This window comes from Metopolophium dirhodum, chromosome 7, assembly GCF_019925205.1.
Source record: "Metopolophium dirhodum isolate CAU chromosome 7, ASM1992520v1, whole genome shotgun sequence".
Lineage (NCBI taxonomy): Eukaryota > Metazoa > Arthropoda > Insecta > Hemiptera > Aphididae > Metopolophium > Metopolophium dirhodum.
The window spans coordinates 32,035,137-32,179,315 of record NC_083566.1 but is presented as its reverse complement, the minus strand read 5'-3'; the positions used below and the strand labels follow the sequence as shown (position 1 = coordinate 32,179,315).

General features: G+C 29.1%; 6 protein-coding genes across 7 annotated transcripts; 2 read left to right on the top strand and 4 right to left on the bottom strand.

Annotated features, from left to right (window-relative positions):
• The first annotated feature begins 64,923 nt into the window (after positions 1 to 64,923).
• On the top strand, positions 64,924 to 78,085 carry LOC132949643 (mucin-2-like). The gene is made up of 2 exons (XM_061020629.1): positions 64,924 to 65,164; positions 75,693 to 78,085. The coding sequence occupies exons 1-2, from the start codon at positions 65,008 to 65,010 to the stop codon at positions 78,083 to 78,085; spliced, it is 2,550 nt and encodes an 849-aa protein (XP_060876612.1). The 5' UTR covers positions 64,924 to 65,007.
• LOC132949644 (dynein axonemal heavy chain 7-like) lies at positions 72,005 to 100,730 on the bottom strand. Its single transcript, XM_061020630.1, has 48 exons — positions 100,566 to 100,730; positions 97,524 to 97,698; positions 97,298 to 97,463; positions 97,132 to 97,236; positions 97,023 to 97,037; positions 96,547 to 96,952; positions 96,364 to 96,483; positions 95,967 to 96,100; positions 95,733 to 95,898; positions 94,068 to 94,222; positions 92,689 to 92,796; positions 92,345 to 92,609; positions 92,109 to 92,284; positions 91,810 to 92,038; positions 91,520 to 91,726; positions 91,276 to 91,445; positions 90,918 to 91,197; positions 90,591 to 90,830; positions 90,362 to 90,527; positions 90,074 to 90,297; positions 89,719 to 90,017; positions 89,455 to 89,641; positions 89,168 to 89,397; positions 88,722 to 89,108; positions 88,126 to 88,663; positions 87,864 to 88,069; positions 87,656 to 87,806; positions 87,415 to 87,593; positions 86,997 to 87,351; positions 86,618 to 86,931; positions 86,146 to 86,552; positions 85,610 to 85,770; positions 85,086 to 85,533; positions 84,872 to 85,007; positions 84,413 to 84,810; positions 83,925 to 84,117; positions 83,700 to 83,856; positions 83,428 to 83,633; positions 83,133 to 83,273; positions 82,913 to 83,064; positions 82,471 to 82,844; positions 82,207 to 82,386; positions 81,847 to 82,125; positions 81,556 to 81,792; positions 80,976 to 81,473; positions 78,674 to 78,903; positions 78,214 to 78,512; positions 72,005 to 72,458 (listed from the first exon to the last, which is right to left on the bottom strand). The coding sequence occupies exons 1-47, from the start codon at positions 100,728 to 100,730 to the stop codon at positions 78,254 to 78,256; spliced, it is 10,974 nt and encodes a 3,657-aa protein (XP_060876613.1). The 3' UTR covers positions 72,005 to 72,458; positions 78,214 to 78,253.
• A 2,903-nt stretch (positions 100,731 to 103,633) lies between these two features.
• LOC132949174 (uncharacterized) lies at positions 103,634 to 107,670 on the bottom strand. Its single transcript, XM_061019945.1, has 6 exons — positions 107,575 to 107,670; positions 104,675 to 105,050; positions 104,422 to 104,599; positions 104,158 to 104,333; positions 103,947 to 104,099; positions 103,634 to 103,868 (listed from the first exon to the last, which is right to left on the bottom strand). Exons 2-6 carry the CDS (start codon positions 104,974 to 104,976, stop codon positions 103,634 to 103,636), a joined length of 1,044 nt encoding a protein of 347 aa, XP_060875928.1. The 5' UTR covers positions 104,977 to 105,050; positions 107,575 to 107,670.
• Positions 107,671 to 112,245: 4,575 nt separating this feature from the next.
• LOC132948823 (uncharacterized) lies at positions 112,246 to 117,202 on the bottom strand. Of its 2 annotated transcripts, none has more exons than XM_061019476.1 (7): positions 116,782 to 117,202; positions 116,528 to 116,680; positions 114,747 to 114,893; positions 113,630 to 114,671; positions 112,940 to 113,177; positions 112,642 to 112,869; positions 112,246 to 112,584 (listed from the first exon to the last, which is right to left on the bottom strand). In XM_061019476.1, the coding sequence occupies exons 1-7, from the start codon at positions 116,889 to 116,891 to the stop codon at positions 112,529 to 112,531; spliced, it is 1,974 nt and encodes a 657-aa protein (XP_060875459.1). In that variant the 5' UTR covers positions 116,892 to 117,202; the 3' UTR covers positions 112,246 to 112,528. The 2 variants fall into 2 exon arrangements, with proteins under 2 accessions (XP_060875459.1, XP_060875460.1); XM_061019477.1 differs by having other exon boundaries at positions 116,778 to 117,199.
• Positions 117,203 to 119,732: 2,530 nt separating this feature from the next.
• LOC132948824 (protein kish-A) lies at positions 119,733 to 122,605 on the bottom strand. Its single transcript, XM_061019478.1, has 3 exons — positions 122,338 to 122,605; positions 122,131 to 122,240; positions 119,733 to 120,131 (listed from the first exon to the last, which is right to left on the bottom strand). Exons 1-3 carry the CDS (start codon positions 122,338 to 122,340, stop codon positions 120,026 to 120,028), a joined length of 219 nt encoding a protein of 72 aa, XP_060875461.1. The 5' UTR covers positions 122,341 to 122,605; the 3' UTR covers positions 119,733 to 120,025.
• A 3,563-nt stretch (positions 122,606 to 126,168) lies between these two features.
• Positions 126,169 to 137,417, top strand: LOC132949516 (synaptic vesicle glycoprotein 2C-like). Its single transcript, XM_061020451.1, is given in 12 exon segments — positions 126,169 to 126,455; positions 126,552 to 126,617; positions 132,183 to 132,344; positions 132,414 to 132,576; positions 132,651 to 132,769; positions 133,243 to 133,478; positions 133,589 to 133,737; positions 133,856 to 134,062; positions 134,064 to 134,110; positions 136,295 to 136,454; positions 136,535 to 136,662; positions 137,002 to 137,417. Coding segments are annotated over 12 exon segments (1,530 nt in total). The 5' UTR covers positions 126,169 to 126,433; the 3' UTR covers positions 137,073 to 137,417.
• Positions 137,418 to 144,179: the final 6,762 nt, after the last annotated feature.

Here is a 144,179-nt window from a genome sequence, read left to right as displayed (position 1 = left end):
ATGTTTTGCTCATTATAATAATATAGATAGTACTATCTTGTTATATTTTCAATCATTTTACAGTTCTACAAAACGTCGAAAACTGCTATATTATAATGTTTAGTTATACATTATGGTATGTATTTTTTATTGGTAAATTATTTGATGGAAAGGATGATTTTACCTCCCATACAATAATTTTAGATAAAATAGGTAAATATATTTTTTTTATATTATGCCCCTCCTTACCCGAAAAAAGTGATTCCTTCATATGCCACTGGCCAGAAAGGGATGTTTAAACAAAAAAGTGCACAATTTAAACAAATAATATCAACCTTTTAGAACATAATTTATTTTTTATGGCTTTATAAGTCAACATTTTACCTACCTATGTAATTTAATTAAATTACTGATTTTGTTTCGTTGCGATTACATCTTTAAGAATATTAATAAATGTTGGATGGTTACATAATTCACCTTACAACTTTACCCACAGCTAAAGAAGATAAAAATAAGTCTATAATATTTTTCATAGTATTTATTTAAAATGATATGATACGTTGTCATTGATCTCTCACTTGATGGTGTTCTAACAGGAATAGTCAATACTAGTTCATAGTTGAATAATGTTCGTAACCTCTCGATACGAATCTAAAATTAAATTTTTAAATTTTATTATCTATTTAAAATGATAACAATTATAATAGACATTATAACTATACATTATTATTTTTACATATTATTGTAATAGATTTCGATTCGTCGTTCCAAAATAAAATAAACATTACATTCTTCCACAACACGAGCAACTAAATTACTAAAATATCATGCTGAGACATGATGTCTCACTCATGTATATAATTGGTAGTAACCCGAATCAATGTCCCACACGCCATAGCATCATTCCACCGTCGACAATAATGAGACAAAATCAAATTAATTCATGCCGATTCGACATTGACAACGAAACGGCGATTATGTTATAGATAAAATGTCTTAAAAGACATAGTTATAGACACATAGGTACTTGAAATATAATGATTGTAAAATATTTCATTCATGTCAAATTCTTATTTATAACGTCACGTCGTAGTCATCGATCCGTCGCCAAGTCAAATCGGACGAGTTAATGTTCTATACAAATTATGTATGGACGAATATTCAAAATAGATCCTTCCATAGCACTGCCTAGAAATTTGTTTTAAGGTTTGAATTAGTAATTCGGTATTTTTTTGGTAGAAAATATCTCTGACATCCATTGGTGGTTTTCACAAAGACGGTGATTATTATCAAATATATTTGGACTTTTTAGTTGAGCTGGATCGTCAAAGAGTTTGGACTGAATTATCAGTGGTGGGTATAAAGGGGGTGGGGGGGGGGGGTTGATGGAGTCACTCATTCACCTCTTAGGTCTATGCTAGGTTTCTTTTATTATATCAATTATGCTTTAGCCTTTAATCTTATTCTACAAAATATTTGTAAAATACCGTTGACAGTTCGTTATCAAAGGTTTAAATTCAAAGGTTTAAATTAAATTAGGTATGGGCGTAGAGCTTTTTTTTATTTTTGGTTTATTACCTAGTTTTTTAATTCCTTTATTGGTATTATATTCTTTCAAGTTTCAGACATGCATATGACATAATTTATAAACTCAACCCAACTCTTCTAATACAAGTTTACAGGGATTGTTGTATATTGTTTACGTGTTTTATTTTTACTATATATATTTTATCGCATATATTCTATGCAAATAAATAAACATTATTACTATTATTATTTTGTTACATTTCATTTTTAATTAGATATATTATATATTTTTTTTTTTATTGATCATCACTTACATTGACTACAATGGCCATTTGTTATTACTTATTAGTAATATTATGTCTAATTTATGATAAGCTTTTTTGTCACTTGATACAACTATTAATTATATTAATATAAATATACTAATGTGTCATAGTAATCTATGTTTATGTTATCTACTTATCTATTTTCAGTACCTATAACAATGTTGTATATTATCAATTAAGTATTATAAAGTCGAAATACTTAATAATATAATAATTGTCCGGTTTGCAGTATTATTGATTATTTTACTTAATAATATATCACATTTCAAAAATACTTATTACTATAGGTAATACATTTCAATTTATAGACCTCTGGTATGGTAAATTTGTGAGGGACTCTTTCCACGGGTCCTAAATGGTTATTGATTCGGCATAGCTTAGGTGACACGTAATGTTTGCCACCATTACAGGTAGTGTATTATGTAAATATGTACTATACAGGATGATTCACGAAGCATGCTCTCCCTCCCCCCTCCATGATTGACATTAATAATTTATCTATTCAAAATCTGATTTTTGGAATTTTTAAGTACACTTACTATTGGCTATAAAAACGTATCTTTGTTTAAAGACAACCAACAATTTTTCTGTTAGATCATTTTTTTTTTTTGTTAATGCTGTTGTATTTTAATCGAAATTCAAACCGCAGTAGTTTCTGAATTATTAAAATGTATAATCCAAGGATAATAATATAGTCTTTAAAAATGGTTTCACAAACAATTAAAATGTATGTAATAACTATTCTAGTACTTATTATACTCAGAAAAGTTATAAAATTTTTTGATGAATAAGTAATAACCCTATATATTATTGACACGGACGTATTCAACTCCACTAACCTACGTACGCGAAAATCGAACGCAACAACACTATTGTTATGTGCCACAACAAAATTAATACTTGCACGTCGTCACGAAAACCCCCGCGATCGCCAATTTATTAAATCGGTTTGTGGTTTCCGTTGATCGTTTGCAGGACGATGTCAATGGGAGTAATATTTGAATTTGCACACAGCAGCACAAACACCTGCCGAAAAATAGTAATCGAAGTAAAAAACTATTTTATTTTATGGCAAGCTCTAAAACAAAAACTCGTTCAAACTCTAAAACGATCACTCGAAAAACGAAAATCATTCCACATCACTTGTGCTGTATCGTATTATTATTATTATGTGTCTGAAGAACTTTGTCGACCGTGTTGTTTGTTTTAATAGGAGCGGCACTTTGGAGAGGACTGTTGTCCGCATTTGCATAAACGTTCGCAGTTAGGTTTTTCTTTTTTTCCCTCGAATCCCTGCGGAGGCCGTGCTGCATTGTCTCCAGTAAGTGTGGAAACAATGAAAGGGCGAAAGCGAGATAGACATACAAAAAAAAATTATATTTGCAACCGAAATTATAACTAAACGCGACGACATTTGAATGCACAAAAGGAAAAGGGACTGACCGCCAGCGCACGTACTTTGAATTTATTATTCAATGGACCTTTTCGGTTGGTAAAGGCCATGGAGAAGAAACCCCGGAGAGGGTGTGCATTTGAAGAAAAGCCTGTTCTGGAGGGTGGTGAGTACAAAAATTCTGTATATCACTAGTCACAATGCATGAAAAATAAATAATTTCCCCAAGCATAATTTCTTCCATTATTATTGTAATTTATTAAAATTGTATGTGAAAAAAACATTTCGTTCGAGTTTTGGAATGTACATTTCATTGTATTCATCAATAAATAAACGGTTAAGACGGCTCTTATTGTGGCGATTTATCGCAGGACTATTATAAAGGAAATCATTGATTTATTGCGATAACGCTGCGAATTTATGTGTGTAGCAAATAAATATTCGCATGACAAAATCAGGGTACATTCTCGTAACAGTCGGTTGATTGCCGTTAAAATTATTTAATTACCTAAGATTGTTTAAAGGTACGCATGGTGTAACAATAATTATATAATGATATATGATACATCAATGTAACGAATGTCCGATGTACGTTTCTAAAGCACATTGAAAGTCGACATCTATATACTTTTGATCGACAATTTTCCTTCCCATAATAATCACTATACCTACTACATCAAATTTATATTATTATGCTGAGGCTGATGTAACATTACATTATTCAGCTACCCAAAAAACATTTTGAAATCCGTAGGAAGGCAAATTTTTAATTTAGGTACCACTAAAAACGTTTTATGAACGAAAAACAATCGTGGGTATGGTACTTTTTCTATATTATATCAAATTAAGTAGGTGCTAATGTAACTTCTTACTTTAAAACATTTAAGTTTTTTATCATACAAAAATTTATCAACAATATCAATAAACTCCAAGGAAAAGGATTTTTTCGCAAAATCTTACACAATATACAGAAGTATATGGTCTGCTATACGTAATATCTCAGTTCAATGGTTCTGGCCATTTTATCGAATTTCAGCAACACAGAAGGACTGTAATTTTGAAGTTTCATAAGTATATTGAAGACGTTCTTTAGTCTTTAGAAACTACGAGTAGAAGACTAAAATCGATCGAAGATTTAATTATTTTTCTCCATACTATTTACTTTCAAATAGCGGAACAGCATTTCTTCAGACTTGAGAACAAGTAATCTTAGAATAATATATAATATGTAACCATTTTATTTTTTTATAAATTCTATTGAAATTAAATTAATCTAATTAACATTATTTCACTACTACAAATTCGTAATTAATATGTAACTTTATGTTTATTTCGGATAAAAATTAAATTGTATAAACTTCGCAGATGGTTTATTGGGAATACAATAATATAAAAATACATAGACGATGATCTATATGTATAATAGGTACCAACTTACATAGTATGCAATGCACATTTGTATGAAACAAATAGTCGCATATTGTTTCATTCAGTATAGCAAATAAGAACAATATAAATAAACATTTAATATTTTTTTTATGTTTGAAGGAATTATAATACAGTAAAAAAAATTCAATCCATTTTCATATAAATATTATAATTACATTCTTGAGTATAGAATTTTTACAAACTTGGCGATATTGTTTGTATTAATCTCAGTACTAACAAATAAATCAATTATGTCATCTTAAATTTTTTTGCAATATTATAATAGATTTAAAACTTGTGTTGGTTTGCTGGTATGCGTCAATAAACCGGAATTAATTTATTGTCTGGTTATAAACTATAAAACATGTTGTCATAAAGAATATTAGAATTCACATAATTCCATGATATTATAGACAAAATTCATGCTAAAATTAAGAATAGTATTTTTAACATAAATAATAAATAACAAATTATGAATTCAACTTAAATATAAAAGGAAAACTCTAAAAGTTATTACATTGCTGTTTAAAAGAAAACAATATTCTAATTGTACCTATTACAATATTTATGTTATACTTCTACTTTACTGTCTTACAGAACACTCTTTTACTTAAGAGGACGTGGCATCCACATGTGTTGTCTCCGTCTTACAAGTGTGTGATATAGCAAATTTTACGCTCAGTAGATAGCGTTTAGCTCCGTAAGTTTAAAAATTAGAGCGATTGACCTCTTGTAAAATTTTAAGGTAAGATTATTATATAGACAATATCATAGGCATTTTATTATATTTCAATTTTAAATCTAGTTATAAGTATTTTAAAAATTGTAAATTGTTTGTACATCTTAAAATACTCACAATTCGCTTTGAAATTAAAATATAATAAAGAACCTATGACATTGCCTAGATAATAATCTTACCTTTAAATTGTATAAGAGGTCAATTCACTCTAAAACTAAGAAAGCTGAACGTGATCTGCTGAGTGTAAAATATATATGCCACGTCTTCTTAATTTCTCAACTCATAATTATCTTTCCAAGCATTTTAATAAATATTATTATGAATAGATACCTACCTATCAATGTTATTTATTCAGTATTCTATTTTTTTAATACTTTCAATGATATTTTGCTTATAGGACACTAATCGTGGGTGTAAAAACAAAATAAATTTCCAAAAATAAAATACATTGATATTTTCGTTGTTATACACTCGTACTCGGATAGCCGGATCGCAGTATTTTTCTTTACACGGCTTCATTGTTAATTGAGCAACTACCTTCTGCACTCGGTATGCTCTTTTATTTTCAAAAATAAATAGATATAAATCGGCATTGAACAAAGTTCCCATATTATAAACACAACATGAAAAATGTAATGTTACAAAATGTTCTGCCAATTAGTTGTTATAGTTATACCTATATATACGTTATTAACATTTCAAATTATTAATTGATTCGGGGGCGACCACCATTATGCAACATATGGCCATATAGAAATAACATTTGTGACGTTATTCAAGTATAGACTATTAATATAATCAAAATAAATATGAAGGAAATGAAAACAAAATTCGATTAAATAAAATAATAACTGATATTTTAAAAACCTTGCAACGTGGGTCGGGTCTTGTAAATATACTTTTGGGCACTTAGCTAAATAAATAAACTTTTACATGTCTGTCATATACTAGTAGAAGTGCACGACGTGGGTGACGGTGATTATGCTCAAAGGTAATTTTGTTCGAATATGGAACACAAGGTACGACGTTAACGACTTTTCTACGTGCCTTAGATGCACACCGGAAATGTATGGGTACATTATATAATATATCGTCAGCCAAGCACTGAATAGTTACGTTTCTCTTATGCTAGTCTCAAACTCAAACGCGCAATATAATATCATCTACGCAACTCTACAATATTCACGAAATAAAGACAAAATATGGAGGAGCAATATAATATGTTATATAATATGACTCTAATGACGGACTTAATGCTTTCAGCACGATCTATTTTGTACCTTTAGTACTCTAAATGTCCCCACTGCACATACGAAGAGATGCAATAATAGCTGCAGCTGTTAGGTACATTTAAACGTGAACACACTAACGTCTAATGTATATTAAACTTTTGTGTTTGTATAAAACTATACAAAAAAAAAAATAATAATAATAAATAATTAATGTACGTACCTTAGTAGGTCGCTTAGGTATAAAAGTTCATAAAAAGAAAATGTGCGACGCGATGAAAAATATGAACTCAAATTATACAGAGTGTTTGGACATTTTCGAGCGGGGACTAAGAAAACCCCGTCACCAACCCCACCCTACACGACACAATCGACCACTGCCACCTTGGCATCACCTCCGCCTCCACCACCACCACCACCACGACTCGTTGCGACGCTATAAAAAGTACTCATACTAATAACGACCATATTATACACGATGAAGCAGTAAAGAGACGTAAAAATCAATCTATAATTTTGAATAATTAATATTATTGTATACACTACCTATATAATATACAGTTATCTGTCTGCACTCGCGAAATACTCCACCGTGCTAGAAGATATTATTTTTATAAGTATACATGCTAAGATATGTATTATCTTATCTTCGAATAACTGTAAATATTTATCGTAAAACCGAACAATGAGATACCGGACACGAATATAATATTGTAATAATATTTCAACAGAGCTCGCAATAGTGGTACACTGCAGTCGAAGACGTGTTATAGATTGGAAATGTATTTCCCAGTCACGCGGAAATGATGGAAGATATTTTGCACAAATGCGTACCCACTGTCATTATGGAAGGTATAGTTTTGTTTATCAACGTAAGTTCTACGTCATTATAACGACCCGAAGACAAGACGAACACAACTACAACCGCGAAAACAATTATTATAATAATAATACCGTTGCGTCTCTATAGCGACGTGCCATACTATTGCGGACTCTTTATTTGGATTTTTCTGTATCGCTATATTATTGCAATAAATATGGGCTCGTAGGACATCGAATACGATTTGCGCATCGACCCGACAATAAAGTGTCGACGGTAAGTGATGTTGGAACTGGAACTTTCATATTTTGTGAATGACATTTGAACGTCACTCACTCATATCAAATAGAACACGAACTTGAGCGAAATTGATATTTTTTAAGAATTTATATGTAATATACTTGTTTTCTCTCAGACCCATCACTCGTGACATAGATTTCATGTAAAATAAGTTTTATGATTTTTGAAAGGAGTAAAATCACTATTTACATTTATATTTTATTATTATTTGACTTAAGTGCCGATTGTAAAAAAAAAAACAAAAATTGTTTACGTTACGTAATTTAAATGGCAATTAAATTGTTTTGATACAATATTTAGACAAATCGATACGATAATCCCAAAAATATTATTCTCTATAGTTTTTTAAATGAATAATTTTACTCTAAGCTAACTCAAAACATAAAAAAAAAAATGAATTTGTGTGAATGCGTTTTGTCTATAATGTTACACGTGTGCTAGAGAGGGATAACAAACAGTGAGCTGAAATCCTCTTAACAACTTTTTAAAATATTGTACAAATGAAATTATTTTTTTTATATTATTAGGATGTATATTGTATATTGTATATTATCTAAATGGCGGTATCGACCAATACATATTATTATACAATAGGTTATTAAGTTTGTTTTATTAATGTTAATACAATTTTAAAAATACTCGATCTACGGGCTGCCACGTGGTGCGTTAAATTCTGGCTATTAAATTTGGTATATATTTTATACATGCTGAGACTTGTTCTATTAAAATTAGTAATTTATATGGAAAAATCATTATGTTTATATAATTGGTAATAGTTTTATTGGTTTATAACTACTACTGAATGATCATAATTTTGACTACCAATATACAATATTATAATTTAAATTTAAGTTGGAATTGGAGCTGCGGCGGCCATCGAGTATAAACATTGAATAGGTATTAAACAGACATCCGAGTTTCATCGCTATTTGTATAACATATAATATTGTCAAACACAGTCTGGGTTAAATGACAGAATTTTGTTTTCTTTCGGGAAAAAATTCGTAAAAAAGCGTTTCCGCGTTATCGTTTCGTTTCAGTAATATAGGTACATAATAATATACTGTGCGTACAAATTACAAACACGCACGCACGCGGATATTATTATAACAACAAGTCTGATGTCACAGTATAATGTCGAAATTCACAACGATTGTAATATAACCGTGATTTCCGACGACATTCGATTTCGAAACGGATTCGAGAATAATATGTACATATATACATATATACTGAGCACACACACCTAATTTACAATACATTTAACACCGTCGCCGAGAAACTTTTCGTCGTCTGCGCCTCGGGAGACCGGCTTTGAATTTTGCTTTGCTCGGAAATTTAATAAATAACTTATACTACACCGCCGTGTCGGTCGATAGCCGCAAATTGGATTCGCGAACGGATTGTGCGCTATATATACATATATACACCTTTATTTGCGTTAAACTTTAAAGGACCCTGCGTACACCACGTCTGTATACCTGTACGGAGGTATGACTATACCCACTCGACGGCGACGTAATCGTTCTCCGGAGGACCGCCGTCGGTTTTACGATTGACCGCGATGGTTTTCCGCGGCGGAAAACATCACTTTTCGTCGTCGTCGTCGTCGTCGTCGTGGCGACTCGATATCATACGCCGTCGCAGTATTTCTCGCCGCCACTGTGTCGCTTTTCCAACGGGACATAAGTCTTATATATTATACTGTGCCCGCGGTATATCATCTTAGATCGCGAAGCGGACGGAATCGCGGTGTCGCCTCGTAATGATTAATTAATTAGCCGCGGGCCGCGAAACCGAGCTCGGGTCTACATCAAAGGGCCGTCGGATTTGGCGGTGGCGGGGAGGCGGTGGCGGACGATGAGCGGTCCTTTGAGCGTCACGTCGCCGATTGGCACCTCCGAAAGTCGCCCCTGCGGCCGACACCACTTTCCGCGGGCGGGCGAGACGACCGCCGCGAGAAACAATTGTAACCGCGGTATACGATGAGGAGTGGCCATTACGAACGCAGGTACATAACATTAAATTGGCGCACTGAAGCTAAACACGCCGTGTGATACCGAATTTTCGTAATTACAAACTAGTCCAAAGCCTCGGATTAAGGCTTTGGATTCGTATGTTTTTGACGTTTAAAGTTCAAATAATCAAATGACTAAACGACGCATCAGAATATTACGGACATTTTTTGACACCGTTCAACTGTGTCACGTTTACTGTGCATATAAAAGGTTTGTATTTACAAAGTTCTAAACCCTGTCCTATGCACATAATTGTTTTTTGATATCGTTATTAAACAGTCCGTTGTGAATAAAAGTAGATTTAGGTCATACGAAATGATAAAAAAGGGCTCATATTATAAAATAATTAGGTATTTTCAGATAAAGAAGCAATTAAAACGAATAAATAGTATTCTCTGAAAAAGGAATGAATAATTTGATTTAAAACTCTTATAGATATAATTGTTTATACAATATGATTCTAATAATAAAAAAAAAATGTATTTTATTTTATAAAAAAAATTAACATTCCATTTAAATATTTTTATCTTCAGATTTAAATCAAATGCACATATTATTTATCTATTTGAATGTTAAGAACTCGAAGTTATGCCCCATGAATCGAAATATCTCATCTCAATGTACAAAATTAAATCAAGTATCTGGTACATTAACATATTATTAAGTAAAAAATGATTTTAGATTAGTATATTTTTAAGTAATTGGACATTTTTTAATGTTGTACTCCTTATTTTAATAAATCTGGTAAAAGAATCTATTAAGAAGAATCTATTATTATTACGTAATTTCTGTAGTTATAAGCATCGATTTCCTTACCCATATTTGATTTGCTTGTCAACTTAAAGTCAACTTGAACAAATAATAAATTATGTAACGATACTCAAATCTAGTAAAAAAAAAATAAATTTCACTTAACTTACTTACCTATAGTATTATATCTAAGTATCTACAAAACGACCCAAAAATATGCCATTTGCAACCCTACACATATAAAAAAATGTATAATTATATAATAATATTATAGTGGTGATGTATATATATATATATATATATATATAGGTACCTAAGGATTCATTAAAAGCTAACACGATATTAATTATTTTTTGTTAGACGAAAACCTTGGTGGTGAATTTGGATTGCACGGGGACGTTTGACTGGTGGTGGTGGCTGATATCTTCTATTCACCCTCTCTGCCGTCTCACAACCACTCTGACATGACCAATCCACGTTCAAATTTTTTAGTTGACCCTCAGCCCGACAGTCCTATAATTCGGGTGCGAAAATATTCGACCGTCTTAAAGTTCGACAATATTCATAATTTTATTATGTGGTATCAGTGTTGGCGACTTCTTCTACATTATTCACTGTCGGAAGTCGAGCAGCCGTTTCATTCGTAGGCGCCAAGGGAATTTCGTATACAGCGTAAACAAACTTTCCCCTCTCTTTCTCCTCGCCATCACTCGTACACAGCCACGCCCGACCACCGATGACGAAGCTAGCTGGTGAGCAACGGTGTTGGGTTAGTAAAAACTCGTTGAATTCTGATTCTGCTAACATACACAATAATGACATTATAATAAGTAAATAGTAGGCAAGTAGTTCGATACTGAGAGATCAAAAAAGCATGATTCAAATAATTTCAAACAAACCCTGAACATATTCTATATACTAATAGACTATTGAACAATTCGAAGACTTCAAAGTTATCACTGTACGACAATTATTATTTTATAGAAAAACCCTAAATTTTCCATATAAATTTGATTTAATTAATTTAAAACCAATATATTATAATAATACTTGTCGAAAAATTTATTTAGACATTCCTACTATCCAGACGTTAAAAATTTAAATCAAACCGATGTTTTTCACTAGTTGGTTTATACTTTAAATATAGACATTAGACAATCTATATCAAAATATTATGGTTCATTAATAACCTACTGTTTCTATAGCATGTAATGTGAACCTGATTTGATGTATTATTATCGCTATTTTTGTTCTTATACCTATGATCTATATTATAATATTATATTATTTTATAATTATTTTTATTCATCGAATTTAGCTGGTTTTACTAGATGTACCTCGGAATAACATATTAGAAAATAATATTTAAAAATGTTTATTATTTTTCAAATCAATACTCCAACTTCGCCGATAAGAGGATATTCTCAGCGGTGAATCGGGCCATTATGTTGTATTTATTAATGTGATTATCCGGATGGCCCATAAATTACTATTATTATTGTCATAGTGTTCTATTGTAAAACCAGAACGTGGAAAACAGTCGCAGTTTTCCGCCAGTGACCTCACATCGTAATTCGATGACTCAGACACGGGCTTAGCCCCCCCCCCCCTCCCCCGTATAGGTACCTACACTATACAGATCACACCATACAGACGGATGATTCGACGGGATTTCGCGAGTGAAATTCACTTTTGGTGCTGCGGATCGCCGGCCCGTCAAAAGCAGCAGAGATCGTCCACCGAGAAAAAGTTTTACGCGCACACGCATACTTAAAATACCTACCATATAGTACCATGGTACCACCCGAGTTCGAAAACGATTCAGTTCATAAGTCCATGCCGATACACATAGTTCTGTCGACAGAAATAAAATGATGGACCAACGGTCGTGATACGTATTATACAGAGTGATTCGCTAAGAATGCGCCCGCCGCCGACATGCTCGTTTCAATATCGATTTGAATGCAACAACATTAAAAAAAAGGTGGATAAGTGGATGTCGCTCTGCTGTACGGTAGGTTACAAGTGGGTCACTGTAATGGATGGTGTTAAATTTGAATTCAATGATATAATATCATTGTATAAGAAAAACGATTCTGAGCGAAAACGGTCAGTCACCCTATGATATTACCAAGTATATTTGATGATATTATTGTGAATAAAGTAATTTATATATAACCTATTAACGTGGAGCCTTGTTTTAAATTTTCAATCCTTAGCCATAAAAGTTAAACATTTTATAAATTTTTAACCACAAAATAATTAATAAATTATAAATTTGATAAATGTTGTCAAAATTTGAACTTTAAATGCTTATAAAAATAAATTGTGCAAATGTATTTTTGATATTTTTCAACTGCTATTAAAACGATATATCAGTAGTCTAATATTAAATTTTCACGCTTTTTTACCCAACAAATAAAAATTTATTGATATTTATAGAAAAAAAAACTAAAAAAATTGAAAACTGACAATGTCCGTAAACAGCTCAAATAGAGTCAAAATATTTTCAAAATTGTATGGTGTATAGAAAATGCTAATATAAACATTCAGTGAAATTTTCAAGTATCTACAGTCATTCGTTTTTTAATTACAATAAAATAAAAAAATCGTTACATGAGAAATCGAGTAAATATCAAATGTTGTAAAAATATAAATTTCAGACGCTCATAAAAATTTAATTTAAGTTTCTTCTAGACATTTTTTTTTTGATAAAGGTAGACAAACTTATGAGTAATCTTATATTACATTTTCAAATCTTAGATTTAAAAAGAAAAATTTTTATGAATTTCAACTCAAAATAATTTGCTATTTTTCGTGATTTTTCCGTGTTTTGTCAAAATTTGAACTTTAAATGCTTATAATTAAAAACTGTGACTAAGGATTTTTAATTTTTTTCATCTGACTTTGAAACAATAACCTAGGAGCCTTCTATTAAATTTTCAAGCTTTTTTACTCAACAGATAAAATTTTATTGATATTTATAGAAAAAAAAACTAAAAAAATTGAAAACTGACAATGGCCGTAAACAGCTCAAAAAGAGTCAAAATATTTTCAAAATTGTATTGTGTATAGAAAATGCTAATATAAACAACCAGTGAAAATTTCATGCATCTACGGTCATTTGTTTTAGAGTTACACCAATAACCAAAATCGATTTTGTTAAAAATCGATTTTGCGTAAAAATTCCCGTTTTTCCTTAATTTTTCTTTTGTTTTTCACATCGCTTTTGAAAACTACTGGGAAATTAAAATTTTGACCTCCCCAATGCACCAACGATATTCACTTTCCCATCGAACAAGATACTGAAGTCGAAAATCGAAGCATTATTTCGACTACTTATCGTGTACACAGACACAAAAATAAAAAAATAAAAAAAAAAAAAAATAAAAAAAAAAACACACATCATTGTAAAATCAATACATTCATCGTTTCACTCAGAATCTAAAACAATTTCATGTGATGAACAATCCACAGTGATTCTCATTCGTAGAAATGAGGTTTGTATATTGCCAAAGGACATAAAAAACTACACAAACAGAATCTTGGTATTTGAAAATATGGTCCTTTAGTTAATTTAAAAATTCCGAAAGTCATAATTTGAATAATTCATTATTAAGGGGAAAATTTGAGTGAGATTCTAGGTAAATCAACCTGATAATAATATTATAATTAAATTATAATTGATCGCAGTTCGTACTATGTGTAGTGAATTACTGCATATAACCGTTAAATAGCCACTCCAGCTTAATTGAGTTATGAATTAATGTTTACATGCAAATTATAATATATTGTTGTAACTACATTACATTTCTAAATATAAAATTTGACATGATCATAACAATAAAATTCGTTCATTTCCGAGTCTCATTATATGAAAATATTTACCACCATACAATTTATTATAATGAAGATTAATATTGTCGAGATTGCAGGATTATAATCTAAACAAAACATCTGATTTGTAAGCTACCAATTATTTTTGAGTACATGCAAAACCCTTTGGGAAAAGTTTCAGAAGTTTTTTAATAGCTTTTTGCTTTTAAATTGTATGGATGATTTTCTATTAACCGTTCTTTACAACTTTTTTCCCATTATAATAATATTTGAAGAAAAAAAACTATACGTTAGATCATTTAAAAGTTGAATATTCTTCAAATTTATATTGTAAAGGTATATATAGAAACGAAATTGTCCTTAGCCGAAATATTAAAAATATCTTGTAGATAAAAATTAATGTATTATTGTATATGGTATTACTGAGCTAAATCCTATATTATGCAATTAGTTTTATTAGGGGTTTAGTAGCATACCGAAAACGACGTCGAACATTGTTAATTTTGAGATTTGAATACTGTTATTGGTTATAATATTTAAACCTCAAGGATTTAATTCGTACAAACAAATAACACATATTTTCAGGATCGCTTGTAAAGTAGCAAAAAACATATTATCATATATTTTGTATCATTCGTATAAATTAATTACTTAAACAATGGAAATTATAACCTATTATTTCTAATATTATATATTATAATGTTTTATATAATAAGGTCATAACAAAATCAATTGATAAACTTCATACTTCAACAATGTGTATAAGGAATATCAAGTTACTAATTAATTGTAAAAAATATATATATGTATTTTGACACGATGTTACTGGTCCATTTGATCAAGAAGTTAATAATGTTCACTACATAGTCTGTTTATATAGTATAATTATTTCTATTCAATTTCATATTTTTCCAACATTTGATAAACCTACTATGTACAAACATTCAGTGAAAACACAAAAAACACAAAAAACCAAAGTCGATTTTGTTAAAAACCAATTTTTCGTAAATTTTTTTAACAACGGACGAATAAAATGGCTGTTGCCTGTTAAATATATTGCTCCATCTACTTAAACTTAAATGACATCACTGATTTAAAACTGTATTATATCCATCCATTATAACAATCCACTATATCTTCATAACTATCTATACTTACCCATTTTCTTTCACATCACTACAACTACAACTGTTGTCTCTTTAAATCAAACATTTATTAAACGCTCAATTCGTCCATTATTGTTATTATCACTAGGTGCCTCCTATTTCATAAATCGTAAATTAATAATTATATACCTTTTGTTTGCTCGCCAATCAACTTAATACTATTTTATTTAATTTTCGGAACAATCAATTGTTTACCGAACATTCAGAATTTATATTTAAATAAATATTTCTAACTAGTAACTAGCCCAATTAACACTAGTATAATATTACATCGCGTCCCATTAAATTATTTTTATAAAATATCAAATCGTTCTATTTATATTTAAATATTATATTATTATTACAATCGTCCTGCCCGTTGAATTTAAAATAGACTATTAAATAAAATGTTATTTTTAACTAATTATACATAAAAAAAGTGTATAATTCAACTGTAAACTCTTAAGTATTAAAGTTATACAATAAATTAATACAAAATCCTAACCTAACCATAGGTACTAAAAACCGATCAACAAAAAAAAAAAACAAACAAACATTAGTATGCATCTATAATAAAGAAGAAAAAGAAAAAAAAGAATGCTATTAATAATAATTATTATTGTTATTAAAACCAATAACAACCATTTATAAACAAAAAAAAAAACAATGTAAAATCAATGCAAAATATGTGTCCACCGAAACCGTGGTTCGAACTCAAGACCCCCGTGGAAGCCTATCTCCTTCCCCGAGATCTTATCTATCTGAGTACCAAATTGCATCGCAATTGGATGAATGGCTTAGGAATACATAAAGGAAATCGGCACTGACATTGTTTGTCTTTTATACATATAGAAAACTGGAAACGCAGTAAAGCATTCATTTTTTTAATTAAATAAACAAAATGTAATAAGTACCTAATATAAAATATATAAATATAACTATATGACTATTGTAAACAAAACATATTATTATCATTATTCAGACAACTTGTAATTCATTTAAATGTTACTAATAATATTTGAAAATAAGATGGTGACATTAATTTAACTGTCTAAAGTTTTAAAACTATAAATACCTACACATTTTTTAATTTAAAAAAATACCGATTTATTTAGAGCTAAAATATGTTGTCCTCATATTTGCATTATTTGTTCCTGTATTCTCTTTTTACCCCATACACTAGGACTTTTACCCCTTTGGCTGTGTCTTTCGATCCTTAAATATCCCTGACCCTACCCTACTCAACAAGCTGGAATTTCATCTGTCTGTGCTGAATTTCTTCACAAAGGCAAATAACATTGTCCTTGTAATCCTCTTTTTGATAGGGTTCACTGGCTATATTGTTTAAGAGGATGTCAGCGCACCATTTGTTTTCTCTCTCTGGCCCACGCGCAACATAGACAAAACGCATTTATGCAGAATCGTTTTTTCTATGTTTTAAAGTAATCTTAGAGTAAAATCACCCATTAAAAAAAATATAGAGAATAATATTTTAGAGGAAATGACATATTGTTTTTATAATTTATTGTTATCTGACTTTGTATTTAACTTTCAAAATAAATAAAAAAATTTTGTAAATTTAAATGATATTTAAATTGTTTTGAAACAATATTTAGACAAATCAATATGTCATCCTCTCAAAAATATTATCCACTATTTTTTTGTAATGGGTGATTTTACTTAAGATTATTTAAAAACATAGAAAAAACGATTCTGCATAAATGCGTTTTATCTATGTTGCGCGTGGGTCGGAAAGAGAAAATAAAAATAGTGCGCTGACATCCTCTTAATACAACATATTGTATTAGATTATTATTAAACTAAGTTTTTGAACATCGAGAATAATCGTTTTAATTTATGAATACCATGTATACCATAATTTTGGAAATTTATTTCTGTTGATATCTTATTATTATTTGTTTAAGTTATCATCTTTTACATTAAAATAAAATAACGGACCTATAAACATTAAAAATTGTTGTTGTTAATATTATTTAATAATAATTAATATTTTTGAACAGATCAAGAGAACTATTATAGTTTTAAATGTATGTTTTTTTTTTAGTACCATAACCATTGCTATATTGTTGAATATATTTTGAAATATTATTTATTATAACAAGGGCTAAGTTACTAAAAACTTAAAATACATTTACTTTTCTAAAAAGTGTTTTCAAAGATAAAATAATAGTACGACATCATAATCGGTCAGTAGATTTTTTATCCTTTTGCTAAAAATTTCATAAATTTAGTTTTAAAATAACTGTCATATAACTATAAGCTACGACATTTCACAAAACTTTAAATAAAAAATTAATGATTTTAAAATGGTGATTTTATTATATCGATTATTAACAATATATTTTTCTATAATTTCTAAACACGGACAATTAATCGATAGGATTTTAAGAGATAATTATCAAGAGGTTACCTAAACATAATAATTTATGATTTTATAATATTATAATATAGTCTATACTTACTTATACCAACGATGAACGTAGAAAAAATTATGAAATGTTATTTTTAAAAAAAGCCATGTTCATAATTGTTTTTCATATGTGATATAATTTACGATTACGTTAAAATTGTATACAATTGTATATAACAAAATGCTTTACTCAGTTTACTCCATATTATAATTTTATTTCGACATGACTCTTTGATAATTTTAAATTCCAACTTTTCGACCACCGTCGAGAGCTCATGACCAACTGCCAAACGTGGTTTTATATACATTTTAATATGTGTTGTACCTTGGCACTTCTAGATCAAACTGTTGACTTTAATACTTTTTTTATATTATGTGGCAATTGTTATCAAAAAAAAAAAAAAATGTGTAACCACTCGGTGGCCCTGAAAAATAAGTTTACGAGTTCAGATGTACGTTAAAGGACCGTTTATCTAGCACACTATACAAGCTCAAAGTTATAAAAATGTTTACTTTGTAGCTGTAGCTCCTAACCTAATCCTCACGGAACACAGTTGATAGGGATTGACTAACCACTTTCAGTGGACAGTGAATGGATGTAAAGAAAAAACCGCCATAGTGTCATAAAATATTTATCGAACATTAAAACACTTAGTACCTACACACATTGTGATCACACAACATTCTAGATAGTATAATATATTGTCTTTGCGAGGTTTGAGACCGAACTAATCACTGTATACACTCGATTCTAAACCATAATGTGACCGCTATAGCACCAAAAAAATACTGTACACCCAAACCGAAGAACACTCCCTAAACGAGTTACACACCACAGCTATTAAGTAATTATAAATTAAAAATATACGACCAAATAACGCCGAGTTGAACAAAGTGATACGAATTACCGACAACCATTTTGTTGTGTCTGAATTATGTACGGTTTTTGTTTTTTTTTTTTTTAGTTATCAATTATTCACTTTGCGGTTTGTATTACGTCATACAAATAAAAATACGTAAATGGCTGGTCTGTTGTTTTTATTAAATATAAATTTTGTTTAGTTATTTACCAAATAATATTTTCATATTATTAACAAGTTGACTGCGCTCACAATTTCACTGATCTTGTCACGAAAGCCTTGAGTATCATATATACCTTCAGTAGTTTTTGTGACTTAATATCACATAATATGATACTTAAATTTTTATTAGAGTTTCTAGCGTGGGAAATTCCCTCAATATAAATAAATAAAAAATCTCGAACATTTTTGAGTACCTACCTAACCTACCTATCATATATTATGATACTCAAGACGAAATTGGCAACTTCAAGTAAAATATTGATGGTAATAAATGAAAGTTTGACGTGTATCTCATATTATGATGCACAAAGCAGTAAACTTGTTAAAAGCTAAGATTGAATTTGCAAATTATTATAAGATAGGTAGGTACTAAATTTTTCTAATCAAATATAAAATTATTCAAAAAAGAAATTTTATGAAATTTTAGTAAAAATTAAGGTACCTACCTAGTTTATATTGCAGACACCTTTTGTAGGTAATTATTTGTGTAACAATGTTTATGATATTAAAATTGGTTTCACAATGATCACGTTTAATTCTTCAAAATTTGGAAAAAAAGTTTGTTTGTTTTTGATGAACTGAGTTTTTCTTTGAATTTGGTTACAGTCTCTATACCTTGAAACCGTTTCTCTGCATCATCTTACAACGCCGACATCACTCTAACACTTTATAATATAAAAATAAGCAGACTGCTTCTAGTTTGTGATTAGAGTTTTTGAAGCATTCGGTTAGGTTTATTTTAATTATTACGTGCTTGAAAAGCGTGTAAAATCACAAATTACAAAGGTTACTATTGTATATCATATATAGTTCCATTGACAATATCAGATTTCAGAGCCCACGAAGAATTACCTTTAATTCTAATCAAATATTATTTAGTCAGCTTATCGATCGAGAATGCTAGTGAAGAAATTTAAATAATTTAAAATATATTTGTGTGTTTTTTGTACGTATATAATATACTTACACCAGTATCATAGTACGGTATGTACACATTACACATTGACATTGCACGTTGCACATTGCACACGATTACACGAACAGAACAAGTTCAACAGAAAACTATTTGAGTGTTATTTCAACGATAGATTCAGTTCTACTAAATAGTTTTCAGTAGGTTATCGTTAAAAAAAAAAACAGGGAAGTCGTTCAGTAAAGTAGATTTTGAATGTCCCTCGTATGGACGTATTCTAATTGAATCGTTCTACATATACCAAAAACGATTCTGATCGGAGACCATAATATCTTTTCTGGGGATATTTTGTAATTTATTTTTTATTATCAGTATTTAGTAGTCCCTACTAAAGAATTATAATTTTCTAAAAATACCGTATAATATTGTGTTATTATATTATAAAATATATTAATGTAATAATAACGTATGAGTCAATACGTATTTAACCTACAGTGAAGAACAGTGTGAATAGGGTGGTGATATAAATAGGTTGATATAAAATCAGTCTTATGTTTTTTATGTATAGAAAAGCATAAAATATGTAATCAGCGAAAAGTTTCAAGTCCATACGATGAATATTTTTTTGAATTAGGTACGATATAATAACATAACAGACATGTAGAACTTATTGGTGTGCCTAAAATTCAAAAAGAAATCTGTACAGATACTATGGATACAATTACATCAACATTGGGATTAGATATAAAAGTTAAAAATGCTTTTCGCATTCCATCTAAGTTCACGGATAAGCCTAGGAAAATCTCGGTATGTTTCAAGTCCGTTGAAGAAAAGCATAAGGTCATGGATCTTATAAAAAAAAAAAATGGTAGCAAAACATATTGACGACAATTGGAATAACACGGCAATTTATGTAAATGAGCAGATGACATCAACATTTAGGAACCTATTTTTCAAGACAAAGAATATAGCAAAAGAGATTGGTTACAAATTTATCTGGTTCAAAAATAATAAAATATTTATAAAAAAAAACGAGGGCTCGATGACTATAAATATAGAGGATGAAGCATCTATCTCAAAAATCAAATAATAACATAATAATAACTTAAATTTCAATGGGAAAAATCGTTATTTTTAATTTGAATATCCAGTTTTGTAAAAATTAGAAACTCAGAAATCTGTTACAACAATTTTGGAGCAATATATATGTTCGATATTTTTGAGATACTCTAAAAGTAACATACTGAGTACTTTATGGCTTATATCATAATTTCAAGTTTCAGTTATGACTTATAAAAATTAATTACCCATAATATATTATATTTATTATAAATTTGTAACTACAAAATAATTTTCAATTTTCAATTTTCGTGGTTTTAAATCACTTTAAGTACAATTTATGAAGTACCTTGTATTACATTTTCAAAATACCTATGAAACTACTGTAAATAGCTCAAAATTAGTTTAAATATCTTGAAAATATTATTGTGAATAAAAAATTATAATTTCAGTAATAGTAGAATATTTAAAGATTTTATGGTTAATATTCTTTGAACAATAACAAAATAACAAAAACCTTTTGAATATCCAATGCCGTCCAAATTTTAATTCAGAATTTACAAGACGATCATAAAAATATTAACATGCATAACCCTAAATTATTTTTTAAATTCCAGTAAAACATATTTATATGTAATATTGTATTACATTTTAAACCCTTTTTTATTAAAATGTTAAAAGAACAAAATGTATTTTTAACTAATTTTCATGATTTTGACAAATTTCCAAGGCTTATAAAGTAGTTTCCATAATTTCCGTAATGACAATACCCATCAAGACTCGGTATTTTAATTTTTTTTTCGTGAAACCAATAGTTAAAATAATTTAAATAAAACATTAAAAACAATAAATAGTTCAAAAAGAGTAAAAATATTTTAATTAAATTATTGTATTATAATTTCTAAGATAAATAATTGGTGAAACTTTCAAATCTATTTAGTTATTAATTTACAAATCAGATTTTGCATAAATATTCCGTCTAATCTGTAATTATTTTTTTTCTCGAATATTTGTATTTTAGTAAGTATTTTATTTTTAAGTTTTGTAATTTTTCACTTTCGATCCCCCTAAGTACCTATACCAACAAGATCCAATTTTCTACCTGAAATCAGATATTTCCGGTCACCAAGAAAAATATAAGTTTTTCGTCCGAACTATTGGGGTGAAAAGCTCAACCGACTGTAGGAAAAATAGAAATACAATAGAGTGATAAATGTTTGATGAAGATATAAATATCCCGAAAATTACTTTACCAGTGTAAAATCACACGTGAGACTTTTAAATTTGATTGAAACAATGTTTTTAATAATCTACTCGTGCAAATTTGATACGGACACTTACTTCTGTATTAACGTACAGTCGTACATCGGTGCACTATCGGTTACATTTTAGAATTAATTGTTCAAAGTTGACAATAATCTTTGCTCGTATCATGTATTTAGAAAAAAACCTAGATACTTAACCTAACAAGTTTGTATAGCGGTTGATTAACATCAAAATAAAAATATAATAAAATATTTAATACTTAAACATATATGTGTGGTATATTCTTCATATAGCTTATATTAAAATTGTTAAACTCAAGAAAAAATATTTCGATTAAATTCCAATAAATCTTTAATATTTTGTCAATCTAAATTAACACATTGATTGCATTATTTGATCAATTTTTCTGAAAACAATTTATATTTTTAGTTGTATAGTAAAAATAATTTAAAAATACATCAAATATAATCTTATAATGTAAAACCAAATATTCAAAATTCACTACATTTCTCAAAATGGGTTAGCTTATTCCTATTTAAATATCTATACTACAATAAATTAAAATTACTTATTATCCAACTCGTAGGTACAGATTATACAAATCATAGAAGTCAATTCTGATAACTCCAAACTAGTTGAGTCCTAACTCTAATCCTCTTTGTCTGCTTCATTTACGGTTTCTTAGAAGTTTGACCAACCAGAATTTTCCCTTAAGTGGGTCAGTAAACAATTAACTCCTTACATAATACATTCAATGGACTATAAACTGTACCCGACTTTACTAGCAAAAATTAATAGTATCTTACTTCAATATAAAATTTGTTAAACCAAATAATTAAACCAAACTAAGTATATCTAAATACTTGAATACTATATTATTGGATCAGCATAAGTTATCTGCAGTTATAACTTCTAGTGTTGTTATTTAGGTTAGAATCACAGCCCTATTATAAAAACAATATACAAATTCTCGAGAACAAAACTCTGTTCATATGAAAATACATAATATGTGAAAAATTATTATTAGTATTTATATTTTGAAATAAAAACATTTTTTTTAATGCACTGTTTGATTGTTAAAGAAAAAAATATTAAAAATAAATATCAGAGAAGTACAGAAAAATATTTTATTAGAAACGGAGAACTTGGTCTACAATATAGGAGGTTTTCAACGTATACCAACCTAATAATTGTGTAAGTCACAGAAATTATAAATTCATGGGTGAAATTTTAATTTAATAAAATCGATTCTGAACGAAGTACAAGGTGGAACAGCATATAGGTATAGGTTGAAGTAATTTATAAAAGGTATATAACTATATATAAGTGATAATTAAGTCATGTTATACTTATTATAATTTATAGGGAAATACTCAATACCTACCGTATAATGACATAGCGTATAATGGAGTGAATAGAATCGTCGTACAAAGACCTTAAAGTTAGTCCAAATATATTTAAGACTGTAAAAATACAAGAAAATAATTATAAAGTTTAAAAAAAAATTGATTACAATGGGTGAAAAGTTTCAAGTCTGTACGATTAATATTTTTTGAATTACAACAAAATAACTAAAATTGCTAGAGAATTAATCGTTATGTTTCGTTAAACCTTAGCCAAAATTTGAACCTCAATCCCTTATAAAAAAAAATTGTGGCATTCAATACGATTATTATTTTGGAGGAATAACTTATCAGAAATATTGAGTTGATTTTTCTATAGATTTATGACCAAGAAAGAAAGTTTTTAACAACATAAATATATCGAAAAAAGTCACACCGTTGATCGCTATAAAATCAATGACAGCATGAAATATTCTAAAACAAAAACTATTAGAAATGTTATTAATTCAATTATACAACGCATAACTAAAAAGCAATTTTAGTACAAATATTAATATTTTAGATGCATGAGACAAAATTTGATTACTGAATTTAAATATAAATGCAAATCTGATATACTACAATATTTATTATGACGTTTAAGTATAACAATTGTTTATTATTTCATAAAGATGTATTTCTTCGTTTAAAAAATGCATTTATATTTCGATACATAAAAGCAATAAAATATTTTATGTAAAAATATATAACAATATTTCTAATATTATAAGGTGCTTGCCATTTATTTTAATAATAATCTAGTTTATATGGCTAACCATAAATAACCATAAATATAATATATGGACCATGAAATTCAATGTGATACACGTAATAATAGAAACTATAGTGGCCATGACTCTATTGACTATAAAGCTATAGTAGCTACTATGACAAAAAAAAAAAATTGATTTCTAGATATTTAATGAATAATAACATTTTATTTCGGTTTTTATCGGACCTATTTCTAGTCTATATTTATCCAAATAAGCTGTTCAATTGCTATTTCGTTGTAATAATATTATATACATGGATATACCAGCTACACCAAATGGAAATAGAAAAAACTTATCAAATACTAATATCGCATCAAGACCAAACCTTAATTATGGTTCTGATAAAAATAATCATTGTTAGTGAGTTTTCAAGCAGCGCAATACACGCAGCATGAAAATTTAAATGATAAATACAACAATATAGCGGAAAACCATTAAAAAATCACAATACTACTGTGGTAATAAACGGTGATAGAAAAAAAAATGCATCAGCGCAAGTTAATGTGGAAATAAAATAAGCGGAATGAAAAAAATATAATCACAATAAACCTTTTAAATTTGAAATTCCTAAATAATAAACATAATCCATTTATCGACGGGATTTCTCCAATCAAATCGCTTTGAAAAAAAAAATTTCCGCAGCACGTGCTAATATTTTCTATTTGTATTGCGAGAGTTTTGATTTGTATAAATGGATTTTGTTAGGTAACAACTTGCAACGTGATAAAAATTATTAAAATACTAGTTTAGCTTCGTCGTATTATTATACGTATTCATTAGTCCGGACCAAAAAAAAAAAAAAAAAAACCATTAATCTTAAACGAATTGTCCCTTTCACCAAAATAATGTATCCTGTCAATAAAGTTACCATACTAACCCAACCACACCACTGCAAATTCCATTAATTATTTCGTTTGAATTTACTTTAACCGACGTTGGCCTGACTACACGTAGTCGAACAAACATTTTCTTTGCACCACTTGACGGTACACGCGTGGATTACACGAACCCCTGTTGCTTCGAAAACTTGTGCCACAACCACCCACAGTCTTTCCTATTTCCTGCGAGCACTCCTATATAAAGTAAATCTTTTAACCACTGAACTCAAAAATGTCAAGCTTTAATTTTATTTAGGTACCTATTTTTTTTATATTCATTTTTGAATTAAGATCATACTATCGGGTATTTTTGAAAAAAAAATACAAGACAAAATGTATAGATACTGAGAGTAAAATGTGTTGCCCGAATATAACTGAAAGGTGTACAAAGTACTTGGAGTTACCAAATTGGTTCCCGTTTGGATTTCGATATTTTAAAAGGTGAGCTGAATTGATTCCAGTGGCGTCATTACAGTTTTTGAGAGGGGAGACAACATTTTTGACCGGCCCAAAATAAAACTGAAAAAAAACCACTCGCTAACAACTACATTACATTACATTACAATTGCATTTTTATTTCAATACAAATAGCCTTCTTGCGCAATTTTATACTTACTAGTTAGTATCAAAAGTTACTGCCATAAGTATAAGTAACCCATTTTTTTGTGAGATAACAATAACTAAATAATTAATACATAATATGTAGAGGGATACTTAAATATATAACCTATTAGCTACTATATGAAGGCCCAAAACTAGCCCATACCCGGCCCGACAGCGGCCCGCTAATGACAAGGGGGGAAAATTCCCCCCTTCCCCAAATGACGCCACTGATTGATTCCCGTTTATATTTGTCATTTCAGATAAATCATGGACCCAGCTACGGTCGAGTTAATTTTCCCACATAAAACAGTGAAGTACGCATATTTTCATTTCCATTTTTACAGGCTTAGAACTGTCAAATTTCGAGTAAGGTTGATATTGTTTAAAATGTGCGTTAACGCGTGTATAGTTAGAGTGGAAACCAACCATTAAAATATTATGAGACACTTAAACTAAATTTAAATAAATTCAAACAAAGTACCTACCTACTATTGTAGTATATAATATTGATGTATACCTAATAACACTTATGACGGTAAGTATTCAGGAATATTTTATAATATGTACCCACGTCTCAATAGTATAATTAGCATTTTTGTAGGAGATACCTTTTTGTGGTACGTATCAGTTGCGTACATAAAGTGCGTATTTTCTCTTTTAATATTATTTAACTATAACAGTTATTATAGGTACATAATATTATATATTATGCGTAATTTACAATGAATGTAATTCTACAATAACTATATCAATATTTTAATACAGTATACTATGTTATAAATTAGTTTAATATCGTTACACTGGTCAATGACGAGATAATGAGATATATTATATTTTTACAATAAATTTTTATTTGACATTTTAATTCGTGTTTATTATAATTTTCATAATGTTTAATAACTTACTATTTTGTGGCAGGTCACTCATATGATTAATACGATCGTATACGGTTGCTATGGGTTTTGAAATGTAATATTTTTAAGAAATTGAGTTAATTTAGGTACCCACAAACCCTTACAGATTATAGCGTCTAAAACCAAACGATTGAATGTGTAATGGTACTATACGTAATACGCATAAATACGTAACAATATAACAATCATATTATTATTAAGACATGAAGCCGTATTACAAAAGGGGTAGGTAAGTATAGATACATAATATCGAGAACCTACTGTATATAGTTCGGATGCGCATAGGATTAAACACCAGGACCGACCCATAATAATATAATACACAGAGCCACTCTAACCAGTAAACCTTTTCAGTTTTAAGTCTATACTTTACCGTTCACCGAATCGATGAATATTATAATACGAGCATGTCATCGTCGCAGTATAATAGTGCACGTCAAAAGGCAAAATCTAATCATTCTCCGCTGTACCTCGTCTCAGACATGAAGCCTTCGTCGATCGTATATACCGTTCGCATCATAAGCCGTCAGATGTATATACGTAATACGTATAATACAATATCTTAATATGTTAGGTAGGTACGTGTATGATTACGCTACACCAGTTTGTACCTGCACCGGCTCTATAGTCGGTACGTTCCCTGGTCACAGGACCGTCGTAATCGAGGTCTGACCTGATTACCGAGTGGGTAATTACTATCGTAACCGCGCACACCCAGCACTTTTAGTCGGATTAAAGGAGGGGCGGTCGACATCAATAATCACAAACCCGTGTACGGATAAGAGATCGTTTGATTTATCGTTACGATTAAAAGCCAGCTTTTTGTGCAACAATCGGCAGTAAAACGAGCAAAATTAGATTTTGGTGAATTTATAATTCAGGTAATATAGTTCATTTATAATTTATAGCCAGGTAGATAGGTGTACTTCAAATCATATTTTCATTACTATTTATTTCGTATTATAACATGTACGAGTATAATGCGTATGCAGTGATGGGTACCTACTACCTATATAAATTATAAAGCATTATATAAAATTTAAAATGTTTTCTAATTTACGTTTAACTATTAATCGTTAAAATTTACTACCATGAACATTTTTATGTTGTTTTCTGCGAGTGAAAAGTTCTTTTTGTTTTATTGCAACCGCGATCTATCAGTCATATACGGTTGTCACATCTTTGTTATTTCTTTATTACATCGTATTATATTAAGTCCATTGACAATGATGAAGTAACAAAAACGGCGAATAATACCTACAACAGTACCTACCTAAACTACTCCGTTGTAGTAATACAAAAACGTATATTCGTGGATAAAATAAAATGTAAAATGTCGTATATTCCGATGCAAAAATCCTGAAACTTGCTGTTATGTATATACGTAATGAAATTTGATTAAATTAATCTATTTCACTTGAGCTAGATTTATAACTTTTTCCTATAGGTTTTTTTCGGAACGCGCAGTGAAAAGTTACGCTTACACGAGATTCCGGTTTTTAATTATCATTATTATTTATTATACTGCACAAGGGTACGCGATTTTGGTGCTTATCGACCCGCTATAATACAAGTATATGGCATAGGTATGTACGCGGAAATATGACGCTACCACAATGCTAAATCAAAAATACATTCTATTACGATACGACTGCAATAGCGGTGGGGAAAAAGAGAAAAATCTGCAAACGATTACGCGTTGACGGCCAAAACAGAAATAATGCTATTTACAGCGGCGGAGAAACGCATAAGTGAGCGAGCGGAGAGATGACAAAATTAATAACGCGACGCGCTAAGACAGAGTGCGAGCAATAATAATTCGTCGCCGTTGGAATTATTATTGGCGATGACGTACAGCCCACGATTTAAGATCTACAGGTTGCGTATCGAACTCCAATAATTTGACCGGTGAACTAACTATCTGAAACAGCTGTTCCCAGTACTACTACCGCACCCGGAGAACAAACTCAACGATTCAATAATACTATATACTATAGGTATTATTGGTATGAAACGCGGATAACCGTGGTAAGTGGTTTATGTCGTTATGACATTATATTATATATTATATTTAACATATTTAAACCACAACGAGAGTTAGTGATTCTGAGCCCTCAGGTGTTTCAGATAGTTGGTTCACCAGTCACCGTAAAGCACTATTCGTTATAGGCCGATGTATAACCTGTATAATATCTTAAATCGTGGTACAGCCTAATGCCTTCGACAGTAATTGTGGTTCGATCTTCACGATAACAGTAAAGATGCGTACCGCGGTGCTAAATATCGGGACGAATGAATAGTGGCACAATGGCGGATCTATAAATATATATATTTTTTTTTTTTCAGCAACGGATTTACAAAATACATAATATGATATGCCTACTAAAATAACAGATCGCGGCTTATATACTACCTAATTTATTGTCCTTGTTTATTTTTATAAAATAATCTATGTAACACAAGTACAAAAAAAAAAAAAAAAAGAGTAGAGTAAAAAAAAAAACCACCCACTTGGACCAAAATGGGTGCTAAAACCCCCGATACCCCCTCTAAATCCATCCCTATCCATGTGTATAAATTGTACCTATATATATATTTTTAAGTAGTGGTTTGCAGTTTTTCGACGAATTTCCTGTTGCAGAGGCGCCTGACTCGAGCGGCGCGCTAAAACGGAGTGTGAGCAATAATAATTCGTCGTCGTTGGAATTATTATTGGAGATGACGTACAGCCTAATGCCGTCGACAGTAATTGTGGTTCAATCTTCACGATAACAGTAAAGTTATGTTAGCAGTGCTAAATATCGGAACGAATGAAGTGGCACAGTGGCGGATCTATAAATATTGTTTTCAATTATTTTTTTCAATAACGGAAGCTAAGTTAGTGGCGATCGTCCTCCGCCCTATAATAACCTTTTTTTACAAAACTCATATAATATGCCTACCAAATTACAGATCACAGCTTATACACTACCTAATTATTGTCTTTGTTTATTTTTATAAAATACTCTATGTAATATATTACAAAAATAAAAAAAAAGATTAAAGGTTAAAAAAAAAACCATCAACAAGTGGATGTTACAGAACCCCAATACCCCCTCTAAATCCATCCCTATTCACGTTTATACATTGTACCTATATATATTTTTAAGTAATGGTTTGCAGTTTTTCGACGAATTTCCGGTTGCAGTGGCGCCTCAACTCCTAAGAAATACGCGTGGTTCGAGTATTTTAATCTCAATCCTGGGTAAATTTACTATTTTTTTTTAGTTCGTTAAGTTTATGAAAACTGATTGAAGTCAAGTTTAAAGTTCAACGTTTCTTTTATATTTTTAACTAGTAAAAGCCACTAGTTAAATAAATAAATTATGAAATGTACCAGACTTTCCAACATCTATATCTATTAATTATAATAATATTATAATTGTATAAATATTCGCTATTCATATCGATTGCAAATGTTGATGATATATTATTTTTGGTAAAAAAATATAAACCGGTTTATTTGTCAGAAGTAAATTGGGATTTCGGCAAACGATGGAGAGACGCGGGGTCGGACCACCCCAAATATACCTAAATCGATTTAACCGCCTTAACACCTCCTCGGGAAACGGGCACTCCGGAGTAATGTACTCAAAGTAACGACTACAATATTCTTGATTCCGACAGTCGGTGTGAGTGTAGGTAGTCACACAGCGTGCCAGTGGCAACGACGACGACGAAATAATAATAATAATCACTATCGCCACCGCGTATGATATACGGCGCCCGCAGCCGCACCGAGTGAAAGAATATTATTGTCCGCGTCTCGTAAATCATCGTTTAGAGGCCTCCGACCGAGAAATTTATAGCGATAATAATAAAATAAATAGTACACGGAAGATCGGAGGAGCGGACGGCGGCGACGGGAAAGATAATGTAATTACGTTGATGGATATTACCCGCGCTCGAGTGCCGGCGAAGGAGAAGATGAAAAAAAAAAAAAAACACCGCCGGTGTCGTTCGCCGGCGGAACAATGCGATACAAAAATCGCAATGGAAACATTCACTTTTGTTTTGTCTTTGACCATTAGTGCGATGATAAAACACACGGGTGCACGCATGCTATTATTATTATTATTATTATTATTATTATCGTCACTGACGGCGACGGCGACGTTCTCCCCGAACACTGCGCGTACACGACTCTGCCGCCGTGCCACTACAACTACGACTATACGGACCGATGTTGTTATTATAATTATTATTATTATAAACGTGTGTAGTGCAGTGGTGGATTACAATATCATACACGTATGACAACAGTGTACCAACGGTGTAATAATGATAATAATAATAATAATATATGCGGACGACGCTTTTTGGAATTTTCGAACCAGAAATAATATCCACGTGCCCTACATAATATGAGAATAGGTATACGCGCGCACGTGTAAGAACATCGCACCACTGTAATAGTATACACGTGCAGTATAATAATAATAATAATGATAATAATTTATGAAAAATAAAAAAAATAAACGAATATCGCGCGATCTAGATATTTTACGGTAAGAAAAGAACGATTTTAGAATTCGTTACGATGGCTACGGACTTTTACGCTCGCTTTAGGTGGGTACGCGAAAGTGGAAAATAAAACACTCCACAGATATCCGGGTTTGTATGCGCGTGAAACATAATCGAAAGCGAAATTGATCGGCTCCGAAGCTCTTGAAACGAATTTTCTATATACGTCTGTTTCAAAAAACCTTTCCGCGAACGGTAATACACACTCGTCAAATCCATATTATATAATTTGCAAATATATTTAAAAATATACTTGAGCGTCGAACGAATCGTGTGAAAGGCACAAAACCGTTGAAATAGGAATCTCGTTAGTTTTATTTTTTTTATATATATATAATATAATATATACTTGTATCGTAGCACATTATCATTATTACTCTACCTCGTTAGGACACTTTTCAAACAAAACATTTGTTAGATTTAGCGTTATAAATCTAGTTAAGCACCCACGCGAATTTAAAAAAAAAAAATTTCGGACACCTATGTATTATTACAACCAGTTTAGAACGATAGTGCAGAAATTAATCGCCGGAAATCATTAGTTTTTGTAGTATAGCCTTACGAAGCAAATGAACAAGCAGAAGTTATTTACAACATTTTAATTGAATGGAATATACAAAATGCAGGTAAAGCTCTGTCATTTGATACAACTGCAGTTAATTAATAGTGGTCGATTGGGTGGTACTTGTGTATTATTAGAAAGACTTTGAGGAAGTAAATTATTTTATTTGCCGTGCAGCCGTCATATTTATGAGGTCATTTTACGAAGTTTTAAATGACCCATCAGATTGGAGTGAAAACTTATTTTCAAAATGCATTGCAAATGGTCTCTAATACTGCAGTAAAAGCTTCACTTGACTTTCAGATAGACATACTTATGAAGAATCTTAAATTAAAATTTTAAATCTTATATTTAAAAAGAAGAATTTTTATGAATTTCAAACTCAAAATAATTTGCACATTTTCGTTATTTTTACGTATTTTGTCAAAATTTGAACTTGAAATTTTTTATTTCCCATCAAAGAACTTACTGTCGAAGAAAATGTTTACACAAAAAAAAATAAATAAAAACACACATCATTGTAAAACCAATACATTCATCGCTCCGCTCAGAATATAAAACAACTAGGCTAAAAATGATTTCAAGTAAATTAAGAAAAATCAAATTAATGTTAAAATGTGACTTGAAGGTTTAAAAGTCATCTGCAACTCTTAGCATGCGATGCATGGTTGTGCGGTATGATTATGCACATAGAATGGCCTTATGAGCCAGAACGTGGATTGAGACTGTTCTCTACACATAAATGTGAAGGGACTCTATATAGTAAGATATATATTTATATTATAAATCGTAGTACCCACAATTATTGAATACTGAATAACATCAGCAGTGTTTTAATTTAAAACAGTAAGTCAATCTGTATAACAACTTAAAAAGTTTTATTTCAGCTGGAGCACAATTTATATTAATATGAAATTAAAAACGACAGAGTCTAGTCTATGGTGTGTGTCCGATTATAACGTGTTCAATGTTCCCCATGATCGTTTTACTTGCGAACATAGCCAATCATAGCTATTTTCATTACAATGAGAATATTACATCTAGCTGTAAGAAATAATTCAAAATATTTGACCATTTGTTATTATTTATCAACCATTAATACTTAGAAAAATCTGTTTTTATACCAATAAACAATTATTATTCCAGAGTACTTACGAAGAGGGAGTTCATCAATAAAAACTATTACCTATCTCTTATATTATTTTTCGCGGTAAAAAATAATTAAACATTTTCAAAAAACCCCACTAATTCCAGTAATTTCAAAAATTTTTGTTTCATTTAAATGTACATCTATTATGCAAATTCTAGATTACGAACACAAAAATAAATTATTATTTATTTTATTTTATAAGCCAATGTAATTTGTTCACTCTTATTAAAGATAAAATGTTTAAATGTGATGACACAAGTTCTTTTCATTGTCGGTTCAATAAATTATGTTTAACTATTACATGTTCTGATGTTCATAGTTTTATAATATGTATATAAACATCAAAAAAATATCTAAATAAATCCTTCAGCATAGTATATAATAGTATTTTTTATTTCCTTTTTATATTCCGTAAAACAAAGTTAAACGTATATTTTGATGACTTGCCATTCCTCAAAGTTTTTAAGCCATAATTTGAGTTATAAAATACATAGCAACTAAACAAAACATAATAATGATAAAAAGTGTATGCTCATACTTTTTACTACTATATGAAAATTGATTTTAATATTAACCTACACTAACTTAAAATATAAAAACAATGTAATTAACTCAAACAATGGCCAAATCAAATAAGATTTAAAACAAAAATAATTTTTAGAAAAAAGTTACTTAATCATAAATATTATATGGTTTAGTGATCCAGAGGACATATTATTATGTTTAGTAAATCGTTGTTTCATGTATAATCAAAAGATATAGCGTAAAATTACTTTAAAGAGAACTTCAAACCCTCGTGACGCATATTGTCTCATTTGGTTGTCAGTTTAAAACGATTTTATCATAGGTCGTCGGGCAGTCATCTTAAATAGTGGATAGTAGTAGTGTTAATAGGTACGTTTTCCCTGCTGCTCGCTCCAACGTCACTACCGGACAAAGGTCAGCGCCTGACGTCGCCGTGTTTTTCTACTGTTTGACGCTGGTGGTAGACCGTATCTTTATGCTACCTACCATCGACAATACGTATACAACATTGCTTAATACGATAAAAATCGCTGGTTTTGTAGTGAACTGTCGTTTAGGTATATTATTATTTCAGTAAAACCTACCTAGAATGAATTCTCAGAAGACCATTAAAAAAAAATGTAATATCGAAGACTTTAGAACATTTTTACTACGGAAGGACTCGCTTAAGCAAGTTCCTTTACTTTTTATCCAACAAATATACCAATTATTGTGGTAGTACAAGAGTACAGGACTTGTATAATATAATATTGGTGATATCGCATATTATTTTGAACAGATAAGATACACAAAACTACAAATTTCTTTATGTACGTGCCCGGCCCGAAGAAATAACACAAAAAAAGCTAAAAAAAATTAAAGTTACTTCACCTAGTAGTATACGTCTTATTTGTGTATCCGTAAATAATAAGAGAGTATTTAAAATGTTAACTTATTCACGTGTATACTTTTTTTTTAAATAGTTATCAGGTTCCTACCAAATAATATCAAACTAGGTACCACCCCATAGTGATTACACACAAAAATACAACTACATCATTCCAGGCATTTGGAAACAATAATGATAATGAATACAAACATTATACAGAAACCGGTCTTTGAAAACTCACAATAAAATAATTATAATATATTTTAGTATTATTTACTGGTTTGGGTGTACACTATTTTATGTCGTTACAACAACGACTAAGGCCGAATTGGATGTAGTCGTTCAGCTATACGTCTTAAACCCTGTAATGAAAAATTTAGTAGTATCCAAACTATCGCGTAATCATAAATTTACAACTATTACTCAAATGTATTCAAATATATATAATATTATGCATGTCCTTTATTGTCCTAGAGCTTACAAGTTAATAAAGGACAAAATATACGCAAAAGTGGTGTAGCTAAATTGCCTATCTAAAACGCCGTGTTACAATAAAATTAATTAATGACATATTTTATACATTTGGTAATAGTATGATACAGTATAAAAATCTATTGAGTGCCCGTGATAACAAAATAATCAAAGCAAAAAGTAAAATAATAATAATTTGTAATTAAAAATTGAAAAAATGTCATGTATCTGTGGTTTTTTTTAGGTACACCAAACAATCAAAATCAATTTTGTAAAAACTTGTATCTTACGTAACATTTCCGTTTATCCTCAATTCTTATTGTTTTCCTCGTCGCTTTTGAAAACTACTTGACATTTTTAATTTTTGACGTTTTTAAAGTACCAACTATCACTTTCCTACTAAAAAAGATATTGAAGTTTAAAATATAAATATTAAATAGGTAGTCAGTTAATAAAATGATCAATGTAATAAGGCCTTATCTAAGAATATTTATTGTTTTCGTAAATACATACTATTTCTGGTAAATTTAAGTTTTTAATACATTATAATTACTCATCAAACTTACAAGACATTTTCGAATTTGTTATACTTATATGTGGACATGTGGCTGAAGATAACTTACAAATTACTATAGTCTGTAAGATATAAAATATTAAAAACACTCTTTAGTATAATAATGGTACTAACAGTGTGATGTTACTAACACCATAGTCACACAAGAAATGTTTAGTTTAGGCACAGAAAAATAAGTTTTTTTATTCGGTAATAAACGCATATTATCAGATGTGGAGATTGATTGCATGGAATTACTAAGAATAGCTTTATATTAAACTATTAATAGAACGTTTTGTTGTCTAAATCATTGTAAACCTATTTCCGAAAAAAAACTCCCACAAAAATTTGCTGCCCCCAAAAAAGTTCTACCCGGGGCCTGCCCTCCTCCACTCCCCTAAATACGCCACTGGAAAAATGTTGGTTCAAATGTCGGTATGGAATAGTGAATAGTCGTATTGAAAATTGAAAGCGTCCACCGAGTAAACTGAGCTAATAGTGATTAATTTTATTTTTTTCATGAAATAGTGTTCAAATATGGTCCACAATCACTAAATGGTAAATTTATTTTTTGTTTGTAAACAATTGAAATTTTTAATCTGTCTACCGCATAAAGATAACTTCAGCAAATTAACATCTTACTCATCTAACAATATTATAAATAAAACTATGAACATAATATTCCAATATACTTTATTAAAGTCCCATCTCTGTCAGTTGTTTAATTTATACAAGAAACATAATAATCATCTTGCATAATTATTATTGTAGGTACATCATGTTGTTATATGACGCATATAGAAATAATGAACCGATGGAGCGAATAATATCTACGAATTAAAAAATAAAAGCCATCAGCAAGTTTAGTTTAAAATGTTTCATAAGTAATTAATTTATAACTGTATACATATTACACACATAAACAACTTAATACTCACACGTGTTTTATTTACACGGGTATGCAGCGACCACACTACGGATAAACCACAAGTTATAAACAAAGGAGAAAACAACTAATTTATCACACTTAGTGATACATTAAGTGCAATTAATGGAATACAAAATGAATATGTTCCTAGTGATAAAGTAACCACCTAGACTACACGGAACAGCCACGGCAAAACTTAAAAATACATAATTGTCGTTTAAGTACTAGTCCGTACACAAGAATTATTGTTAACAACCGAGGAAAAAAACGATTTACGTAAATAACTCATGTAAAATTATAATCCATTAGAAATTCAGAAACCCCTATGTGTTCCTACTTACTAGAAATCATACAGAATATAGTATTCAGCCACGCACGTAAAACAATGATATAAATAAAGGATAAAAAATATTATTACGGTGCGCGAGGGATTTCAATTTACAATTTCAATTAAAAAACACGATTATTATAAGACATGAAAAAAAAAACAGAACAATAATATATTAACAACAGAGTTGAAAGGATATTTAACAGACTGAAAATTGAATACGCCAAGTCAACTCAGAGATACACAATATATTATGTTATATAATATTTAACCATGTATATTATATGTGTGTTATAACTTATAATATTTAAAGAGTACACACCAGAATGCCTTTGCACGATAATTTCACTTTTTCACATTAAATTCATATGACGCTAACCATACGACAAAATCTGAAATACGCATTATTATGTGCCTCCACATTGTGACACAATATAATATAGTTTCCAACCTAAAAAATATGAAATCGTATAAAAACATTATTATTCGTTACGTGAAATTATTTTTATTTTTTTTAAATATGCTGAAGTTAGTATGTGGTATTGATAATTATTGAAGTATTATACTATTATGGACTATGCAGGTCCATAATTGGGTGTTGCAAACATCATACATAATTTCAATATGTGTAAATAGTTGGTATATTAAAAACTTTCAAAGCTACTGATCGATGAACAAATAAAATCATTATTTTAACAATAATACTAACTGTATAAAGTACTCTTTAATAATAATTGTTGAATATACATATTATTTAAATAACTAGCGATGCTATATATTTTCGTACTTATGCCTGAAGGACTAAAATTAATTATTTTCTGATCCTATCATTTAATTGAATTATAATTTATAAAGATATTGTAATATTAGGTAGGTAGCTATATATTTCAAAGGATAGAACCTGATGGAGTACGATTTATCTTTCTTGGAACACGATTGTGTAGGTATTTAGACGAATAATAAAAGAATTCCATAATCACAACACGATCGCCAACTATAATAGGCTCGAACGATGTCAAGTTTATAATCGTACAGTTTTCAAAACAACCAAAAGAAAAACCTTATTTTGAAAGTAAAAATAAATAAAATGTTATTTTACTCAAAAACCAATTACATAATACGATAATCACACCAATAAAATAATTATTTGAAAAAAAAATTTAATATGACAAGAAATTAATATTGGATAGTAATATGAATTTATAATATGAAAAACACGTCATATTTTGATACCTGTTTTTTAATGTTTGTTAGTATGAATTTAATTCAAAATTCTATGTTAATACAAATCAACTGGAATATAAGGTATTCTAAACTTATGTTTAGAAACCTAAAATGTAGGCTAAACAATTTTCTTGTAATACACACGTATACACGTTTATTTCAAGGTAAAAATAGATGCATAAAAATAATTGTGAGATCTGTATATTTGTTATTTATTACCTAATTGAAGTTTGATTACATTTTGAATTCGATTGAGCCGTTAGGTATACTTCTTAGTACTTTAGATGAACGCTATTTCTGCCATTGTTTCAGCTTGAAACTTCATTGATATTAAGTACCTACATCGTATCGGAATGTGACTGTGTGAGCACTATGTGTGACCTCTATGCAATTGGCTTCTATGTACATTTTATGAAAGCTTTCCAGACCAATTGCTGTACTCTTATATAATATGCATATTTGTATGCAATTTGGCAACACCGCACAAAAATAAAATGTATTTTTCGTGCGGAATCGTGTTATGAAAAATGTACAACGAATAAGCACAGTACGCAATCACAATAGTATTATTCTACCAATTTGAAAAATGAACGATTACCTATATATTATAAGTATTTATCACAAACAATAGTATTACAACCATGCGCAAACAGTGGCGTAGCCAGGGTGGGGGTAACCCCTCGTTGAAATTTTATTTAATATAGAGTTGCACTTATATTTAGATTTTTTATGAAATATAGATTTATTAGGATTTTTTAAATGGATTTTTTATTCAGAATTGATAAAAAAATCTCTATAAAGAATTTATATTTGATAAAAATCTATATTTAATAAAAAAAATCCATAATTGATAAGAAATCTAAACTTTTGATAGCATTTTGGACTGTTTTGAGTAATATGGGTCGTGGGCCAACTTCAGAACTTTGAAAGCTCGTATCTGAGCTTTGGTGGACTAGCACATTCCGGGGATGGACACGCGAGTGCTAGCAAATTAAGACGAGACTTTTGATACTATTTTGGATTGTTTCGAGTAAAGTGGGTGGGCTACCTGAAGTTGGCCCACCCTTGAATACGGGTGGAAGGAATGACTAGCAATGACTAGCAAATTCCGGGAATGGACTCGCAAATTCTAGCAAATTACTAGCAAAATGTTGGCATAGATTTTGAATGAATTGTGAGCCAACTTCATGGACGTGCCTCGCCCACCGTCATGATGGTCGTCACCCTCGCCCGTGATTGCACTGGTCCGCCCATGGGATCGGTCGTGAGAACGTTTAGAGGTGACCACCGTTCTTTGCTTTATGCATGCGCCTCGCCATCACGTACCATCCCTCCCCCCCCCCTGCTTATTGTGTCTTGTCTGGTGTTTTTTTTTTTTATATTATTATTATTTACCTATAGGTACCTGTAATAGGTACCTGTATTGTTTTTCTGTTCGTTAAATCCTCATTCTTCAAAATTTCAAGCCACTTTGAGCCATTTATTTCTTTAAACATATTACATCTAAATTGTGTTGAGTCTACATTTTTGATTATATTTTCAACTATTAAATGTGTTATTAAATAACATTTGTTGAACGAACTTTTTTTTTTTTTAGTTTCTATAGGTACCTGGTACACTGATTAAAAATAAAAGTTTCTACAAAAACAAAATACTGTTTCTTTTTTTAACGTATTAGAGTGTATTTTTATTTTTATTTATTTCAACAGTATAATGAGTACACTGAACATGATGCTTTTGTTAGGGCCCATGAAATGTTATCATACAATGTTTTTGTTACACACCAAATCTCAATAAAATATTATAATATTGATAGGTATTTTGGTCAGGTGAATGTATAATAATTAATAGATAACCATAGAGAACTTGGGTAGTTGGCCAGTTATGATTAACCTAATGCCCATATGCGTATGCATAGTTAAGTATGTGTCACATTAAACTTGTTAAACTATGCCTTATGTGGCACATAAATTGACATAAGACTTTTTACGTATATTATAACTTTAGTATAAGCAATGACATTTCAAAAATAGTAATAACTTTTACTCTTAACCCCCCAAAATAACAACTATAGCACTTATAGTAAAAAATAAAATATTAATTCAATCAATTAATAATTCGATTTCACTCATTGCTTTCGGAACTATCATGAGTGTGTTTTGCGAAACAAATGTTATTGCACTATGGAAGGTAAATAATTGAAGAGTATGATTTTAACTTTAAAATAATGTTAATGAATTTAATACACCTAAGACGCTTTGGTTAATAAATTTACTCATAAATCAAATCTATTATTCGGTTCAACTAAAATTTAAGAAAAAACCTACCATTATTCATTTAATCAAAAAGTACAAAAACAGTTGATTTTCACATACATGAACTACAGCAGAATACATTTTTTAATTTAACTGAACCTTTTATCAAAATGAAAAATCATTATTCACAATATACATATTTTAATATCCCCTTTATATTATAATTTATTCATATTTATAATATTATAAATTTATAATAAAACGTTGAACACAAACAAATATGATATTATTATTAGGTTTTTTAAGGACCAGAATTAATTGTATTTATTATAGAACAAAAGGACGATTCAAATCTGCTCGGATTAAATTTTTCTTTTTTTTTTCCATTAGCAAAAAGTGTAAAAAGAAATCAAAAAATATCCACAGGTAAATATTTGAAAAAAATATCCCAGACAGCATTGATTTTTTCCTCTACAATACGCTTTTTTTATCCTTAACGCTGTTCAATATAAAATAACACGTTATTGAGTAATGTTTATAATAATATTATAATATAACTTTTTACAGAATCCATTACGGATATAAATTTACATTTTTATATTGTTTCAATATTTGTAAGCACTTAAAATAAACTAACCCTATGGCATATAGCATTCACTGCATTCAATTAATGGTACAGAAACGAGTTTAATATACTATTATATTATTATTATTATCGTTATACAGGAATAATTCAAAACAAACTTTTTTTATGTTTATTGTAGGTATCTAAGGGGATTAAATAAAAAATCTGTTTTTCATAAGATATTGCTCACCTTTTGTTGTCTATGTTCAACAAAATTGCATTTTTTATCCATCATAACCCTTGTTGCATCTATCGTTTTATATATATATATATATATATATATATATATATATATATATATATATTATATATATATATTATCAGTTTGTTAAACGCATTCAGTTTATGGTTTTCGAACTAATGACATTGTGAGTGAATTGAAATGTTAGAAAAAAATCACTTGTTCCAAACGTTATTAATAAATTATTATTATAATAATGTCCATTTCAATATCATGTTATACGCACAGTATTATAAGAATACACAGAATATAATACTCTCTCTTTCTTGTCTTTCTCGTTGAATACATTTATTATAACACATTATAATATTACAATTAAGTGCATTCGTGTAAAGCGTTGGTAAATCATTGTAAGTTAAAGTTAAATGTTAAAATATAATTTTCTATATTTAATTGTAACGTAAATACACCGCATTTGATTGGTTATGAGTCTTACGTGGAAAAAAAATACATAGCTGTTTATCTATATCATACGACATGTAATATAGTATTTATCTAAACATAGAAATAAATGTGGTCAAATGGCCCATCAATGACGCCATCTTCATCGAAATTGGCCCAGGTACCTCCTCAACACTTAAAAAAATACAAAAAACAGCCTCGAATTATGAAGTAGGGTCAATGGATATAGATGGGTCGAATCCATTCCATCGATCCGTCTGGGGGTCCGTAAACTTGTACCACCCCCCCCCCCCATATTGAATGCTTAGATAAATGAATCGATTCATTAGAAATTTGAAACTATTATAATACTAGCTACTAATTAGTATACTGACCGTGTTCACGTTGTTACCAATACATATTTTCGATTTATTGGAGATACGTCATGTCCGATACAATATTATAATACTATAACGATAAGGAATGACAGTTTAAGTTTCGATTTATGGTATACCTAGATTATTAAGATAACACTAACGTAGTCGTATTATAAAAAACCAAAAAAGTAATTTAAGAGTCAATCCGTTGTGAGTAAATATAATTACTTTGTCGATAAACATAATCAACGGATTAAATACCTATCTAGTCATAAATGTCTTCTTATAAAAAAAAAAACTATCAAACTCGATTCGATTATATTTTTGGCTGACTGAGCTCGTAAGTAGATCGAAGCAGATCGATAATAAGTAGTAAGTAATACGGTTATATGGTGTAAAGTATTTTTTAAACAAACATAAAAATATAAAATGTTAATTTTTTTTTTTTTTTTTATTAGATTTTTAAGGCTTTGACGACTGAGGTCATTAGCCTGTAAGGTTGGTAGGGTTGGTGCAGTAGGGTTGGGACTGTTGGTACGGTCGGTTAGGAACACGTGTACCTATATGTGACAAGGTTTTCGCGCACAACGAACCCAGATGGTCACCCATCCGAGAACTAGTGGCAGCGGCCGTTGCCTACTCTTAATCACGTCGCGTGATTGATTTCAGCCACTGCGCCGCGCCGAGTCACAAAACGTTAATTATGTTAATTATCGTGGATATTTAAAACGAATTATGGTATTTGGTTGAATACAAAATAACGTTACGAATGAACAATATTTAAGAGGTCGGGATAAAAATGTTTAGTTATTTAAAATTCGAAAAATGTAAATAATAACATAATTATTCTGCATTGCTCATTTTAATTCAATTGAACTGCAGGTGTATGCGTTTCTAAATTTAATTTCTACGTCTGTTTCCTCACCAATTCATACACGAGTATAAACTGTAGTGTAACGTGTCCGATATTAATAATAAATAAATAAAAATCTACACAAACAAAAATTACAATAATTGACTTTTATAACGCAACAAACCCTGTACGTTACAAACGCTATATTATTATGTTACGCTCACCACTGCGCACACATAATAATACTGTATAAAAGTGTACTTTATTTTTATGAGATAATATGGTATCCTGAATCTAGTTTGTTTGATTAGTTTATACTTTATTGTACTTCAAACACTTCAACTATAAATTATTTTTGTTCAACGTACAATTATTATACATATTTTCGGTTTGACCTTTTTTTGTTTACAAAATCTATACTAATAGATTATAGGTACCTATATTATACACAGTTTTTTTTACTTACTAAATTGTAGTTTTGAAAATAAAATCTCTTTATATTTTTAATAGTTGTATTTTATTTTAGTATTTTTAAGGAGTGTACGGTCTTAATATTTTAACTTATATTGAGCATTAAATGTATACATTTTTTGTATTCGGTTATTTCATATAACTTAAAATAATACAATTTTAATTTCGAATTCCCCGAATAACAATTTCGATAACACCATTTATTACACAATATGTAGGTACTACTTTCCATTATGATGGTTTAAATTTTGTATGTATAACATATACAGGGTGATTCACACAGGTACCTACTTAAAGACCATATTTTCAAATTCTTCAGATTTTTTGACTAAATAAGATGCATTGTGGAGAAAAAAACTTTTGTTTTTCAAATGTGAACCCCCTAACCCCCTCATGTTTTTTACTGACATTTAAATAGTAGATAATTTTTCTGAAAATGTGATATGGTGATATGAAAATTATTTATGTAACTAATATTGATCTATGGACATGAATAATTTGTAAAAATGGCCCAATTATAACAAATACTAGATCCAATATTACATCTAAATATTTCATATTTTTGTAAAAACATTTTTAAGGATTAAGATCAATGATCCTATTAGTATAAATATTTTAGTAACTGATATTTTGAATTAGGTTCATCAACATTTTCAAAAAAAAATATTCTTTAATTAATTTACAATTAAAAGGCATTTGTTTTCATTTGATCAAAAACAGAAACAATGAAACAGAAGTTCATACCACCACAGAACACTTCAAAAATTCAAGAAATTGAAAAATGTTCTTTGAATATAATATTTAAAAATTCCAATAACTAGAGTTTTAATAAATTTGTTATTTAAGGGGAAAATGGAGGTGAGCATTTTTAGTGAAACACTCTGTACAATGATATTTGTATTACACGAAAACCAAGGTTAACTGGTATTATAAACCAGTACTATTGTTGAAAGCCAATATAAATATATGTCAATATTGTTGACTCGATTTTGTTTATAAAAAAGTAAAAAACAGCATTGATTTCCTGATTTTTGTATGTAAGTCACGACTACCAATAAAAACAAATATAACCAAAAATTATTATTGTGTATTGTATTCATTGTAGTTGTGAAATCATATGTGTTCATAAACATATTGTTGTTTAAGAATTATAACAATTAAATAAAATGATAACTTTTTTGGATCAGTCATTTGGGAATATCTGCTGGGTGTAACAAAAATCTATATTTGAGTTAGCACAATGATGTGTAGTGACTAAGTGACGTACGATGTCGTCTTGTTTCCGCACCATCAAAAACATAATTTATCAACATTTTGATGTTTATTTCCGTAACAGCTAGTTGGTCGATAAGCAACCGAAACAATTTGTTTGATGTTAGAACACGTTCTGTGTTCAAATTTGAATCATACCTAATTTCAGCATTCTTATTACTTTTCTCAGAAAAATTTTGAAACATGTAAGTGCTCAACAGGTTTCATAATGAATCTTCAATAAATTTAAAATCAAATAAATATGTCAAATACGACTTACAAGTAACAAAACATTATAAAGTGTGATGTCCAATCGCTTTCGATTGGATTTTGGAAAATTTAATAATCAACTGGTATTATTATTCGTTAACTATCTAGAACTACTATTTTACTTCAATCTTGTTAAAACCGTTATTTAAATTGGATAACTTCCACTGTCGAATCTAAAATAATATTCAGTGATGGTGAGCATGACGTCATAAGCCCCCGATAATGCAGGCATCGATGTTTCAGCTGTGGTTTGTACTACCTAGTATAGTAGCATGTTCAGGTGAATTGTTCGATCCTGAGCAAAGCAAGAAATGTATTTTTATTATTATTTTGAAAAAATCGTAATAAATATTTTCCCGTAACATAAATCTTACAGCTCATAAATACCTACCACAAAATTGAACACTAAACCTCCTTCGTCTATATTCCCTCGTTTTCCCTAACATTTATGTAGGAACCGACCCCATTAATCCTTAACATCCATATCGAACACTCTATCGCGTCTTCACTTCACGCTCCACATGACTCCTGCAATATCTTTTTCGTGAACCTTAAACCCAGCTACGTAGTATACCAAGATTTCTCATTCCTCCGAACTCGTTAAATGCTCTTATGGTAGATTATTTACATTGCAGTTATACGCAAAACCACTTTGATATATATGGCTTACTGGTTTTAGGTCTGTATAATACGCTTTGAATACTTAACACACAGGTTGTGTGATAAATATATATTATTATTATTATTATTATTATTATCATGTATTATACACATATTAAACGCTCAAACATAATATATATATATATAGGTGTCCATTGTCTTTGAATGTTATATTGTTGGTACAAATCAAATAAAATTTGGTTCACTGATATTTCACACACATGATGTATTTATTATTTCATAAACCGTCTAGTATTTATCTCGTGATCTATAATTATTGTTTACTGTTATAGAAACGTGCATTATATTTTGAATTGTATTAACATTAATAATTGTAATCAGTCGTATAATTTTATTTTATTTCAGGCTTACAAATTATAAAGCGATAAAGAAAACTTTATAATTATACATAAGTCGTGACGACTATAGTTGGTGTCGGAAAGAACATCGTTTGGCGCTCGGGCGCCCGATATGTACCTAGCCGGAGGGATGAGACCGCATCACTAAGGCGTGAAGTAGCCGTCCTCGCGATACATAGCTAAGGGTGTAAAAACCACCAAGGTCTGAGTCTTTTACTCCCCGTCACACAGTTGGTTTAAGTTGGTGTCATGAATCACAAATATTTTTATAGAAAAATGTATTATGTTACAGCAAACGTAATATACAAATCTTCAAATTAAATATTAACCACATGAAAATATTAGTGATTGATTCGTGATTAAAATTAGATAATTAAACTTCAAAAAAACTTTTTTGTTCACATTAAAATTAAACAGTTGAAATAATCGTAACAATAATAATAATAATAATAATACCTACAATAATAATTACACGTAGGTACTAATTAGTTGTGAAAATAATAATAATATAGTATGACGTGCTATTTCAAACGTCAAACGCAATTGAAACCCTAAAAAATAGTAATTATAAAAATTAATTAATTAAACAATATTTAAAGATTAAACGATTAAAAAATCACAATTGTAACCATAGATACTATTTGTACTGCTATAACTTATAAGTGTACGTTATATTATTAGTATAAATGTATAATAGTATAGTCAGCTACGAGTACAATGGATGACAATCGAATGTAATCCTCGAAAAACCCACAATTATTACCAGAGAAGCATTGTTGAATGACAGTTGAATTGTATTTACAAAAAAAAAAAAAAAAATGTAATACCACTAAACAGATAAAAAAAATTATATTATTGTTATTCAAAAGCTTGAGTTTTTGCTTTTATATTATAATAGTTTTCAGTGGTTATTTTTTTCCAATGTTAACCAAATTAGGTCAAAAACGACCGAATGAATTTATTACCAATCTTAAACAAATATTAATAACTCTAAGCCAGACAAAACGGGCGACGCGATAAAAATATGCTTTATCGTATTGTTAATAATTGTACGATGCCTATTATTATAGGTTACGTTACCTTAAAGGCATATCTTAAATATCAAACAAAACTGGTATTTTTACGTTTACCAATATCAATCTGTCACACCGTGTGGGAAGTGTCGCACAACGTAATATTTTATAACACATTATCATAGTGCACCTGCTCTGGGGTCTAGACCACCACCGTAATATATTTTTCCCCCGCACAAACAGCGTAATATAGCTTTCACTCGACGTCGGGCAAAGGGGTCGGTTGATTTTCCGATGAAGTCGTTATGCGTGCGGCAGCGTGTGATATTATGTTGTACGATAACTCGTTAAAAATTGCATTCCCTCCGTCGAGTCGGACAATACGACTACTATACGCGGTAACACACGTAGTTTTCGGACTCACGTTACAGGGGGATGGCGTTAGAGGGGGGAAAAAAGAGCGTCTTTGATCGGCGGTAAACGTACGTCGCAACATATTTTCCCGTTCCGTCACCGGGACACGACGTTGTCTCGGCGTAGTGCCATCGCCAGCGAGGGCACTGTAATAATAATAATAATAGTATACACCTAAAGCCGTGTCGTTTTTCAATCACGCGTGTAGTCGCGGACTTGCAATGACGGTGCACACTATACGTTATTATTATTATTATTATTGTAGTCGTCGACGTGTCGTGGAAAAAATAAATAATGGTAATAAAAAACTGTATATTATGTGGGCATAATGATGTGTTACTCGCGAGTTCGACCGAAACTTTTTATCCCGAGCTAGACATTTCGCCCCCTATAATTAGATGTAAAACAAAACGTCCAATCAAACGTCTGCCTCGCCGCACGCGGCTTCCACACGTCATCCGTTCGCATTCGAATGCACCTATGATGTATACGTGTGTACGGACTTGTTTTACCCTCAGCCCCGATTGTCCTATGAAATTTCAATTTGCATTTTTGGCAACGCAATCCGCGGTTCCCGGGTCGTATATTTATAATATTATGTACACTCCAATACGGTGTATTGCAGTCAAACAAAATATGATAATATGCATGTACAGAATAACTGTACACGTAATAATATTATGTAGACGCGTGAAATCGACTCACGTAGGCAAATATTTATCGACTCGATTGTGAATGTGCACCGCGGAACTAACCGCACCCTTGGACGTCATTCGAATCGCATAACATTATTATTATTATTATAACTATTATTATTGTTATTATTATTATTATTATTATTATTATTACTATCGGCAATAATATATTATTATAATATACCGATTCGGGCTAATTCTGTGCGTAACGTATTATTTTGTTTTGGTCGAGTCGTGTTACGGCGCAGTCACTCGTTTATTTTTCTTACTCGATTGGCATTTTTTTTTTTTGTCCTATAGTTGTGAAACGTTTGTGGAATTCATGGCATTAAATCAAATCAAATTTAATCGACAACTTTCAGAGTTGATATTTGAAAGATTTTTAACGATTCTACAATCATTTCGTTTTTAATTTTTTTTTTCTTGATACCATTCTTACACATCTTGTTTGATTAAAATTAAAATATGAAGATAATACGAACAATCTACAATAATAATAGTACAGTGCAGCTATAGACTATTTAAAGGCAACAACACAAGAAATGTGTGTAATTTCAAATTTATCGAATCATTATTTTTTTTATATCCCCAATAAACATCGAACAATATGCTCATTAATCACAATTGTCCACAATACAAATATAACTATAATGTATAACATTAGGTTTAAAATTGCCAATCATCATTGCAATTATGATAAAGCCAAATGGAGCACAAACGCTTCAAATTAGAGGTGGGTCAACTGTTCGTAGTTCGAAAAATCCAACCGAACTATAGGTGTTCGGTTCGAGTTCGAAAGTCAAACCAAGCTTTAAAAATACCGAACTTCAACAAAAAGTTCGAAATTCTATGATTAATTTGAACTTCAAAATAGTTAAACTTAACTTATAAAAGTAAAATTAAACACGCGATACTGTCCGGGTATCGATTATTTATAGACTTACATAATTATTTTGGCTTTGTATTATTTATACAATCGAAGTTCGTAACTCACTGAGCAATATTAAAAGTTAATATAGATTATTGTCGTTCAATATTCATAAATCGTTATCATTTATAAAATTGGTTCTTATTCCTACTCCTTACTCGATAGTCGTTGGTTATTTTGGTTTTACATACGACTATAAAGTTTGATTTGACATTAATTCAAAAGTTTAGTTTGGGTTCAGTTCAATAATTAAATATAATAAATAATATATGGTACAGGTGAGGTTTGATGTTGAACGAAATGTACAACTCAAGTACGATTAAAAATGTTGGTTCGAGTTCGAACTCACACTGGATTGTTCAGTTCATTCGACATTAAAAAGTTCGGTTCGAGGCTATATTTGGGAGTTTGACCCACCTCTACTTTAAATTCACAATAATAAATTTAACTTTATAAATTATGAGCATATTCGATGTACGAAAGCATAAATCGTATTATTATATATTAATTTAATATTAAAGTAGTCTTTGAATAGACTGTGTTTACTGTTTATTCATTCTCCACTTATAAATTTTAATTTTAATTTTCGATTATTATTTACAAGTTATATTACTATGAAATTCTTAATATTTACCCTGAGTCTGATTTGAGCTGTACATTACAAAGACGAGTAAAATAGCTATCTCAACTGGATGTATTTGTACATTAGCGTCTTAGTATAACAAATATGAAATAAAAATAAGCATTGTATTTTTCTCAAGTGCCTATATAATAAATATTAAAATGGAATAAAGAACAAGGAAAACAGTTTTTTTTAATAATGCTTAAGATTTTATAATGCATCAAATAGAATATTATATTTAATTATAATAATAATAATACATATCAAAACACGATTATAGTATTTAAATGTGCTGATTTATAATTAATTTTAAATTCTTCAAGGCCAGTTTATATTGTTATCATTGTTTGGGGAAGCCATAGGTATTCATTTAAAATTATTTAACGGCGCCTTTAATGGATAATAGGCTCAGTGACGGCGCTAAAAGGGGGGGGGCACTCCGTGTCTACTTATTTGTTTTTCATAATTTTATAGCATGCAGAGAAAAAAAATCATTTAATTGATGGCACACAACTTTAGGTAGGTAACTTAGGCAGGTAGTCTGTTTAATATGTTTATAAATATAAATGTTTTATATTTGAATTCAATGATAAATTATTTTATACGAAAAACAATTCTGAACGGAGACCAGTGAGCAGTGGCGTATTTGAGGTGGTCAGTGGGGGGCGAAGTCCTCCCCCATGACTTGAAGAATAATTGGTTTTTAATTTTATATAATATGTAGTTGTAATAGGTACTATCATGTATTAAGGCAAAACGTATGTACAAACCTATTGTACATGTTTTCATATTATAATAATACATATTATGTTATAGCTGAATGGAGTTTCTAATAAATTTGTTTGTACGTCATGGGGATGAGCGTTTACTTCGTAAATCGTAGTAGTCAGAGCAATAATCTTATCATATAAACAGTCGTATACTAGCATATAACGATTTACATTATCACCAAGCCCGGATTAAGGGGGGCAGGGGGGCCACGTCCCCAGGGTCAACAGTCTTCACAGCTTAAAATCACATAGAGTGGTAATTTGTACTTTTAATAGTGCCTACAAGAATATATTTATTTTGTTCTTCTTTGAACCACCACGGGCATGGCAATAAGTAGCGCACATGGCAATTTTTTCATTGGTTGGGTTTTACAACCATGTATTTTCCCTAGGCCGCTGAAGGTCGTAATCCGGGCTTGAGTTTATCACCAAATTAAAGATATTGTACTATATAAATATAATTTTAATTTATAGTAAGTTGTCTAACCAGAAATCTCCTTTGAAATTGAATATTTAGCATTATTTCTTCTAGATGAGTCATCACTCATCAGACACAAAAGTGGTAAACTTCGTGGTAAATTCAATAGGTTAAAATATAAGCTTGTGTATAATAATTAGTAATTTTAGTATCACCCCCCCCCCCTCCATAAAACTAAATCAAATATGCCCCTGACGGAGACGTTGTGTCAGCCTAGCATTATTGTATAAATAATCAAATTTAATAGTTAAAAAATTTGATAAAAATCGAAATATCTCATGGCTATAAATAAGATAACTTTTTCTTTTAGATAAAGGTATCAAAACTTGTTGAGTACCTTCTATTAAAATTTATAATGTTAGCTATAAAAAGAAAAACTTAAATGAAATTCTAACTGAAAAAAATATACAAAATTTAATATAAATAGCTCATAAAAAGTCAAAATTGTTTAAAAATTTTACAATGTATGGACAGATATAATTATTTGGTAATACAACAAATTCTCAAAAATCGATTAATGAGAATTCAATCATTTACTACCGAATATCAAAATTCGTAAAAATTATAAGTTCAAACGATCATACAACATTTTACTAAAAGTAAACTTATAATTATTATTTACAACATTTTAAAAATATATCATGGCTATAAATAGCTAAAAAAAAAAAGTCAAATTTTGAAAATTAATTACGGAATTATGTTATAAATTATGTTTACAAAACCAGTTATCGGCAAAATATGTTACATATATTTTTAATTTTATTAATAACCTTCATATTTAGGATGTTCATTTTTAATACATACAGATACTACTTGCGCTAAAATTTTGATTGTAATACTTACATCAATATTTTAAAAAAAAATCCTCTGTCTTGAAATCTATAGTAAAAATTATTGATTTCTCACTTAAAAAATAAGTTTTTATTGCCATAGAATACTCCTCAAATGGTATAAAAATTAGTAGGAATACTTAAAAATTTGAAAAATCAAAATTTGAATAAATCCATTATGAAACGAAAAATAGCTCTGTTAGTCACCGTATGTATAAACCAAAAGTAGGTAGGTAGTAGGCCGAAGGTTTTCATATTATGCGATGATACTCCATAAATTTACATCATTGAGTTATATGTATTATAAATGTAAAAACATTTAACTCTGATAGCACGTTATACCATGAATTATTAAATAAATCCAATCAGTGGATATCCATTATTCCCCACGACCTCCCCCCCCCCACCACCACTACCACCATAAAAATGTTCCAAGTTACGCCCGTACCGATACATACTAATGATGATGATGGTGTTAATAATATTAATATGATAACAAGTTGCGCTTGATCGGACGGTTCGTTGTGAATTGAAAAGAACTGCAAATGTATAATACAAATAGTATACAAAATGAAAGCCCACGTTTGACTGCGAGAAAAAACTTTTATTCGTTGGACTGACGTTGAAAAATCAGTTCCATTGGTCCAATCAACACGTTCCAAATCAGCTCGAAGGAAAATGAGATCGTTGCAAAACGGACGATTGGTTTTCCCGTGTTTACTTATTTACACATAATAATATTATATAATGTCACCTCGACGCGCGTAATCAAAATATTGTTGTCCTCATAATTCTTACCTATAATATTATGTTAGATATTGTCAATTTATGGATATAATAGTATATACATAGATAATATATAATGGATAGGCCATCCCTATACTAAACACCCATGGGGCAGCGTTCCCGAAGTTTCGGTATATGCCCCATCTATACCATTGTTACCAGTAGTAACAAACGGGTAACCATTTCGACTTATCACTGTCTACCAACAATTGTTATCAAACAAATAACAATGTATTAATTATACATTTATCGTTTTCGTTTACCGTTTGACTTTAAATTTTAAAATTTTGAATATCTAAATTTGAACAGAACTACCGTCTACCCTATACTGTCGTATTACTCGTACATAATTCTCTCCATATATTTATATTTTATATATATTATTTATATTTTCTTACATTTAATATTACACTATATTATGGACTTATCGTAATTAATTAATTAATTACCATTTACCAATAATAAAAGCACCTACCGGCTAAAATAGTAATTTTATTTTAAATTTAAATAGAAAAAGAAAAATGATTTGTTCATGGGATAAAAAATGTATTACCCCATAGCTTATCATTTGGGAACGCACGGAGAAGGCTGATGGCCTATCCATTACATATTATCTATGAGTATATAATATAACCGTTATAAATATTTTAAAAGTTGAATCCATCTATAGTGTTGAAACGCAGTATTGTAAAGTATTAAAGCTTATAAGCATATGGTTTATGGGGCCCAGCGAAACCTGCTAACATCCGTCCCATCCAACTATCCAAGCCTTTCAATCCATCTCATTAAGACTCTTAACCGGTGCTCCGTGGTATATCACAAATTCAGCTCTCCATAACGACTTAAAACTTCCAACAGTAAATGAACTTGCTAAAAACTACTATAAAAAATTCCATTCCAAATTAATTAACCATTCTAACCCCTTTATCAAAAACATGTCTTCTCTCACACTACCTCTTAATATTCCTCGACGGTTAAAAAGAAATTGGGCTAGAGACCTTCTAATCTAAATCTAAAATAAAAATAAAATAAAATAAATTTCAATGCCCGAACTCAAATTTTCTGAGGTTCTGTCACTGGACAGTCTCCTCTTCATGTGTTTCATGTCTTCTTTAATCACTATCATCATTGTTACTTATTGTTTTATGTGTAAACAGATTGTAATATATTTTTAATAAAAAAAAAAAAAAAAAGCATATGGTCGGACGAGAACGGAAGAGTTAATCTTACCGTAAACATATACACGGTTCTGACTGCATAAACTACGGTCGAAGATACAACAAGATACAATTCAGAATCAGCGTTGCCAATGTTACCAACAGTATTACCGTCCTTATAGGTTATTGTGTAAATACTCAATATTTAAAATAACGATAAAAATTAGTGGTATCACAACAAACGACACCCTTCGTAAACTACGTGTAAAAATGGCTAAGTAAAAAAAATATAAGATCTTTAAGCATTATAAAGATGTGATATCATGAATAGATGCTAAATATATTGGATTTAAGCAGACTTATTTTGTTTCAATAATTTATTTACTTGGCGAGGAATTATTTCTTAAAAGAAACAAAGTGTGATGAACGAAAAAATTGAATGGCGAAGGACTATTAAAATATAACTTATTATTATTTTAAAAATATTATTATTAATTCCTCGCCAAGTAAATAAATTATTGAAACAAAATAAGTTTGCTTAAATTCAATATACTTAGCATTTATTCATGATATCACATATTTATAGTGCTTAGATATCTTATATTTTTTTTTACTTACACCTATTTTTACACGTAGTTTACGAAGGGTTTTTGTTGTGATATCACTCATTTTTATCGTAATTTTAAATATTGAGTATTTACACATTAATCTATAAGAACGGTAATATTTTTGGTAACATTGGCATCGCTGATGCGACGACGACAACGACGACAACGGTTACCGTGATTCTGAATTTTACATAAATTTCCATTTAAAAGTTCGCACTTTTTCATTTATAACTTAATTTTTAAACGTACGATTTTGATGATTTTTTACTAAAGCACGTTCTACACAATATTTCTGACGTTTTGGAGTTAACTAGAAGTTAATTGATGCATTCCAAAATTAGTTATGTCGTAAAACAAAATTACCTGCATTTTACACAGTTTAAATAGGAAACTCCTGCTTTGATATACTATACACACACCGTCGTGCAGTAATTATTTTTTTTTTTTACTTAACTCGCGCCACCACCTGGCGCTGGATGTATCGCGTCTACGATCAACTGAAATGTAGATCGTGGACGCTGTTCGTAAATTTCAAAGAGGTGCTGCATAGGTAATATGTTTCACATCAGTTGCTACCGCGTCAAACGTGTACACCCTACGAAGTACGCACTACCAATGTTGTTACTATACTCGTGGTTTGCTAGTTATTTTACGCGCAATCACAAAATAGCACAAAGTTTTGACTGTTTATTGTTATACCTAGTTAACAAGTCTCAACAACGTATAACTCGGTGCATGAAGTCGATCCTGACTACTCAAAACTCAAAGATAAATAAGACGAAACAGGTGTGCTAAATATAAACAAGCATAATATTGTAAAGTCTCACTCTACGAGCGAGACAATCGCAGTGTCGTACATTTTAAGGGTGGTGACTGCTGAGGGTGACGATCAGTAGGTAGCAGACAGCAGTCGACTCGGCAAACACATTCTTAAGGTCAGCTAATACGGTATTCACATAAATCCAACAATGGTTAATTGGAATTGGGCAATAGGTACAATAATACTGGCGCCGACGGCGTAAGTTGGGATACGTTTTGGGGGGGTTATACAAAAGTTCTCAAAAGCTAACAGACCCGCGTGGGGCTTCAACCCCTCACCTCTCAATGACACGAACAGTTGTTATTCGTAATTTACATACCAATTTAATTAATTGAATATTATATATATTTTTATAAAAACGAAAGAGGGTACCTACTTATTTCATTCATGTAGTACCTATAATATATATATATATTCAAAGCTATAAACCTATATATTATGGTGACCTCTCATTCAGCAGTACTTTATTTTCTGTAGACATTCTCTTTAATTATAACATAGGATATGTTCCATTTAAACTGAAGTGTTTCAATATTACAGCTCTATTGTAGTTTTTAAACAGTATTTTTTACCGCCTAAGCGTTGAAAATCTTCTTTAAAAAATACAGAATGCCAAAATCGGTTTGTATCATAAGAAATAATTAAAACAAATTTGCTAAACTTGGAAAACAAGCATGGTTATTGCATAATAAACTATAACTGATTGCGGACTGAATACTTTTTTACGCATTACAACTTTTAGGCACATATTTCATTTAAATATTAAATATTGAGGTTTCCGATGCAAGGATATCTATTATATTCAATAATGGTTAAAAAATAATTTAGTGTTGAATGAAACTTTGTTTAGATTATCATTTAATGATTTGTAAACAAAATACGAATTATTCGAATACACCTACTGCTTACTGGATGTAAACAAAATACAATAGTCATAATATTATCGGGAAAAACTGAATATTGACAAAAGTATGAAAGTAATGGCAGTAAATACGCGTACAAAAAATAATTTTACTTACCGCAAATTTAAAGCTTACACAAAAACACTGGTATTCCGTTGGTTTTCAAAATACATATTTTGTTTCACTTTAAATGATTCTAACTAAAAAATCATAAGGAATTCCTAATAAATAATATTATTAAAAATAGGTTTTTTCAATAATAATTTATTCTAACATTACAAATACTTCTGCAGTCGAAAAACAACACTTTTGCGACCACGGTATTTGTTGGTTAGGGACCCTCCCTCCTTGCGACCACTAGTTTACGTCACTAAATTTTATACTGCGATGCATAGGTGCCAGGCCCAGATTGTTGAAAAGACCAACGTCTGAGGGTATCTCGTTATGCCTCTCTCAATCACGTATCCAACCATTTACCACGTTTGGTGTAAATATAATAATATGTTGTCCATTGACCAGAAAAAAATATTTTGAACGTTTTTAATTTAAATACAAAATTAACTACTTGTCAGGAAATTCATAATTTTGCCAGGTAAATGCCTATAGTGATTTAAATTATAACTAATGTATACTTGTACAACACACGGTGTACATAGTATAATAATATATTATATTAATTTATAATACATAAAATATAACAAAGTAATAAATTGCGAAAGTGTTCGTTTTCACGCAGAGTTTGGATTTAGCGTAATTTGTGAATGTTGATACGTGCATACATTTTTTTTACACCATATTAGCATAAAATAGCACTTAAACCATAAAACGTTGCTTGATATTTTTTTAAAGGTGATGTGTTTGTTTCATTATTTATATTATGTGTTATGTAAATTTTGGTTTTTTTTTTTTTTTTTAATTATAGTTTTTCCGGTGAGTTGCAAATGAGTAAGACATACGAAGTTTCACAGATATCGAATTGTACCTGTACTCAATGAATCGGTCAGTACACAACAATAACAGTTTAAGTCTGCAAACACTATATTCATAAATTATACAATTTTTATTAGCCCTATATACCACAGCGGGCAACGGGAAATTATATAATTTTTTGGTAAACCAGGATTATTTTTTCTTTTCGTTAACGTTCGTTAAGACAGATAAAATAATAAAATCATATATTTTCAAACGGAACAGTTTAGTGTAATTATTGGTCACCAAGCACGTCTCTTGGAGTGAATTGTAAAGCTATAAATTCGGTAGGTAGATACACAGTCGTGTTTACGATGGCAATTTTGTATAACAATAATATAACTTACACCGGATACCCATTAATATTATTGCCCATCGCCTACCGAAACCGGTCGGAAAACAAAAAGTAATAATAGTACCAACTTTTATTATTCGAAATGATAAATATGATAATTTATATTATAATTATTATGGAACGTAGAGAAAATTATATAATATTTATATTAATCGTTCAATGTAGGTAGAACGTTATATTACAATCTCGTTTTAATAATAAAAAAAATAATAATAACAACCCAACTAATATTATTTACTAATATTATTTCACCTTTTTTTTGCACGAGGAAGTTGTGTGTGTAAAACTCTTGGGTTGAGATGGAAAGGCGAAGATAATAAATTAATTTTTTTTACCTTTGTTTCGTCTGACCCTTCCTCCACACAGACTCTAAACAAATAATGGTTTTTAAATCCTCTCACGAAATTGAATTAACGTACACTAAATTGCTTATAAAATTGGAGTTCACAATATGCCACACGATAATAAAGGTACGTTAAGGAATTGAATTGTGCCAACGATGAAAAATACCAATGATTAATAAAAGAGAATAACTAAGTAGGCGTAAATATATTGTCACCATTGTATAACAAAATAAGTAATAACTCGGTGTTCAATATTAATGTAATCATAATCGAAAAATAATACCAAAAACAGTTGGGTCAATTTTATATTGTTTGTAAAAAAAAAAAGTAACGTCAACAATAACGTCAGGTGAATAAAACGTATTTCCATAAGACACAATAAAATAAATTAATACAGCGTTTTAGTATTAATTTTTATTTCTCTCGGGACACACGTATAAAGAGTGTAGGCAAGTAATAAGGAAAGAACAGACAGTAAAGGCGAAAATCGTGCTGGTAAAATATACGTAAAATATTAAACTACAAGGGTAAACGAGATGGAAATTTAGTTTAAGCACCGTAACGAATTACAGAAGTCAGTAAACACCGACAATTTAAAAAATATACATGAACGTTTAGTTTATGTTAACGCGTATCGTTGGAAACCACCAATGGACTACCGCGATGGTTCTTGCAATTGGTTTGAATTCATTTCAAACGCGATTGACTTGCATTTTAAAATAATAATTGAATTGGTTCTGCAAGCCACTGTACTGCGTGTAACGTAATACGTGTGTGAATTTCTTGACGAACGATAACATTTTATGTAAACGGTCACGTGATGTTCGGTCAGCCTCGGCTATACCTGTCGTCCAGGCCTCGCCTATAGTCGTCACAGAAACACATTAGGTCCTCAGATCGAATTTATCAACCCCAGTGACGATTCGTGATCTTGAACGATGGTAAAATTAGGGATTTACTACACTGAACAGTGTTTCGTTTTCTTGACTTTATCTCGCGCACATACCTAACCAAATACAACAATTAATTATCGCATCAAACGAAACATAGTCATATTGTATGGTTATATTATTTTTATATAGTAATTAATTACACGGTGGTTCCAGTCACGACTCATATTACATATTATTATTACCATTACGCGGTGTTGCAGGACACTTATTGGTCGTCCTCGAAAAATGTCCAACGGCTTTAGGTAACTTTATTTGTTCGTCTTATATTTTCTCAACATTACGCGGCACTCAGTCCTCCCAGATGGTTTAGGTTACGCGAGCCCCGTGCGGCTATAATATAATATTACTATACAGATATATAGAGTCACGATATACCCACGTATTTTACGTGATTATTATTACGTCCGACACGAAAAGCAATCGTTAACGAATCGACGCCGTTGCACCATCGTCATCATATTATGCTTCTATATTATAGTGTAGGTTCAGGACACCGCCGCCACACAGCGACACGACGACGTTGCTTTAAACGCACCAAAATCGTCCTACAATAAGTATACATAGGTAATAACAATATCGTTCATGCCATGTGCGTGCGAGAGTGTAAATATAATATGCATTATAATAATAGGTTATATACCTATAATAGATACCTATAATGTGCCTTCATTTTCCACCAACTCCTCCTTCCCCGTCGTACCCCGTCACCATATTATTATACATCAGCATGCTTACAATAAAGATATTTTATATTGTCATAATATGTCATTTTGCTCTATTCGTCAAGAACACTGTGCAATATTATTATGCGGTTGTGCGGGTCTTCATCGTCCCGAGCACAGCAAATATTTAAAATGCAATTTTAATATAATATTATTATGCTCTGTTGCGTAATAAGTATATAGCCGGTACCGGCACAAAGTCGTTGTTGTAACATCGGCTGCAAAGAAACTGTACACATAAACCATTATATTGTAACTTGGTCACTGTATTTCGTAACGAGCACACGTCTCCGGCAGAAATCGTAGACAACAATAATTTATTAATAATAATAATAACACAAAACTAGAATATCCCATTGTTTTGGCTTTGTGTTAACTGGTTAATAATCGTAAAATTGTAGTTACACAAAAAATATCAAAATATGTATACAATATGTATAGGTAGCTCGAGAAACGTTTCCGATAGCACACGAATTTACAATGTGTAATAGAGTTCTTAGGTTGACGGTTTTTTTAGTCACTAGACTGCTGCACAGAGGAAAAAGCCATACAATATTTTATACAATTTATAAATATCAATTTCACGCAGTCGACTATCAGGAAGTGATAGAAAAAACTATATCCGTCACAACAAACAAGTGAATGAAACGTTCTTGATAAACGTATATTCGGATAAGTCCTGTTGTTGACAATCTGTGATATTATAAAGATGTGCCCAAGGGGTCCGGACCACCCCCCCCCCCCTCAATTGACTCATGTCTCGTGTACATGTTTAATGTTGTGTTTTTTCATGATTTAGAAAAACAAATTTTATCATACGATACGAAGGGTTTTGTAAAAAAATTTCGAAGCTTCAGTTATCAACATTTTCAATAAATATTGTGATTTTTTTATTATCAGTTTGATACCAAAAATGGTTGAAAAATACCGAGTTCATTTTTAATTCAAATGTTTTGTAGTTTTGTACATTGCCAGTATCTACAGCCACTCCAGAGAGATCTTTTTCAACCTTAAAAAGGTTGAAAAGTTATCTAAGATCAACTATGAATGTAATGTTAGTAATGTATTTTAGGAAATATTTGTATAAAAGTTATAAGTTATAACATAACTTTATTAGATTCTGAGCAGAGTGAGGGATCTATTGGTTTTACAGTGGTGTTTATTTTTTTTTTTTTTATCCAGTATACAAAATGTGTTACCAGAAAGAGTGCTTCGATTTCAACATATAGTATCTTATTTTTTAGAAAATTGGATCACGATTCAAGATGGTACTTTAGAGAGGTCATTTTTCGATTTTCTCAATAGTTATTTAATGCCACGGGAAAAAACACTGACAAATTACGAAAAACCGCTAAAAATGAGATTTGAATTTCTAACGCTTTGTTTATCACCATAGAAACAAATAATAAAAAATATTTCAATATTAGGTAATTCAACTTACATGCTATAATAAATAATAACAATATAAAATATCCAGACTGACAAACTGTCTCCGCTCAGAATCGTTTTTCTTATACAATGATATTATATCATCGATTTCAAGTTTAATATAACCCATTATACATTGACCCACTTGTAACCTATTGTACAGCAGAGCGACATCCACTTACCCGCTTTTTTTAAATTTGTTTTGTACATATTATTATTTAATAATTAAAAACTCGTAAATTTTATTTTGTCTTATAAATATGGTATATTTATTTAATAAAGAGTAAATGGGTGGTGTGGTGATGCCCTGTTTTCTGAAAATTATCTGGACCCTTCCCATGACAAATTCCTAAATACGCCACTGCTGTATTATTATAAATTGTTTTTATTATTATTATTTAATTAGTCAACCATTCGATCTTTTCCCTCCGTATTCCTAATAATGCATAAACCATAGTATATTTTATAAGTATTATCTTACTTTAATTCACACCACATTCGTTCACTCGAGTGAAATATAAAAAAAAACCTTCCAACTATCAAGTTACAACGTTATAATAACATTACGAACAAATTTACATATTTTCAAATAATTAAATGGTATTTTTTTTATCGGGATATTATTAGATTCTGTATACATTAATAGCGTTTCAAAATCGTGTTCGGTTTTCGTCAAACAGCATTCGTCGGTTTAATTAAAAACGACAAAAAATATCTACCAGCGGAAATATGAATAATTGTAAATCATTTTAATAATATATTACATACATAGGTACCTACACGAGACAGAGAAGAAGTTGTGGACTGTGGAGTGATCACCTCCACCGGTGCCGTAAAGTAGGCGTAAATCCGACGCTATATATACGTACCTAGAATTCTATTAAGAGAACGTGAATACGTGATACCCGTTAATCGTGATGACCGTATGGAAAAGTTGTACCTATTTGGCTATTTAACTTTAAAAGTTACGTACGTACGTATCTAACTATCCTATAATTTATAACACTATTCCTTAATTTTGCACATTAACTATATAGTAGCTGCAATGATTTAGGCAACTGGGTACTTGCTACAATAGAATGTGTCATTGTATCAACTAATTCAAGTAATATATTATATTTGTTTTTATGTATTTGAAATAATTATTGTGTACAAAGCGTGATAAAAATAAAAAATATCTGTTGAATAAAACTGCAGTTAAATAGATAATATAATTTTAACTTAATGTATTATTTTTCAAATTGACTGGAATACTCTACGTTATTGTAGTAAATATTTTAACGAGTTAACTGAATTAGAAAATTAGAAATTTAACCTAATAATTAAGTTAAAACGTTAAAGAAAATTACTTTTTAACTAAGTAGTTAATGACCACGCCTTTGGTATTTAGCATGTGTACCTGCATATCTACCTACGTAACGGGAAATATAGCAAAATTTAAATATTTCAAAATCAAAATATTGTGACATCGAAGCTAATATTAGACAATAATATTGCCAAATTATAAGAAATAAATATTTTCAAGATAATTCGAAAACATAATTTACAATGGTATTAATCATGGTAAGTAGACAAATATAACATGTTTGAACGTACAAGTTTTATCGAAATCAATTACTAATATTAAACTATTAGCGTTGGTCACAGTCAAAACATTTTTATAATTTGTTGTAAATAGCAATAATATCATATTTAAATAATAGGTAACATATTTTAAGAGCGTCGGGGCCGTTGCATTTTTTAGTACAAAAACATGTCTTGCAGGAAAAACTCTCATGCCTAGTAGAATAATCTGTACAGCAGAGCGACATCCACTTACCCACTTTTTTTTATTTAAAAAAAAAGAACATTTTGCATGTTGGATCAAAGCCCGATTTTCAAATTTATAATATTATAGAAGCTAAAATATCCATTTGAATAGTGCACAATATTTGTTTTTTTAAAACGTATTTTCATATCACTATTTAAAGTAAAATTAAAATTCGGCCTTTGATCCGACCGGACAAATGTTTGATTCTTTTAAATAAAAAAAGGTGGGTAAGTGGATGTCACTCTGCTGTATAGTAGGTTACAAGTGAGTCACTGTAATGGATGTTGTTAAATTTGAATTCAATGATATAATATCATTATATAAGAAAAACGATTCAGTCAGCCTATGAAATTACCAAGTATATTTAATGATATTATGGTGAATAAAGTAATGTATATATAATCTATTTACGTGGAGCCTTTTTTTCAATTTTCAATCCTTAGCTATAAAAGTTGAACATTTTATAAATTTTTAACTACAAAATAATTATTAAATTATAAATTTGATAAATTTTGTCAAAATTTGAACTTTAAATGCTTATTAAAAAAATTGTGCCTATGTATTTGTAATATTTTTCAACTGCTATTGGATCGATATATCAGGAGCCTTGTATTAAATGTTCATGCTTTATTACCCAACAAATAAAATTTTATTGATATTTATAGAAAAAAAAACTAAAAAAATTGAAAACTGACAATGTCCGTAAACAGCTCAAAAAGAGACAAATTATTTTCAAAATTTTATTGTGTATAGAAAATGCTAATGTAAACATTCAGTAAAATTTTCAAGTATCTACAGTCATACATTTTTTAATTACAACAAAATAAGAAAATCGTTACATGAGAAATCGAGTAGATATCAAATGTTGTAAAAATATGAATTTCAAACGCTCATAAAAATTTAATTTGACTTTCTTGTAGACATTTTATTTTTGATAAAGGTAGACAAACTTATGAGGAATCTTGTATTTTATTTTAAAATCTTAGATTTAAAAAGAAAATGTTTTATGAATATCTAACTCAAAATAATTTACAAATTTTCGTCATTTTTACGTATTTTGTCAAGATTTGAACTTTAAATGCTTATAAATGTAAACTGTGACTAAGGATTTTTAATATTTTTCAAATATCATTGTAACAATATAGTAGGAGCCTTGTATTAAAGTTTCAAGCTTTTTAGATTAACAAATAAAGTTTTATTGACTTCCATAGAAAAAATTACTAATAAAATTGGTAACTGAAAATGTTCCTAAACAGTTCAAAACAAATCGAAATATTTTTTAAATTTTATCATGTATATAAATTGCAAATATAAACAACCAGTGAAAATTTCATGTATATACGTTCATTTGTTTTAGAGTTGCATCAAAAACCACAATCGATTTTCTCGAAAACAGATTTTGCGTAAAATTTCCCGTTTTTCCTTAATTTTTCTTTTGTTTTTCACGTCACTTTTGAAAACCACTGGGAAATTTCTACTTTTGACCCCCCAAAGTACCAACTAGATTCACTTTCCTATCAGAAAAGTTACTGTTGAAGAAAATCCAAACACTTTTACTGTCTTAAAAGGTGATGACAGACACAAAAAAAAATTTAAAAAAAACACATATCATTGTAAAATCAATACATTCATCGCTCAGAATCTAAGATAATTAACGATATCTGACTATCTTACAGGGCGTAAGAGTTGTTCATGTGAATAAATCGTCATTGATATTATATAGGTACGCCGTATATGGACTATCAACCCTCCCCCCCCCCCCTAAATAGATATCAAGCTGTAGATTAGTGGAAAAGTATTACAACTAAGGTAGTAACTAAAATATTAAATACTATAATTTCCGAAAATTGGAAAAACCGGCACCGACACCCTTGACCGGAAAACGATTTGGGCATACCTCGGTTCCATGCTAAACAATCCGTGAACCGATTCAGACATTTCGTAACTATGCCGGTATAGTGTTAAACATAGTCGTCATGTCAGATCTAAGCATATATACTATACCTATACAAATACGTACAATACGGCAATACGCCGTAAGTGGAACACGGTCGGTCGTGGTATTATAATAATATTGTTTTCCACGATAACAAACGGGCGAGCGGCCGCGGCTCATACTGTAATATACGTATTATAGGTACCTAATGTATATTATTGTGATGAGATTTAAAACAATAAATAACAACGAAACCCAATGAAAAGAAAAATAGTGTTGATAACAACAACAACAATAATAATAATATTTGTACACAATACACGTTTGTACTTTGTATTATTATTATATACATCGTCGAATTAATCGCGTGCGAATTGAAATACGTCCGAATTTCGTCCGGTCCCGGTCGCGCGAATGCGAGTGCAAAAATATATTCGACCGATTTGTGTGTGTGTGTCGTGTGTGTGTGTGTGTGTGTGTGTGTGTGTGTGTGTGTGTGTGTGTTTGCAGAAAACAAATAAAAAAATTATATAAACCGACAGTAAAACAAAAAACAGCAAACGATTCTGAAAGAAAAAAAAATAAAAACGCTGACGCTCGAGAGTCGTTTTCGCCACGCAGCGTGCAAACGTCCCGGCACTCGTGTCCGCACAATAATTATTATACATTATATCGTTTAACCCGTCGGCACGCGGACATCCTTAGTTTAACGATATTAATCGTGAGCTATATAGACGTTCATCTGCCGCGACCTTTCCGGATGGGACCGACGACGACGTGGCTGCTGTTGGCCGTCGCGATGATGCTGTTGCCCGGCACGCTGTCGGGGACGATCTCCGCGGAACGACGACCACGAGAGACGGACGGCATTGGGGGTGGCACCGGTGGCGACGATGACGACAACGACTCTTACGGCGGTGAGTGCTCGGCCGGTTCAGTCGGTTTCCCATTATTATTGAAGGTTTTCCGAGGAAGAAATCGGAGTGTATCGTCACGCAACAGGTCAATTTTCGAGCGTTCGAGAAGTTACACGCGCGCGCTATTTACAAGCGATACGTACCGACCCGTATCGGACTCAGACTTCGATACGAGTTGGTACGCAATGGTATTCCATGTCGATACGTATCGAATTTTTCTTCTTGAAAATATTGATTCTCGCCCATCATTGTTTTTTTAACTGCCACGACTCTTCCTCGAATACTCATATTCAGCATTAATATACTATCTATCAACAGGTATTTGAGTATAAGTAAATACATTTTTACTATATTAAAAACCTAACCTATACTTGACAATTGTTTAGTCTTTCCTTCGAATACTTTTATTCTGACCTACATTTTCAAATATTTGCAATTGGTGCAAAAATGAACGATCACCGCCAAAGTTTCAATAATTTAACATAATAATATCACTGATACTAGTTTTAAGTTAATGATATTATTCAATTAATGTAGGTAGGTATGTATCAAGCATTTATGTGATACTATTGGCCATTGATACAATGATATTATTTAATAAATTAAATAGGTACCTAATATTATAACTTTAATCAATGAAATGCATGTTTAAATCTTGATGATTATTTAAATTTGAATATAATATTAGTAGTTAATAAATATTAGATATTGTTAGTTAGTAAAAAATAAGGTAGTTGTCAAATTTCTACACAAGACTAAAATTAAATTTTAAATTTTAGGTAGATACCTGCCTACTATTTCTAAATAATTGTAATTAAGTTGATGAAATACTCAAACAAATATTGACCAATATTAATTATAATTAGGAATAGATGATAAAAATAAAACCGTACCTATTATAAGTATTAATAAACTAATTGACAAAAAAAATATAAAATTTTAAAATTTTTTAATAAAATTATTTAAAATTAGTCTCGAACACTTTTTTAAAGTAGTTTTTTACAAAACTGACCAGCTGAGATCTGAAATGATATTATAATATAATATAATGTAACGCCCCAAACTGCAGTAACAGTTAGTGTTGATTTTATCTAGATATATAGAGATTATTAATTTACACAGTTATCTAAGATAAAAATCACCGTTATCTAGATTAATTTATCCAGATAATTTAATTTATTAAATAAATTATTTTCATCTTTATCTAGATAAATAAATAATTTAGTTATCTTTATCTTTATCTAGATAAAATTATATTTATCTCGACTCAACACTGGTAACAGTGCAGGATTTGACAGGGTGCGTGGAGAACAAATTGTAATACATACAGAGCCCATAAAGTGTTTAGTAGGTACTTTTAAAATACCTGTAGGTGAGTTTCGTCCTATTTAGATCTTCTGTTTTTACTAGTTTTATTTTATTTTAGCTTATAAAGAACACAAGCAATTTTTTAGATAACTGAGAACACAATATAAATGTTTTATATATTATTATTATGTTTTCTATACCTATGTGTGAATAGTGTACAATAAATTTCATAATTTCACCTATTCATGTAGTATTTATCATATGTTTGGTGCTTTTGGTCAATTAATATATTAATAAGTATTGAATAAATATATAAGAGTTATTTTGGGAGAATAAGACCACGAGTCAATTTTATTTAATAAGAGGACTCATATCTGATGACTTATATCTGGTACTTCTAATCCTTTGGTTCTTGCTATACCTCCTCTAAAATATTATTGTATTATTACATGCCTATATGAATTATTCTACCCACACAGTCAAATAATAGACGCGTCCAAATAATAATTCGAAAACTTTTTGAAAAACGGAATGCGCGATACCTGTAGAAAATAATAACATTATCGTTCACGCGTGGGTCCATCGCAACGCATAATCGATAAATACTATAAATCTTATTGACCATTCACACTGCAGAAAAACATTTCCTACTTCAAAAATATTAAATAGAAAAAAGTTATTGGCATTATCGTTGATTTTTCTATTGATATAATTAATTATAACTCTATGAACATTCATTTATTTATTGATTTATTGACGATGTTAAATTGTCTAATGCTTGTTTAAAAAATTATCGATCACTGACACCGTGGCGTAGGAATTTAATAATATGGGTATCAGTTTTTTGCTGTTCGTATTAACTGCCGACTATAAGAATATCCAGTTTGGAACTTCACAATCAAATTTATAGCACGCTCATATTTTGTGATGAAAACGTCAACAAAAATATTCTAGACACTACCTATGTACCTAACACAATCTCGTAATCAAGACTTAAAATTTAAGACTCAAAAATTATTTTCCCATTATTAGATTATGACGACGTGAATCCCTCCCAAAGAGATATTTTCTGTACTGAAAAATTAAAATAAATTCGATGTTATAAGAGATTCAATATTTCAATGGCACAGTCTTTCACTTCTAATAATCAATAGTATTATATTATAGATCTCCAAACATTTTATTAGACGTTCCTATGTGTTATACACTTATACACCAATTAAGTGAACGTCACACCCACATAATATGACGTTATCTCCGTCTTGAAAACGACCACATACCAAATTTGTGTTTCAAACTTCCAAATTTTGTGTTGTTAGCTTTAATATTCGAATTAATTGATTAACATCAAACTTAAAGGTAAAACATTGTCTGAGTATTCCCGTCGAATTTTTATAATATTTTTAATTTTGAAGCGATTTTTGAACATTTGTATATCTTAATATTCTATATAGGTGCTTAAAACCTACTTAAAACTTTCATAAAAATAAAAATATTATTATAAAAAACCATGAAAGAATTCAGATAACCGTTCTCTTAAAAATAAAATAATAATCAAATTCTTTCAAAAATGTTGGTATTTTTTAAAAATTGTGCACCGCATAATATTATAATATGCTGCAAATAAATGCAATGTGACCTAACCTAACCTATGGATGAAAAATAAATATAATACGGTGATTATTTTATATTCAACTGACGAGACAATCAGAATAAGAAAACCATCGAAAAAAATGAACAAGTACAAATCAAATAAGGTTTATTTGAACATTTAAAAATTTGTCAGTGGCTCTCGGTAGCTACAGTCACAGATTTACGGGTATCTATACCTCGGACTATTTATTGTAGAATGCCCACCGTCAATTGAAATGTTTCGATGCAATCTCCTTGAGTATGGCTTAGTGTTATGACGTTTGAATTACATAGTAATTTTTCAGTAGCTACAGCATAACGTGATATTATATTGCAAAAATAATAACGAAATACGATAAAAATTTATTCAAATTTTTTCTAGAAATATCGCGAGCAGAAAGTGAGTGTCAGCGGATGACTGATTGGGGTTCAGCAAGAAATTATAGGCGCCCATGGCATTCATAATCCCGGCTGAATGTTTAAGGTGGCTAATGGAGGATATAAACGATGCGATTGAATGTAAAATATAGAAGATTATGCTCGAGCGTGGGCGTGCGAATGGATTATGATTAAGGTGTTAGGTGTGGTGTGGGAAGCGTAGGTTTGTCTCGTAGGGTGGAGACTTAAAGTCTTTCCAGCGTTCGTACGTTTCGTAAAATCGTAGCCTCAGGCGATAATCACGTACGGTAGTTACCAACGAAAGAAAAAATGGCCAAAGATATCTAAACATTTTTAGTCTAATACTCTAATAATTTTGAACATTTAATTTTACATAGAAAATTATAATAAATGTCACGGCAAAAAGTTTGAAAACCCTAATAGTATGATCATTATACATTAAACTTTCTATCATTCGCTTCGTGGATTATCCGTGATCTTCCGTGGATTATAATATTATGTATTTGTGAAAAAATAAAATATACAAAAGTTATATGTATATTGTATTAAATTAATGATTAATTAAATATACAACGTGTACTTAGCTATGTTTCTTTTAATACTATTTAACATTACATTATAATATAATGCTTTTAATAATATAATAATAGCATTTTTGTTTCAATTTGTATTTTGCGGATTAACCGCGGAATTCACTTATCCCATGGTTGCCGTTCCGCCCTATTCCGCGGATAATTATTGAGAGTCTTCCGTATTTTGAACTTCGACGAGATATCTAAAATTCTTTGAGGTTTTCTTTTGAAAATGGACAATAATAGTTTTTTTTACTTTTATCAAAGTTTTTTTGAAAATCAATTTTTAGAAGATTATAAACTAATTATATTTTATTCTATAGCAGGATTTTGCGATTTATAGCCACTCGAAGTGTACAAAATTAGAGTTAAGACTCGACTTATAAAGTTATAAAATCATAAAATCGATTGTTAATAGTAAACCTATTGCCAATTGCTTAAAATGTTTATCCACAATCACTAGTTCAATGAAACTAAAAAATATATTCAAGTTAACCCAGACATTTAGAATACTCCGTAAATATAGTTATAAATATTTTATGTTAAATTCGATTGATTTTCTTCAGATGTTATCTAAATAAGTAGGTATTGAATAATAATTATTATTTATGAAAAGTTAGTCATTTTAAAATGGATATAGGTAGTAAAAAAAATAAATATTTTTCGAATAAATAAATAAAATGTTCTTATAGTGATCAGTAATTAAAAATTATTTATTGCAACAACTAATTGAACCATGACATTTACAGTTGGATAACATTTGTTTTAATTCAAGGTACACACGCATCGGTTCGTTACACAATTAGTTTTACAAGTGCAAAATTAAAATCATTGTCCTCCTGTAAGTGAATTTAATGAAGTCGGTATTCAAACTGAAGTTTTAATAGCACATCACGAGTCAAACAACACAAACACAGTGATTCAAGTCCAAGTGACGTTTTTTATTTTAAAATGCAAAATCATATTACAATATATAAATTAATATAATATATAATAATACTATATAGACTGTATTATACTACAGTGAGGAGTCTCGATAACACGAATCCCGAGGTGAATAAAAATAAATTTAATTTAAAAATGTTTCGAGTTATACACCTCAAATACAACTTATAAACACTTCAATAGGCGCAAGAAAAAAATTCACGTTATCAAGATTTTTGAGTCATCGTAACTCGAGTCTCAACTTTATTATATATTTTAATATCAATGAGATTTATAATACAAATTCTCAATCAGTGATAATATGAAGTATAAAAAATGAGTATAAAAACGCAAATAATCAGTGTGGTTTCGTTTTTTTTTTATGTGACGCAGGTATCTATTAAATTATTTCGTCGATTTTCGGAGCTTTTAATTTAATAATAATTTAAAACTAAATTACCAAAGCAATGTAGGTAACCGTCGGTTCTTCATATCTTTTCAATTTTCAGAACTGAGAATTATAAAACTACAACAAACAAGTGCATTTCGAGTTGATTAAATTACCTGTTCTATCATCATGTAATCCAAGACTACCAACGTATAGGTAAACCCATTTTTAAGACAAAATAAACTCTTTGAGGTGACTCAAAACTAGTTAAAAGTACTATTGTCATGCATTCGAGAGTTAAAAATTTAAAAAAAAAAGTTATTTCTCATCATTAAAAGTGTATTAAGTTGAGTACATTCCAATTAAACCGACCCTTAAGCTCGCTAAGAAGATAATCGATTTTACAATTGTTCAACGTCTAAAAATAAAGTCTGTTCGAAATGATAATGTATTTTAAATTTAAAGAGGTAAATTTATTATTTAACGAGTTTAAATAATACAACATCAACGTTTACGTATCAGATGTTTATTCTATTATACTATTAGGTATGCCGTATGTGGTATCAATTAAATTAATTAGTAGACTTACGTATAATTATTGAAACGTAATAAATTCAAGATAGTTATACTTATAAATTAAAATTTAACATTTAATTTTTCAATTATATATTTTATTTAAGTAACATTTATACATATTTAATTATAGATGAATTGTAATCAAATTATTTGTATAAATAATATTATTGAAAATTGTTTAAACAAGTTTACATTTTAATAAATCAAATTAAAATTGATAGACTTTTTTATCATAACTTATTAAATTACACGTCACGTTGTGGGTTCCTTGTTAATAACTTTTTGTTTCTTTAATATGATTATATGAATAGTGTAAACGTCAACCTATATTAATATTTCAAGGCAAATATGATTACATATACGATATACGATACACCCAACTATATCACTAAAACATTCATGATGTAGCTTGAAAAATTCTAATCTGGATAATATAACAGCATAATAATGTAACATTTTTGAATCTTGATAATACTATCAACTTTCGATCAATGTTCTAATTTCTAATATAAGTAATCCTAAAGCAGCTTTACGTAGCTCTCATAATCATGCCATGAATACGTTATCAATAGTTTTAAGCTTATATATTCATAAAATATTAATTATTAACAATGGAATATTCACAACATATATTCTGAATCTAATGATCATAAAATAATAATATAATACTATACCTACATAGAATATTCAAATGGATAAACGACAAATATTCTACACTTATTTACAAAATAATATAGGTACAAAGACAAACCATATCTTTAGTATTTCGAAATACTGATAATATATTTCAGCCAATAAAACATATCGATAGTCAATTTGCAACAAAACAAAGTATCCGTGCAAAATTAAAATTAATAACTCAACTAAACTTTAGTATTTTTTTAAATTTTAATTTTATCCAGGTTTTTTACTGTATATGAAGAAACTAAATATTAAAAAACACATATTTTTAAGGAAATTATAGAAAATAAGAAAATTAAGAATACAATAAAATAAAATAATATCAATATGGTTATTTTACAACGTTTTAATAACTACGAACCTAATTAGAACGTTTTAAAATCAATTAAGTTGAACACAGAAATACATAACGATGTAATTTTAAAAAGTTTATAATGATTCAAGAATAATAATATTATTTATTTGTGTTTACTTTTTAATGATATTAATAAAATCAATTTTTTTTTTATATACTTACCTACACCATTTAATTTATAGAATATTGATATTAATGACGTGCATCATTAAAAATGCAATAACTTTGTATTAATGAAATTTAACATAAATAATGATAAAATTTTATATCAAATAAGTATAAAAGCCTGTTTTTGTCAAGTGGTTGTATTAGTATGTTGAATGTTGACATTTCTTTGATACGTTCGAAGAATGTTTATATGACTAAAAAATGTAATAATGAAATAAGATTTAATAAAAAAAATTGTAATACGTGTTCATCCATTCATTTCAGCAATGTTTGCTTCCTCCACTTTGATACCTAATCAAAAAATATCAGATTTGTATTTTAAATTAAACAATTTTAATATCACAAACAAATCATACTAAATGAAAAATGAAAAAGTTATTTGCCAACCAATAAAAAAAAGCAACTCCTATTATTATTTTATATGTAAATATAGTAAATCCATACAAATGTATAAAATTAGTATGTTCTCTCTTTATTATGTGTATAAAACTATGATAAATAATATTACACCATTATAAAACATATATCTTATCGTACTAAAAAATAATAATACGCTTAGGAACTTAAAGAATGACTTTGATATTTGTAAGACATGAGGTATCGGACATTTTTGTCTACCTATTAGACAACATTTAAATACTAAAAAATTTTTTCAATACTGACATTTAAGAAGTCTAATTTTGTTACTTCTGTTACTAAAATATTAAAGTAGGTATTATTTTTCTTAATAGTAGATTAAACACTTTCAATACTCTTAGTTATGTGAGTATTGGCAAATTACAATTTCGGTATTTCGGTTATTTTCCTTATTTTTGTCGAGTTTTTATCACAAAAAATGACAGATAAAAACTCGACAAAAATAAGGAAAATAACCGAAATACCGAAATTGTAATTTGCCAATACTCACATAACTAAGAGTATTGAAAGTGTTTAATCTACTATTAAGAAAAATAATACCTACTTTAATATTTTAAAAATAGCAATAAATATTATTAAAAAATGTTTATTGTGGTATTATAATGCTTATAGTATTCAATTGAAAAAAAAAAAATTTTTGAAAAATTAGCAAACTGATTTTAAAATAATTTTAATTTTTTAACAATTCAAATTTTTGTAGGAACATTTTTAATGATTTACAAAAAATATTACAAAAAGCAAAATTAAAAATATACCCATTATAAAATATCATTTATTTGCATGTCTTGGTTGCCTTACCGATAAACAGTCAACTAAACTCTATATTCGATTTATTTTCTAAATATTTAATTACAATATTCTGCGTAGCTTGATTTCATATATTTTTTCTTGTAAAAATTCCAAAAATTGTTAGATTTTGTACTTGTTTTTACCCAAAATCAAACAATATTTAAGTAGATTTCTTTAGTAGTTTTTCAAGAATATATTTCATTTTTTAATGTTTTCATACACATATTTTGAAAAATAAAAATGCGTCAATTCGCTAATGTCAAAGCTAAAACTTTAACCCCCATGGGAAATTTATATGGAAACAGTTATGTCGTTGACTTGAGACCAACCGTGGTTCGATTAAGAGTAATGCACAACGAAGTTGACAATAAAAAAAACTTCGTAAATACACCATTTTACTGAGTCTTATAATCAACTTTGTTAAAAGAGTTAAAAATATGCTTATTTATATTTAATAATAATGAGTGGATATGCAAGGATCTTTACAGGTCCCCGCAGAGAATTTTATTTACATATAGTTAACAACATTTTGTTAAAACGACGTTAGCAAAAAAAATACACAACTATTTGTTTCGAAAAGGGTTAAAAATAATTTAATTAACATTTTTAAATTGACGTATATTAAAATAAAAAGATAAATCTGATACCTTTTATCTTAGTGACAACATTTGCATAGGCTTTTGGATTTTTTAACAAGTACAATATTACAATGTGGTTCAGTAAACAATTTTTACGGAACTGCTACAATTAATTCAATAATGTATTTCAAAAAATGTCTATTGAATTCTAACTGTCTCAATTGGTACAACATTATGCATTCCAAATAATCAAACCATACTATTAACTACATCCGTCCTACGTTTAGTGAAGAGCTTCTAAATTAAATTATTTCGTTGAAAGTAGGCAAATTACATTTAGCAAAGCTTGCAATTTTTAAGAATTGTGATTCGATTCAATGTATACGAAAAACAATAAAATTATGACATTGTGTCGCCTTAGCATACTTGGTATACAATAAATTAAAAATTTGAAAAAATTATAATGGCTATCAATGGCTCAAAAACAGTAAAATAGTTTGAAAATTTTACAAGGTATGGAAAATCCAAATATAAATATTTGGTGTATATTTCTAGAGTCTACGGTTATTCGTTTTAGAAACACTAAAAAACATAAAAATCGGTTAGTTGGAATTCGATCATTTACCGCTGAATATCAAATATTGTATAAATTATGAGTTTAAAAGCTCATCAGAAATTGATGTTCCGCTTAAGTAAACTTTTGTTGTACAAGTATAAAAACTTAGGTGAAATCATCTAATAAAATTTCTAATGTTAGCTATGAAAAGGAAAACATTTATGAATTTTTAACAGAAAAATAGTTTGAAAATTTTCGAAGTTTTGATGAATTTTGTTCAAATTTGAACTTAAAATACATATAAAAATAATCGTGGCTATGTATTTCTGATATTTTTCAGCTTACATTAATGAAACTTATGACTTATGAGGAACCTTGTATTAAAATTCCAAGCTTTTTTACCAAGTGAAAAAGTTTTTATCGAGAATACATATAAAAAAATATACAAATTTCTAAAAAATTCACTAGGCTATAACTAGCTGAAAAAGAGTCAAAATATTTCAAAACTGTTACCAGCCTAAAATTGAAAATTTACAAATAACTATTTTGTTAAAAATGTATAAAATATTCAACTTTTATAGCTAAGGATTGAAAATTTAAAACAAGATTGCTTGTAAGTAGTTAAATATGTAACCAAAAAATCTAAAAATATACATAAACACAGATTTTTTTTATAGTTATTTAATGTTAAAATTTGAACAAAATTACATATTTAATAACCAAGAATAACTATTTTAGTTATTTTTTGTAATTTTATAATATTAATTCAACTTACTGTCTACTGTATTAATGATATGTAATTACAATATAAATATAACATAAAACATCCTTTACTGACAAACCGTCTCCGCTCAGAACCGTTTTTTCGTTTACAATGATATTATATCCTTGAATTCAAATTTAATACCAATATACTATCCATAACAGTGACCCACTTGTAACCTACTGTATAGCAGAGTGACATCCACTTTCTCGTTTTTTTCCATGTTAATTTTGATCAAAATTCAATATTAGGTTAGATATTAAATTAACTATGTAGATACTTAAAGAAATTCATATTGTGGCAATGTTATAATATTAATTCACTACCATGTTATTATTATCGATAATATTATTAGCTTTTGTAATAATTTCATTAACAATAATATAGTGTGTTACTTAATAAGCTTACAAATTATTTTTCAGAATTTGAAGAAAAGATTCTCCGGGCGTGGATAGAAAAATTAATTGAAAGATATAGTACAAATATCCAGTCACCCACCGAACCAACAAACATACAACGTATTGCAAAGAAAAGTCGAACGAGCACTTCTCAAATTAATATGCTAGACGATGACCATATCGCGACTCTGTCAATTTATCCATTCCTCGTCAACCCATTTTACCAACCATCAATTTATTCGAGTTATATTCCATTACCCTATGATGCAACAACTCATCTACTTCCCGTCGGACAAGTACCGTATAAAAAAGATGAATACCACCATCGGTTTTTGGGACCTTTACATACCCAATTCCCAGTTGGGTATACAAACGTTCCAGGAATTATGAGCCCAACGCTAATAAATAATGAGCCTGAAATTAAAAAAACAATGAATGTCCCAAATTCCATTCCTCCAGGTAACCAAGAAGTGATACAAAAGCATGACAAGGTATTACATACCTCTGAACAAATATTAAACCAAAATAAAGATGATTTTGATCACACATCGCCGATAGGACTTAACCTGGTAGATCCAATAAAAATTTATCAAATAAAAGACGACAAAATTGAACAACCAAATTCAAAAATGGATAGAAAATTACATGACCATCTTACTGCGGACGATCTTCCAAACACATTAACTGCAGAACAAAATCAAACGACTAGATCTCACGAAGTTCAAGACCTTCAACCGTCAACTTTTTTTACTGATTTCAACACAACTATGCCATTAGATACAGTTAATTTTCCAAAAACATATCTAGTTTCTACTCTTCCACTGTTCACTATATCGCATGAACCAAGTAAATCTGAAACATACAGTAACTCTGTCTCACAGCTTCCATTGAGCTCCGATGAATTTAGCACAGTAAATCAAATGTTATTACATCGTTCCCCAACACAAGAGCCATTGTCAAACACAAAACAACTAATAACTACACCAGTTACACCGTATTCATCAACTACCACCAGTGAAAAAAATCAGCAGGATACCTCTGAAAAAAGGAGCCGACCGGATGAATCACGAAATTCTCATCACTATTCAAACGAAAAGTACACCACTGATATTTTAAAAACGTCAATAATTAACAAAAATGAAATATCAACGGAAATGGCCGAAACAACACGAAATCCCGAAGTTTTAAATGCATTATCAACACTTCCAACAACAATAACGACTACAATATTTTCAACTCCATTATGTGAAAATAATGATACCAAAATATCAACATCCTCCTCTGTGGCTAGAGCTGAAACAGATATACACGCCAAATCATATAACGTTCCAGTTCAAAAGATAAATGGTAAATCGGATAAGAAATTTACTACAGTCAGTAATGGGCAGGATAACATTAATAATTTAATTAGTTCGTCAACACGTTCATCGGTAATATCTATTACGACTTCAGAAACGTCCACATTTTCGTATAAAAAAACATCACCGCCGCAACTTAAATATTATTCTTCAACCAAATTACCAGATGTAAAATGTACTACTGATAAAAACAATGAAATCCAATCAACGAGTTTACGCTACGCTTCATTATTGCCCACAAATCTACAACCACTGAATATTAAAAATATCACAACTACAATATTAGTAGAAACTAAAACTGAGAAAACTCCACAGATCACATTTAATTCCAATAAGTATATAAAAAACATTAAACAGAACACAAATACTCCTATACATGATGATGAATCAACTATTTCATCTTCAACACCGACAATTTTTATTCCTTCACATAACGTTTTCAACACAGATACACCCATAAAAACTGTTCAAAATAATTTACCATCTGATATAACTATGTATAATTACCAAAGCCAGAATATACCAACTTCAACTGAAAAATCAAATACATACAAAGACGGTAATATTAATACTTACTTTCCGACCACAACAAAAGGGACAAAAAGAAGCACATTGAAACCAACAGTGGCACCGATAAATCAATTTAACTCTGTTCAGAGAAAAATACCTCTTGATATAGTTTCCGGTGATTCGAAATTTAGAAAAACAACGTACAATCAAGATCGGTATATGACGGAATCACCAAACACTCCACAATCTATTGAAGATTCAGAACTCTGGTACAATCACATGTATCCTCAAAACGCACTTAAAAACAAGGTAAATGAAGAACAAATACATGTTTTGTTAAAAAAAATTATAAAATTACTCAAACCCGAAATCGAGAAACAGACTCTAACTAAAGAAAGTGTAGCGAGGCTCGTACCATCAAGACTTGGAGATCCAGAAAAATTTGTATACATTATATATCCGTGGATAATTGACGAGGCTAAAAATATAGAACGTGAGGAACGAGCAAAAAACAATGCAAATCCATTGATCACTTCTGACAAGCTTTAATGATGATTTTTTTTTTGTAAAAAATGTATTTATTTTATATATTTAAAAAAAACAATGATAATCATACTGTTTTTTTAATGCTGAAATTAAAATATTAAATTCATAAAATATATAACATGTGTACCTACAGAGTAAATATTCATTATTTTGATTGTAAGAAAGCCAATTTTAATCATTCAGTTGACATATCAGAGCTACTCCACGGTAAATCCAATGAGAGGGTTTTCGATTTGTATCGAGAAACATCGATAAAACATAATTAGAAGAATGTCCCGTTGTAGATAAAACTCCTTTTCTCTCTGATGTATTATACACTGGGCATGTATATCTATTACCTTTGATCAACTCATATTTTCTTGTAGGTAAAAACCATACTAACGGTAACACATCCGTTAATACTTTCGGCAATTGTTCCTCCAGTACCATCCTACAAATTATATTTAAATATTACCCATCAACATATATTATATCATCTATTATATCAATTATTTAATAATATCTTAAATGACTTAATCTTTTAATGGGTTTGTAATTCAATAGGTGAATCGTTCTACGTCACGCTACATAGTTGATTCAAAAATAACGTACTTAGACATATCCCAACGAGCTCCATCTATAAATAGACCGTAACAATACACCCCATCCACAGGAGGTTCGTTGACTTTATCAGAGTGTTGTACATGAAAATCAAAGCACAATTGGTCTATAGGTATGGTATAACGTCGAGCAAAGTTTTGCATCACCGCGGTAAGAAATGCTTGAGTAAAAAATAGTCCACTGAGCCAGACATTATCGGGTATACCTTCGTCGTACCAAATCTAAAATAATTTAAAAAAATACAATTAATCAACTAAACAATAACAACAAATATTTTTCTATTTCAATGTGTCGACGAGTAAGTAATATACTTAGACAATTAGACAATGTAGTAAAATGACGATGTGCAGCTTAAATTCATTGTTTATAACAATGTGCAAATATATTTAATATTTATGCATATGCGTATGTATGTATAATATGCATATATTATATATGTATGTATTTAATATGGTATTTGTATGACTATATCACTGACTTTAATTCACACACGAAAAACTTCTGTTTTAACCTAAACTAACGACAGGAATATAAAAGGGTAATAAAAGTATCCGGCAAGTTGCATTAAACTAATAAAAAGAGAATATTAAAGTCTCTCATTGTAAGGTACCTATTCCAAACGTTTAACTTTAATCTAAAAATATTTTACTTATCCGTCAGCTACAATTTATGTATCGTGTATTTATTTTAGAACAATACGGTGCAGTGCAAAGCTGTCCGGAGAAAGTTAATGTTTCGTAAACGTCTAAGAGCTTGCTTTTTGTTGTTTCCGTTGTCCTTATACCTATATATTCTACCACCAAAATAATATAACAAATATCGTTTTCAACAAAATAAATTGTTTTAAATTTACCCATCCACAAGAATGCTTTACCAACAACAAGAAAACTGTATTAATTTGATTATTTTAATCTAGATTAACTTTATAGGTTCTATTTTAATTTTGATTATTTGTGTAATAGGTATAACGTAAATATTTAATATATGATACTTCAAATACAATTATAACTATTAATCAAAACATAAGTTTGGGAAGTCAAAGTTATTTAACTTGCGGTACTTTTCAATATAAACGAGACAACAAAAAACAAAAACACATTCATCGCTCCGCTCAGAATCTAAAAGGTGGACAAGTGGGTACTGCTCTGCAATACAGTAGTTGTCGAGCACGTCATTGTAATGGATGTGTTATATTGGAATTCAATGATAAATCATTGTATACGAAAAATAATTATGAGCGGACACGTTGTGTCAGCCTAGCATATTTGTAGAAATAATCAAATTTAATAGTTGTTTTCTTTTAAACATTTATTGGATTATATACAATCTGTAATGGTATTTACAATTAACATTTGTGCAAAAGAATACATATACAAGACGTGGAGATGTGAAGAGAAAAGTCACTTGGAAATTTAATAGTTAAAAAAAATAATTTACAACATTTGAAAAAATTATTATGGCTATCGATAGCTCAAAAAGAGTCAAAACTGTTTGTAAATTCATGTTGTAAAATCAATACACTACTCCGCTCAGAATCTAAAAAAGGTACCAAAATAGAAAGTTACCAAATAATTATTTTTAAATTGTATAATACAGAACTATAGTTTATTACGTTGTATTAAAAAATACGTTTAGAAATTAAGAATTTACCACGCTCACAGATTGATTTTTTCTAACTCGTCTCTTTTACTTTTCAGTAAATAACAACTTGGTTTATTATTAGATATTTAATCCAATTTACTTACAAATAATGTTTTATTTGTGTATGTTATTCAAAAATAATAAGCATATAGTATTTACCTATCTTGTTAGTTGATACGTATTATGTATTTTCATTTCCCAAAACCAAAATATTTAGTAACTACACAGATTAAAATTCAAAAAACACAAAATATTTTTTTAAGTGAGCTATTAAATATTATATATAAAAATTTATTAAATCTATTAATCTTATGGAACACTGCAGAAATTATTTTGTCCAAAACTTATTAAAATCAAGAAGTATATTATAGTAGATTTTAACATATTATTTTGTAAAATTGTAGGTCGAAACTATAACATTTTTTAAATACATTTTGTAATAATACTCGTAGACAGATGACACATACGTGGTAATTAAATAAAATTGTTTAAATAGTTATCTTACCTATTTTGTTTTTTTTTTTAGTAACAGTCTAATCAAATTTTTAAAAAGTAACTACTACAAGTTATTTGTCATTTGTTCTAAACCGTTATCTTTTCCCTACTATAATATTGTTATAAGCATTTAAGCTACACACATAACACGGCTTACTTGCAAGAAATTAAGTCGTTCAATAAAATTAGTTATATAGCCTCCCAAGGACTTAAGACTTGGATAAGAAAACTTCAACCAAATAACTGGGAATTTGGCCGTGGATAGCGATAGGGCCATGGTTTCTAGTTCAGGCGTCATAACAATAGCGCCTTTGATAGCTTTTATCAGGTCTTGTAAACTTTTACGAATCACAGACAATAGTACGTTAAAACGTTCCATTTCTTGAATAAGGACCGCATTCATGGATTCTGCGTACATAACGGGATATTTTATCGTTGCTGCTTCTACGTCGAAATTATTCGGAAGCTTCGTAAGTATATCGGACACGGTCGCTATCAGTGCCTTATCTGTCGTATCAGAGTCATCTGTTCCGCCGCTGTATTCCATTACTGATACGAATGATTTGAACAGTAACTTCGTGGTCTGTAAATCACGGATGATTCCCGAGTTGATGTGCAACCCAAACACTTCTGGACTGTGGACGACTGGAATTTCCTATAAAAAAAAAAATTTGAATTTTTTATTAATGACCCGTGTTTACCGACAAACAGTTTATTTTTATAATTGTTTTTCCTACTTCTATTTGTTTAATAAAATCATGGTAGTGGGCACGAAACGGGATTCCATACTTCTGATCGACGTCACAAAACAAATAGTACGGGTTTTCGACTACTTGCGGACAGCAAAATTTATTCAAAATCGTATTAATCGTACGCCTGTCCCAATCGTCAGTTATTCTACCACCGTAATTACATTCTCCGGTTAAGTATGTCACGGCCTCGAATGGTATTTCGTCGAATTCATTAATATACATCTAAAAATAATTTGATTAATAACTCATAAGATATATTCCTAAACAGATATGCACTTGAAGTTGTTGAATAGAAATGTAATAATCGGATTCGTTAAATTCATAAGGTATATTCCATCCAATTGGCCCAAATTTTCTCCGTTCTTGTACAATGGCATGGAAAAATGTAATACCATACAATAGTTTTGTGAATGTCCGTTCCTTACCCGGACATCCTTCAAAAAAGTTTTTATCTTTCACGGGATACGACTGATAGCTCCGGAGCATATTAGCTTGTAAGCCCGTAGGCGGCTCGTTAGTCATTTTAACACCATTCTGTAGCACGGACACCGGAAACTAAAATTAATTGCATAACGTAAAATATTATAATATAGGTACACCGGAAATGAACCTTTAACAATATTATTATAATGTTACTTTGACAGATGGATAGCTGGTAAGCCACAATCTAAATTCACTATTCACGTTGGAAATATCAAACGAGTCGCAAATCACTTCCAACTGTCCCATCCACGAGGTAGCCAAATGACAGTTTTGCAAACATACCCAACCACCCATTTTTTGTGCGTTTCTTATCAGCAATTCAGCTATAGGACCCTTTAATTAGTATTAGAATATTTACAATTAATTTAATTTAATATCATAAATCATAATATATTAATGTATTTATATTCTATTAACTTGTCCTTGGCCCAACGAAACGCTTTGAAGGCTTTCCGTCTGACCCATTTTGTCGGCAAACTGCAACAAACTCGCCATAGGATCTACCCCAGGTGAGAGGATAAATATAAGTGGACTCAGACAAATTGAGTCACCATAGGATTTTTTTATGTCAAATGGTGGTGGGTGAATGAACATTTCTCCTAGTTCTACTTCAATAAGTCTGGTTATAACAGGTATGACCTTGTCAGGCCTAATGGCACGTATGACGAGAATTCGTTGAAAATCACTTAATTTATCGTACCAAGGATTAGGGAATTTTAAAATTCCATGATCTGTCATGTCGCAATAGTTTTTCCACTCATCCACCCTGCTTATAAAATCATCTTTTATGCCTGAAATAATCAAATCGTAGCAATACAGTACTATTATACCAAAATCGTATATTAAAATCTATTTATACCATGGTACGCATTTAGTTCATCCAAAAGACATATCTCATTCCAACTTTTATCATGAAACCAATTTGGTCCAGGATTAAGAACATTGTTTTTAAGATCAATACCATCAGTAATAAGAAACATTAGTTCTTGCTTGTCAATTTTGTTTTCAGCACTATAACAATCAACGTTATTAAACGTCATTAACATTAAAATAAACACAACGTAATTATTACCACTTACAGCATTATTGTAGTGCACATAATGAAAGAAAACAACATCTTATCCTTTTCAAATAATGACCGGCATACGTTGGCATATAAATTATAAGTAAAAGTTTCTTTCAGAGCTTCTAGGCGTATTCGAATAATTTTTGATTTATTTCTAAATTAACAATTCACTATATTTTACTCTTATAATATATATAGATGGAAGGTACATACCAGATTATAAAATTAATGTAATTTATGTGAGTACCTATGTGTGTAAGTATAAATAGTAATTGATATAATATGTGTTCAGATGAAAGTTTACTCACGCCGTTTCAATAGTCATAATAAAAATATTGATGAACCAAGATAATGAATATTGATACATTGGATCAATATTTGGCAAATCAGTAATACAATAATAAAGTATAGAACAGTGTTCAGCGATTGGTTTATATTGTAAACGAAATTGATCAAGAACTGCAACAGTTTCCACTGAAGCCGCTTGTTTGCGGGTTATTTCTTTAGCTAATACCTAGGTAATATAATCCATCATTGTAATATTTAATAAGTAATTTAATTTCCATTTATTAATATTTACCTTAGAATTATCTAAAACGTCAACCGCATTTTCGTCTTCTAAAATGTTTCCCGGGGCTGAAAGAATTTGCAGAATATTGTTTTCGACGTCTAACAAAGCTTTAACGTTTTCAGCACCCTCAACAATTAATTGTTGTCTTTTTGACTCCAGATCTGGTCTGTATCAAATTTGATACTTATTTAATATTTACCACATAAAATATATATTATTGTTGAGTATGTTTACCGTTCTTTGGCGACAACGATTCCCAATAATTGGTCTTCTAGACCTTCTACGGTCAATGCAAAATTTATAACGGTAACTTTGTTAAATATTTCTGGTAAATAATGTGGATTTCTAAGTTTTGATGTGATGTACAATCGAAATTTCGGATTGAACTCGATGATATTATCTCCAAGTGCTATATACATTGACTTTCCTATAAGTTAAAATTATGACAATTAATTTAATTACATGTAGGTAAGCTTGATCACACTCATGCTATGTTAAATATATTATATACAATTCTAGAATTAACAAACATGTTATCCACAATCTTGATTTCTGTTTTGTAAATATATCATATTATTAACAATCATAAAATATTAATTGATTTTTGATTGTAACTATTTTAACTAACTCCTGTCATAAAATAAACAAATTAATCCAACATACACTGAACGTCACACAATTTTTTTTTTACATCATAACATAAACCGATATTATATAATCACCTTGTTTATACGCCAGCTTCAATAATATTGGGTCTAAAGGCAAATCTAAATCTTCTAGTACGTTTTCAATTAATACTGGCTTCCCTTCTTCAATACCAAGCTCGATACTTTTCATATAATTTGGATTAGTTAACTTAATAATAATGATGTCATTATATTTTTCCAACGTCTTAATCCATTTATGTGCCTGACCTTGAGGGTCAATCAGTAACGACCATCTTTGTGAGCCATCCATAATGATGGCATTATCGATCGAAAATGAATCTAATGGTAATCCATTAATAGTCCAATTTTGGATTTTAGTCGGAACGCCTAAAACTTCAATTAAACTATAACTATCTGAACTTGGAATCTTTAAATCATTGCACAATATTTTCCAATCATTTATTATTGAGGATCTACAAAATAAAATTAAAATTGTTTTCAGGAACATAATCTAGGCGTGATTAATTCAAATACCTGAAATTAAATGTAAATGGAGCCAAATACGCAATTATTCCACAAGATATAAGAATATCACCAGGTATGCAATCATAATTAGTCTGGAGTTCTTCCGCTCGTAAGGCCCAACGATGTTTTTCACCACCTAGACTTCCTGAACAATTTTTAATTAGGTTTATTAATTTATAAATACATATTTGATTATGAACGGTATTTTGAGTTGGATACCAACCTATAAGTTTTTCTGCTTTAATTAACTTGCTTTCACATAATGCAACTTCTGCAAGTAATTTCTCTTTATTCAACACAGTCTCTTCCAATCGGTCTTTAAGAGAATCTAATCTTTCCTGTAACTGTCTCACTTCATTTCGTTTTTCTTCCAATATCGCCATTGTTGCTTCATACTCTGCATTAGCTATTTCAAGTTTTTCTTTTTTCGGTGCCACAACTTTGATTACTTTATCATACATGTCCAATGCGATAATCCACTTACACAGACCTTCTGCAGCACTAGATGCTTTAGCTACAATTGGTGGTTTAAAATTAGGATCAGGAAGATATGTTTTCCGAATAATTGCCATAATTTGAGAAGGTATATTATCCTTATCGTATTCCTTTAATCTTTGCAGAAAATTGATATCACCCAAAATACGTTTACTAGGTCCCCAATAATCGAGTATCTAATAAATACATTTTTCATATTTTACTATACCTATGTATATTTGTGAATTGTGGAGAAGTAAAATTAAATATTACCTTTTGTCCTGGCTTATTTGGATCGGGGATTTTATCTGGCGAGACGCCTTTCATTACGCATACTGCTGCCATAACAGTTTTCACCATTTCAGGAGGATTTTTCATAGACTTAACCAATGTTATATCAGTTGGTTTTAGAGTATTTAAAGCATCAATTGCATCTATAAATGAATGTACGATTGGTTTGAATTAATTCATTTAAAATACATAGAAATATCATATCTTATTCTACATAGTAATATTAATTGTTAAATTCAAAATTGTTAGTTTTCTATATAAATTATAATAATGATACAGCACTGAACACCGATTTGCGCCAAGGAGGTTGAGCGTCGAGTAGCTTCGAGTCATTTACCATAAGTATACTCTTTATAATTTAAAATATAGTGAATATCATAACTATTATAATAACTTACACTTTTTTAAAACACTAATTTTTATACGTTTGAATAATTATTATTTTATTTAATGAATTGAGTATATATAACAATAATTTAACTGATATTACAATATAGTATTATAAGACATGAATATACCTTCTAAAACCGGTATAGCTAATGCAAGATCAGCTTCACATTCTGTTTTTAATTCATTAGCCGCTTCGGCTTGAACATTTGCTACTTTTTCATCTTCTTGTACTCGAGCGGTTGCTTTTTCAACTTCTACTGTCTCACGAGAAATCATAACCATCATTTCTTCTGTATCTTTTTGAGCTTGTTGAAGCTGAGGTTGAAGCTTAAACAAATCTTCTTTCATCTGGCTTACTTGTAATGTGGCATACTCAAGTTCCTGTAAGCCACCTACATATCGCATTTTTGCTTCCATAATTTCTTTTTGCTTACGATTAGTGCAATCCGTGTACGATTTAATTAAATCCAAATATGATGCCGATGTAACATACGTACGACGCCGTGTTGCAGAATAGAATTCCAATGACAATCTTCTGTAATAGAGCATAGTTACTTATTTATTTGTTTTATATATGTATTTAATTCACACAATCCCTACCTAGCGTCGACATGAAAACGTTGACAAACAGTAACAGCAGAATTTTTAATTTTCTCAGAAAGATTAACGTCTTTCAAATACTTAAATGCTACCATTTGTAATGCATCATCTGGCCAATCTTTGAACCAATCAATTGTACAACAACTGACCAAAGACGGATACAGTCTCAGATGGTTCCTAAAACTTGATCCAATTGGACTAAAGCACAAACATATATGCAAATTTTGTTTACAGCGGTTTATAAAATAATTAAAAACGACCAATGGAGCAATATCCAAATTTCTATTTCCTCCTTGAGCAGCTAATCTAACCATCTGCAACAATTTTCATACAGTTAAATGTCTGAACGTTCAGAGCATCAGTGCAATAATTTTTATACCTCCAATATACTTTGTTGTTCATCTAAAGTAAATAAATTTGGCAGTTCTCCAGAATTTAATAAAGCGTCAATATCTTGTAAAAAATAATCTTCTTTAATTTGTCCTTCGGCAAACAAGAAAACAGTTGGACAATTTTTTCCACCAGATTCGATTAATATCGTTTTCAAATTATCTCTCCATTCAGTTAATCCATAGCTCTTAGTAATCTCGGGTTGAAAAACATTAAAATTACACATAGCTGCAGCTAAGCGGGTCAGAGATTGACGTCCAGATCCACCTACTCCAACTAATAACGCACATCCACCAGGGATTGTTAAAATTCTACAAATCCTTGAAAGATGTTCACATGCGTATCTATGTAATTTATAAAAACAAAACTTATAGATGTAAGAATAAAAAAAAATAAAAATAGTTTACTTAAACAAAACTATATTCAATTTTGAATCATGTGTCTTATCGTATTCATCCATCACAATTTGAGCTTTTTCTTCAAAATTTGATAGCGACAACGGTTCTTCGTATTTATTGTTTTCCAATACATCAAAATCCATGATATTAGTAAATAAAAGATTTGACATATCTTGGCAAACAATCGGCTAAAAATAAAAATAATATTACTATTGCTCTCTCAACATAACTAATATTTTCAATTACGCACAGATAAATCTGATAAATTATTAAACACTACGTCAAACATTTCTTGAAAGTTTGTATTAACGCAAACACGAATTTTATTAAATAACCAATATCTATCATTATCGTCTATAAGGCGGTCATAGAATACTCGCATCACTTCATGAACCCACAATCTATAATATAAAATAATAATAATTGTTCGAAATTCTTACATTTATAATACAATTTACCTCACGAAAACTTTCCGATTAGTAAAGCTGTCTTTGCGGAACATAAGTATTCCATTTGTCACTTTTGAAATATCTCTTATGTTAAATAAATAATGTGATTTCGCAGGTGTTGGAGCTAAATTCTTAATAGCCGATCTGTATAAAGCAAGTGTTGATTTGATTATACTATCAATAATTGGTACTACTTCTAGTGTAAAACCATTCTTCTGAAATCAAATCGTGATTTAATTTAAATATCAATAAACCATAATTCATAACATACTCTTAATCCAATTTGAAGTAAAGTTGAGTATATATTTGTAATACTTTCGTCATCAAATGAGTTTATAGCGAACAATCCAAAATGACGTAAAAACCTTGCATACTCGTCTTGTTTACTCCCACCAGTTGGCCCAATAGCAGACAACAAGAGAATATCTTTCAGATAAACTTTGGTAGTATCTTGCAAATCATGCCAGTAACCATGGTCAAAAAACTGTCTTAATAATTCAATAGGAGGTTGTGCTCCATATTGTTCTTTTACGGGCATATTCATATCATCGACAAAGATAACACAAACCTTTCCTGATGGCGGTCCATATACACCACGTTTGCGCTTTATGAGTTTAGATAATATAATTTCCTGTGTAAAATTAGCTGATGTCTGAGTTGTAAACGTAACAAAAGATGGGACGTATTCGTCTAACGACAATTTATTCATCATATAATTTTTTATGTAGAAACTTTTGCCAGTTCCCGAGGGACCAAAAAGTAATAATGGTTTACGGTGAGAGATAAACATGTCAACTAAATTCATATACCTAAAAATATAAAAATATAATTAAAATAAAATGCGTTTTTATTTAAAAAAAAAGTTACCTAACAGTGTCCAACGTATGGACTAAAGTTTGTTCAATATTACTAATTTCTTCAATTTTATTATTTTTCACAACTTCTGACAAATTTTTCCAAGATCCTCGAGATGTGCAACTATATACATAGTCATATAATGTTCCATCATATGGTATCGTAATATCTAATGAACTTAAAGCTTCTGGTTGTTCAAAACCAGGAATATCGCCCTTCCAAAGTTCTTTAAAATAATGATCAAAAGCTGGTCGTGAATTTGAATCTAGGGTTCCGCCAAAACCCCAAATAGAAGCATACACAAAAGATCCTTGTAAGTAATTTGTAAAATGTTCATTGAAACTTGAATTATCGGTATTTGAACTTTTTAACTGCATCTCTAGTATATTTAAAACGTTTCTGCCAAGATACCGAGAAATAATATAGATATCAAAAAAACAAGTTAATAATTAACTTACAAAACAATATTTGTTTCTCCAGCATTAGTCAGTTGAACACAACTATGACGAACAAAGTAAAGACAAGGAGGAGTTATCCAGTCAAACAAACACATTATATCTATTCCATTTTGATCTAAAGACCAAAACTCTGGGCAAGTTTGTATCCAACTTTCAATTAATGGTCTCCAACCCAAATCGATGGGATCTAAATAAATTATACCGCAACGAGACACAGTAGCAGGAGAAGCCTAGAAATTTTCATTTAATTTTACAATGTTTACGAACGAATGAAGTCCATGACTAACCTGAGTAAGATCCATAACCTCAAATACCATAGACATATTATCTGGCATATCGATGACTTCACCGGAACTTAAACACAACTTTTTATTATCATCTAGTACAGTATTCAGATTTTCTATCCAAACAGTGTCAATTGGACCATCAAATATCAACCATTTTCTGTCTGAAGTCTCCGACATTGAAAATTGTCTATAAATTATATTTATATTGTATTATTAAACACCTATAACACAACAGTATGTATAAAGATGTAAAAAAATGCATACCTAAACGTGTTAGCTATAACCCCGTTAGCCCATTCATGTAAAACATCATCAAAATACCCGTAAAGTTGATTGATAGTCAGCGCTTTAGGATTTACAGTTTCGTATTCAACCTTTTCTTCTCCTTGGTCTAGTTTATTTTGTAAATTTAAAGTTTCTGCGAGTAAATGAAGTAATGAAGTCTTCCCTCCAAATGGATTGCCTACTAACATAAAGCCATGCCTAACAACCATCATTTCGTATGTTTGAATAAGTTTTTTCATGAAAGTGTCAATTGGTTGTAAATGCATCTTCTCACATGCCTAAACAAATAATAACATACAACACTGCAATAACTCTATTTTTAATATTTGCTTACAATTTTTGCAGCAGAAATCAAATTTTCGTGATAAGAATTTGGTGATTTGACATCAGGAAATAAATCAGATATTATTCCGTTGAATAAAGGAACGTCTTTATTTAAAAATTTGGGTAAATTCACATCTAAAATAGATCTAAGCAAAAGTTCTGACTCATCATTTTCCGGAAACTTCATCTTTAAATTTCCTACTGCAATAAGTACAGCTTTAACAGCTCGCATACCTATAGCCATATTAAACAAATGCTATTTACATTGAGCTCAAAATGGGTTTTTCTTGAACCATACCATAATCATAATGTGGTTGAAGTGATAATTGTTCCGAGCACAATTTATACGTGGTAACAATTTTAATAGATAATTCCCTTGCATTCATAAATCCATAAGAATATAGTGAAATTTCACCAACCATTGCATAATCTGGCACCATCATAGCTACAGTTCTAAATAAAACCTGTGAATCATAATTATACTGATTTAGGTTGTTTTTGTGGCAAACATTTTCTTCTTCCTAAACCTTCAAATTATCAGGTAAATCAAATCTTCCTGCGTATCCTGGGTTCATAGTAATGCAAACATAACCCCTTGGGTTTAATTTGAGTTCGGTACCTTCAAAGAAAAATGTTTCAACGTTTGTTCTTACTGCTTGAACTATACCTAAGATCTGTTGCGCAACCACTGACAACACTTCAATGTCAATACGGTTGAATTCGTCAAAACAAACCCAAGCTCCGGATGAAGCTAACCCTTTGAAAAACTAAAAAAATTGTTAAATAAATAATTATTTAATTAATTTTACAGTATGTAATGTAAATATATTTTTCAAATAAAATTATATAAGTACTTTTCTCATTGCCAAGTAATTAAGGCTCTCGGAGCAATTAAACACGACACATTGGAAACCCAAAGCCCTTGCTAAATCTTTTATGGTTTCTGTCTTACCAGTACCAGCTGGCCCCTCGGGAGCACCATAAAGATGTAAATGATAAGCACTGATCAGGGTACGATAACACCTATCCGTTAAAGGTGTGATAACAAGTCTAGGCTTATTTCCTAAGTATTCATACGCATATTTTATAGTTACATTAGTAATGCGTGCCAAGGCATCAGCTTCCCAATAATATCTAAACAATTAATCAACATATGGTTAAAAATTTAAAATTGTTCAATTTAAAATATTTTTTTAAAAAATTAGGTACCACCTTAACTGGCTTAGCCATTTAAAATCCATATCGTGACAAATGTTATTGTTGGCCAACTCATCAACAACATCTCTGCAATGAACGTCTAATGTAACTAATGTACTTAAAGTTATTCTTCTTTGTTTGTTCGATTTATCACGTACTAAATTTACAATATCATCCAATTGTTTCTATAACAATATTTGATAAAAATCAAATAATATATTCTGATAGTCTAATATATATAAATAATTGAAAAATATACATTTAAAAACTTATGGTAACTTTGCATTTGCCTAGGTTTTTGTACAATAAATACATCATGAACTTCAGCAGTCCAATACATTTGACTAACACATAAAACACATTGACCTGGCCATTTTTGTACCCACATTGTTCGTTCTATAGTTGGGTATTCATTATAAGCGTTTTCAATTAAATTTCTAATTGATATTACCATTTGTTTTTCTACCTATGCGTATCAAATAACAACGATTAAAGCATAAAATAATAATCAATTAAAAAAATAATAATTAATGGAAAATGGAAAATAACCTGAAATAACCATTTTTCAACACTCCCTCTAGCTTCAACAGTCGAAATATATTGACTAAGTGCAATTTCTTCACCCTCGTTACTTAAAATTTTCAAAATATCTAAATTATCATTAAAATCAAGTTTAGAAATTCCTTCAAAACATTTTTTTAAATGAGGTTGAATTCTTTTGGGGTCTCCTGTTTCTGATAATATTTCTAACATTTCATTATTTGAAAGGAAAAAAAATCTAAATTTGAATTTAATATTAATAGCATAATTTTAAAACAAAATATTTTATTTTTGAAATTTTGTTTTACCTGGGAAAGAAAAGACGTTTTTTTTCCAAATATTTATTAACTCCCAAATTAATATATTCTGCCATTTTGGTACATTTAATCAATGATTCTAGAACACCTTCTCGGCCAACACATTTAATGGCTAATGGATAAGATCTGACCATACTTAATAATCCTTTTATAATCACATCGACCTCCTAAACGTGAAATTTATATTTATTATTATATTGACTTAACCACAAAAATAATAATATTACGTTAAACATAGATCCTTCTTCAGGCATTTGAGCAACTATGTCCTTGGAACTAAATATTGGCATGAGATATAGCCACCGCATCTGCACACTTGTCCATTCTTCAAGTGTCATATTCATTCGGTTCACCTTATCAAACCACTCTTTCACTTCACTTTCTATAGGCTTTACAAACGCTGAACCCCGAATCGATATAGTCTTAATGAAATGATCATCTAGTAATGCTTGTATACTATCTAACCCAGACAATATGTTTACTTTTGTAACCCTTTAAAATTAAGAAAAAATTTCATTAGCTACAGTTGTTTTAAAAATCTTAAGAGTTTACTGATGTTAATAAAACACACTTGTACGGACTGGTGCATAGTTCAATAGTTTTCCAATCATCTTGCATTATTTGTAACGATTTTCTTAATTGTTCTTCTTTAGTGGCACTAATACTGATGACGTCAAACCTATACAAATAATTTAGAAACTACGTGTATCACTTAAACAACTACCTAATATAGATTCCTATATATACTAAAGGTACTTCTGATTTACTTCAAATTTAAATATACATAATATGTATGATTTATTGATAGAACAAATTAAATATATTTACATATTAACATACCTATTTAACAATATTTAATGTCAACAACAAAGTATAATACTATAATATATTGATGACAAATTCAAGTAGGTAGTAATTTTTTTGTATTTATTTTTTTACAAGTTTTCAAACTATCTTTGTTTTGTTTGCTCTTTTAATTTTATTAGGTTTTTACAAAGATAAAACAAATACAGTTAATATACAACTCAAACAGGATCATAACAAAAGTCCATTGAATCTTCTGAATGTCAAATAATAACATAACTCTTAACGAGTCTTCACATTGTTTGATGTTCACGAAGTGTTCAGAAAAAATATTTAATTATAGTAATTAATATATTTTTATACAAATGTAATTTAATTATTAATAAAGAATGAACAACTAAAGAGTTTTAATAACACTTATATAAGCTTCATAATATGAACTAAACCAATTTTACCAAACAATTTTTCTCGAAAAATATTTTTTTTAAATAGTATAGACACTCGACATAACAATATACATTATTACATTGTGATTAAATTGATGCCGTGTAAGAGTGAACAAAAAACTTGATTGTAAAAAATGTTTTAATAATTCCATAAATTTAAACAATTCAATAGTTAAATATAAAAAATTCAAATATTTAATATAGGTAAGGATAAAATCAAATGATTGATAAATTATTCGGAAATTCGAAGAAAATTATTCGCATCCTTCTCGGACAATTACATAGACAGTTAAATAGACGGGTAACACTTATCTACACATATTTTAAAAAATAAGAAGAATATTTACAAATATGATTTATAAAAATCGATTTTGTTAGGTATCAATATGTTATCAATACGGTGTGTTGTGTATCCATCATCAAAAAAAACTAACCCGACCATTTTAGAAAATGTTTATATTACTAAATATTAATATTATGTAGATTTATTTAATTCAATTTACGTCTTAGCGTAGTCAGATCGTCCTAAATATTATAGCATAATAATTATTGTTGTTCGTGTTCTAACCAACTGGTAAGCGAAAGTATATAACATCTACACCACTAAATATTGTACTTAAATAATTATTTTATCTAATATTCGAATAACTGTTTGAATATTCGTGAGTTGAACTTGTTTTAAATATCAATATGAACTTACTGAGGTAGTAGTTGTTCTAAATTTAAATCGATGATTTTTGACAGTGTCGTGCCAGCATTTGGAGTCAAGTTAAATCCCGACAGTTCAGACATTTCTACCCAATGTCTTTCAGTTAAAGCAGGGTTACACATAATTCTAATGATTGGCATGTAATCCTAGAGTAAATAAAAACACTTTTTGTTAAAATAATCACCATTTAAAGAACAATTATTAACACCTATTCGCTTTTTTCTATGAAATATTAAGTACAAGAATCCTCACATACCATAATTCATTATTTCATTTTATATTCTTAATTTAATTATAAAACAAATAATGAATTATTGTTATACAATTCCATCGATTTGAGTGATTTGAGAGTTATTTGTGTCTCAAAAGAAGGTTAACTAAGAAGGTATTAAATTCAATAGATAATTTCCTAAGAATAGAATAAAATATAAACCATAACTAAAATTCATAATAAAAATAATTATAAATAAAAAAAATGCATTGTAAATAAAAATTAAAAATATATATTAATAAAATACGATTTTTAAGAATACAATATAATATTTTGTATTCTTTTTTTTATTATGATCTGGGACATAAGTAAAATCTTGAATTGTAATTCATTTAATTGCATGTATTCAATAATATAATAATAAAATAAAATAATTTGTTATTTTAATCTATTTAATCATTTTTAATCATTTTTACCCTAAATTGGTTTTATTAACATAACTATATAATATGGAGACGAACTATGCTTGCATTTTAATTTTTACCTTATTAAATCAAAAATTAAAGTACATATTTATTTTTATGATTTTAACGAATAAAATAATTATATTTATCGCTCTAAAGTGTATTCAAGTACATATCCCTTGTTAGTTGTTATGTACGAGATTTTAGTTAGATCTTTAATTTAACACAATACCAAACATAATTAAAGAAACTTTTACTAAAAACATTTTTTTGTTTTCAACAAATTCATTAGAGAAATACACACAAATGAGATAATTATTACAAAGTAATCAGTTTTTCTTTTCAGATTTTGTTAAACTATGACTTCTGAAGTAAGCAAAATCACGATTCCTTTGATCTAGATACTAAAAACTTTTTTCTTTGAATTTCATTATTCATTTAATAAATAACAAAATATATTAATTGAGAGTACATTTTTCAAGATGGTTTTCTCTAAAAAATAAGTTTTTTGTTTTAAAATTGTTCTTAATGTACCTACATCTTAGAAATATATTGTTTTTAAGCTTACATAAAAAGTACGAGTAAGTAAACAACAACACAGACATGCCAAATTCTCAGGGGGGAAGGGTTCAGTCCCCAGATAATTTTTAATAAGCAACGAATATATTTGTAGGAGAATCTATAAAAATATATTAAGTAGGTATGTATATATATTATATATATATAAATATTTATTATATTATGTTAATATGTTTATTTATTTATGTAATTTTATCACTTGTGTATTGTTTAATGGGCTTGTTAAAATTTGTTTTTTGGAATGACCAAGCTCATCCAAGTCCCCCCTCCACCTATTTGGGCCACAGATAATATAACACTTCTTTTATGTTGTCCCGTACTCATTGACACATTATTCATTATACCTAAATACATGTCAAAACCATAATATTAAAGATTGTACTGAACGCACTGTATACGAACCCTAAACTCCGTCATGCTATTTATTGTTTGATCAGCTATCTTTAAAGGTGCTGGCCAAAGGTTCATGTCAGGATCATCAATTATACCCTCATACCTTTTGCTGTAATTTTGTGATAACATTTCTTTACATTTAACTCTCAATAGTTCTTGCGTTTTAGATGCTTCTCTGAAATTTTAAAAACAGGTCATCGATAAATAATGAATTCATTAATTAAATATTCTTCATGTGGTTACTTGTAAAATTCATTGACTGTTTTTTCTATTTCCGATAAACTGAGAGTATCAAAATCACCACGCATCCATAAATTCTTCTTCAAAAACCAACGATAGGAAAATGTAATTAGGTCGACAAATGGCCTCGTGAAATCCTACGAGAAAAAAAATAAATATTTTGACACACGTAATATTGTATAGTAGACATTTATCACAATAACAAAAAAAATTAACATTGAAATAATAATTGACGATTTTTTTAAGTATTAATAGTATTCTTTATATAGATCACAAGAATTAAAATGCAAATATATTTTTTTATTAATTAACAGTAAATAATTGAATGTTGTCATCTGATCATAAAAAATCATTAAACATATACCTAATATTATAGTTTTATTTGTATTTATTAGCATACTTTTATTTCATCGAGTTCCGGAAATGTGCTAATTGGTTTGCTGAATAACTCTTCTTCCCTATTAATCCAAGACACCGTATCGTCGAATTTTTCGATTTTTCTTTGCAATGTGTTAACGAACTACAAAATATATATTATTAACTATAGTACGTTTCGCGTTGAAAGAAATATGTTAGACATTACTAATTTATATTCATAGAGTTTGTTGACGTCGTCGATGCGGTCCAAAAACGTAAGACTTGGTGCAAACGCGTCCAAATCATAATTTAACGTACTAATCACTTTTGCCAGAGTCTCTTCTGCATTCGATTTACCAGCCTCATATATAGTAGAATATTTGAAAAACACGGGTGATATATTCTGTATCCATTTTATGGCGGATGCGTGCGTTTCCCAAAACTCTTTGGGCAGCACAGCGTACTGAGATATGTTGCACGCGACTACGGTCAAATCTTTTACTGTATCGATCATCTCTATCATAAACGTAGTACTAGCATAAAGCATATAATCACCAAGTGCAAGAAACTCTTCAGAATTTTTCGGTTTGGATATGGCACGTGAAACCATTTCGTGGAATTTATAGCACACCCTGAGGAAATTATTATTTATTATTATAGCTAAAAGTTTTGCAATAAACAGTAATCAAATCATAAACTTACCAAGCTAATGAAGGCCTAATATATGTTTTCGTGAGTGTTATGCAAGTGAACAAAACATTAATAGTTATTAACTAGTAAATATCATAATAAATAAAAATAAACGCCTTACTCTTCGTCATTGCTAAGTTGCTTCATAACGGTGTGATCGATAATCTGATCCATATAGCTTTTGGCCAAATCACATATGTGTTTTTTCATGTCAATCTGATCGATACTATAACAATGAACGATGTATCATTATTGAAATCAAATTAGAATTATAATGTTTACTTTACTTTCCAAGTTCAAAATTCCAATCGTCTACTAACTCTGTAGCCCTATTCCTGTAACTCTGAAATAAATCTAACTTTTCTAACAATTTGTCATACGAATGATACTCCTGTAGATATATGCAAAGATTTTCGGGCTGTTTTTCATTTACAACGTCACTGAAATCATTATCTGTAAACGATACACCATAAATGAGAATAGATGAAATTTGGTTATCGATTGAAGCCCTACCCATTTTTTCTAAATATGCTGTCAAATCTTTATACATAACATTCAGTTTTTCTGCCAAATCAGCTTTTGCTCTGTCCAAATATTGTTTTTCACGCCTAATAGAAATAAATTGAGAGGACACTGGTACACCAAAGCGATACTCCAAAGACGGTAATTCACTAACTGCGGTATTTATCTAAATTAAATGCGATTATAATAATATTAACCAACTCAATAACAAATATTAAACACGTTTTTCTTTTATTTCTAATTCTTGTTCACGAATTAGCCTTGGGACCAAATATTTGATCATATAATAAGTAATAACATAAACATTATATACGGTACGTACGCAAAATTGTTTAAATTCCGAAAGTTTACATTTTCTTCATTTGAAACCTAGATCTATGAGAAAATATGTTTTACATACCATTGAAATTAACTTTCAAAAATAACTTTATTATACTAAAGAATTTAACGGTACTTGTGAGTTGTGGTAAAAAGTAATTTGTTAAATCAATATGTTATCACATCCCAAAAATACTAAAATTTAAGTTACAACTTAAAAGTGATGAAAAAAAGGTGGGTAAGTGGATGTCACTCTGCTGTACAGTAGGTTACAAGTGGGTCATTGTAATGAATGGTGTTACATTTGAATTCAATGATATAATATCATTGTATAAGAAAAACGATTCTGAGCGAAAACGTTCAGTCAGCCTATGAAATTACCAAGTATATTTAATGATATTATGGTGAATAAAGTAATTTATATATAACCTATTTATGTGGAGCCTTGTTTTCAATTTTCAATCCTTAGCTATAAAAGTTGAACATTTTAAAAATTTTTAACTAAAAAATAATTATTAAATTATAAATTTGATAAATGTTGTCGAAATTTGAACTTTAAATGCTTATAAATAAAAATTGTGCATATGTATTTGTAATATTTTTCAACTGCTATTGGATCGATATATCAGAAGCCTTTTATTAAATTTTCATGCTTTATTCCCCAACAAATAAAATTTTATAGATATTTATAGAAATTATAAAAATTGAAAACTGACAATGTCCGTAAACAGCTCAAAAAGAGTCAAATTATTTTCAAAATTTTATCGTGTATAGAAAATGCTAATACAAACAATTTTAGAATTACAACAAAATAAGAAAATCGTTACAAGAGATATCGAATATTTGATAAAAGATTTGAATATCTAATGTTGTAAAATTATGAATTTCAAACGCTCATAAAAATTTAATTTGACTTTCTTGTAGACATTTTTTTTTTTGATAAAGGTATACAAACTTACGGATAATCTTGTATTACATTTTCAAATCTTAGATTTAAAAAGAAAAATTTTTATGAATTCTCAACTCAAAATAATTTGCTATTTTTCGTGATTTTTCCGTATTTTGTCAAAATTTGAACTTTAAATGCTTATAAATAAAAACTGTGACTAAGGATTTTTAATTTTTTTCATCTCCCTTTGAAACAATAACCTAGGAGCCTTCTATTAAACTTTCAAGCTTTTTTACCCAACAGATAAAATTTTATTGATATTTATAGAAAAAAAACTAAAAAAAATGTAAACTGAAAATGTCCGTAAAAAGCTCAAAATAAGTCAAAATATTTGGAAAATGTTATGGTGTATAGAAAATGCTAATATAAACATTCAGTCAAAATTTCATGTCTCTACGGTCATTTGTTTTAGAGTTACACCAAAAACCAAAATCGATTTTCTCAAAAACAGATTTTGCGTAAAAATTCCCGTTTTTCCTTAATTTTTCTTTTGTTTTTCACGTCGCTTGTGAAAACTACTGGGAAATTTTTACTTTTGACCCCCCCAAAGTACCAACTAGATTCACTTTCCTATCAGAAAAGTTACTATTGAAGAAAATCCAAGCACTTTTACTGTCCCAAAAGGTGACGACAGACACAAAAAAAAATTTAAAAAAAAAGGCAGATCATTGTAAAATCAATACATTCATCGTTCCACTCAGAATCTAAAATACATTACATTTTTAATATGATGTAATATCAACAAATACAACAATTGCCTCGTGTTATCAAATTCAATTTTAAAACAATTACGTTTTAATTGAAACCCATTGTGAGTGAAGTTATTTTATCAGTGTTTTTTAATCTCAAACGAACAAACTATATTTTTTTTAGATTATTTAATGGATAAACTACCTATATTAATATAGTGTTTTGTTATACATTTTCAATTTAAATGTATATTATAGTCTCCATAGATAAAAGGTTTTTTTTGGTTTTAAAATAGAAATTAAGTAAAAATCAAACTGCGACATTTATACAATAATTATACTCACTAATAATAATACCTAATGAATAATAATAAGTAATAGCAATACAATATCTTTCGCTATTGCAAATTTAAACTGCATTTAAACTTTCATCGATTTTCAATAAAATAATAACATAAAATAATAAATAACAATTATATTATACAAGTCACAATCACTAATGCTCCCTTCTACGTATCCAATCATGCCTCAATATGACAATATCCATCTTGTCTCCGACGTACCAGTAATACCTGAACAAGAGATAATTGAACTTCACGTCCAAATCCACTAGGTAGTAAAAGGCTATCATATGAAAGTTATACACGAGGCGACTGAAGTGACATTGATGACATGACGAAATCTCAATATAATTTCATTAATAAAATGTGCATAGCGAAGAGTGCATGTTTTGTAGTATTACTTATGGGTAATTTCCCCCCCCCCCCCAACTTATTAGCATGCCATCGAATAGTTAATGTTAATCATCAGTTTTTCTTATTGAAAATTAATTACAGATTTTAAAAATTTAAATAAAGAAAAGAAAAATAATAACATAATTCATGAATAACTATATTACACTATACCTAGTCTGTAAAAACTATGGGGTATAGATTAATAATATGTTCATATAATAGTAATATATAAAAAAAAATTAAGCATATTTACGTTTATACATTTTATCGGATACAAGTGAGGTAAATAGAAAAAACTAATTAGTTGCATTAAGTCGCTGGATATTTAATTTTTAATACTCACTAAATTCAAAACTGAACAATATTGATCACATATTTCGCTAACACTTGGTGTGCTGATACATTTAGAACCATCAAAATGTAACTTGAAATTTAGTTTGGGCGCTGTTGACACATTTCCAAATACTTTTACTATATGATCTATAGACTTTAAAATCATACGTTCCATCTGTAAATAAAATAAAAACAAATATAATATTAAAGTATATTATTATTAGCCATTGGGTGTACAACTGGCACAGTTTAATTTTTAAATGGTCTTAGTTTATTATTATGTATTACAAATTACAATATGGACGATTTTTGTGGAATTGTTGTATACCGTTCTCACTCAACTATAATAAGTACATAACATTTTTTTTCCTAAAAATTAATTCAACCGTCTACATAGAAAATTAGGATTAAGTTAGAGCATAATACATTATTATTTATAAATTATAATAAATAATAATATACTTCTGACTTCTAAAAATAAGTGAATTCCAACAATGTGAAAAATACACAATTGGTAATTTTGATAACTTTATTTTGTTATTGGTAGTTTTGATATATCCTCCCTCCTCCTGAAAAAAACTCTTTTAGATCCCAAGTTGTTAATAACAAATAAAATTGTTTATATTATAAAATAATTTATAACATCGAAAGAAAATCCTACTGACATACCAATAATCTATAAAGCACATACATGTTTTTTTTTTGTCGGCCACTAAAGCAATCATAACTGTTTACTAAAAACGTTGTGATTATTTGAAGTTTGAACCATGTGTGTCATAACACATTTTTGTTCTTAGTCTTGTGTTGTTAAGTTTAATATTGGAGTGAATATATCTATTAACAAACTCAAATTTAAAAATTGACTTTTTACGATATTTCAATTTTTATGCAAACTATGAAGTATCTATGTAGAATAAAATGATTTAAAAATTTAAAAACACTGAATAATTTAAATATTGCATAAAAACTAACGTAAAAATACTAATAATTTAAATTATAGTGAGTGTTACTTGTTATATAATATAAGAAAATAATACGTGTATAATTTAGATAAAAATTCACAAGTTTCAAAAGTACCTATTTATTATACATTTAATCAAACTTATTAGGTTAAGCCTGGATGTCATCTTCTTAGTAATACAAATTATTAAAAATAAATATATAATAAGTAATAGTCTATACTAATATATAAAGCTGTAAAGTTTGTTTATTTGTTTGTTTGTTTGAACGCGCTAATCTCAGGAACCAATGGTTCGAATTGAAAAATTATTTTTTTGTTGGATATTTCATTCATCGAGGAAGGCTATAGGCTATAAGCTATATAACACTATGCTACGACAAATCAATAGAAGCCTGGGGAAGTGCTCAAACAGAGATTTTGAGATTTACGGTGGAAATGTTTGTTTATATAAATGGTCGCTATTGGTTATAGAAGAAATTTAATAATTAATAGATAAAGTATTTATTTATTATTGGTTGCCATTGGTTAATCGGGTATAGATCAGGTACACGCATGCATCAAATCGAATTTTCGCACATTGCCTACCAGGGTGGCTGATATGCACTTACTGCAGTGAGTTACACCAAAAAGACGACGGGTTGCACTCCGGGAGTGCCGGCAGAAGTGAAAACTTGAATATTAAAGTCGTGCATTTTTGATATTTTGGAATGGTTAGGTAACAACTTTGCACGAATTGCTTTAATTATCACTATAAAAGTACTATAATTTATGTGGTAAAATACAATATTCATTTATTGCGCTATGATTAATTATTTTACATCCCCAAAACTGATACGAAGGTTTATGGTAGATGAAGTAAGAAACAAACAATTTTGATTCGAACCTATTTAAAAGTCTAATAAAGATCGCATCAATAGTACTTTTGTAGTTCGTTATGCTAAGATGGCGATCATTTGACTCGTTAAACCAAATTCATTATTTAAAAATTAAATTATTAATAGTTGATTTGTATCGTCTGCAAAGTTTATGTTGAAATCTCCACTCCAGCGCCAATCATTAATTTTAGCTAGAAAAATTGAAAGTAATTGAACAAAACGAACACTAGACACTAATAGTAACAAGTGACTACTAGATAAAACATCTACTATGTTAATAAATATTCTAACCTAACCTGATAATATACTGCTGTGAATCAGAATTTTTATTACGGGCAAAGTTAAGATAAATCTGGAACATCCATACACCGAATATTAAATAACGCATTGAACAAAGTTTGAGTCATATAAAAGTTTGTACATTTAATGGGTAACGAAGTGCACGGGATCAGCTAGTAAATAAAATATAAATAAACGTCTAAAATAATTAAATTTAACAAATATATAAAAATTCAATACATTTTTTATAATAGGAAACTATAAACATTATAACAGATAATGTACTTGACTTTATGCGTTTGTTAAAAGGGCAAATAGGGCAATTCGCTCTATTATTAAAAACTATAAGTAACAACACAATATCGGTTTTTCTGAACGCAAATTTGATATGTTGCGAGCGGGTCAGAGAGAAAACAAATAATGCGCTGGATTAAGTAGTACAGAGCTGGTCTTATGTAAGCGCCAGAACCTCACGTTATAAATAAAATTTATTCTAAAGGCCTCTGCTAAAAAAGATTGCTCCAGGTCTCGCTTTGCCTTAAGACCGGCTCTGAAGTGGTAGCCGCAGTAGATAATTAATTCGTTTCCTAAAAATGAAAAAATGATTTGCTATTCATTCAAATATAGGCATATTATAAAATTACACATTTCGTAGCAGCACTTAGGTACTTTGATATTATTACATATTTTAAAATTATAGGCGACACATAGCAAACATACGAACATACTAAGAGGTGCCGAAATTTAATATTTTAAAAATATAAATGGAATTTATAAAACTGGTATCGTTGAAACAAAGTTGCATTGGAATATAGGTACACTCATATAGACCATTAATTTTTCTATTGCCACCTCACACAATGTTTTCTGATGTTGGGAGGCACAATTGTACCACCCTCATTACCCCCCCCCCCCCCCCCGAAAAATTCAACCTATGGATAATATATATATGTATGAATTAATTCAACAATAATTACAATATTTAATTGCATAGCATACTTCTAAACTAATTATAGTTGTGACACCTTTAAGAAACTGTGGAAGTGCGTTCAATGCCACGCCATCTAATGCTCCTCTCTTTGTCAAAATTAATATAACCTTTTTATACCAATCTTTAACCAGATAGGTGTCTTGTTTCCGAAAGTCGTGTTCCAAAGTAGCCATTAGGTCGTCGAGGTCTCGAGAAAATTCGTCAAATCTAAAAATTATATGAAATCTCACGATACTTTCGAAATAGTATACCTAATAATATATTATGCTACGAGTCAAATATTACTTATATAATTCTGCATTGATCATGGTCCTGGGAACTTGACGTTTCGTAAAATACAGTATATTGATGGTAGTTGGGTGAGTGGTATGTAAACGTTTTATCAAAAGCTTTTTTCTTTTCAAAAATAATGGATAATTTTTTGTCTTGCCTCCTAATCTACAAGAGTTAAACATAATTTAAAAATGTATACAAATGTTAAATTAATAAAACTCACACTGTAGTTAACGGCTTTTCTTGCTGTTTTTCCGGTAACGGGACATTAGAACTAGGAATAGGCTTCACAATACCATCAACTTGCAACTTTTTCAGCACTTTAATGTAATCAGCCTTTACTTCGTCTATCAAGGATGCCAACACTCTGGTTCTTTTTAAACGCGCCGTCTTTGATTTCTAATTAAGTAATTAGTTAATTAATCGTTCGAAAACACATTAATGTATACCTATAATCTATGTATTATTATTTAAAAACATTTCGCACTTCAATTATATTTTCTATCCATGATTCTTGCATCGGGGTGGGTTCTATGGCATTAGCATATCCCTTTAGTTGCTTGCGGTAGTAGATTTGTGGCATCTTAACTTCTTCTTGGCGATCGACTGGCGTGGATTTCCCAGCCATCATCAAGTCGATTTTCTGCGTTACAGCGCATTCGTTCCTAAACACAGTGGAAAAATTAAGTGGGTAGCTTGCACTTCCGTTATTTTTACAATCAGGTGAATAAATAACTTACATATAATTTTTAATTATAGTCCTACGGTCACTGATTGTTTTGCTTTTATTCAACATTTTGCCTTTATTCAAGTATTTACTAATGTCGGGCATTTTCGGCAGTTTCGGAACAACTGGAACCGTATCGAGTAACTGTCTAATCTCTCTTTCTTCCGTGTTATCGGTATGATCATTAGACTCGATCGGATATGCCCTACGATGAAGTATTGTAGAACGGCGAGGAATATCTGAAATGTTTCTCTTTGGTTTTTTTTGCGGTTTTGAAGTCGGTGAATTGGGTGGTAATAAATATTCTTTACTCATTGTGACGAATAAAAATAAATATATTATTTATAATAATATGTCGATCCAAAACGATAGAAATGTTTGATAATCATCTGCAGACAGATATGAAACAATAATTATCCAACCATGGTTCAAGGTTGCAACAGTAACCTACCTACCTATTTATTGTTACTTTTGATTTATTTGTTTTCGTTTTTCGTATTTTTTAAACACTAAGGTAGGTATAATATATAAGTTTAATAAATAGGATCCATCAAATATGTTTTTTTAAACAGTGTGCCAATACAGTATACATTTAGTGGCGTACACAGGGTGGCAAGGGGGCTTCAGTCCCCCCACCATTAGCCGGGTTATGGTATAAATCTTATATAATAAAAGGCAAAGTACACACCATAATATTTCTGAAAACGGTTTCGAAGAAACATTTTGTGTATTGTCAATTATTTGTTATTTTATTTAGGGGTTATTACATGGGTGCTGAACAAATAATTGATAAAGTGACTAAAAAAAAGAAAATTTAATTTTCTTCTATAATTTTTTAATTTGGGGGCATCATTTCAACTTTTTGAAATGCTAACAACTAGGAAGGCTACAAAATGTTCAGCATATACCGATATATTTTGTGCTATAGTTATTAAAAAAAAATTTATCTCGCAACGCTTGGAAATTAAAATCTTTATATTTTCGATACAATAATCTAATATATTATAAATATAGTATATTATCTAATAATTCTAAGTTAGTACTTAAATTAGTTAAATTTAAATATTTATAGACGCTATTGTACCTAAAAACAAAATTGTATTTTTTTTTTTTAGAAAATACTGGGCTTCACTGAGAAAGTGAGCGTGGGAGCCCAGGAGTTCTAAATTACATTATAAGTACATAAATAGTGCACCTATATAAAATAAATCTTTAAATCCTCAATCACACAAAGTATTTAATACGAACCAAACATTTTTATATTTCATTTAAATAATTGAATAATAATATCAAATAGCCATAGTTGTGGATACATAAAACCAATTTAAAAAAAAAGATTATTTTTATTTAGAGCAAAATAAGTTTTAGTCAGGTCAAAATACAATCTTGATAAATTTTAGGTAGATATGCATAAGCATACCTCAAATGAGTAATGACGCCCCTGGTTTAATTGTTTGTAGTTTTGTACTTTTTGAAATAAAATGTTATATTAGTATAATATTACCTACCTATATATTCTATTAAGTATTTATTATTTTAATGTGCAGGTTTAAATTTTTTTCCGATCCCCCCTCCCGTACAAAAAATATGTATACGCCACTGGGTTATGCGACATAATAATAATGACCTAGTATAAGGTAACGGATATCAAATTCTGATTTACTTTGTTTAGCCACCCCCCTCCCTCCCATTGAAAAATCCTGGATACGCCACTGTATACAAATATTCATACAAAGCTTCAAAAACATAAACTGAATTATTAATTTAATATTTATTATATATTTTACAATATAAACATAGGTACGAGTATAAGTACATGATACATTATAGTATCATAATACACGTACCTACCTACCTATTATTATGAATTGATGGGATGAGTCCTATAACATTAGTGCATAGCACATTTATATAATATACAATAACAATAATACATTTACAATATACCTACCTACTAAGATTTATATGCAACAATATTATTTAATAATTTAAAAAGAAAAGAAGGGGTTCATATTGGCAAAGAACATTATACCTAGGCCTAATAATTTCGTTTAACATATTATAGCTTGTGGAGGATAGCGGAATGGAAAAAGGGACAAAATATCAGAGAGATCGTTGAGGTACCTATTAATATTATCTTCACATTTTATGATTCAAAGTTAAAATTAAAATAATACACATCACAATCAACACAATAATTGTTGGTAATGTTATAATTTATATTTTTTTTTATCGGTGTAAAAGTAACTTTTAATAAAGACTAATAATTTTTTTTTATACTTTATTAATTAAAATCAAAGTTTTAACCACTTTATAGTTGTTTTAATCACTGCGAAAAAGTATAAATATTAATTATTATTTCTGAAACAAATTTAACAAAATATAAAATAATTAATAATTATATTTCAATTTGTAAACGAAAATGTACGATAACCAAACATACCTATTTTGTTCGATTAAAAGTTCGTAGACCTTAGTGATATCATGCGTTCTCTAGTATGAGGGGTAGATGAAGTTAAACAAATCAAATCATTAATAAATGTACTTTCAAAGCTAAAAACAAATATATTTGTTTTCAGCTGAATGATATGACATGACATCCAATGTCACATGACTATCGGATCCACTGCACCAAGTAAACAATATTCAAAATTCGTTTGAATGAGTAAACAAATATTTATCATAGAGCTATTATACCGCTCGCTATTTATTTATAAAATTTAATATATCTTGTTATATATTTTTATCGATAGCATTTGGAGGAAAAAAAATTGTAATAATAAAAAGAGTAGAACACCATGCACGGGCCACGGGCGCTTACCGTTGATAAGGGTTTAATGTGTAAATTTGAAGGAAATAATACGCAGGTAGAAATGTTTTTGTGTCACTTTTAATGATGTAAAAAATACTTACCGACTTCCATCGGTTTAATTAGTAGCTGATGGTGATTACACGCATTCGAATATTATACCCAATACCTAAACGTTAGTCATTGCGCCTGTTGTAGTGACTATACGAGAACAGTATTAGTTCCAAATAGATCAAACAGTGTAACAATATAATTATTATTATTATTATTACCGATCGTGGTAACCAAGGGGTTGTGTTTGTTATACCACGCCGTTCGTACACCCTCGACAGTAATTTATTTGTCGATAACGAGGCAGAATATTACAATGTAGGTATAATAATAATTATTATAATATACGCAACACTCGAGCCACTGCTTTCGCCGGACGTGGCCGAGACAAAATATTATTAATTAATAATATTTTCTTTAAAACGTATAATAATATTATAATAGGTACCTACACCACACCGCGGCAGTATTTGCACGCGGTGTGTGTATTTTGGTAAGTTTACGGTCAAACTCGTCGGCTAGTTTAAGTTTGCATTATTTATACCGTGGGTTGCGGCACCGGTGAAGTTGTTAGGTACCTAAATATATATAGTGGTGTGTGTGTGTGTGTGTGTGTGTACCGACAGCAAACTAAATTCCAAGTGTTAATTATATAGATTGAAATTGTGGAACGTGCTCGCGGTATTTTTACAAGACGCCCATTTTCAGCTCGCGGGTAGAACTGTATACAGTTAGGGCTGCGGCAAGACGATCTCCGCATTTTAATTATTGAGTAATTTAAATTGTTTTTCATAATTATTTATCGGTGGACGTTTAAGCTCTATTTTTACAGAGTTCTCGGTTTTTATTATATGATATATACTTACCTTATCGGCTTCTAAATACCTATATATAGTATATATATTAATATATACACGCGTCAATATTTATTTACAAAATATTATTAATTACCAAAGTAATAATAATCATTAACTATCATAATATTATTTAAAACCCAATATTTGTTTATCATTATAGAGAAAATATTTTATTCAATATAAACGTACACCTGGTTTTTCTCTAGAACGCAGTTTTTCATTTCTGAAAAGTACAGTGCAAAGAATTATTGATCAATTGATGACAAAGCAATATTATTACATACAACCTACTAATTAATAATTATAGATAAATCCCCCCAGGGTTCTTTATTTTTTACATATTAGGAATACACGTTTTGTCTACTTTTGATATGTGTTTGTGTTTTCAATATTGACTAGGTAGTTATTATTTTTATTTTTTATTTTTTTGCTATTTTCACTGATAAGGATACCATATAACAGGCAATTCGTTTTACAATCGATTTGTACTGTATTTTTGTATTTTTTGTATTTTTGTATATATGTATATACTGTATATAGGTACCTAATATAAAACAAGGTTGCTTGTAAGTAGTTAAATCTGTAACAAAAAAATTTAAGAAATATACATAATAACAGTTTTTTTTATAATTATTTTAAGTTAAAATTTGGACAAAATTTCATATGAAATAACGATTTTAGTTATTTTTTTGTAATTTTACAAAACTAATTCAACTTACCGGCTACCGTATTATAATAATAATTAATAACAATATAAATATAATATAAAATATCCTAGACTGACAAACCGTCTCCGCTCAGAATCGTTTTTCGTATACAATATGATATTATTTCTTTAAATTCAAATTTAATACCACCGCCATTACAGTGGTCCACTTGTAACCAGGCACGTAGCTAAGGGGGGGCCAGGGTGTGCCAGGCCCACCCTATTATGTGTCCGGCCGTAGGCCGGCCCACCCAAAGTATTCAGAGGGGCCCATTATTATACGGGGGCTTTTAATTTAAATGAAATTTCAAATTTTTAATATTGTCTAAATATTACACAAATAAAACCAAATATATCGGGTTTTAATTAGAATCTAAAATAAGTTACGTAACTAAATTCAATCCATGTCCATTTCTGGAATAAAATATGTATATTGTATTACATTTAAATTCTGTTCCTACTAAGAATCGGTGATAATTTATTTTTTATAAATCATAATATCGTCAACGATTGATTAGGAAATAATTGCTATTTAAAGCCCAACACTGGTACCATATTATTATAGTATACTAGCATGTCATGTTATTCTTATCTTATCTAGACAGTGACTGTTGTATACTTTTATGTCTATTTTTAAAATACTTTTGAGTAAGGGTATTGTCATTATATTGATTCATATTTCATATAGAATTATATTATTATTATGGTCGTCAACTCGTCTGTCGAACACCCCTACAACTGTACAAGGTAATATATTTAGGTAGGGGGCCCATCTAACATTGGCCCACCTAGTGAATATTTTCTGACTACGTGCCTGCTTGTAACCTACTGTACAGCAGAGCCCTAGCGACATCCACCTGCCCGCTTTTTTAAAATTATTTTTAATCCAATATTATATTATATTATCTGTTTCATTAGCGTAAAACTACAATTATTCTTTCATTAGTATACTGCAGTGTTATACTTGAGATATTGAGCAAGTTTACGGTCAACCTCATCGGTTGGTTTTAGTTTGCATTATTTATACCGAGGGTGGTGCTTGTGCGGTGTGCGAAGTTATACCCTAAAGTATGTGTACTGACGGCAAACTATATACCAAGTGTTAATTATATGGATAGAAATGGTGGAATGTAGTGTGTACAGTATACTCACGATGTTTCAAAGGACACCGATTACAAATTGAATTGTTTTTGGTGAGGGTGCAGCGTGTCGCGGATCCAGAAATACTTTGGGGGGATGAGAGATGCATAAAATCAATAAACTTAAATCCAGGAATTTTTTTATTGCAGTTGTTATGTTTAAAAACAAAGTACTAATAAGTAATAATTGAAAAGCAATTTACAGCGGACATCTATATTCTATATCTAAAAATCGCGGACAAATCGGAACCGATCCGTATATCAACACGCACTCATTATAATAGTGCACGTCATGTAGAGCACTGGAGCATTAACTATAGCATTACCTATATAGTTAAAAAGCTTAAAACAAAATAAAAAAGTTATTTGTTTATCAACTTTTTGACCTAACTATAGGTAGTTAATTAATTAATTTAGAATATGTTGCCTTAGTTATATCAAGTAAGAATGGTGTACAGTGTACTCAAACAAGATGATGCGCTCTAACCACTATTGTTCAACATAGCATTAGAGAAAGTAATTTGTCGGCTCAAAGCTGAAAGAACCTTCTTTGCACTCAACATAATTATTTCGAATCAAAACTTTTCTCTAGAAGCACAAAAATACGCTTCTACATGTCTATTATATAAGACCAACATTAACCTATGGTTGTGAACTATGGCCGATGGCACTGACAGGGTAAACTGAACAGAAAATTAGAAGTTTTGAGAACAAAGTGCAATAATAAATGGATGGCGAAGAAGGAAAAACGCGGAAATAAGGGAAATAACTTAAGTAGGTACCTTGTATAACAATAGTCACGTAAAGGGACAAAGAATCCAGGGACTTAGACACACGATGAGAAGATAAAAACAGGAAATGTGAGGAAAAAATCTAGGATCGTGAATATTGGAGAATGGAGGTCGGTGACTGTAGCGGCTAAAACCTTTACAGAGGTATAACTGTGTAACGCTACATAAAGTAGAAGAAATTACGTGTCAACTAAAATAAATATTTAGAAGTTCTATGGAGTGATCCGGGTAGAGTGCAATAATTCGAACACTACCTGTTTTTAACCCCAAATGGTGCAATTCGAACATTTTTGAATAAGTTAGTTAGGTTAGGAGTACAGTTCACCAATTTCCTAACCTATAGCAGTATAGCAGTGCTAAGAACATTTCTATCATGTTACTACAATTTCAAATATGAAAATGCTTTTTCTGCATATTTCAGTGTTTTTTCTTTAAATGCTGATTACTAGTTTTTCTGTATATTTTTTACATTGAGACAATGTGAGAAATAGGCACTGTTGAAAACTAATTAGTTTTTGTAGTTTTAGAAAGTTTATTGAACACAGGCGTCAGGCACTTATTATATTAGAAGAATGTGGTGGTCATTGAGCCGGCTATTCTTTATTTTTTTCAGAGTTTGATGGTTACCGTTTTTGAGATTGCTTTGTTTGCTTATTTTAGTGTTTATAATTAAGTTTTTATATGCTTTTTTTTATAATTTTAAATTTCCAGGATTAATAATTCAATTATTATCCATGGTTAATACTTAATACTGTTTAACCCTTTCACTGCTCTGGGCGTACTATTACAAACAAAATATTTAGATCATTCACTGCTCCAGACATACTAATATGTTCCTGTATTTTATATTATCAGTTGCCATAAACCATACGATTTAGGAAACCCTGGTTTGCATTAATTTAGACTTGAATAATTAGTTAGTAAATTATAGATGATATAGAACTCAAAATTAATATTAAAAAAATATTTAATTTTACGTAGCTTACACAGGTTTCAAAGCATAAATAATGTAGCAGTGAAAAGGTTAATGTTTATTTCTTAGAAATTATCAATTTTAAATTATAATTGCTATCCTTTTAAACTTAATCATCCAAAAGACATTAATAATAGTTTTTTTGTCCAACACTGGCTACCAGTCTCATCTGACTAGTAATAGTAATATCACTTACTGAACCAAAGTGATGTTAAAACTATAGATATCATTAGAAGTAAAATTATGAATTATTATAGAAAAAAAAACAAATTTATTACAAAAATTATACATCATTTAATTTTAAATCTGTTTAAAATGATTGTCTTAATACTTATACAAAAATGACGAAACAATTTTTTTATATTTTTTTTTGCTGGTTCTGTCAATAAATAAATATCTTATGCATATATATATATATAGTAATAATTCACACTGTACTTTAAAAATCTACAGTTTAATAAAATTATGTAATGCTTAAAAAATGTTTAGAGGCTTTAGAAAAATAATTTACTGTATTTTGTACACTATAGTAATGATCATGTCATGATTCATTGTTCCATATATCGTGTTTTTGTTGAGCATCGCGAATTTTTTTCTCTAAAAAAATAATATACAGATCAAAATCTATTGACAAAAATAATCAATTAAAATTACCTTTAGCATTTGCCAACAATGTACGTTCAGCATTTATAAGATCTGGTGATACATTCATCTTTAGTCCTAAAGCACTACTCACTAGTCGTCTAGCCATTGCAGTACAAGTTTTAGGCCTAGTTGCTGGGAGAGCAACAACTGTAGCCGCTCTGAGCTTTGACTCTTTGGTAGCATTCTTAAGAGGCCTGGTTTTCACAAGAGCTAATGGTGTGTTTAATGCTTGATCAGCTATTTAAAATATTATAATAATTTATAAATACAAAAATATTAACCTTAAAATAAATTATTTTATATTCACCTAAATGTGGACTTTCAAATACTGCTAATGCATGAGTATCATCTACCCAAATAATTTCAAAATGTTTTTTACGAAATGCAGCAAATTGATTCATTAGATCAATTGTTTTCAATTCAGAAGAAAAACCATACACCTCAATAACACATTCACCATCACCTGAACGTTCTTCAATTGTTTGATAACTACGGTAATCTTCTTTTGCACATTGAACTTGAACCTTCCCTATTGTAGAAACTAACTAAAATAAGAAAATATATAAGTATTTAAGTACAATAAACACAATAAACACAAGTTTAATATTAACTATCATTATAAATATTTAATAAAACGAGAATAATTATTAGATTTTAATTTTAAAGCAAGTTATGAGTATTTTAAAATGCACAAACAATTTACAATTTTAAAATACTCATAACTTGCTTTAAAATTAAAATATTAAATAACCTTATGAGTTTCAATACTTAATATTCTTATTTCTTATTTCTAAATTGTATAATAGGTCAATTCACTCGTTTTTAAACTAACAGTGCTAAACGTTATCAGCCCAGTGTACATTTTGCTATATTATACATTTGTAAGATAGAGAGAATGCATGCAGGTGTAGCGCCCTCTTAACATAAAATGGTGAACAAATGATTATTTTTCAGCTGAATTACTGACATTATACCTTCTAATAATAAAATAACATACTTCTTTCATAAGCAATGGATGTATATAATCATCTTCTTTATCATACATATCTTCCCAACTACATTCATCTACATCTAAAATCTTTTTCTTTTTTTTTTTCTTTTCTTTTTTCTTTTCATTAATTTCAAGAATTTCTAAAGACTTATTAATTAACACTGGACTTTGCTGGACAGTCAATTCTTCATTTAAGTTTTTAGGATAATTTTCGTCAACATCTGTCAATGGCCCGCTTGTGAAACTATCATCCAAACAATAATGAGGACAGTTTGTATTGTGTTCTTCTTTTAATTCTATTTCAAGCCCACTAGAAAAAACTACTTCATTTCTTTTATGCAATTCATCTAGTTGATTATTAGACATATCTGAGATGTTATCATCAACTAAAAATGGATCCATTGATTTTGTAGTTTTCTGAGGTAATAATGCATCGTCAGTTGTAATTTTATCGTTAACATCTAATATTTGACGGTCAGGTAAATTAACAGATGTAGAATTTTGAATACTGATACAATCGACATTTTCACTTCTAGTTAGAACACTATCACAGTTGTTAATTGTAGTATTAGACTCTAATTCATTATCCTCCAAGTTGGGATTTTTAATGTTAATTATTTGATTTGTTATAGATGAATTTGAATTAGATCCATTTATATCTACAGAATCTGGAAGAATACTAGAAGATAAAGAATCTGAGAACTGAGATGAATCACAATATGAAGTTTTAAATTCATTATTAACATCATTAATAAACATTTCATTTGATAAGTCTACAAATTTAAATGAATTTAAAGATGCTAATACAATATTATTGTGTTGATCGAGATTCAATAGTGACATTGAACCTTTCTTATCTTTTGAATATAATGTGTTGCTTGAATCATCTTGAACTCTACAATTAGCATTAAGTTTATTTGATGGAGTTGAATCTGAACTATTATTTGTACTAGTAGTGTTGGAAACGGTTTTATTGGCTAATCCCCTAAGTGCTTTAGGTATATAAATAGGAATATCTGGCCTTTTAGATTGTTTGCGCTGATGGGATCTACAAAAATGTACACAATCATTTAAAATATAAATTAGAAGTTACTAGTAAAATAATTAATGAACTTGATATTACCTTTTACTTGGATCTAATGTTTTAGGCTTAAGTGACTGAAATAATCTTTCTTGGGCCTTCCTTTCGTTAGGGGTTCTATATGCTCGATGTATACTAGAATTATTTCCATCATGCATTTCAGCATCATCCAGATCTGTTTCACAAAGCCTGTTAAACAAATTTGTTATTAGTTATCACATTTTAAAATATTTGTTTGACAGTATATAAACGATTAGCTCTTTCAGGTTTACAAATAATAATAAATAGAAATATATTTTAATATTTCTACATTAATTAGGCATATATATGTACGAACAATAACATTGCCCACCTAATTTTATTTTGCTTGAATAAAGTGCTAAATACATAATTGACCATAAAATTATATAATCAATACAGAGGGAATAGAAGTAACCAGATGACTGTCATATTTAATAAAAATGAAATAATATATTTTAGCAGAGAAATAATATATTTTACAAACTATTAATTTCCAAATGTCAAACATAATAGTATTTTTAATTTATTAAGAAATTATTCGAACTAAGTTAACTGCTTAATTTTTACAATAATTAGGGATGGGTTTTTAATCTATTTTTCGAATACTCTTCTACTCTTCCAATCTTAAATTTAAATATTACGATTAAAAAATGATAGATTAATAAACCCACATTAGCAAGAGTTTCTTAAAAAAATGTTATTTATAATATTTATAGATTACATAATTATATGGAAATTAAGTATTTATTTAAAACTTGTTAAAACTTTTTTAAACATTAAAAATAACACTTAGGTAATAGTTTTCACAATAGCCTTTAAGATTATAATTTACTGAAATAACTTTAATAGCGGCTGTCGCCTGTCACAGTTACTAACGTAATATAGTACTTAATTAAGTCTTTGTCTAGGGCCATTGCAGAGCTAATCCTCATTGGTGCCCCGGGGCAATAATATTTGGCGCCCTTAATAAACATACATATTTAAACATTTGCAGCCCTTTAAAATGTTACAAGTTTGGCCGCCCTAGGGCACTTGCTCCATTTGCCACCCCCTTAGCACTTCTGTCTAGGGCTTAAGATCTAAGCTTATTTTAATGCAGAAAAACTGACCTACAGACTACAATATTATTCTAACAGTATCAAGTGAAGTAATTTATTTTAATAACTTTAAAATTCTAGCTTGAAACAAAAATTAAAAATAAAACATTAAATTGTTGGGGGATATATAATTAACATTTAAAATATAGTGAAAATACCATAAAAGAACCTAAATAAATTTATTATAAAATAGTTGATTAAGATTAAATTTGTACTAGGTACTTTTTTGTAACTTTTTTCATCTTAGTCTTTGATAATATTATTATTGAGAGTTTCAATCAAACAAACATTGTTTGTCTAATAAGCAAACAAGTATTTCTTAAATATTTTAAGACTATGAATGACCCACAACATTAATGTAAAACTAAGGATCTAGATCTAGAATTGGAATGTTTCAACATTTGGTTAATAATACATTAATACATGACTATTACATTTACTAGTACTTACAGTTTATTATAAAATTTATACAGCAACGGACCCAGTTAACTAGTAACTTCTTGTGACCCTTTTCAACTTTTATCTTATCTTTAAGTAAATGGTTTACCTTGCACTTATATAATTATTTAAAAAGAGTATTTTAAACATAAGAACTTATTTAAATACAATGTTTGTCATTTAAATAAGTTCTCATGTTGAAAATGTGTTTAAAAAAAATACGTACCTAGGTACTAATAGTGTTTTCAATTTAATTTTTCAACTTACATTGGTTTAAGTGAAGAATGATAAACGACTATGCGTCTTCCGAAGCTGCTACCAATAGATACGGTATTCAATTCGTTAAAGAATTTTTGCACCAGAGTATGCACTAAAAAACGATTACGTGCACTTAATGGAGGGAAAATAAGTACCACATTTCTGAAACACAAAAAAAAAAAACAATGAATAAAAAAAAGTAGTTAGTTACTGGAGTTTAGCAATAAAGTTTCCGAGGCAAACGGATTTATGCAGTTACCAACATTTTCTTTTCTAAAACAAAAGTGTTGATGAAACGGTTGACGTCGGCCAAGGCTATCTCCAAAAACGAACATTCACCTACTCGCAGGTTTAATGTGTCTAACGACTCCATAGGCACTTCGACGGCGGAACACAAAAGGGTATTTTAAACATTTGTAAAAAAAAATTTAACTATAAATAAATATTGAACATAAGGATGGCGGATTCGCGAGTTTTTACTTGGGGAGTGAGAAAAGTTCAAGTTGAACGGTTTGAAAGTATAATTAACATTTAATATTGTTGCGCTCTATGAGAGAGTAATTTATTAGCGATAAAACACAGCCCAGGGTCGTAGTGTCGTACAGAAAATAGAACTATTAACGTTGTTTATTCCACATTTCCATTATCCAAACAAAAACTTCAACTTTTAAAGCCTTGATAAGGCAGTTATCAAACATATGATTGGCTGGCGACCTTTCCACGCGACCTCTCCGACGAATAGAGTACCCATAGAGTAAAGAGTTATCTCTATAAATATATATATATATATTACTCTACGGGCCAATATTAAAAATATTAACTATAATCAACAGCGCATAGAAATCAGGGGTACGATATAGGGTGAGCGAGAAAAAAACAAAGTAGTAAAATATATACAATTCCTTATGAGGGCTTTATGCGGGCTCCTTCACTATATTCATAGACCTATAAAAGAATATAATATGGTCTTTCCCTCTCAGTTAAATGGTTATATTATTATGATCGCATAGCATTGATGGCATGACGGAGTGGAATGCGCCGTCATTTAGTTTGTAGGTCTATGCAGATAACAGCAACACGTCATCATGTTATAAAAATATATAAAATAATAAATTAATAATAATAGCATTGATTATAATTTATAAATACAGGTTATAATATTTTATATGGTGTCATTGAGTATATACTATATATTATTATATATTTATAACCAATGATAATAGTTAAATAACTATTGTTTATACTGTTTATAGCATAGTTAAAAATATGAAGAGTAGAACACAGAATAAGGACTAAAGCACGGCCTTAGCCCTTAGAATATATCTTCTAAGGCCGTGGAGACTAAAGTGAGGAGACCAAACTCCGCTCCTGATAAGTGATAACGTCCCGAAATGAGTCGCACGATTAAAGTATTAAACGGCCACGGGCTGCGCTGCGTACGCTAAGGTAAAGAGTTGCTCTTTAACGACTTTAACCGGTGTAATGTAGGTAATAGGAATTATTCACGACGTGAAATTCACGTTTTTTGGAAAGTATATGCATTATTTTGAACCAATACTCTCTTAAGATTTTATAGCTTGTACAATTACACATATTTTATACATGTGCATAAGTGTATATTTCATAAACATTATTTTTAAGAAACAAATTTGAGTGTAACGACTAACGATACATTTTATTGGTATAAAACGATCGCTCAAGAAAACACATGTATGTGGTGTATCGAATAATATCGGGCTCAGGGGCGGATGTTAAAAACAAAATTACAAAAAAAAGTCATCGAAATTGACAGAAAATTATGACTTGGCAGCCCCCCTAACCATGTCTCTTGAGCCGCCCCTGCTCAGACTTGCTGTGAACAAAGATATATAGGTATAAAATAACTAGATATAGTGTTAACGGATTGTATAATTTAATTATTTACACAAAAAATAATATCTGAAATATACAGATATGCACATAATATTTATTGGAAATTGAATACAAGGCTCCTCATAAGTTGTTATATTAGCCGTTCAATAATATTAAAGAATTTTTTAATAAGCATTTATAGTTTACATTTTTACAAAATTAATCAAAATCGAGAAAACTTGCAAATATCTGTATAAACATTTGTAAAATGTTCAATATTTATAGCTAAGGATTGAACATTTAAAACAAGATTTCACATCTAAGGTAGTTAATTCTGTAATTAAAAATATATATACAAAAAATGTATTAACAGTGATATGAAACTTCTGTAAGTGTTAATGAAATAAAAAAGTTACCTACATACTTACTCACATATTAATATATTATACTATATTAAATTATTAATAAGAGAATTTCTACAAAAAAAGGTTTTAATAGGTGGTTAGGTTAACCACCAAACCAAATTCATAAAAGTATATAATATATTATTCCGTATTCGTGGATTTATTGTTAACAAGTCTATTATTAAGAGGATGTCAGCGCACTATTTGTTTTCTCTCTCTGGCCCACGCGCAACATAGACAAAACGCATTTACGAAGAATAATTTTTTCTATGTTTTTAAGTAATCTTAGAGTAAAATCATCTATTACAAAAAAAATTAATAAATAAATATTTTTAAGGGAATGGCATATCGATTGGTCGAAATGTTGTACCAAAACAATTCAAACATAATTTAAATTTACAACATTTTTTGTTTATTTTGAAAGTCGAATACAAAGTCAAATAACAATAAAATATAAAATCGATATGTCATTCCTTCAAAAATATTATTCTCTATCATTTTTGTAATAGGTGATTTTACTCTAAGATTACTTAAAAACATAGAAAAAATGATTCTGCGTTAATGCGTTTTGTACATGTTGCGCGTGGGCCAGAGAGTGAAAACAAATAGTGCGCTGACATCCAAAGATACTCATCGCCACTTTTACATGAAGCAGTTGCTTCATACAATAGCTATTCTCACTGCCACCGAGTGGGGATAAAAACTGTATTTAGCTGGTTTATTTTAAAATTGTAGTTATGTAAACCATTTACTTATTATTATCAGTTTATAACAAACTAAGATTGTCATATTTATTATATAATAGTTATAGGAATATAATATTTTTTTTGGCAGTGTAGGTGGGTACTGGATATAATAATCTTTTTTTAATTCAATTGGTTTTATATATTATTTTATAGGTGGTTAAACATTCAAATTTATTACAAACAGAAATCATAAATGCAAAAAAATACAATTACTCAATAGGTAAATGTAATTTATTTTTTATTTTTATTGTCACAGAGAAAATATAGACAGTTTTGTTATCATAAAAGAACAAAATACCTATCTTTATGAATAAGTATTTGAAATTATTATTTTATTATTTGAAATAATTTAACTGGATACAATATTAAAAACATCTAGAAAATGTATTTAATATTTTTATCAATAACAAATTAATTGAGTATGATATAGAATATTGAGATTTGAATTCAAACCAATTTTAATGCCGAAAAATTACATGTTTATTTTTTAATTAAAAATATAACTATCATGTCCAAAATAAAATACTGAAAGCCATCGCAATACAACAAAATGATACGTATGGACTTTTCCGTTCTCCAATTCTTGCTAACTTCCAAAATGTTCCCAATGGTCTAAAAAATAAAAATATATAGATCAATATTATTAAAAAATATAAATCTTAAATTTAATTATATGGTTTAATAGGCATTCCGTAAAATTTTTATTTATATCTTTATTTGGGTGGCTATTTGTTCCAGATTTTCCAGGGAGTTAATGATTTAGGAACTCATATCTCAATGTTCCTTAAGTCTTTGAAAAATTAGTTTTTCAATTTGTAGATTATGATAGATTACAAAATAAAATATAGTTCTTTGTTTACAATTTGTTTGTTGAAATGTATAGTACTAATGTGGCTCCACATGAACTTATAGTCTTTCTTGTAAGCGACTAATAATAATGTATTATAAGTTATAACGCAACAATTGGTGGATTACATTAAACAATAAACACTTTATTGATTTAAGTGAACACGACACATATAATATCATAGTTATCAACGTTAAATAATTCAGTTTTACATTTTTAAGTGAATTTTAAAAATTCTTTATATTGGTACTGGAAGCTATTTTAATATTATAAATTAAATATAAAAATTAAACAAAAAAATTATGTTAAATTATTATACACAGAATGATTTACCAAGCATGCTAACTCCCATTTTTTTTTTTAATAATGCAGTTATTCAAAATATGATTTTTAGTATGTTTAAAACTACTTAAATACCATATTTTCAAAATCTTGAAATTGTTTGTACCACTTAAGAGGACACTACACCCACATGCGTTGTCTCCGTCTTACAAATGTACAACATAGCAAAAACTGTTTTGTGCGGGATAACTATGCTCCCTCTGTATGTATAGTAGAATTACCTAAATTCCACAACACATAAGGAAGAACTTTATCTGCGTCGTAGCATTTTTGTTTTATTCATAGCACTTACCAATAATTTTTAATAATTAAACGAAAAAACCCTAATGTTCTCAAACTGATATCTTTAATTGTATTTATGTTATCCAAATAATAAAACGCTACAGTACATATAGTTGTTCCCTATGTGTTGTGGAATTTTGGTAGTTCTACTATAAATACAGAGGGAGCATAGTTGTCCCGCGCAAAACAGTTTTAGCTATGTTGTGCATTTTTAAGACTGAGACAATTCATGCGGGTGTAGCGTCCTCTTAAGGAGTATTCTAAGGCGATACAAACTTCTGTTATTGAAATAAGAACCCACTTTTTTAAGTAAATTATTTAGTGGATATTTCTTTTGAAAGTTTTGATGTACCTAATTCAAAATTCAGATGATTAGTTTCTCAGTTATAAAAATGTTTATTCTAAGGATAATAATCCTTAAAAGTTGTCTTACATAAGTTTAAAATAGATGTAATACCTATTGGATCTAGTATTTATTATACTTTGACTATTTTTACAAATCATTAATGTTGATAAATTTATATTAATCACCAACCTTTTTAAATCACCATAGCTCCATAAACCTATACTTATAAAGTGTATGCATAGCCCTCATATTTTCCAAACCATGAAAAATACCCATTACCTATTATCCTAAAGTACACAAAGTTAAACAACTCAAAAACTACTTGTTTAATTTTGATTATAATACTTAAAATTTCAGAAAAAAATATCTGGTAAATAAATTACATTTGAAAAGAGGGGTTCTCATTTGAAAAATAGATGTTTGAGTCACCATAGGATACTCCCTAAACCCTAAGTAAGTACTACAAAAAAATTCACGAATTAAAAAAAATGATCTAACTATAATTAAAAATTTCAAACATCAGAATTTGAATAATTTCATTAGGAAAAGAAAAATTGGGGGTGAGCATGCTTTGTGAATCACCTTGTGATATATGTGAATTTCTAGTATGTATTCAAGAACAAAGAATTTGTTAAAAATATTTTAATAGATATTGTTTAGATGACAATCTTTTCAAATGTAATGGAAAAATGAATTCTGAAACTTGCGGTATAATTTATAAAAGTATTCAATACATTATAATGAACAAAAATTTAAACAAAACGTTTTGAATTAATAATATTTATTTATCTTACCCAACTTTATTCCTATCGATGATACTTGGTAATAACTGTCGTAAATAAGTGCATGTACAAATAGACAACAATAAAATTGTCAAAAGACTTTGTAAATTGAATATCGCCAACTGAAATAAAAACATTGATTAGTAATTATAACAAATTAAAATAATTACCTACACACAGAATAGATGTATTTAAGAATATATTGTAAAGATATATTACCATGATTACAGCTTCGAATTATTTAATTAGTATCAAAACTTAAACTAAAACTATAATAAGAGAAAATAACGCTCATTAAATACAATTTTAATTTAAAACTTTTAGAACTAAACTTCGTCACTCATCAACAACAAACCAATATTGTTATTAATAATTGATGAGTTGTATCAGCAGGCTATGCCGCTATGGTCGTATTGTCGTTATGTTCATGAACATATTATTATTTATTATTATACTGTTTTGTTGTCACGTTTTGTCGTATGGATTATTGAATATTGATACGTTACATTGATAAGAAAATTACACATTATCACGATTTTAGATAGTACTATCACAGAATAAAAAATAAAATGTATTCTGTGATAATACACTAATCTACATTCACAGACATATTCTATATAGTACATATTATATCGATATCTGTGTCTACATTACAGCAATATCCCATGTATTATAGTTTAGAATAGGTACTTCGTAGTTTGTACTTTGTACCTCGTACACAGTGTCGTTCTCAGGACACTTCATTTGGGGCAGGGCCTAAAATTGTGTGCAGTAGCTAATATTAAAAGTGCAGTAGCAAATTTAAAAGTGTGCAGTACTTATTTTCGGCTTTTTAAATTTTTTATTTAATTAATATTCAATATTTTTTATAATTTTTTTTTTTATTGTAAGATTAACGCCAACCGGCATTTTATATTGATTATTGAAAATTACTAATCAGCATATTGTATTCGTTTAAAATCATTAACACTAAAAATAATACCGACTACACTATATTCTGGGCGGCTTATAATATATATAATAAGTATATTAACCCAAGCTATTTCGTTTTTAATTTAAAAATGTTTAGTCATATAGCCATATAGCCATATAGCCATATAGCCATATAGGTATCAAGGAATTTTATAGAAGATTGTCTTAGATTGTATTTATTATATAACTTAATATTAATAAATAGCAAAAACAATAAATTATACAATGAAGTTATATATATAACTATAGTTATATATATACACATATGTGGCATGTGCACTACTAGGTCTATGTTCATTATTTTAAAATATTTTGGTGTGGAATTAGGTGTGCAGTAGCAAAATATCTTAATTTTAGGCTCTGATTTGGGGGAAGAAAATTTAGCACTAAAAAAGTAGTTTGGGAACTACAAAGTGAATCTAGTTGGTGCATTCGGGAGGTCAAAATTTGAAATTCTCATTAGTTTTCAAAAGCGCAAGGAAAATCAAAACAAAAACTAAGGAAAAATCGCTTTTGGTTTTTGGTGTAGATATAAAACAAATAACCGTAGATACATGCAATTTTCACTGAATGTTTATATTATTATATTTTCTATATACACGAATACACGATAAAATTTTCAAAGTACTTCGACTTGTCTTGAATGGGTTACGGACATTTTCAGTTTACAATTTTTTTAGTTTTTTTTGCTATAAATGTCATATAATTTTTATTTGTTGGGTCAAAAAAGTTGAATATTCAATACAAGGCTCCTAATATATTTTTACAATGACAGTTTAAAAATATTAAAAATACAGTCACAATTTTTTTTATGAGCATATAAAGTTCGAATTTTGACAAAATACGCAAAATTACGAAAATGTGAAAATTATTTTGAGTTAGAAATTCTTAGAAATTTTCATTTTTTAATCTAAGATTTGAAAATTTAATACAAGAATCCTCATAAGTTTGTCTACCTTTATCAAACAAAAAATGTCTACCGGAAAGTAAAATTAAATTTATATGAACGTTAAAAAGTTAAATTTTTCAAGATTGGATATTCACTCAATTTCTCAAGTAGGCAATTTCTTATTTTACTTATCTTTATTCTTATGATGTATCATATAGTGTGTCTAGGTCGAAAACCAAACCAAGTGTAAGGTATAATTTGGTGCTCTTGTAAGATATAGGTTAAATTCGAAGGAGATATAATTGTTCAAACAATTTATCTAAAGTTGGTAAAAGACTAATGGGAGCTAAGTATACGACGAGGCTAATTTTTTTTTGTTTTTCTGTCTTAGGCACCTATTGAATTTAAGGCTTATTTTAGTATTTATCATTTATTATTTCGATATTCTAATACAAGCGACTGACTGTTTCAACACACACTAAATAGGTAGGTACTGTCTTCTAACAATAATATTAAAAACGTCCAAAGTCATAGCCTCAACCGAGATAAATGACAGTAAACCGGTACAAAATGGCTCGATAGCAATATGTAGTAATGTAGTATGTACGCGCAATCATAAAAAAATTATTTTTAATTTTGTTTATATTACGTGCGAAAATAATTACATCAGTGCATAATTCGAGACGCAGAAGCCGAAGGTTATATTATTTTTTTATAGGAACGATTCTTTATTTTGCACAATATAGTCTGGAGTTACGTACTTACATAACTTTTATTAGTATAGTGCATATACACCATAATAATCCTAATATGTTTGCCATTTTATTTTCCATTTCTAAAATAGTTATTGATTCTTTGGTTCTCGATTGCATATTTTTTAGCAGATCTATGTCATTCTGTAAGACATCCATACATCCATTTGCGAAATTGGAAACCCCCTTTGCTCATTACTTTTAGTAAAGAGTTACCTTTACCTATACGTAATTTGAACGCATTTTTCCATTTTCGTTTGTATTACAAACGTCCGAATAATGATCCATGTATAAAAATAGTTTTTAATTCGCATCATTTAGAAAATATTCAGTATTCGTCTTCACCCGTTTGGCTAAGATTTGGTTTCTAAGAAGGAAGCATAATGCAGATAGGTACCTACTGATCTGTATCTAACCGCATTAAATTGGTAGCTAATAGACATGCAAAACGATTTTCGATAGCCACGATTCTTGATGACGAGCTGGTGTCAACCACATATTATGTCAATATATATTGTGTCAGATTCGTTTGTACTTGGACGTTAAAAAAGGATATTTACATTTTCTAAATCGAAATAAAACAGTCACTAAAAATTCTTAAATGGTACGGCATGCTTTAAAAGGATTTAATTTAAGTTAAACCTTGTATTTATTCTACACAAACCGTAAAATATTACACATATTTTGATAGTAACGCTATAAGTGTTACTATTACGGTTCCGGATATTTTTAACCGGAAGCCGGTTATCGTAGACGATATAAATAACCTATAAGAGGGGACTGTGATCTAACTAGGTATTCGGTAACCACTAACTACAGTAAGTTGTTGTATGAAAATGGTTGGAATAGACATTCATTACCGGCTGTGTGACGGGGAGTATAAGGCCATTCCATTTTTTGTTGGAATAGACAGTGGTGATCTGCTCTATCACATATACTTTAGTTCATAACTACAACTTAAATTACTACATTTTCAATTTTTTTCCTTTGAAGGTGTACCAAAAATGATTAAGTATTTACCTATAAACAAACTCATATTTTTACATTGTTTAGTTTATTAATTTTGATATTTAATTCTAACAATAATATTTGGTCATTATAAAGGATAATATCCTCAAATCACTGTATAAATGTACCTATTATATAATAATGTAATATATATATAATAAAAATAAAAATAATAATATATATCTATATTCTATATCATATATAATTATATATAGGTACCTCCTATAACTATAATACCTAATAAAATATAACGTTATTAAGTAAATACGTAATAATAAAGATTTAAATATAACTAGCTTATACAGCTATACAAATACATTATAGTCCATAGACAACAATATTATGTCAGTATTACTATTATGTCTTAAATTATTTAGATTTATAAAATATTGTAACATTGAGCATGACGTGATGTTTATCTGTAGCGTCCTCTGCCGGTCCCGAAGGTGTACAATATATCGTGGTCGTCACTCGTTAAAAAAAAAAAAAATGATAAAAATATTTTTATATTATACCACACCATGTTTCTCCCACTTAATAAATTAATAGCTAGGTATATCATTTTATATTGAACGTCCGAGGTCCGAACACTAAAAGAAATTAATAACGATTTCAAAGCTATTGTGATTGCTAGTTCATTTTTAACATTTAAATTTTTTATTTATTTATTTTTACACATGTTCTTGCATTTTAAATGGAAAAAGATAATTCGAAAGGTAAATACTGTTTTATGACAACAGCTATAGGATAATTTTGTAATTTTGTTGTGGATTCAAAAGTTATGTAGGTACTTAAATCGTTTGGTATTTCAGAAGTCATTGACAGTACGAGTCTTCTCAACCATCCTGTACATCTGGATAAGGCAATCGAAATGGTCGGTAAGTCGATTCAAAATGAATAAAAAAAAAAAACCAAACTCGTAGGTATAATAAATTAATAATAATTACAAGAATCGAACCATTATTACATTATTTTGATTCACACACGCATTGTGTCACAATAAATTGTGGTGCCGGTAATACATATATAGGTCTAGAGCAGCGTTTCTCAAACTGTGGGTCGTGAAATATTTTTTGAATTATATAGAATTCAAGAAATGTATGTTAAATTAATATTAAATATATTATTATTTTATTAAATATACTTATATTCAGTGGTGGCTCGTGGGTGCTGGTGGTTGGGGTGCGACTTTAAATATAATATCGGAGCCATAGGTATATAACAAATTATTTAAATAAACGAAAATATACAAAATATAAAATCTATTTTGTCATGCATCTTACTTTTTATATAACATCGCAGCAACAATAAACGTACCCGTACGCACACGATTTCACGCGTCGCTTATAAGTTATTAATTATTATATACGAATTCTGAATATTGCTTGTACGACGCTGCCAGTCGTCCAATATCCATGTATAAGAACGCAGCATAAACGTACCCGCACGCACACGATTGCTGCGAGACGCTTACAAATGCGTAATACGAATATTGTTCGGACGACGCTGCCGGTCAATCGAATGTATAGTATAATATTGTAAACGACAATCAAAATTTGACAAATGTAAAGTAGGTAGTAGGTAATAGGTAATTTATAACTATTTTACTATTTAAGAATATTATACAATTAATTTTCTTAATTTTAGAAGGGGTACGATCGTCCCGTCGTCCAAACCACGAGCCGCCACTGCAATTATATTATTATAGTAATATAGTACCAAAAATTACGTGGGTAATAAATAATAATTCGTCGTATATTTATTTATTACGACGGGTATTAATACGCGTCTCATTATTAAAAGTAGATACTAGACTCTAGAGAGTACATCTCACTGATAGGTACCACGGACTAAGATATCTTAATTTTTAGTCCGTAATAAACTAATAACTGATTAGTACTCACTAGTGTATACTACTCGAGCGTGTTATCTCGAATAGGTAGGTACTCAACAACACATTTTTATAACTACGTATAGTCCTGTTTTTTGCCACAATGTGTATTAATATATAATATTACCATATCACGATCACGCACGATCACGCCGGCTGTACACAAGAATACATATTAATATATAATATAGATAGTTAATAAGTAATAACTAAATGGTTCTAAATGTATATAATATATCTACTAAGGTACCACAAATTGTACAGATATTTTCCAAAAACAATACCCGACAAGCCCGACAAGCCCGACGATCGTTATTCGATATTTGTATTTGCGAAGGATATGAATACAGTATATGTATATATAATATATAATAAAATACAATTTTAAATGTAAATAATAATGTACCTATAGGTACACACTTACCTTTAAAATCTTATGAGCAATGTAAAACTATTTGTAAAATGTAAGTCAATGAAAAACTTGTAGGCAATGACCTTAGCAGTCGAAACATTGAATCCTGATAAAAAAAAATGTATTATATTATATTTTTAAATGATGCATTGTTGCATAATATTATTATCCCAATGCAGGCGGTATATCGCCGGTGATACTAATAATAATAATAAATATTCAGACATATTCCAATAACTATAATATGTAGTGTCAACCTCCCAACTACCGCGGCAGCAGATGTGCTTATATATGTACGTGTACTATACTAATATCGCCAGTAACGCGCGCCTACACAAATTAAAAATATTATATACACTTAAAATAATATGCAATATGCATGCGTGTGGGCGTGTGTGTGTATGTGTTTCTGGTATCGTTTTTTAATAACAATGATATGATACCTCTAACCTCCGTCAAGTCCGTATAATTTCTAGTATAATACTATTATAAGCAATACCTAGATTATTAGATTTAGATGCAATTTATTAAGTACTTGGTAAGCACACGAAATATTATTATTTATTATGTATCAACATATATTATTATTTGTAGGTTAGTAGGTAACTAGGCAAGTCGTGTTTAATGTACTAAATGTAAATAAATATGATAATAATATAATATTACGTATATTAAGTATAATTAATAACTATTAATTCTTCATTTACCCCCCTCTAAGAGCATTCAAATTCATATTATAGGTTACATATATGTTATTAGTATATCACTTTCTTATCGCTTTCAAATTATGAAACATAGAATATATTATATTTTAATAAATAAAAGGTATCTATTGGCTATTGCCTATATATGTAGGTTACCTAACCTATACATAGGCTATCAGTGTACCATGACGTAGATTAAACAAATAAAAGATTAAACAAAAATAATAAAATAAACAAAAAAAAGGTGGGAAAGTGGGTGTCGCTCTGCTATATAGTAGGTTACAAGTAATATCATTGTATGAGAAAAACGATTCTGAGCGAAGACGGTCAGTCAGCCTATGATATTACTAAGTATATTTGATAATATTATTGTGAATAAAGTAATTTATATATAACCTATTTACGTTGAACCTTCTTTTAAATTTTCAATCCTTAGCTATAAAAGTTGAACATTTTATACATTTTTAACTACAAAATAATAATTAAATTTTAAATTTGATAAATTTTGTCGAAATTCAAACATAAAATGCTTATAAAAAAAAACTGTACCTATGTATTTTCCATATTTTTCAACTTTTATTTTAACAATATATCAGGAGCCTTGCAATTTTACTCAACAAAAAAAAAACTATAAAAATTTAAAACTTAAAACTGACAATGTTTGTAAACAGGTCAAAAAGAGTCAAATTATTTTCAAAATTGTATGGTGCATAGAAAAGTTGAATATAAACATTCAGTGAAATTTTCAAGTATCTACAGTAATTCATTTTTTAATTACAACAAAATAAGGAAATCGTTACATGAGAAATCGAGTGAATATCAAACGTTGTAAAAATATGAATTTCAAACGATCATAAAAATTTAATTTAACTTTCTTGTAGACATTTTTTTTTTTTAAAAGATAGACAAATGTATGAGGAATTTTGTATTACATTTTAAAATCTTAGATTAAAAAAGAAAATTTTTAAGAATTTCTAACTCAAAATAGTTTGGAAATGTTCGTCATTTTTACGTATTTTGTCAATATTTAAACTTTAAATGCTTATAAAAAAAAATTGTTTCTATGGATTTTTAATATTTTTTCATCTGTCTTTAAAAAAATATATTAGGAGCCTTCTATTAAATTTTTAGCTTTAGTACCTAACAAATAAAATTTTATTGATATTTATGGAATAAAAAACTAAAAAAAAATGGAAACTGAAAATGTCCCTAAACCGTAAACAGCTGCTCAATTTAGTCAAAATATTTTAAAAAAGGCACGGTGTATAGAAAATGTTAATATAAATATTCAGTAAAAATTTCATGTATTCGTTTTAGAGTTACACCAAAAACCAAATTCGATTTAGCAAAAAATTGAATTCGCGTGAAAATTCCCGTTTTTCCTTAATTTTTTTATTTGTTTTTCACGGCGCTTTTGAAAACTAATGAAAAAATTTTAATTTTGACCCCCCCAAAGTACCAACTAGATTTACTTTCCTATCAGAAAAAATTACTGTTGAAGAAAATCTAAGTACTTTTACTGTCCTAAAAGGTGATGACAGACACGAAAAAAATACATTTTGCTATGCTATTCGTTTATAAGACGGAGACAATACGTATGCGGGTGTAGTGTTCACTTAGCTAAAGCGCACACCAATGCAGTGAAAAAAAAACTGCCACGACCCACTGCATGCGGAGCACTTGAAAAACTGGGCTAATGGTCGTACTCAGTCGTAGAAATATAATATAAAATATGTTTAGCAATAAAGACTGACATAGTGACATGTGACACCAAGAATCGTTTTTCGTATATAATTATTTATAATTTTGCTCAAATCTAACGGGCCATAACAATGACAGAGTTTTTTAGCACACTTTAAAATTACTATTTAGTAGAGACACTTGAAAATGACCGAATTCCGTCCCGGGGGCGGAGCAACTATGTCCGAATTCCGTCCCGGGGGTTGATAAACTATGTCTGAATTCCGTCCCGACTAGAATTAGACTCTCATCCCGAGAGAACAAGTTTTTAAATTATAAAATTATGCTTTGGAAAAGTCAAAACATAGATCGACACCAGTTTGTGTGTCAGGTGTCGTCTAAGTTTTTACCAGCCTATTTCAAATCTAAAAAATAATAATTTAAAAAAAAAAAATGATTAAAATAATAAATAATTTAGGTAAATACTAATTACACATAACATATATTATACTTATACTCTTAAATTTATTAAAATACTTATATGACTGTCATATTTATACATAAATGGCATATACTGTAAATGGAGTTTTTTTTGCTCCGTATATTAATAATAAATAAATAAGGCTGTTTTGCCGGATTTCACATTTTTAAACATGCCAGCAAAGCTGCCAGTCCTAAGCCTGGAGAAAATGTGAAGGAGATGTTACTGCCACCTATATCATAGTTACAGGTAGTAGGACGGAATTCGGACATAGTTGCTCCGCCTCCGGGACGGAATTCGGTCTTCAGTTATGGAACCATAGGGGGCCCGGGACGGAATTCGGTACCAGCCGATCAAACCAGACACGTAAATAGGTGCTTATTTTGGGGTAGGGGGGCGATTAACCTTTTTAAGAATGGTGGAGGCTTAAAAAATGTGCTAATTAATTATTTTTTAATATTGATAGTATTTAATAAGCAATGAATAACTAACAAAAAATAAATAAATAAGCTAGCGAAAAACCAACAATGTCGACTTGAACAGTTGTACGACAATATACTAGTTATAGTATAGTTATTATAATAAATAAGTAATAAGATGTAAGGTTGAATTGCAAACGCATCGATACCAGCTGCAGTCTACGTTAAACCGAATTGTATCGATAAAAATGTTATCTGAGACGTTTCCGGTTTCGTCTGTAATATTTTAATATGCTTACACAGTTTCGATGAGAGACGCGGAATCGGTAAATTGCGTTCTCCAAAAAAGGTCATATAGTCATATACTATAATATGTAAATATATCGACGTGGCAACGATAATAAATAATAATAGAGAACAGAGGCCTCTCCCAGTTCCCGGAATGGCAGGTATAAAATATGTAACATTATGTTATACCTAATGTTTCCATTTTGAAAGTTGATATTTTTTATATCATAATTTAAAGTCGATAAATAAAATTATCAACATTTTAGGGGCCAACTATTTGGAGGGAGCCATTAGCCCTTGATTCTTTCCAACGCTGATTAGGGTGGCCTCCTACCTCATACACTCTACCAGAGGCCAGGGTTGTCTAAGGTATCCTGTTTAATAAAGCATTGACTTTTAAGGGAATTAAGAGTGCTCTAGGAAAACATTGTACCTATGTGAAATAAAGATCAGCAGTATATAATACTCAATGCCTTCATATACCTATGTATATTGTGTTCAATATGTGTTATATGGATAACATCTATGTTAAAATAAATAATAACCTAACACATTTTTACACCAACAGGATTTGGATATTTTCATTATTATATACTATTCATATGTGGATCGCTTTACACAGCCGTTGCCTTTAGTGTGACATCAGTATCATTTATTATACCATCAGCTCAATGTGATTTTCAAATGACTTCTTCTCACAAAGGCCTTCTAAATGGAGCAATGATGATAGGTAAATATTTAATATAAAATTAATCAAATTTATTCAATGGACAATAATAATGTTTCTATTCTATTTTAGGAATGTTAATGGGATCCTTTATTTGGGGTTATGTGGCAGACACCAAGGGCCGAAGATTTACTTTGATAATATGTATGTTGATGGATGGTTTCTTTAACATCTTGTCTAGTGTGTCGCAGGTGTATTCAATATTTATATTCTGTAGACTTTTAAGTGGATTTGGGTATACCAAATATATTGATATACAATTTAAAAACTTTTTTATAGATAAATTATTAAAATACTATTATGTTATAGAGTATCCGGTTCAACAACACTCTTTTCATACCTTGTAGAGTTTCTTAATATCAAATATCGAGAAAAATTTTTATCTTGGATGGAAATGTTCTGGACAAGTGGGATAATATTGCTTCCATGTAAGAATTTATTTTTTGTAGTTTATGTAATTGTTATCTTGTAATTACAGTGTACCCACCAACCAATGGTACAGTAGGTACTGAAATTATTGTAAGTTACCTACTTTAAATTAGTATTTTTCTCAACATTATTACCATTAAAGTTATCTGAATCAAACCCCCTCCCTACATAAAAAGCAGATATGTGGTGAATGGTCACATCTTAATAGATAGGTGCCCATTATTATATTTAACATTTTTTATACTTAATCATATCACAACTATAGATATATTGTTGCAATGTGGTAATTGAAAACATTAACATAATAAATCAAATAACCCACAATCCGTATTAGCCATTAGATCTTATTAGTTTTTAGTGATAGTTTATCTATATTTATCTGAATTATCTGATTGGCAATTAGTCGTTTTCTACATAATCTAATTAATCATACAATTAAAATAGTAATGTATTTATATATTTTTGATTTCAGGTATAGCATGGTTAATTATACCACAGACATTTAGAATCGAAAACGAATACATATTGTTTAAATCATGGAATCTTTTTGTAATTGTGTGTTCACTTCCGAGTATAACATTAGCATTTTTAATAATGAAAATGCCTGAAAGTCCAAAGTTTTTAGTCACTCAGGGTAAACACAAAGAAACAATAAATTGCTTAAAATTTGTTCACAGATGGAATAGCAACTCAAATGATAAATTTCCCGTAAGCATAAATCGCAATATTTCCTTGGTGTATAATTAGACTTCTCAATAACTTACTGTTCAATTTTCATTATACATATTATTTACAGTTTATTCTGTTTGATTTTTTAGGTGACTTCAATAATTATGCCAAGTTCAAATGACAAAGCAAATAATGGTTTCTTTGAAGGGCTTTATGAGAGTACTATAGATTTGTTTACATCGAAATTCAAAATTATAGCTATAGTTACATGCATTATACACTTTTGTGCTACTACTAGGTAAAAATTGGGACATATTATATACCTATTATACCCATATGAATTATGAGTAACTATAAAAATTTAACAACAAATCACATGTTCAGAATTTGCTAACTCTATGCTATATTATCTGCAGTTACTATATGTTAATACTGTGGTTCCCGGAATTGATGAATAGATTTCGTTGGTATGAAACATATTCAAATATCCAAAATAAAACAACCATGTGCGAAATTGTATCCATGTACATAGTTGAACCAGAAGTGAAATATGTAAAGTGTGATGATCATATTGACCATTCCGTGTATATGAACATAATGATCATTGGCATTGCTTGCATACCTCGTTGTACCACTATTTATCAATAAACTTGGACTAAGATTTTTTACAGGTTTTTGAACATTTTAAATTTGTGGTCATATATTATAATATAAGTGTTTAATTGTATTAATGGTATACAGTCAGTTATCAATTACCATGTTGTATAATAAGTCCATTACCCGGATTAAAAAGGGTCAGTGGAGCGGGGGCATGATACCTGGCCCAATAGATTTAAGGAGCCCGCCTTTTCCATTTTTTTATGTACCTTCACAATCAAAAGAAATTTCAAAAAAATAATATAAAAATCTTTGTACCATGAAAAATAATTAAATAATTAATTCGTAATTAATTTATATATTATGTAATTAATATGATAAAGCTTCTAATAAGTATGTATTATTTTTATTATAAAAATGTGTGTGTTGTTATTGGGTCTTAAACGCATGCATGATAATTAAATACTTATTTTGCTAGTCTGTAGTCTTATTAATTAACTTCTTTTCAAATTGTATACACTCATATAGGTATAACCGTAAAAAAGTAGCTATTAAAATAAATTGTAGAAGTGATGAATGGGGATGAAGTTTTAAAGTTGAGAAGGGACTCATGAACCCAAATAATCCAGGCTTAATAATGACAATAAGTGTAAGCTGTAACAACTTGTTATGTTAATTGTTAAACAATGCAAATGTCAAATATCAACAAAAAGTACTAATTTAGTGTATATTGTATCTATACAATTTAGTAAGTTAAAATAACATTGAAATAAATGACAAAATTGGTTAGGTAATATCAGCCTGATTATCAGGTCTCAATGTAACTATAATAGGTAATATATTATTTAATAATTGTAAAATAAATGACATATTATAACAACATTCACATCATAAATTTATAATAGAGTCTGCGTGAGTCATGGAATGTATTGGTTTTAAAAATATGTGTTTTTTCTGTGTTCAATTGTTTTAAAAGTTTCAAGTAACAGTATCAATTAGAACTTGAGACTAATTGGTATTTTGAAGTTTTTTTTTTAATTTTCCCAGAAGTTTCTATTAACCAAAAAAAACATTGAGTAAAGTGTTGAAGAAATGAAGAAATGTAACCAAGAATCGTTGTCTTTAGGATGCAATAATTTATTGTTTTTAAAATTGTTTATCACAACAATCCATTATCCTATGCCAAAATAAGCCACGAAAGACAAATAGGTACCCAACACCAGGATTTTATAGACTATCCAGATTTTATATTATTTAATTTAAGTTTTATAATTAAAAATGTCTATATTATTCATGGTGGATTAAAATTTGTATTGTTTTTGAATATTCAATTTGGGGATATTATTTGCAAAAATATGACACCAAATAAATTCATGGACATACATCTAGTTTTGATTCAGACATCTCATTTTATTTATTAAATAAAAATGATATAATATTAAACAATAAGTGATTGAATTGGAAAAAAGTAGTATTAGAGGATGTGAAAATATGTTCTATAAGTCTATAGCATCCTACATAAATTGATTCATTACTTACCTATATGACACTACAAAAGGTTAGAATAAGTTAAATATTTTAAATATTTTAAAATAATTTAATAAATTAATAATAATAAGAATGTCTGACAGTATTCACCTATTATGATATAAATGCAATCTTGTTAAGTATTCTAATACTTTTTTTGTATTTCAAATACTTTTTTTATTCTAGTAGTCTACTCTCAATTTTATTAACCAATATTTTGGAATATACTATTTTAAATTTTGTTTCTAAAATATTATTTTATAATGGTTCTAACTTCTGAGAATTTATAAATGAGGTTTCGCCAAAATACAAGCAGATAATAGAATGACTGGACACTAAAACCCCGGTTGGCTCCTCCTCCCATATACCATGGCATACAAGACACTGACCACCACTGGTTGCATTGGCTTTTATATTGGATCTTTAAATAGTCTTTCTTCTTATTTAATGGGTGGTAGTAGTTAATAATTTTAATGAAATATATTAGTTATTGAACTAAAAAAAAGTATTTGTTTAAGTATTTTGAATACTTTTAAAAGGTATTTGTATTTATATTTAAATACTTTTAAAAGAAAGTATTTTAATACGTACCTATTTTAAATACAAATTACACCAAATATTTAAATACGTATTCTGAATACATTTGAAAAGTATTCTTAACTAGACTGCATAATGCATAAATGCATAATGCGTATGACAAATAAGTAAACATTTTTATTTTAAACTTATAGTTTTGAGTTTCTTTGGATCCAGTATTTCTGCAGCATGGTTGTACTTTATTACTTCTTCAATGGAGAATATTATATTATCTTCAATATTTGAAGCTTTTTCTAGTATTGGTATTAGCCTAACATATTGCATTACTGTTGAGTTATTTCCAACTGAATACAGGTAAAGTTTACATGAAATTATTTATAAAATTTATAACAGTATGTAATGTGTATTTTAAATTGTATGTTGTTATTTTTAAGGGGCATGGCTGCGTCTATAGGTACTATGTTTGGCAAAATAGGTGCACTTTTGGGCAACATTCTCATTGGAATTTTTATTGATGCTCACTGTATAGTTCCAATATTTGTTTCAAGCTCATTTTTGATAAGTGAGTACAAATTGTGTATAGTCATCAATAATTTAATTTGAGTATGTATTAATCTATAGACTAAAATTAATAAAAATAGGTAGGTAGTATACACATTACACATTAGTACATTGCACATTAGTGATTAATACATTACACATTAGTACATTACACATTTGAACAATAAATCATACCTACCTATTAACTGGTCTACTCTATTGTCTAAACCTTAAATTGATTTAGTTTTTAAAATTTAAAAAAAAAATTAAATTGTGAATTATTTGAATAAATTAGTATTAGGTATAAAATATAGACATATAATTGTAACCTACCTACTTTTACATAATATTTACTGTTTAGTTTCAGCTTTCTTAGTAATTACATTACCAAAAACTGGAAGAACCAACATAATAACTGACGGAATCATTTAGAAATAATTATATCCTTAGGAGCTTACCTACAACTATATAATTACCTATATAAAAATGTAATTTGTAAACATCAATATTTAATTTTAGATTCTGAGCATATCGATCAGTGTAGTTTATTTTTATACTTTTAAATGTAAAATCTGTCTAAAACAGAATATACCTACTGTAAAGTTATATTTTAAGTAAACATAATATTATAGGTAATTTTAATCAATATAAACTATTAAAATGCCTATTTTTCTGCCATAAAAAATTATTTGTATTTTAATTTAAATTATTTTTTGGCATATTTCATTGTATTTAACTATGATTTTTTTTATTTAACTATAAAAATCCTCTTTTTCATTTGTATTTTTTTTTAATTGCATTTTAAAACAAAAGTTATACCATGTGTCCTGTGATGAAGTGACCGACCGGCGTCATTATAATATAATAGGTATAAATGTATAATTAACTATATTTGTCGTGGCTTACACTTATTGGCTAATATTTTTATGTAGGTATCAATCCAATTATATCATATATATCATACATATCGATTATTGTAGAAGATTACGACGATTAGTTCGATAAGACTATAAAATCAATACGTATAATAATATATAACATAATACCCAGCACTAGACTATACTTAACTACTTAAGTGCCAAGAGCAAATCACGACGTAAAAGTTAAACGCGTAAAATATGAGAACCACTCGTTAAATAATAATATTTTACCGTTTACGAAGCCAATTCAAATATACATTGTTCGGGATCCAATTCAAGGATTGATTTCATATTTACCTAGAATTGGGAGCCAATTCAATGGTCACCGGTGCAACTCGGGTTAAAACTCTGGGGGGGGGGGGGATAAATAGAGTAGCTGGGGGGCTAAGCAGTCAGTCAGTTATGAAAAAAAGTTACTCAGTTCGCTTGCGGATAATATAAATATTTATTTTTTTTTACATTTATTAGAATATAATATTACCCATGTAGGTACAATCTGTAATAACATAGTTACAATAAGCATATTATGAGCGTGAATAAAAACAAAAATAATATACATGACTTAAAATCTTGAGGTGAATAGCCCAGTGGCCAGCAGTAACACTCAGACTATAATATATTATATAGATAAATAAAATATTTAACTTTATTGTACAGAGGCGGGGCAAAAATGTGTCTCGGATGGTTCGGATTATTTTTGCTAGATTTTCATTTAGCGAGGTAGATTTCCGAAACTGGAGAACGGATTTTGTTGTTTGGCCGTTTGGGGGTCTTGTTAGATTCATATTGGCTAGGATAAGTGCGATGAAGATTTTTAGAACTTCATCTCCAATCGTTAATTCACTACAAAGCTGTAAAGCTGAAAAACATCAAAAAACGCCCAATAAAATTTGTTTTAATTTTTTTTTAATGTTCTGTAGTGAATTAACTATTAAATATAAAGTTCTGAAAATCTTCACTGCACTTCTCCTAACCAATGTGAATCTTTCAAGACTACAAGATCCCGAACAACGAAATCTGCTATCCGGTTTCGGAGATCTATCTCACTAAATGAAAATGAAAACGATTTTTGTGGGGCTGTTCACACCGACATTTTTCTGGATTCAAATTGTTAAACCACTTGGGTGTGATATTAGTTAATAAATTTCTAAATATAAAATTCAAGAAAGTTTACATGCCGATCCCTGACTTGGCAAGCGTTTTTTATAATTGACTGATCAAGATATTATAATTATAATTTGTATTATTATTATTTATTATTTATTATTTTTGACAACAACTTCCACAAACGATCGCTAACTTTGTATTGCACTGACTGTAAATATTAGTATCATTATTATTTTTACATAACATTTTGTTATTTAGGTATTATAAAATTGGTTAGGCATAGTTTTGGGGATTTTTTTTCCTTGATTAGGATTTGTTAATTGTAGACTCACAAAAAATCAACGAATAATTTTTTTGTTTGTAGGTATAGAGGGTTGCTATTGGTTACAGAAAATAAAATACTTAGTTATTAAATTTGGATATAATTTTAGAGCTTTATTTTATGTTTGGTAAAAACCACCTAAAATAATGTATTAAAAATATTATGTTTAGTTCACATTTAGCGAAGTTGAATGCCCACTGACATTATTTAATTTGTTACGGGCAATGCCATCTAGGATCGACTAGTATTATCACAAAATTGAGGAAAGATGAAAAATAAATTTTACCTATTCTGTGGTATTACCTATATGAAAAATAAAACAAATTATCAAAATATGTTTTGAATAATTTTTTATTATTTATTGGGTATACAAAATAAAAAATATATTTCATCAAATTGTCTAAATTCAAATTATTTAGATTTCTAGAAAAAAAGAATAAATTTGGGTGATATATAATTATCTAAATCAGATTATTTGAAAATATTATATTATATATATATACCGTAGCAGACGTGGATCTAGAAATAAAAAAATAATGGGGAGGGCTAGACAAAAAAATTTACTTCAAGTGCATAAAAGCATTGGCATTAATTTTATTTTTTTACAGCAAATAAAATATTCGTCATACGCATACATATAATAAAATAATGATAATAACAAAATTCTCTTTATTGCATAGGTATATTATATAATTACGAAGCCCCAATAAGCCCCCTGTATTGATTGTAGGTAATTGGTAGAAGATACCTGCCTGATTTAATCGGTAACTCAATATCTTATTATTATGGTATAATAATATAATAATTATCTCACTAATTTCTATTTTAGAAATTATAACAACTGCGGGTAATGGAAGCCTAATCAATGATTTGAGAATTTATTTTTATAGATTTGTGAGAACATTTTTTACGCTGTACTTATATTATTAATTTTATTATATAGTTAAATTATACAACTATAAACTAATAATTAATCAGGTACACCTGTCAAATACTTTGTTCACGTTAAGAAAGAACCACTCAGCTGTCTCAGCTGACCAAAATGTACGTTGTTTTTTCAGTACGCGGGGAAAGAGCTGCAGTTTTGTAGGTACCTATATTATATCATTTATATCTAAACCTATAATGTCAAGTTCTTTACTCTTGCTCCCCATTCAGCTAGTTTCGTCTGCTTTGCGTTGTAAAATGCGTGTCTTGATGCGAAGTACGATTTCACTGGCTTGTAATAATTGTTTAATAAACCTAATACCAGTAATACCTAGTGTGTCGTATGTCTGTAAATCTGGTTTGGTTGGAACACATAAACTGAATAATATATTTTGTGAACTTCCTCACTAATTGAAGATAGTAGTATAGCTCTCTTCTGGACTTCGTTACTTATTCCGTTCGCAACGAAAAAATTTGTTAGTTTTGATTCAAATATTGTTATGTCGTTCCAAGATTCAAATGTTCCCGGTGAACCTATTATATTATGGAATTGAGACAATTGAGTTATACTATTGTTTAATTGACGATTTCAACGTGATCTTGTTCTGTATCCGTGCTCCGTACGCTCGCTCATTAGTGATGTATTGGACCGGTAGATCGCGCAAGTGTTATATATTATGTCCAATGTTCACCACTCCTTAAATTATTGACAAAAAGATTAGGTATAGTAATAGGTACATGGGAATTAAACATTACAGAAGTTGAAGCCGAGCCCTATGACTTATTATATCCATGAATGGGCAGTTAATTTTTTAATTAAACTTTAAACATACTAAACAGTAAACACAATAAAAAATAAATAATTAAATCTATAGTAAAATTCAAAATAATATTGATGGCTAACGGAATGCGCAAAGGCTCAATTGAAATAAAAATTTGTTTTATTACTTACCAAAAAAAAATATGCGTTAATAATTAATATATATTACGTATTAAATATTTTAATATGAACAATAGCTTAAATTTAGTAAATATCCAACATACATTTTTGGATTTGAGACGAAACAAATTTTTGTCAAATCAGGTTTTGAATAATATGCTACAGCTTCCTAAGAAATATGCATGAAGTTCCTAGTTATATTGTGGTACAATAAGTCTTACCGCTGACAGTAGTGATTTTGACACAACTGTAGGGGGAGGGGATTTAGATCCATGACACGAAAAGTTTTTCTCATCCTCTTGCCGAAAAATTATACGTAGATACTAGACAGCTTATTAAGTTTTATTCTTGTAATTTTTTAGGATTTTTATAATAGGTATTAACTCATTAACTGTTAATAATAATTGCCATAAATTATTATGTTTAATATTTACATATTAAAAGGAATTAACCAAATGTGGATTGGAATGTCTACCATGGCACTATCTCAACCGTTAAACCACCACCGACCACCGAATCCTAATAAGCACTGATACTGGGACACTGGGTATCTGATACTAGGTAGGAACTAATTTACTAATGTATGTAAGCAGTGGCGTCTATCAAACAAAATAAAGGAGTATCAAATTTTGAATTCAACTACCCACCCGCCAACTCTGATACACAATTTAGTAATTTATTTTTTTATACTATTATACTACACACCTACAAATACAAGAAAAAAAAGCGGCCAAGTGGGTGTCACCCTGCTGTACAGTAGGCAGTAGCTGGTTACAAGTGGGTCACTATAATAGATGGTGTTAAATTTGAATCAAATAATATAAAATTATTGTATACCTACAAAAAAACGATTCTAAGCAAAGACCGTTTATTTCATGATACCTAATATTATTTTGAATAAAGTAATTTATTTTACTATTAGTACAACATTACCTAAGTAAAATTAATTTTACAACAAAATTGCATTTTAAAATATTATTGTTTGTAAAAAATATAATAATATACTCTCTAAAAGTGTCATCTACCCACGAATAACATTTTTAAATTACAACAAAATAACTAAAATTGTTATTTTCGGTTTTAAAATTTAATTTCTTTCAAACTATAAAATATCTGTAAAAAATAACTGAGTTTTTATTTTTATATTTTTTGGTTATAGTATCAAATATTTTTATGAGAATTCTTGTTTTAAATTTTTAATCCTTACATCTATAAAATTTCAATATTTCATAATTTTTCAACTAAGTAAAATCAATTTGAAAATTTTCAACATTTTGATGAATGTTGTCAAAATTTTAACCTTAAATACTTATAAAAAAAAACATGCTTATGGATCTTTAATATTTATCAACTGCTACATTTTAACAATTTATAAGGAACCTTGTGATAAATTTACAAGCTTTTTCACACAACGAATACATTTTTATTAAAATTTATATAAAAAAATTGATTATTTTAAATGTCTATAAATACCTCAAAACGAGTCAATATATTTTTAAAAGGTTATAGGTAATGTATAGAAAATTATAAAATAATCATTTAATGAAAATGTCAAGTAACTAATGTAACCTAATGGTTTTTAAATAACTACAAAATAAGAAAATTCTATGGCAATTTCTTAAATTACGGGTAAATATCCAATGTCTAACTTAAAACTCGTAAAAATTTAATTTGTCTTTCCCGTACATTTTTTTTTTTTGTTAAATGTAGGAATACTTAAAGGTAATTTTCAAAGTTTCAAATCTTAGATATACATAGAAAAATTTGTTTGAATTTCTAACTCCAATTAATTTGCCAATCTTCGTGATTTTGATGAATTTTGTCAACATTTTAACTTCAGACGTTCATAAAAACTATCGTGGATTTAAGCTCAACTTTTTTTAATTTCTACCAGGTAACAAAAACGCAGGATGAGGACCAATGTATTTCAATTCTGAGTTTTTCTAAAAATTTTGTACCGACAACATTAAATTAAAAAAAATTAAAAACTAATAAAATTCGAAATTTTCTTATGGTTATAATTTATAAATAGTTCAAAAAGCATCAAAATATTTTGAAAATGTTATTGCGCATAAAAATTGCTAATATAAAACATTCTGTGAAAATTTGATGCTTCTACGGTTATTTTTTTGTGTAAAAATCTCAATTTTCCTTAGTTTGTTGTTTGTTTTTCCAAACTATTACTAATTACTTTTGACCCCCCGAAGAACACAACTAAATTCACTTTCCAACCACAAAAGATGCTGTATAAGAAAATTGAAGCATTTTTATTGTGCCTTTTTTATACCTTTTAATGACTATAGAAACACAAAAAAAATAATAATAATAAAAAAAGAACACATTATTCCACTCAGAATCTAAAATAAATTTTTTATTCAATTTATTACCTATTTTATACTATAATTGCATGTAAAAATGGTCAATCGACATAACTTTGTATTTTTAAATTCAAATAGTTATTTGTAGTTCATACTTCGTACTCAATATAATAACTAATATGTAATAATTAATAATGATTAACGACAGCAATCACTAATAATAGTTAAGTGATTATTTTGTATAGCCACAGAATAAATGAAATGAATAAAATATAAAAATTATTTTATCTCCACTAGGTAGGTATAAACATTAATTAATGATTATACTTATTAATATGCAATTCATAATATAATAATATAATATACTGTTCTGAGCTAATTTTATTCAACTGTTTATTTGAAACATTGAAAATGTAACAATTTCTACATCCAATATTACAATATATTTACTACCTATTTAGTATTTACTGCCTAGTATTTCTATTCGTATTTAACTATATTACACTTATAGCCACCGGTTGGATTATTAAATATATTGTTTTTATTCGTTTAGGGCATTAGTCATTACCCACTTTACACACCGTGGTCCATGACCACCACGCCAACTATAAGGTGTATCGACGGATACACCTTGAGTATAGGATAGCCGCCACTGTATGTAAATAGTTATAGGCAGTGGCGCCCAAGATATATTTTTCAGGTGTAGCAAAAAATAATTTCACCCACCCACCCACCCCCTTACAAACTCAAAATTTTATTATTTTTACATATTATCATATTTTAATTGACAATATTAGTAAATATTAACGTATCAACCAATATAATCTGTGATTAATAATGAACATATTTCAAGTTAATTATTTTATGTTATTATACCTACCCACCCCTTATTTTCAATGTGTAGCGACCGCTACACCTAGTAATAGGGTTGGGCGCCACTGGTTATAGTTATACAAAAAACATAACTTTTCATTCTAAATGCTGTGTATGAATTATTATTTATTA

Excerpts from the sequence above, each read along its gene's own strand:
- LOC132949643 (XM_061020629.1), top strand. The coding sequence starts at position 65,008 with ATGGGACCGACGACGACGTGGCTGCTGTTGGCCGTCGCGATGATGCTG. Across the intron at positions 65,165-75,692 it reads CGACAACGACTCTTACGGCG|AATTTGAAGAAAAGATTCTC; the intron begins GTGAGTGCTCGG and ends ATTATTTTTCAG.
- LOC132949644 (XM_061020630.1), bottom strand. The coding sequence starts at position 100,730 with ATGGAACGTATGATTTTAAAGTCTATAGATCATATAGTAAAAGTATTT. Across the intron at positions 92,610-92,688 it reads CTATGCACCAGTCCGTACAA|GGTTACAAAAGTAAACATAT; the intron begins GTGTGTTTTATT and ends TTAATTTTAAAG. Across the intron at positions 88,070-88,125 it reads TACTTCAAATTGGATTAAGA|AAGAATGGTTTTACACTAGA; the intron begins GTATGTTATGAA and ends ATTTGATTTCAG.
- LOC132949174 (XM_061019945.1), bottom strand. The coding sequence starts at position 104,976 with ATGAGTAAAGAATATTTATTACCACCCAATTCACCGACTTCAAAACCG. Across the intron at positions 104,334-104,421 it reads GGATAGAAAATATAATTGAA|AAATCAAAGACGGCGCGTTT; the intron begins GTGCGAAATGTT and ends TTACTTAATTAG. Across the intron at positions 103,869-103,946 it reads ATCAATGCAGAATTATATAA|ATTTGACGAATTTTCTCGAG; the intron begins GTAATATTTGAC and ends TATAATTTTTAG.
- LOC132948823 (XM_061019476.1), bottom strand. The coding sequence starts at position 116,891 with ATGGAGTCGTTAGACACATTAAACCTGCGAGTAGGTGAATGTTCGTTT. Across the intron at positions 114,672-114,746 it reads ACATTAGATCCAAGTAAAAG|ATCCCATCAGCGCAAACAAT; the intron begins GTAATATCAAGT and ends ACATTTTTGTAG. Across the intron at positions 112,870-112,939 it reads ATTTGAAAGTCCACATTTAG|CTGATCAAGCATTAAACACA; the intron begins GTGAATATAAAA and ends TATTTTAAATAG.
- LOC132948824 (XM_061019478.1), bottom strand. Across the intron at positions 120,132-122,130 it reads ATCGATAGGAATAAAGTTGG|ACCATTGGGAACATTTTGGA; the intron begins GTAAGATAAATA and ends TTTATTTTTTAG.